A 112,888-nucleotide genomic window follows, 5' to 3' on the forward strand; every position below is an offset into this window, starting at 1 on the left:
GTTGTACTTCCCATTTTCCACAGCAGGTTGAATTGCAGTTAGCTTCTGTGAACTCATTTTGTAGCCCTTCCCTCTGCTTCCCTGAAGACCAAGGCTTTTGTGTTGTTGCCTTCCCACGGACAGTCTTTAACATGCCAAAGCTGACCTTAGGCTCCGTGGACAGATGGGGCCTGATCCAAAATCCATTAACATCAGAGGAAATGTCCATTTATGCCCATCAGCTTTGCATCAAATCCTTTGTATTTTACTTACTTTCTTTAGTGCCTCTTACTCAGCTCCGGTTATTAAAATCAGATTAATCTCTGACATATCCCTGACAGTTCAGCGCACTGTATAAGCAAGGCAGTGCTACTTCAAAAGATAGAGACCAAAACCGCTATTCCACTAATGTGAAATCTGAAGCTGGCCCACTAAAAGCAAGGCATTACTTCCAGATTTCATTCCGGCATAACTGAGGTCAGAATCTCTCTTACTATTCATTAGCTGAATCTCCTGTTACTAGCGCAGAGGCTCTCTCAAGAATGTTTCTTGCTGTTCAAATATATATTTCCTGGTCTCTGCAACGTTGCTCTGCCCTGGCACCATTGAAGATTCACCCGTTTGCAGTTTTATTCTCAGTATGAGTAGAGTGCTATGTCAGCCAGAACATCAATATTTCTTCCTGTTGACACAATACGCTCTCATCCATATTGCCACCCCTCCTCCTGCTTCATTTTGTCTACATTCCTTTTGAAAACTCTACTCCCGTAATTTAGTCTCCCACTCAATACTTGGTTTAATCAAGTCTGTCACTCAATTTATATCCCACTTCTCGCTTCACACAAGTTTCTCGGTTAGCAATCTGTTCTATAGCGCTTGCTATGCATAACACATGGTTAGCTTTTCTTTCCACTCTTGCTTCTCTGTTCCCTTTCTTATCTCCAGACTTCACTTTTCCTTGTAACACTTCAAGATTAGAGACTTCCTCTTCTGTCTCCCTCTTTTTATGTTCTACGTGTTTTTATGAGACCTCTGCATTCGGGGCTTCTCAAATACCATGGGGTGCCTTCTCCCCAGAACAGTCTTTGGGTCCGGTTAAACAGTTTTCAAGTTTAAAAACAAAATCATACCCAAAGAGTCCTCTAGGGCAGGAGCTGCCTTTAGCTGAGCCTCTGGTAAAGTGCATAGATAATAACGTCGTCAAACTTCTTTAAAGTCCTTCAGTGGGTGGCACTGAAACATTCTTTGAAGCAACTTAAGCATCTAACACTTTTTTATTTCTGTTTCTCCATGTCCCACCCACCCTGGGTTTTTATTTTTTCTGTTATGCATCCCCTCTTGTCTCCCATTGTAACCGCCTCATCTGCTATTTGTTTTAGCAGGTCCCAGTTAAATCCTAAGAATTACAAATCTTCCTGCTTCCATGCGTTTCTTTCATCATGAGTCAACAAGACACATGCGGCCTTTTCTGGTGGTGAATGTCTTCCTCCCTGCCTACTGCCCGCACTGTTTAGAGTGTATGCTCGGACTACCAGTCTCCCTTGTGTTCATGCATATCTTTAGGCAAACTTCTCCTGTTGCTGTACTTCTTTGTGGTGCCTTGTGCCCCCTCCCATCTTCATCATCTTTCCTTAGTTTGTAGGAACACGGGACAAATACACAAAAGCTTACATTCTCTCCCTCTGGCTGCTCTGTGCTAAAATCTGGTCTTAAATGTCCACCCCTCAATTTCTGTGGGTAGGAATAGCCAAAGAGCGGAGTACAGTCCTGTTCCAGGTGCATCCACACAGTTTTACATCGGGGACTTGGTTGCATGTCCGACTACATTGCTTGGTGCAACCACATCACAAACTTACCAGCTCGCCTTTCCTGCCCAGCAAACAGAACTCAATTGTGGGCAGTGGAGGCGCGCTGCAGGTTGTGCATCAGCAACACTGGCCGCCACCACTGCCTGTAGGATCTCCCACTTGGGATTTGTGCTTCCAGCTGATTGCTCCCATAAGGAGAGGAGTGTGGCTGAGTCAGACTGCCTTCCTCCTCATCCGCAGCTCTTCTCTGAGAAACTGGTGGGCCACTGAATGAGGCTGTGGGAGCAGCTTTAGCTCAGCACATTTATACCCAGCAGTTGGCACCTGTTGCTTAGGTCATTTGTTGGTCCCTGACTTATTCTGCTGGGTCAGCAGGTTTCCAGGTTTAAGTGCCGGCATGGCGTAAGACACAGAGCGCTCCTGTTTCATAATCTCCTTCTGGAAGTGCTTTGTTGTAGCACTGCTGCTGTACTGCCCTACTTCTGCTCTCTCCTTTCTGCACAGGCTGCTCGGGTTTGGACCCACCGCGTCGCTCAGGTGCGGGCTTTGCCTTTAACCTGCAGGCTGAGGGCGAGGGGGGCGATGCCGACAGATGCCGCCGCCGCTTTTTGTGATTGAGTAACACGATTTCGCAGTCCAGTTGCAGAGCGGTAATGCATGGCACTTACACGGTACTTTTCATCTGCAGATCAGTTTAATGCTGCTCCTGGCTTACGCCACGCTCATCTGCCCCTGCCCGGAGCAGAGCCTGCGCTCCGGGGCGCAGCGGAGGCCGGAGCCGTCCTTCCCTCTCGCCTGGCTCGGCGGCTGCCCTACAGAAACCTGCACAAGAAGCACATTTGGCGAGCGTTCAGCCCGAGCCGGGCTCGCTCGAACGAGAGGCGAAAACAAAGTTGCTCGGGAAGGCGCTGCGGGCAGCACTGCGCCCCGGGGGCTGCTCGGCTCCCTGCCGCGGCTGCGGGCTGCAGCTTTGGGGCTGCCCCCGTGTGTCCCGCCGCCCTCCCCACCCCGCTCCGGCCGCCCCCCGGGCCTCGACCTTTGGCTTCCCCTTCCCCCGGGGGGCAAGGGCGGCCTGGGGCTGCCCGGCGCTGCCTTCCTCCCTCTCCTCCTTCTCCTCCCTGCAGCAGGCAGCAGCACCCCTGCCCTGCCGCCGCATGCAGCAAGTTTCCCGGCCGCGGCCCCCCCGGGCCTGGGCGAGGAGGGGGCTGCCCCCGGGCCCCCCCGAGCCCCGCTCCCCCCGGCCGGGCGGTGCCGCCCCGGAGCGCCCCCGGCGGCCACACCCCGGGGCCGGGGCCGGGGCCGGGGCCGGGGCCGAGAGGGGCGGAGGGAAAGGAAGGGAAGGGAGGGAAGGAGGGGGCCGGCGCGGGGTGTCTCCGAGCCAGTTCTCGCGGTGCTGGCCAGGCTCAGCCTCCTTCCCCTCCCCGGCGAGCGGTGACTGTGCACGGCGGAGCGGGGAGCGCCCAGCCGGCAGCGGGGGGAGCCCGCGGCGCCCCGCACGGCCGGCAGGGACAGGGGGCTGCCGAGCGGCGGGCACGGCACGGCTCGGCACGGCCCGGCCCGGCCGCCCTGCCCCATGCCCCAGCGGCGCTGAGCCTCCCGCAGCCCGAACATGGCCACCACGGCAACGTGCACCCGCTTCACCGACGAGTACCAGCTCTACGAGGAGCTCGGCAAGTACGGAGCCCGCTGCGCGCCCGGCCCCGGGGCCGCGTCCCGGCTGCAGGAGGATGAGGAGGAGGAGGAGGAGGAGGAGGAGGAAGGGGATGAGCCGCCGAGCTCCGCTGCTGCTCCCCGAGCCCCCCGGCTGCAGGGGAAGGTGTCCCCGCAGCCTGCCCCGGCTGCGCGCTCCTGTTGCAGCCCGGGACTTCCTCTCTTCCCCCTCGCCCTCCCCGGGCCCGGCTGCCCCCTTCTCCTCCCCTTACTGCCTCTCCCCTCCGCCGCACGGTGCCCTTCCTTCCCTTCGGCCGGGACGCGGTACTCGGCTGCCGCTCCGCGATGCTTCGGTCCCCACTTCCTCGTCCCTGTGAAAGGACCAGGTGCTGCTGCACAGCGCTTCGCCCTCCCTCCGCCCTCCCTTCCTCCCTCCGCACTTGTCTCTGCATTGGCAGAGCCGCTGCGCCCTCGGACGGGGCTCTGCAGGGGGACCCGGAGGGGCAGCAGAGCAGCGCAGCGGCCGCCAGGCTGGGATTACGGGGACGGTGCCTCCCTGGGTGCCGCCGCTCCCCCCCCTTCCTGCACCAAGCGCCGGGCTCTGCTGCATCTCCGCTCCCCGGTGTCCCCATCCGTCCCCACGCTGCCGCAGCTGTGTGTCGCCAAGCCCGGGCCCCGTGCTCTCGGCGCCGCTTGTTGGTTTGTAGGCAGAGGTTGAGGAAGGGGAGAGAAAGGCAGGACTCCGCAGTGCCGGGAGGGCTCGAGCTATTGCAGGCGGTCTGTAGGGCGAGCTGTCTTCTGGGGCCCGCGAGCAGCTTCAGTGCCCGCTCCTCACGGTGTCACTACGTGCGTTTGTCCATGGACGTGGGCTCACGTTCCTGTTCTAAAAGAACTTGCAGTTTTCTGCCGGCTGTCTTTTATTTGTCCTTTTCCCCATTCCAAGACTTTCCTGTAAAGCCAGTTGTTACTCTTTTTCCCACCTTTTTTTTTTTTTTTTTTCCCTGTTCTTTTGAAAGAAGGGACCGCTTTCAAGCACTCATCTGTTTAATCCTGTAGATTTTGAGTCCCTATCTTTTCACCTTGGTCTCTGTTGTATTATCTCTTTTTTTCCTCACAGAAATCCTTCTTCCCTCTCTCTCAGACCTCTTCTCCGAGTGGCTCTTTGGAGTAGTTGTAATAATATCAATAGTTCCAGCTTGAGAAAATGTACGAAGCCTCGTAGCTTCCTACTCACTTCATTACTAGGTACATGCTTATCCCCATTTTGCAAGTGGGTAGACAGCTGTAAGAGTAGTAACTTCTGCCAAGTGTTGCAGGGATTTTGTGGCAGAGCTAGCGCTTGAACATGGGCGAGATGAGTCCGAGTTGTCTGATGTACCCGCGGGGGATGCTGTCTTTGGGAGATGGACTCACGGCTGGTGTTTGCGGCGTCGTTCTGGGCTGCTTGTCTTCCGTTCATCCGTCCCCTCGTGTTCTGTCTCTGTGCCCGTATGGTCCCCTCCCTGTTCCCGCTGGTCTGTCCGTGAGGGGGCTTGAGGGGGCTTCAGGTGGGCATTGGAGTACTGCATATACGAGGGTTTATTTGCTGAACAGGCAGCATGCACTGTCCATCGGATTCCCGTGTGTCATTTCCCTCCTCTGTATGTCTTCTGTGCTGTCCTTAATCTAGTCCATTCTGGGGATAGAAACTGCTGCTGTTGCATTCTTATTTTCAGTTTCATAGCGCCTATCCTCTTTATTTTTCTTTTAGGGGAGCCTTCTCTGTGGTCCGCAGATGTGTAAAGAAAAATTCGTCACAGGAATATGCTGCAAAAATCATCAACACCAAAAAGCTGTCAGCCAGAGGTTAGTGTCTAAATCTACTCTTGTTCTTTTTATTAATAGAAAATGCTTCGCTGCAGTTGAAGCTGTAATAAGTTTAAGGGATCTGGAGTTGTTTGTCTGGGTCACTGTTTGTTTCTTACAAAGCAATTGAGTTATGTGGCAAATACCAGATTAAAAGGAGGTTAGCATAGGAGGATAGAAAAATTCCTGTGTCTGGAAGTGGGTACTTTGTGAAGTCACGTTGTCTTTTCTTTTGGGGATCTTTCTCCTGCAAGCTGGGCTAGAGGTAGGTTTATAGCAAGCTTATCTTGGTGTGCATGTGTTCTGATCACTTGAGATAGAGACAAGTGTTCTGGAGTGATTTTGCTGGATGCTTTTTCTACATAGGAGATCTGTCTTACCTGAACAGATGTGTGGTTTTGTTGGTTGTTTGTTTTTTTTTTTTTCTTTCTTTATGAATGCTACGTAGCTTGCTCCTGTCATGTTGTAGTTAAATGTGGTGGGTTTGGGAATTAACGAGTTTGCCTTCAAAGGCAGAATTTGGCTGGCTGGGTAAATGCCAATTTTTTCTTGCAAATTTGACTTCTCAGTGAAGTAAAACAAGTACTGCTTGCTTTCCTCAATGCCGGGGTTTCCTAAAGCTGAAAAAGCTGACTGTATTTTTAAGAAGAGAGAAAAAATCTTAACTTTTTCCCCAAGCTGTCGGACCTCTGATTTCTGGGGACATGCGTATGTGCAAAGGGTACTGTATGCTCTAATGTGTAGGGAGTGTGTGTCTTCAAGTGCGGAGGGAATCCTTTGTAGGGGTTAAAGTTGCTTTGGGGCTAGGCAGCCTAATGGAGAGAATGAGAGAAATCGAATTGCAGTGAAAGATGCTGAAAGCAGAGTGCAACAAGTTGAGATGCCAGAGGAGACTGTTTCTAGAAGGTTGCGGTCCTTAGAGGCCTTTCAGATTTGACAAAATTGATGTGTTAGGCCTTGTCTGCCTTGCTAATCGAATAGATGGATTATCTGGGGGGTTGGCTGAGAAATGAAAATAAGGCAGGAGGAGGAGGCGAGTGATCTTTATAAATGGTATAGAAGTGGAGAATATTTTGCTCGATCCCTACAAAAGAAGAAAAATAGGATATGCCTTCTCTCTCTTGCCAGAATATGAAATGTGATGATAAGAGTGTAAGATGGCTTGGAGAATGGTGAAGAATTTTTGTTTACTCTATTTACATGGAGTGTCAGGAGTACAGGGTGCTGTGATGAGAGAGCTGATTTTTTTTTCCCACCCCTCGTCCCTGTGACTCGTGGAGGTACAAATACATGACAGTCTTCGGTGTGTCGCCTGAATTAAGTCATGTTGGGATCCAACCGGTGTAGCCGTGGATCGTTTAGGAAGTAGCAGCAGATCCCATGTGCATTGGTGTCCCCTTCCTGGTCAGGTGAAGCCACTATTGTCGTAGGTGGGATATCCCATCTTTTGAGCTCAGAATTAATTCAACTTGGTCTGGGGGAGTTTTGGGGGGTGGTTTTGCTTTGTTGGTGGCTTGATAAACTGATTGCAAAGTAGAAGCTGTTTTCCTGCAAAGGAGGTGATGTTGAAACTAACTCTGGAGATAAGAGAACTGTGGAAAGCTGCAGGTTTAATAGAGTTGAAACAATTCAGAAACACACTAGCACAAACCCCAAAGTAGCAGAACTGATTGAGAAAACTTGTGTTTGAGCACCCAAAGAGTTACAGAGGGAGCAATATATAGATCCTGATTGTTTTTTTGTGGTAAGCTGATAACAGTTTTATGATCCAGGAAGTAGGAAAAGTAAGTGTGGATGAATACAGAATATGTTTTGATCTCCTACTTGCTTTCTATATTTCATACGTTCCTGTAAATGAAATACATTGAGGATGCTAATCCTGTCCTCAGCTTCTTAACTTGGGGCAGTTGGCAATGATTTCCTTAGGAAGGTATTGGTTAGTTAGAGTGCAGGCATGGGGCGAGCCAAGAAATGAACTGGTTGTTTCTGGTAATACAGAAGAATAATGTCAGAAACAAGAAGTATTTGATCAGGTTTCCTTCAAGTCTAAGTGAGGAGTAAAGAATCTGTTTACAATGAGAAGCGGCCGGTGACTTGGGTTGAATGTATGGTTTCCTCAGTTACTCCAGCTGTGCTCACTGATGCCACGAGAGGTTACTACAAGAAGGAACCCAATGCTTTGATAGCAACTTAGTGAGTTCACCTTGGAGTAGGGATTTAAAGGACTGATGGAAAAATGCGTGCTGTTTGGACGTTGCAGCTGTAAATCAGTGATTAGAGAGATTCGATTCAGCAGCCTGAAAATGAAAGTCTCGAGGACTGGCATTTTAGAAAGCTGTCTGCCACAGGGAGAGTTACGGCGTTAATTCTGCAGTACCCTGGCTATACGTCGCCTGATGCTTCCTTTCCCAGAGCTGGCACCTCTCCCCGGGGAGGCTCCGTCTCTGCCTGGCAGGACACACGCACGGGGCTCCCTGCGTGCCCAGCCTGTCTGCTGCGTGCCTTAACCCACCCCCCGACCTGCCTCCCGCAGAAGGGTTTTCTCCTGGGTTTGGTCACGGCGCCAGAATATTCCCTTGTGTGGGGGGACACTGTCCCTCTGCAACTTAGGCATTGCTAAATCTACGATTTTGTGCCCTCTCTAGCAAAAACTGAACCTACTTGACGTAGTAACTGCTGCTCCAAGAGCCAGAGCCTTGCTGCTGCTGAGGAGTACGGCCCGTTGTGGCCTCGTGGAAGCGTTGCTACTGCCGTGCTTCCCTTGATTGTCCAGGGAAATGGTAACAAAGCCTCCATCTCCTTTCACAGTACTTGTTACCTTTAGTTTTCAAGGCTCTTGGTGAAGAAATAATAGCGGACTGGGAAATGCTGAATAGCTTGGTGCATGTAGCTGAAAAGGAGGAAGAGGAACACTTGATGATGAATTGTGTGTATTTGGAGGGCTCTGTATTACCTGGCATGTTTGTCACTGTTCCTCAAAGCAGTGAGGAGCTGAAGAGGCTTGGTGTTGTTACAGGGCATGTGCCTGAAAGCAAGGAGGATGAATGCAGTGCCCCTCTCTGTGAGGGGTGGTTCTAACGACTTCAGTCTAGTAAAAGCTTTTGTAAGGTAGGAAAACACGAAGTCAGATGTTGAGAGGAGAATCTCTCATTTCTTTTTTGTCAATGATTTTCGGATGTCTGTTCTCTCTTTTATTAAATCATGTTAATCAGAGCTGGTCTAGATTAAAATTCATACTTGGGCTTTAATGAAGTATTTGGTATTATTCCTACTGTGTTGATGCTTCAGACTGTCTGGTGAAGAGTATGCCAAGAACTTTAACAGTAAATAGGGGCCAAATGCTTGTGGAAAGGGAGAGGAAGCAGACTTTACCTTAGTCAGCATTCAATTGACGTATAAGAGCAGTGGTTATTACACATGGGGGAAATACAATGCCGCAGTCATCTGAAATTCCTGCGGGACTGAACGCCCGGGCTTTCACCAGAGCTGTGGGCAGACAGAAGTAGTATCAGTAATTTTTTGGAAGTTTTGAGAATGAAAATCTGTAGCAAACAAAGCTTCGGTTTGTGGGCAGCAATGAACTTCAGATCAGCTAAAGGTACTTGCAATGGTCAAAAGAAGGATGAAGAGAGGAGCAGTAGCTTCAGTAGCAGCTGGGAAATGTCTGGGATCTGACTCTCCAGTGTTAGTGTCTTGGGTATGGAGGAAGTTTCTTGGGGTTGGTGATGGAAACCCCATTTATCACTCACCTTGAGAGCAAGCATCCTGAATGTATTTCATGGGATTGTCCTGCACTGGAAGGATGTAGGCAGAGTTCTCTCCTGTGATAATTCCTAGGATGGTGTTTATACCAAACTGCACGTAGTGAGCCTACAGCAGGTGTAGGGCGACAGCATTTGTGGCCCCTTTTTGTGGGAAGTGGGGGGAGACTTCTTGGTGTGTTACCTCAATTGTTAAATTTTCTTCACTGCTAAAAATCTGTCTTTCAACTCCTGGAAGTGATACCTTTTGAAGAAGAAATTAAAAGCAGCTGCTCTGGAAGTTAGACCTCTTCCCTGCTTTCTCCCTGCTGTGTCTTTGCTCTTGCCTGTGGAATAAAGGGGTGGAATCTCGCCCTGCTTTAAGTCTTTACAAATTTGTAAGTGAGATCAAAATTTGCAGTCTACTCAGTTATTTTTTGTTGTTCCTCTAGGAGATTATGTGGATTGTGGGAGGAGCAGGGAATTACTTCTGTATATCAAATCTCACCAGGAAAAAGTGCTCTTTACAGCTTTAATTCAGCCTTTTTTTTTTTTTTTTTTTTTTTTCCCATGCAGCTCTCTTGTACTGGGCTTTCAGATCCAGAGTGGTTGTTGACCTGGGCTTTGTAGTGTGTTTTGTTGGAGATGTCAGTGGTGGCTTCCCTGGCTGCTGAAACACTGAGCTTGCTGCTGCAAAGAAAGTTGAGCAGCATCATCGCCAGCCTCTGCTTTGATGTGCTCTGTAGACGCTCTTGCCTGCGTTGGGGTTAGGACTCCGGGGCTGCTCCTGTGACCAGCAGCTTTCAAGCCTCTGTGGCCGCAGCACTGCTGCACTGCAGGCTGCCACGCCGGCTCCGTGCGGCAGAGTGGGGAGCCCAGTGGGGAGCCCGGCACAGTGATCACGGGCAGCCCGAGCACAAATCCCAACTCGGGTGCAAGTGCCCTGCGAGAGGTGTCCTCTGGCTGCGCCTGTTTGTAGGTTGGGGACAAACGCCCTTTCTTGCAGAGGGCAGCAAATCAAGCTGTGTCTTCTGCGCTGTACTTGCTGAGCAGCCAAATCAGGTCTGGTCATTCGGCGTGGGAGGGGAGCTGCCCTTCCTACGGGGGGCCTTAGACCGAGCAGGCAGTGCTTCGCTGTGCCCCCGCTCTTCTTCCTCCTGCGAGCAGGCTGGGGGATGCTGTGCTTGGGGAGCAGGTAGCAGAGGAGCTGCTGTGATGGATGGGGATTTTTGTGGAGGTGCCTCCTGCGATGGGGGCTGTGTGAAGCTGGGGGCAAGGGGCAGAGCGCTGCTGAGAGGGGTGCCAAGGGGTGATCGCTGCGTTGGGGGGATGCACGGAGAGCAGGCAGCTGAACTGCTGTGCTGGGAGCCGCAGTACACATGCGTGGGGCGGCAGGCTGGCAGCGGGGAGGAGGGGGCTGCTGTGCTGCTGTCGTAAGCTGCAGCCCTGGACCTCCCCCTGCAGTGAGCAGCACTGCCTGGGAGAGGAGAGGGGCTCAGGCAGCAGGCGCTGGGGGACGTTTCCCTTGAGGCGTGCTTGGAGAACAGGAGGGACCCTGACCTTGGGCTGGAAACGGGGGGACGCTGAGGGTCTGCCTGGCTTCTCGCCTGCCCCAGCGTGGCAAACGGTGTGGGAGAGCACCTGGGCTTTTGCTGGGGCTCGCTGTGGCCAGAAGCTGGCTTCCTCCCTCTGTGGATTTCAGTGATGGCTGGGGTTACCCCAGGTTGCCTCTCAGTTTACGCTGTATATTTTATAAAGGAGCTGGAACAGAGCAGACAGGATTTCAGCTCGTGTCTGTCTTCTGTGTGGTCACATTGAGTATTAAATTTCCAGCATTAACAATGGGGGGGGGTGGGCAGCGGGCACCCAGATTGGGCAGGAGCTCCTAGAGCCGCAGCGAGGTTGGGGAAAGGGGCTTGGCAAGAGAGTCAGGTTTCTTGTTTTCCCAATATAACCTGGATTTGCGTGAGGCAGAGAAGTGATTAGACTAAGTCCTGCACGTGTCCCGAAGCCCTCGGCTCTAGAGCATTTATCCTGCTCAGCGAGCCATGATGGAAATATTTCCAGGTGTCCTGTGAGTGAAGAGCAGGGCGCTGAAGCACCGGAGGAATTTGGGGCAGGGAGAGCTGCCTGAATCCCTTGTAAGCAGGGCCCAGTGCAAGAGATTGTTGTTGTTATTGCCTTTGGAGTATAGCATGGGAATCTCACAGCCTCCCCGAATCCTTCTCTGGGCAGTGCTAAAACCATTGCTGCCAGAGAGGACCCGTCCATGGATCATACAGAAATTGCTGCTTTTTTATCCCCTAGGTCTCCACAAAATGGCAGGCTATTTACCCAGCTGTTTTCAAGAGAGGACTATGGCAACCATGTCCCATTGCAGCCCCTTCAACAATTATTTTTGATCCTTTAAATTGGGTGAAGACCATTTTTAAAAGGGAGGCTTGCTCATATAGCATGGAATCTCTCTCCACTCTGCCGCCTTTGAGCACCATCTGTTTGCCTTGCTACCCTTAAAACCCAGGCATCGCCCCCCTTTAGTTAATACCTGCATGTCACCTGTTTTGGAGTTCCAGATGTGGCAGATTTTTTTTTTCCTTCCTTTCCTCTGTTCTTGAAACCTCCCAGTTTTCACCAAGATGCCAGGCTTTACCGAAACCCATGTTAATTTGCCAGTGTCAGAGAAATTGGGAGTACTTCACTTAGCCATATTCACCTCCAGCAGTCCTTAGAGCAGCGATCTTGGGGGAAGCAGAGGTAGGTGCAGGCATGGTGGTTGCTTTCTGGTGAGCCAATAGGTACTGAATTCTGAGGTGTCACAGGGTTTTTTTTAATGTATGGAGGAAATGTCAAGCTGTAACATCAACAACTGTTGTTGCTGCTGACCCTTAGGACAATAAGCTTAATGCTCCAAAACATGGGGTCCTGCGAGCTAGGCTGCCGGCAGGTTCCTTTTATTTACCTTCTTAAATTTACTGTCTATTTATATGTCACTACGTGCTGCTGCTACGGCTGCCCAAGCCTTGTGGTGTGGCTGCCTACAGGATTTCTGGAGAAGAGTGGCAGGATGCTACTGAAGAAGTGGGCTGGCAGCATCTTAGAAATCAACATTCACACCACTGAGGGTAGCTGAAGATCAGTGGGATGCAGGTTTAGCCTTCTGGGGAAAAGGAGTTTGAAGATTTGGATTCTCAGTAACTTTTTCGACCTGTTCACTCCAGTTCTCTTTTCGTTTCTGTTTCAATTTTCCACTTTCTTTGAATGCTCAGTTTGCTGACAGAGATCAATTAACAGTAGTTCTGGCAATCCATGAGGCTTTGATTGGAGACACACCTTCAGTGATGCTGCTTTCTCCTCGTCCTTCCCTCCCGGCTTATACTGCAGGATCCCGGTCGCTCTCACCTTTTAAATCAGTGGACGGGGGAAGCTGCTGGCTGCTGGAAGTGGCGTGTTCCTGGCACCTCCGAGGGTAGCTGAGGGGTGTCAGCAGGGCTGGTTGCTGCACCTTGCCTGTTCACCACGGGGTCAGGAGAGGAGGAGACGTGTGCCTTTGCTCCGTGTGTCGGAGGCTGTCTCGCTCTGCTCTGGCAGAGGCAGGGGGAGAATTCCCCATCCGTGAGACGAGTTGAGTAAATACAGTGACCTTTCCGAGAACGCGCGTGTGCGTGTGGATGTGATACCGTGCTCTCAGCACTTTCGCGTTGTGTTCCTGAGCATGAGTTACATCGCTCGGGAGCGCTGACCCGCTGCTCTGCTGCTTCCGTCCCAAGCTCCCACCTCGAGCTCGCCGCCTTCCAGGCACCCGCTGCCCCGGGCTGTCCTATCTGCCCCGTGGCTGGGGATGCTGGGACGGGGCTGGGTTCATGTCATGCTCCTGAGAAAGGGGCTGGCCAACCTCTTCTCCTGCTGGAAGCCAGAGGTGCTTGGGCTGCTAAACACGTGCTCCTTTTTGCCGGGGTAGCTTCTCCTTTGGAAATGCGATTGTGGACGGGAATCTGTCAGAGGCCCAGAAATTGCGCTGAGAGGGAGCAGGCGTTGTGGGAACGAAGACGAAGTTAATTTGAAAGAAAAACAAAAACAATGCAAATGCATCTCTGGGGAAGGAAGGTGCCCGCAAAGATGAGGCTGGGAGCGGGCAGAGCCCTCGGCAGGCCCGCGGAGCCGGGCGCTCGGTGGCAGCCAGGCCTGGGAGCGGCAGCGTGCCTGCTGGGGCAGAGCTGCTGCCGGATCTCTGGGGGCTGTTGCCATGATGACAGTGGCAAACAGGGACTGAAAAATTCACCAGATGCATGTGAGCCAAAGGATTAAACTTTCTCATAGGAGGGGAGGGAGGGGAGGAGGGCGGGTGATGCAGTATTAACAAAGGACAGCATCCTGGTGAGAAATACCAGGCTCGCTGCCCTCGAGCCGCTGGGATGGCAGGGAGGGGACGAGTGCTGATACTGCTCCTGCAGTCCCTGCCCCTGAGCGTGCAGCTAAACTCTGGGTAACGCTACTCAGACAGATTCCCTTGTTGAAGCGGGTGTGAACACATCCTGCTTTACTGGGTGAATTGGCAGGATTTGTATTCTTTTGGCAGATGAAAAGTAAGAAGTGGGAAAAGTCTTTTTTTTTTCTTTTCTTTTTTTTTTTTTTTTCTTTTATCAGCCTCTTTTCACATTCCCTTGCACTAACAAACAGCTCTGTTTGCCAACCTCGTGCCCAGAGCTTTTCCGTGGCAGGGCTGGTGCAAGTCATCGGGTTTTGTTGTTGCCTGCAGGTTTCAGGCTATTGAACGTGAAGCCTGCACGAGTGGTATTGGAAATGCAAGGCTGCTGTCACCCAAAGTGTGTGGTGCAAAAGCATGTCAGCACGGTCAGTGCCGTGCTCTTGACCCTACATGCTGGCTTGTCCGCGCTGTGTGACCGCTGTACGGACTGGTTCCTGGCCGTGTCAGGGTTGGCTGGGGAGCAAGGAGCTGGTGATGGAGGTGTCTGCCCACGGCTCCCAAAATCTCAGTGCCCCATGGCTCAGAAGGTGGTACCGCGTGGTAGGTGGCAATACTGCAAATTAGTGGGGTGCCTTGCTGCAGTCTGCTTTGGGAGGGACCGACCTGGTCTTGCTCCATGAACCTCTGGTCAACAATACTCTTACAAGCCTAAAATGTTTGCCTGCAGCATTGCAGTAATTAAAGCTAGTTTTTCTCCAGAAGGGCTTTTTCAGCTTACCTTAAAATGTTTGCTTATGAAAGAAGAAATTATTTTTTATCAAAATTAATTGTATGGGTCTTGCCCACTAGCCCAAATGTCAGTGGGTTTTTGAAGCCCTTGAGAATTAGGGCTGTGAGAGAGCAAGAATGTAAGGCTCCCAAAGGCCTGTGGAAGGGATGCTTTGCCCTTTCCTCGCTAGCAGTTCCCTTGCAGGCTTGTGAGTTAGCTGGGGTAGGCTGCAGCTTGCCTGGTGCTGGAACTCAGCATCTGGAGGGGCTTTGTCTTCTGCACCACCTCCAGCGGGCCAGCTGGGAAGTGACAGCCGTGAGGAGAGAGCTGTCATTTCTTGGTGATGAGGACAAGGCTCCTTTGAAGGGTGGGCTTTTCTCAGTCCCTGGGGAGCAGTGAGAGAAGGAGAAGAAGGAGAAGAGTGAGAAGGAGAAGCGCATACGGTAGCTCAGAGGGTGAGTTTCACTGTAACTTCTCTCTCGAAGCAGATAATTTCCTGAAACTGCTGCTTTGCTCCAAATGTGCCAGGTGTCCCGGAGCAGTGTGCGGTTGGTCTTGCTTCTGGGTGGGGGTCTCCCAGCAGAATACAGCCGGCGTGTGAAGCTCCTGCTGCTCTGGGAGGTGTGTGGGACTTGGTGGAGTGCTCGCTGCTGGGGGCCTGGTGTCATACACCTGCCTTGAAATGTGACTTCCCAGGGGACAGCCCCTTCCTCTGGGCTGCCCACACTAGATGCACACGTGAAATAGCATGGGTGCCCTGGAAGCTCTTGCAGGGAAGCCAGCCTGTTAGACCTCGTCTTGTATCGGTCCCCAGCGCCTGCCAAATATACTTAGCATTTCTACCGTAGTGGTGCAGCTGCCATCCTGAAAATGTGTACGTGTCTCTCTTTTTTTTCCACTCCCCTTGTATCGAAGTGTATAACATTTCATGGGTGGTGGGCCAAGAGATCACCCAGGATGGCTGGAGAAAAAATAGCTGTGGAAGAGGGAAGCTGTCTCCGGTGCCCTGTAACCCAGAGGGACTTGCTGGAGGGCTCTTGGAGGCCAATGCCGAGTCCAGCCCAGTGATGCCAAGCAGGGCTTCCTCCTGCTCTTTGCCCAAAGAGGTGGTATGCTGTTAAGTTTTATTTTGCCTGCCTCGGGGCCTTTCCATGTAAGCTCTGGGTATCAAATGTCCCCTGTTGCGATTGTGTCGGAGAGATTACGCGTGTTGAAGCTGCACGGCTTTGGTTTAGAGCTAGTGCCAGTGCAGAGAGAGCTGGTGCGTGATGGATGTGCTTCTTCAGTGCAAGTCCAAGTAGTGATTCATAGATCTTGTGTTACTTTAAATATTCCTCTTTTTTGGACTGCAGCATTGGAAAGTGGCTTCCAGCTCTGCCCATCTTTGTCTGATTTGACCGGCATCTGGGATGGATTTGGCCAACTCTGCAGATGAGGATATTGTGTTGCGCCTACTGCTTGTTAGGAAGTTGCCCAGTTTACAATTTTCAGTGTTGCCTGATGAGTGCTGAGCAATGATCCACCCCCTCGCTGCGTCTGCATTAGTCTCACACTTAGCACAGATGAGGAAGAGCAGCGAAGCGTTGGTCAGCGCCTCTGCGTGTGGGGGCACTCCCACGGCAGCAGCCTGGGAGCCAAGCTCTCGGCGCACTTGTCTTCTCCAGACAGTCGAGTTCAGCATCAGGGATGAAAAAAGAGGAACGAGGTAGTTTGCTATTTTGATAATCATTATCAAATACTGCTGACAAGTGCTGGTGACTCTGGCTGCTGCTGGCAGTTCGTGTTCCTGCAGAGCTGGTTCCCCAGCTCTGAGCAAGCGTTGTGCCTCCTTAACTCTTTGTGGCTGTGGATGCCTGGCTTCCTCAGGAGGCCTGAAGCACAGCTATAAAAGCTTTCCCTCCCACCACACTACAAATGATCAAGAAGTTTCTTGGCTTTCACAGGCTTTGCAGCCTGCTCTCCTCCCTGGTGAAATGTAAGTGTTAATAGTGGAAGTTTTTCTCATGAAAAACACCTGAAACTCCTTCTCCGTATTGGAAACAGAACTTGTGAAGTTACCTTATCTGAGGGGGCACTGGGGGATGAAATGGGAGCAAGGAAGTATGCAGCTCCATTGAGCCCGAGGAATTTGCATTCTCCCTCCTGCATCCCTGAATTCCTGGATCCTGCATTGCAGTGACCGGGTGCTGCTGAGACCTGCTGCCCTCGGCTGCCAACCAGCTGCAGTCGGACTGGCACTGAGCGAGCGGCTCCATCCAAAGGCACCGGCACCCACTGTGGTCAGGTGGTGGGAGAAGAAAAGAGCTCCTGGCCAGAACTGAGCTCCCTTGGTGGGGTTTCCCTTTGCTAAGCTGTGTGCTTTCAGACCCTCTGCGTGGCAGGCTGGAGGCAGAGGGGCTGGAGCTCCTACGCAGCTCTCAGTCACCCTCTGGAGAGGGCACCCGTGTGGCCGGAGCGGCTCCGTGGCCCCTGTCTCCCTCACGGCATGTCCACTTTAAGAGGGTTCATCTGCAATGCAGCTGTTAGCGGGGAAGTTGTGTAAATCAAGAGGCAGTGAGCGCAGGCGAGCCCGCTGCCTGCAGTTGTGGCTGGGTCCTCCTCACAGCCCAGGGCAACTTGCTGAGAAAGGCTTGCAGGAGGAGGAAGGGGCGGCAGCAGCACGGTGCAGATGCAGGGGCCCCTCCTGCTCGTGTCCCTGCCTGTTCAGGGGCTGGAAGAGGTGAACAAGCACAATGGGCAGCAGCCCCGGAACTGGAAAATCCTGTCCTGCTTTTTGCCTCCTTGCTCCCTTGCCACGGAGCCTAACCAGGTGTTTGCTTAGGGCCGATCCTGTCGGAGGGCTTTATTGCACACTCCCTTCTCACACAGGATGTCCTGTTACCCTTCGAGCCGGTGAGTTCTGCACGTGACTCCGCAAGGCGCAGGGGCCTGGCAGCCACGGCTGCACTGCTCTGCTCTCCTCCGCTCGCTGCCCACCTGCGGGGAGGCTGCGCTGCTGCCCCTGGCAGGCTGAGCGACCCGCCGGGAGGAGGAGGAAGAGCAGGGCCAAGTGCTGCGGTAGCCCTGCTGCAAGAGGGTCACATGTGTTGGGGGTTGCAGCCCCTCAGGCTCATTGTGGGGTTTTGAGCACGTGGTGAGGAGCAGGGGGCTTGCTCTTCTGCTCCTCCCCTGCCCCTGGGCTTCCCCAGCGTGCAAAGGCCCTGTAAAGAGAGCCTGGGGAATGCCTGTGGGGTTGCCTGTGGCTCCCTGGCCGTGAATTTCTGAGGATGTTCCTGTGGATCAAGTCCTCTGTGGTTCCTGCAGCGAGGTGGCCAGGAAGCAGGGTGTCTTCACAGCGACCTCCCCGGAGCCCCATGGGCCAGAGCTGGGAAGTGCCCCTGGCCCCATCCCTGAAGGCAGCAGGAGATCCCTGCTGCTTCTAATGCCAGTGCTTCACAGCCAAGGCTCCCTCTTCTGCTGCGCTTAAAATCTGGGTGGATTTTGCCATGGCTTTCTGCTTGGGTTCCTTAATTTCCACCTGGGAAAGCAGCTCCAGCCGTTGGTGATGCGGGAGAAATAGCTGTACAACTCGCCACCTGCTTTTTCTCCTCTTTGTTTCCCCTCTCTGCTGTTTGGACATTCATTGTCCCTGTTGTAATAACTGAATTGTGCTAACCATGCATAAGCAATGTGCCCTCCCCTTTTGCCGAGGGACTGGCTGACTTGTTGTAAGAAGTTATTTTTAGGGTTTGCTTCCTGGGATATTCTACCCGTGGCCAGTTATGGTGATGAAAATGTCACTGAGACGCATAAAGGACTCCCAGCTCATTGCTGGCATGCCTGCTCTTTCTGTTGTAAGGGTGCTCGTGGGGGAGAGGAGTCCCCCCGCACCGCATCACCTGCGGCCAGGGCACAGCCCCGGCGGCCCTGCGGCACGGATCCCTGTGAAAAGCACACTGAGTGCCCGCGGTAAGGGGGGCGTGTTGCTACTGAGTTGACCCAGGGGGAAAAAAAAAAAAAAAGGGAAAAAATTAAAAAGAGAGAGCACAAAAAGGCTCGCCTTGGATGCACTGGAGTTTCTCTGCTTTTTTTTATTATTATTATTTTGGACATAGGGATGTGAGTGCTGCAGAGCCGTGTGTGGCTGCACAGGGCCGACCCTAACAGGCAGTTTGCTCCTTGTACAGCTGTATTAGGTTGCACTGGGGCACTGCCAAATGCCTGGCCCAGACCAGAGGAGGTGTGTGCTTTTTCCTCTGAAGCACCTCTCCCACCTCCCGCCCCAGGCCTGCTGCTCCAGCCCCTGAAGGCAGTGGGTTTTATGGCAGCTCCCAGCAGCTGGCAGAGCCGGGCCCGTTACAGCGCCCAGCCCAAGCTGACAACTGTGCCGTGGCTGCACAAGGGCTGGGGGATGCCGCTCCCTGACAAGGTGGCGCCTGTCAAGTTAGTGGAGCTTAGAAACAGGTTTGTGTGTGTTTTTTTTTAGGTGATCCTTACGTTTAAACTTGCTTTACCCAGTGGCAACTTCTTCTGTTGAAGCCTTCTTGCTATCCTGTTCCTGGGCAGCAGCTGGAAGTACCTGTGCACGTTGTGTGTGCAGGGACAAGTTTCTGGACTCCTCAGGAGCCACAGGCAGCTTTCTTTTTATCCCCCCCTCTATGTTCCTGACTGCTGGGTGGGCTTACTGACACGTGGTGCGTTTCGCCCTTTGGTACAAGTGCCTGGGGGCTCAGCTATGCGTGATACTGATGTGGCACATGGATGCATTTCAAGTCCTCTCTCACTCAGGTTTCTTGGTAGCCTGTTCTGTAGTTACAGCTTTCTCTGCTCAATTTAAAATTATCCTAGCATCGGGAAGGGAACTTAGTCTTAAAATAGATGGCTTGGCCTTTTTCTTTAATTATTCTAATCAGCTGAGATGTGGTTTTTCTTCTTGCTGCCAGAGGAGCCTGTTGGACAGGTGTTGTCTCTTCTGGAGAGGAGTCACTCAGCGCTTGGGTGCAGAGCCACTCAGCTGTGCCTTCAAGAGGGCTTCGTGTTTAGTTGGCTCCTCTAGCTCCTGTCCCTCCAGTACAAACCAGGCAGCATTTCCAGCGTCCCTCCCTCTCCCCACTGGTTGGAAAGGCTGAAAGGGAAGCAATGGGTGCCGGCTTGCAGTCCCGCAGACACGGGCCCCACCATGTCTCGTGCAGTGAGGGAAGGCTTTCTGCTTAATGCTCGTGGTAGGAGCATGCAGATGTGCTCCTCTGCACCACTAGGGAAGTGTTCCTGAAGCTTTTTTTGTTTCTTTTACCATGTACCCCCAGTCTTGCTCTGCTGTTCCCCTCACCATCGACCTCATGAATCGGTAGCTGTCATTGAGTGATTTGTGATCTGACACCCTCTTCCTCCCCGTCCCGCTGTTGGGCAGGCAGCTGTTAGCACTGGGTTGCACTTGGAAAAACTGAGGGCGACGCAGAATTTAAGGTGCTTTCCAGAACACTTGACAATGAGCCATGACAAGTTAGGAAGAGGATCCATTCTTTGCTGTAGCAGTGATACACAGAGCATAGGTAGAAAATGGACTGTGGGCATTTGGGAGGAAGTAATGTGAACTAAAACATACAGTGTGAAGAGGAGTTGTCATCTAGTCTGCTGGGTATTGGAGTAAACTTTGGGCATGTTCCCTGCGCTACTTTTCCCTCTGCTCTGCCTGTTGTTCATGGAACACATGCTGATGTACGTTGTGTCAGGCAGGCCATGCCAGTGAGCTTGGATTCGCCACCACTCTTATTTTTCCAGCTGAGAAGAGTCAGTTTGGAAGCTATAGGTAATTGCATTTTGTACAGGAGACTTTTACAGGTGACAGTAGACTGAATGTGTTTGTGAAGACCAAACAGAAAAGTCAAGGAAAGCACCTAGGCAGAGAGCTGTGTCCTTGTGACTGTGTCGGTGCCAGCTGCGGGAGCTGGGGCGATAACTTTTGTGCTGGGTTGCTCTCTGAAAGGGTAAAAGGAAGATGGCAAAGGTGAGAAGGTGGAGCCCAGGGATCCAGAGGAGTTGCATTACCCAAAATGTACAACTTGTACCTGAAATCAGCAGCTGTACCTGAGAGAAAATAACATCAGTCTTAGGATGAGAATTCAGATAAACGCTCAAATTGGCTTTGATTCAGGATCTAAGTCATTGAGGCAGTTGCGAAAACATAGATCATGGAATGCTGTTCCCCTTCCCTACTCACCGTGTCCCCAGCTAAGGAATCAGTCTGTGCAATGGTTTCCTGCCTCCCGGAGAACTTGTAAACATTTGAGCTAATGTATGGTTGAGGCATTTGAAGTCTTTCCAAAAGAAACAGCTGTGGATGTACAAGGTATACTGCTGCAAGCCCTCCTGATCATATGATAATGTCAAGCTGGTATGAAGTCTTCAGGAGTGGAACATCCTTTGCCACCCAGGGAGGAATAAAATCTTGGATGGGTTTAAGAAGATTACTGTTAGCTCGTCAGCAGGAATAATTAGAAGTTATGGGACAGAGCTGATGAGCTGTCATTAATTGAAAACTGGTTCAGGGTAGGGAATAAAAAATGGGAGGGAGTGACCGGAAAGCCATTCTGTGCTTCATAATGCGTGTGCCAGGGATAATGCCCTCTTTTCCAACAGCAGGACTCAAGTTTTCTTCAGAAGGCAGTTAGCAGGCGTGCTGCAGAGGTGTGGGGAGGAGTGTCCATGTGGGGGGAGCTGAGGGACAAGGAAAATCCTAGGGAGGGGTGGGATGTGATAAAGGTTAATTAAAGCGTGCTGCAAAAACTGGTTAGATATTCGTGTCTGCCCTTTCTGTAATAAGAGACAAATTTGGTTATGCAACAAATTGAAAATTTATCTTTTCAATAATTCATTTCAAACTTGCTGCCTTGAGACACATATCACAGATTGGAAAAAAGGATGAGGATCTTGTGTGTAATTAAAGTCAGCATATGTGGAGAGGAATTCTTTTTAGGAAGGAAAGGGCTTAAGGACTTATTTCTTCAGGTTATTTGTGTTTGGCACTGGGAGATTAATCCCTTTTCCCCTTTATGTGAGGTGACTGGGACAGCCCTGAAACACAGATCCCTGCCTCTGGTATTTGCAGTTGCTCTGTCCCCAGCTTCAGAGACGAAGACAAGATTGCCCCTGTCTCCAGCCTCCCTCTGGAGACGTCCCCTCTCCTGGCACTGCAGCAGGAGAGTGCAAGGTGAGGGGAGGGGTGCAGGTTTGACTCCAGCACTGACAGCAATCTGTCCCACAGCTTGATAGGAAAACAAGAAAATCAAGAAGGACATCCAGTCAGCAGCAGCCTTTTTCAGTCGATCTTTTCTGCCATCTGGCTGTCCTAACACTCCAGCCTGTTGTAGGCTGAAATGTTTCTGCTCTACCTGAGAGCGCAGGCTCCAGCCACTGTCGGTCAGGGAATGCGAGACAAAACGAGCTGGTGATCTGGCACCGAGTATATATTAAACGCAACAGCTCACAGCACTGACCATTGCAGTTTGACTTTGTCTGCTTTTTGAAATGTTTTTTGTCCTTACTTGCATCTTAGCTCTGTTTTCTGCACCTTTAGCATGTTAGTGCAATGTAATGCTACCGAGGGCTGCTGTGCACGCCCATGCTAACACTATTGCATGTAACCTCTTAGCCTCCAGGTTACAAGGAACTTTTCAGTGGGATAGTAGTGTGTTTGTTTGGTTTTTCATTTATTTTTAGTCCTGTGGGCTGCTGCATGCGGCGAGTGCTTGGGAAGAACTTTTGCTCTGGAGCTGTGAACATCGTGCTGCTTCTCAGGGGTGTTACACTGGTCGCCCCCTAAAAGGGGCTTCTGCTCATGACTAGATGTAAGCCGCACTTGAATGGAAAGCATGAAGAGTAAAACTTCACACCTTCTCTGTGGCGAATGATGCTACAGGTAATTAGCTGATTCAGTGCACCAGGCTCAGGAATGCAGGCTGTGCAAGGAACCGGGAGCCCCGGTGATTCTGCGGGTTCTGTGGAGCAAGCTGAGGCATGGGAACAAATTGGGCAGGGCCCTCTCTGGCTTTGCGGGTGGGTTTGAACTCCTGTCTAGGCTGCGTGCCAGCAAGGAGCGTGCCAGCTCCTGTGCTCAGCCGCTCTGCAGCTCCGGGGGAGTGGAAGGCAGCTCGGGCAGCCTCCCCTTCCCTTCCAGGAGCACATGGAGGCTTTCAGCTGAAGTTCACTATCCTGAGTCTGGCTCTTTGGAGAAGGGGATACTTACTGTTCTTTCTAGTTGCCTGTGTGCCTGTAATTTAAGGATGTGGTTGCATATCAGAGGTAAAGATCTGTGTAAGTCCACAAAGCATGTGCTGACCTCCTGTTAGAGTTTGTCTCAAGCAAAAAAGAATTGTTTTATTTTGTTTCCAGTTGTTGTGTTACAAAATGAAGTGTTGTTCATTTTTAAGTCCCGAGGCGTACCTTAATTGCAAACCGGAGAACTTAAAGCCATCCCTCTCTTAAACTATCAGCTCATTTGGAATAACTGAGAACCCAAATGAAGGGCGAATAGTGCTTGGTTTTGAATTATTGGTGTTGATGGAAAGGCAAACCGTTTCCTTCCCTCCCGCCCTTGCCACAATAAAGGTATTGCTGTTGTGCGATGTAAACTGCATTTAGTAATGGTCTTGTGCTTAAGAGCTTCTTGTTAATGAGGCCTATTAACAATAATGAAAAATGGCAGCCTTAAAGTGCAGAGCTAGTCAGAAAAATGATTGCCCAAGAATGACGGGATGGCTGCGTACTCTTTCTTGGCTTATTTAATTTAGAGGGTGGGGGAGGAGCGCTGTCTCGGCTCTGAAACTAATTATTCTCCTACAAATGTGCCCGCGATCTGCAGCTCCCACGGGGGACTTGTGGGGCTGGGGCTCCTCGAGGAGCCGAGCCTGGCGTGCTCTGGCCTTCGCCTTCCCCAGCCTTGGCAGGGCTGGCAGCAGCAAACCCGGCTTCTCGCCTTAGGAAGGAGCAGATCTGACTCAGCACCGTGGAGTTGTTGTGTGGAGTAGGAAAGTGATGTTTTCACATAATTATTCATGGGGCTGTGTTTGTGTTTTAGTGCGTTACCACCTCCACATCATGTGCTGTTTTAGTTGGGAAGGATGTGCATTGCTTTGCAGCACGTGAATAATTCTGCTTAAGGAAACGGGAGGACTGGCAGCGACTATATTGGATTAAAAATACAAAACAAGTCCCCACCACATTCCTGCGTAGGAACTGATATGAGAAGACTGCGTGGATGATGCCTTACTGCTTATTCATATGAATAGACATTACAGGGCAAGTCTGGAGAAGTGGAAGCTCCCTTTATCTGTTTGCCTTAGCATCCTCCCACTCTGTGCTATAGCCACACGTCCACGCTAATAATTTCCTTTTGAGATAGGGCAGCCTGTCATGCCACGCTGCAGGCTTGGAATAGCTTCCCCTAATATGGGACCAGCTTGTCCATCCTCATTGAAAAGGATTTCTCCGCTTGTTCTCTTATGCTCCTCTTTGTGCCGTGTTCTCCTTAAGAAACAGGAGGATTGGGATTTATAGGGATTGTGTATCTTCGGAGCATTTTCATGCAGTGCAAGGGTTTTATGGCGGAGGAGGGATTGTTTCGTATGAAGGGGATATTTCTTCGCCCATTTTGGAGGCAGCAGGGTTTGCTGGAGAAGGTTGGAGAGAGAGAGATGCTTTCTTCCCTCTATCCCCTGGCTGCCACCTTGCTCTAAGGGTATCAGGCCCTTCAGCGTTTTAATTGGACTTCATCTTCTGGTGAGACACCCTTAAGGCCTCTTACATACCCTCTGTGGCAGGACCGTGTGCCTGGAGCCCGGTGGTCCTCACTGGGCAGCTCAGTGCAGGTTCCTCTGTTCCCTCTTTGCAGGGTTTGCTCCCCAAGCAGCCTTTTCTGGGCTGTCACAAAAGCATCTCACACCGCCTTGCCCTTGTCTCTAGCAGCCGCATCATCCACATGGAGGTAGAGAGGCTGGGGGGGCTGGTGGAACTTTTCGGGGTGCGTTACCTGCTTGCACACTTGCCCTTGGCAGGAGATGGGGTTGGCACGGTTGCTGCAAAGCACCCCAACCCTACCGTGGGCACTGCTGAGCTCTCCGCGGGAGACGCTCACCCGCTTGGAAGGAAGCTGCTGGCTGGGGCCGTTCACACAGGGGAAGGGGAAACCGGAGGCGTGCGGGAGCGCTGGTGAGCAGCCTGGCTTAGAGCAGAGCCGAGGACAGGACGGTGCGCCCCAAGGAGCGGCGAGGCCGCGAGCTCGTGCGGCGGAAGCGGGGCTGGCGCCTGGCGCAGGAAGTGGCGGGGAGCGGGCTGCTGGCGGGGCCGTCCGAGCGCTGCTCCGAGGGGAGGGAAGTCAGCTCTGGGTGCAAAACCCCTGGTGGGCTGGCAGCCAGAAACACGCGGCGATGCCAGGTTTGCGGCTGTGCCGCTCGGCTGGGTTTTCTCTTCCAGGTCTTGCTGCCGCTGTAGGTTGCTGCAAGGCCAAGGTTGAGGAGTTGGACCCAGAACTGCAGGAGGTGCCGTGCCCTGTTCGCTCAGCCTGCTGCGTTGGCAAATGTGGGGGTTCTTACTGAGAAATCAACCTCGTGAAGGCTCCCCCAGGCTGCACTGTGCTCTAACACAGCATTGATACAAGGAGGGGAAAAGGCAGTCGCAAAACTGAACCTGGTGCTGTGAGCATGTGCTGCAGCTCAGGCCTTGCGAATATCACTCACTCTTCAGTCTCCTCAGCTCCTGTTTTAGAGGTGGCTGCGCTGAGCATCCATGCTCCTGCTGGGTGTGATTTACCTTGGCATATCCAGTGTTGCTGAACATCCAGTCTGTGGGTACCCCTCGTAATCAGGTACGGCATCGTGTGTTTGGTAATCACATCAGTGGGGTGGTGGCACTGCCAGCTGGCATAGGCAACACTGATTCTGCTATTCCTTAAAGTGTTTTGCAAAGCCATCTTTTGTGTGTAGAACTGAAGTATTACTTTTAAAATTTTATTTTACATGTGTTATGCCTACAGCGCCTAGATAAATGTTGTTTTTTTTCCCTCTGCCTGTTCATTCAGTGCTGCAGCCCCGAGTTGCATTACTCACACTCCTGACTTGACTGTGTTGGCCGGTGCAGAAGGAAGGCTTTTACCTCTGTGAATCCTTCACTAAGGGATGATGTCTTTTGCAGTAGCTGCCACTTCATCTCCTTTTTCTCTCTCTTACTGTGGCTCTTGAAAAGTGTGTAGAAAAGCCTGGGGAAGACATGGCAGGGTATGACAAATGGTGTCTTACGAGGTGCCTGGAACGTCTTTTGACCAGAATGGGTCAATAAGAGCATAAATGGCTGGGTGCCACTTCAAGATGCCTTTCAAGTGTGGATGTCAGCCCTTTCTGAGTAGCTTGTGTTGAAGAGGAGGTATCATTTGTAGGAAAAAAGTGCCCTTTGTTGGAAGTGCCTGTATCAAATAGGCATCTGAGGCAGTATTAGCCTCTCCCTCGCAAGAGGGTTGTGGATGGTGAGATACACATTGTTTGATCCTGGCTTACTCACAGCTTGTGTGGCAATAAGCAAGTAATTGCATTCAGCTGGTTGTTCAGCCTTGGTGTTACGCTTGGACAGAAAAACCCTCTTCTTTTTTCTTCCCTTTTCGTATCTCCATTCCCTTTTCAGAAGTAGCCGAAGTCTAACCAAAGCGTGTCAGATTGTTGGGCAGGCAGCAGCTATGGAAAGCAGAGCGATGTTGGGCCTCAAAGTGGACCATTTGGAGCTTCTGACTGTGTTTCTGCAAAACAGCACATTCTCCCTTTTGTGCTACTGGTTCTATTCAGCTAAATTAATTACCATTAAAAGCACTTGAAAATGCAGTGCTGTAGGGTGTGGGAAATGCTAGGTGTTCTTGCAGCCTGCACTAGCAACCTGGACCTGTGTTATCTGAAGGGCATTTCAAGTCATTTTTTGATGCTTAGTCATAACTTGTCTATGTGCTGTTGTGCGTTTACTCTATGATAAACGGTGACTTCAGCAATTTACGGGCAAAGTGGAAGTCTTTTTACCGTAGCACGTGTAAAATATTTGCTAATAAGCTATCAAGGCTTTGGTCATTCCAATGTGTACTGAGGTAGATGATTAGAAATAGCTTAATGATGCCCTCAGAGCTTTACTAACCGGAATCTTATGAACTAAATCAGGAGCAAATATTTTATCTGTGTAATAAGATCTCATATGTTGAGGGCTCTCAAAGCAAACATCCCGAGGTGACTGCGCTAACAGGACCCCTGAATTGCGGTCTGGGGGTGGAGAATCATGGACCGAGGGCGTTTCTCAAGTTGGAGTTGAGCCTGAGGGTTTCTATTGACTGACTCGGACATGAGGCAGTCAGCGTGTTGGGAATATGATGCTTCAGCATAAAATCAGGAGAAATAATAGAACTTCCTTTTTTGTTGTTGCTCTTTTAATAGTGTGAGAAACTAAGGGAATCGGCTGGGCTTAACTTCCACTGATGAACACAGGAAGATGCAAAATAAATATCTGGGGTCTCTACTAGGCTGTATTTCTGCCCAAATATGACTCATTGTTTCTTTTCCAAATTATGTTCCTGAGAGCATTTGATCACCACAGAGCTACAAACTGATTTTGCCCAGTGGTTAAGACTCAAGAATGCATCTTAGTATCACGAAGGCACGTCCCTGAAGACAGCCTCTCAGAACAGCTGCCTTGGACAGGGTGAAGCAGATTGGAGCTTGGCAGGAAGCAGACAGCACTGCAGAAGTACCTTGGAGCTGCAGCTCTTGAGTTTTCTGAGAGGCACTGCCCTCTTCTTCCCATGATCTGCCCCAGCTCCTTCTACATGGAGAACCTGCTCATTTGGGAAAATAAAACCACCCCCTCCAAACTCTGGCTGAGTCTTTCCCCGATAATCTGGATGCTCTTCCTTTCTGGATTGAATGCTCGCAATGCCTTCGCTGTGCTGCTGACCAGAGAGGCCAAACCTGGCCTGTGTTAGTCCATGGTACTGCAGGCTGCCTCCAGCGTGATGCTGGCAGTGCCTCCTGCCAGCCTGGGGTCTTGCTTTGGTCTCCTGGATCTCTCTTCTCAAACTCTTGCCTCCGATGTTTACTGTGGCAGTGTGAGCATTGCCTTCCCCAGACCTGTCTTCACTTTCTGTGTTCCTCTGGTGCCATCTCTGCAATTTTTTTCTTTGTGGAGTTACCATACTGTGTAGTAAATAAGTCCTTTCCTTGAGCAGACAGTAATGTGTTTTTCTCACTACATTTTCGTACCCTTAAAGTTTCCATTAATTTTCGTCACGGAGCCAAGTGTACCAGCATTTCAATACTCAAATCGTTCTCGATGTGTGGTCTCCATTCTGTCCTTGTAGGGCAAACTGGGAGCCTTAACAGTCTCCACTTTCAACTTCAGATCACACAAATTTTTCAGTGCTCCTGCCTGCTGGCTCCCTTGCCAGCTAGAGCAGGAGAGGGAGTTGCTGTGTGTGATCACAGACGCAGGAGGGGATGCTGCTCACTGCGTCTGGGAGTTGGTGTACTCCGGTTTTGGCTATGCCTCTTAAAGAGCAGTAGCACCCTGGTGGGTATGAGGCACTGGCTGTTTTTCTCCCTGGTGAGCTCCTTGGTTCTGCCTGTCCATAGCCAGCTGCATAATTGCTTTTTGGGAACTCAGCGTGTTTCACTAGCTGCTGAACAGCCAGTACTAAAGCAGTGCTGTCTCAATAGCCATGTCGTATTTGTGTTGTTATAATCCGGGTCTCCTGGCATTACATTATTGAGTTATGCTTCTTTCTTTTAGGTGTGGGATCTCTAGGGTTGCTCGAGTTGCAGTCCAGGCTGTACTGCTGACTCCTTGGGATTTTCAAATAGATTGGCTTTATTTTCACTTCTGTTTTTAATCTGCAAACTTGGATATTTTTCTTCAGTATGTGATGAGGGGATGGTGAAGATCCATCTTCATTCTGTTCCTATAAAAACGATGACCTCTTACCTGAATGCCAGGAGTTACAAAGGGAGAAAGCTGAGGGAGCTCTGAACAGTCGTCTCCTGTGATGAATCGAAAATTAGAGGCAGGTTACTTCAGTCAGAAGACGAGAACATCATATGGGCTGACATAAGCCTCTTGTGGGCACTAATTATTGGAGTGTTGTAGCGAGGACAGTGAAGTCACACCATAGCTGCCTGAGCAGTTGCAGCCGGTGAGAGCCGCGTGCTGCTGCTGAAAGCGGCCGCCTTTCTCCTGGCCAGTTGTTCCCTCCTCGCACCAGCACAAATTCTTTATATAGTTCCGTGGTGAACCAGGTTAATGATGGATCAGTTCAGCTCTCCACTTCAGTGCTCTGCTGCACAAATGCTTGCGACAGCATCAGGAGCAAAGAGGATGCAGGGCCATTAGGAAGAAGGGCAGGGGAAGGATGGCACTGCAGTGCCTGGCAGTGTGAGAGCACAGGAGCCTCCTGCACATACCTGCTGGAGCACTCATCTGCACCACGGGCAGTGCCAGAGGAGTGACCTTTCTCAACAGAGATATTAAAAAAATAAAATAACAAAACAACAACAAAAAAAACCACCACCCCAAACAACAGGATTTGTCTTGGCTCTGGCCTTTTGGAGAAGAGGGGGATGTTCAGCTCATGCAGCTGCACTGCTGAAATCCTTGGTTCCAGCAGCCTGGCTTGGGAACTGGAGGCGCCGGTGCATTTCTGCATGGCTGAGTTACTGAAACGGCGTCTGAAGGCTAGGATGGCTCTTCGGTGGTTCTTCAGTCTGTGGTGTCTTGTTGCGGTGCTGGCTTTGCTGCTGTGTGCTTGTCTTTGCTGAAAGAGCTGTTCTGATGAGGTGTGCAGGAATTGCTGTGCCTGTGAAATGTGTCTTCTGGGAGGCGTGATCCAGGCAGCAAGGAGGACCAGCAGCAGTTAGCATCGCCTCTAGCGGGGAGTTCTCAAGGTTTGGAAATGGGGACTCAATGCCATGGTGTTGTCTCGCCCCTCTCATGCAAGCCTCAGTTTTCCTCTGAGGCACAGGTACCGAACCTGAAGTTTGGGGCTGAGTCTGGTCGGGTTATCTATCGAAAGCCATCGTGTGGTGGAGGAGGATGCCTTACAGTCGAGTGAGGAGATCTCAGCGGTGTCTCCCTTGCCTTGTCTTTCTGGGGACTCATTGCCTGTGGCTGGAGGAAGGGCTAAGCTCCCGGGTGGGAGCGGGTTTGTGTGTGATCCCCGGCGGTGTCATTGCCCACACGGTGAGTCACTGGTAATGCCTGAGTTCTTATTTTTAGTCCTGTTGCTGCCATCAGGCTGAAGCCATTGGCCAGTAAGAGACTTAAGCGGGGAGATAAACACATTAATCTCCCTAGGCCTTCCCCCTCAGCTGCCGCCTCTGTGCTTTTGTGCATCTCAAGGCGCAGCTTTTCCTGGGCCAGCACCGGGGCCCTGTCCCCTGCGTGCCCTGGCAGGACGTCACTCGGACCTTGCCACTGCCGGGTGCTGGAGCTGGGAGGAATGCCTCTCCGTGCACGTGGCTGTGCGTGCACACACGGGCAGCGTGCTTTCCCTGCAAGGAAGGCAAGCTGGGCACACCGCTGCTTCCCACCCTGGCACCTTTGCCATCGGGACCTCAGGAAGCTTCCGATCTTCCCACAGGTCCTGGCACCATGCTGCCTTTCCCTCTCTTCCCTCAGGAAGAGTCCTGAAATAAAAACCTAATGTGTTTTTGTTTTCTGTGAGCTTTCTGTACCAATTGAGATAGTGTGCCCCCTCTGAACTTTTAAAGCATCCTGTTGAATTCACAGGCAAGATCCCTGACCTCTCTCGAGGATTCTGCAGGGCTCTAGTAGCAGTTTGTGCATTTGCTCTTACACCTGGTTTCATTGCTTTGCTTTCCTGGCGTGGCAAAGGTGTGAATATGGGAGCAGTGCTGCGTGCTTTCCTTTGCCTGGTGGTGGGCTGGTGGCAGTACCGGCTGAGCAGGATGTTTTCTTCTGCCCCTTCCTTCTCGTTCCCTATTTCCCAGCTACCTCATGTCCTGAGAGGGAACTGTTCGCAGGTCCCAGGACTGCAGCTCTTTGCTCTCTGCTGTTTCTCTTAGCACATGCACCTGCAATTTCATGGAGATTTTCTGCACAGATTTACACCGTCTGAATTTTAAAGGCACAAAGGACTGTGATCAGCTGTTCACTACTTTTGTAACAGGAGAGGTTATTTGTGAGGTTATTTATTTTTAAGGTTTTGTTTGTGGAAGAGAAATGAAGGAAAGACTTAATAATCTGGGGGATGATGGGGATTTGCTTTTCCGGCAGCATTACGCTGGAGCCCTCGTGAACCTTGTTTGCCCTCATTGTTCCCGAAGTCTCAAACCACACGTCCAAAGCTGGCAGCAACGTGATTGTGACTGATCTGCTTCTCCATGGCCTCGGCTCCGTGGCCTCAGGTAGCCAGGCGCAGCTCGTGGTTGGAGTTATGCTCAGGCTCCTGAGCTCTTGGCAGTGTGCTGGCAGCGCAGCAAGCTCGTGCTTCACTCGGATGGAGCTCAGTGCCATTGCTTACGGCTGAGCCGGGGTCATTCTTCTGACCTTTCTGGCTGAAATCCTGCAGTTCTGTGCCCTCGTTCTTGTTCCCACATATTTTAGCGTGGCCCAATCTCTACAAAATTCAGAGGCTGATTTTTGCAAACCTCTTTCTGATACCCTGAGTTTGGAGGGGAACAGATGAAGTCCTGGGTGCTGGAGGCCCCCTGTTTTTCTTCACCATCTCTTTTCTTGTGGAATTTGAAAGCCTTTGGAAAGGTGGCTCTGAGGGATGGTTCGCTCTGCCTAGCTCTCTGCTAAGTGGAGAGCTGAGGCCTGAGCTGATCCCAGTGGCTGCGGGAATCAGCCTGTCTGCCTGGCGGTGTGCTGTGAGCATGCAGCTGGAAGGTGGCTGCAGGTTTTGGTGCTCCTGTCGGCGTGCTGATAGGGGACCGCTCTGTGGTCCAGGCAAGCGAGTCCTGCGTGTGACCGAGCGTTCCTGGCTCTGCTCCAGGGTGCTGGCTTTAAAGCTGCTGTTTGCTTCCTCCCCTGTAGTGCTGGTTTTGAAACACGGAGCTGGAGCAGGGTGCCTGTGGCTGCCCAGAGTCGTGTGCAGGGACGGCTGCGATGCGAAACGCTGCGAGCAGGTTCATCAGTCTGGGCACTGGCCGAGCTGGGGGTTGGTACCTAGCGCTGCTCAGCCGTGCACTGAGAATGGAGTTGGCTGCAGGCAGCGTAGTTGAGATGTGAGGTGTTAGCACCTCACCCACGCGTGCTGTGGGTACCAGGAGCTGCTCTTCATATGGCTTTCCCTCTTCGTACGCCTCTTGGTTTGGTTACTTTTCATCTGTAGAACGTGTTTCTGGATGTGTTACGAGTTTGAGTGGAAGATGTACAGGCCTGGGCAAACTAAGCTTAATCAGAAATGTTCCCATGTATGTGTCTGGTTTTCCCCTCTTCCTTGTAGCCCTCCTCTCCCAGTCTGGAAGCACTGAGCAGCTGAAGCTGACGCCCAGAGAGCTCGGTGTCTGTGCTGACAGTGCAGCAGCATGCTGGCAGCACGAATGCTGTACCTCCCAAACTTTATGCTCAGCAATGTGGAGGTGACAGCACTGAAGCCACGGTGGTGTGTGCTAGCAGCTCAGGCACTTGTGCAGGTCCCCAGCAGGGCTGTACCACTTCTGCTTGAGTCCCTGAATCCCGCTATTACTCCTCCTGCTAGTGAGTACAGTGCGAACATGACTTTGCCTGTTCATGCTGCGATGAAACCTTTGATTGCAGGGTAGACATCTCCACAAAGCTTTGAGGCTCTCTTGCAAGGACAGAAGGTGCCCAGCAGGAGCAGTACCCGAAGCTGGGTGTCTGTCTCCTGCTTGCGAGTGCCAGCTCCAGAGGAAATTGTTAGGCAGCTTGCTTAGCACTTCACTTTTACTCCAGCTCTCTCTGCTGCTGCACTTTTCAAGTGGAGGTCTTGGCTTCCCAGAGAACAGCTGCTTCTGGTATCCCCTTGCACGGGGTCTCGTTCACTCAAGCCCGGCCTCCTGGAACTTTTCCAGGACATAACCCTACGGAGGGGAAAAAAACCCTGTGACCACTCGAGTTGTTACAGGCAACAGCTTGCCCACAGTGCCGCATGTGTCATCGTTGGTCCATGGGGACGGTGATTTCTGTCCCCTCTCTTAGGGGTGAGGAGACAGCCGGGCTGGAGGTGCTGCGGGGAGCCGCGCATCCCTTCAGGGCAGCGGAGAGGGGGCAGTGGCAGGCCTGGGGTCTCGGTGGCCTGCGGTGCGTTAGGGACCCTGTGTTCCCAGTGCCCTGAGGGTCAAGGAAATCAGTGCTGTGGTGCTGGTGTGTGTGGGGAGTTGCTGGGACTTTCACAGCTCCTGGAACATGGGGAAAGAGGATGTGAAAGCGCAGTAACCCCCACGTGCTGCAGCAGGCTGTGCTTCGCTCCTCCATGCGCGATCGCTGCCAGAGCAGCAGCAGTGCAGCTGGGGCGGGCGCGTTCCTACCCGCAGACACGCCGCAGGAAATGGGGGAGCTGCAGCAAAGCTGGTCTCCAAGTCCCAGCAGCTGCCTGGTGCTTTGTCAGGGGGTTGGTTAGGGCAGGTCCTGGTTTTCCAACTCTCTGGAGCCGTGGTTGTTGGGAAGGAGACCACTCTGCCCTGTGCATGGGCCGGTCCTGCGGCTCCCTGGAGCCTGCAGAGGTTAGGGGAGGACTGGGGATGGCAGGGCCAAGCGCGGGACCGCCTTTGGTCTGATTCCTGGAAGCAGTAACAGATACCTGCTGCTGACGGCGGACAGGTGCTGACAGCTGCGCCTCGCTGCTGCTCCGCTCCTGCCACGGGGCTCCCCGGCAGGGCTAGCTGCTGCGATGGCCATGCAGAAATTACCTCCTGGCCCTGCCAGAAGCCTTCTCCTGCCACCTTCTGTGCCTGCAGTCTCCTTCCTCTGGTTTTGGAGCAAGCTTGAGAGGAGATCTGTGGAGGTATTCCAGCAGTTGGCCTCAGTGACCCAGTAAATCCTCACCACCCACCTTCTGGGTGGCTGCCCAGTTTCCCCAGTTGCTCTGAGCCCCACAGGGTTTGTTCCCCAGCTCTGGGCACCCCCTGGGTCTCTCCAGGCTGCCCCCGGCAGCTCTGTTCTCGGGCTCCCTGACGGCAGGGGGTGGGCAGGGACAGCAGCCTGTCCTCTCTGGGTGTGACTGCCCTGTCCCCACGGTGTGGCCAAGTGATGTCAGTGACATCCTCGCTGACCTGCACTCGTGCAGCCTTTCTCTACCGGTTAAAGGGAACCTTCCACAGCAGCTGAGATCAGCCTGTGTGCACACTGATGCAGCTCCTTTGCTCCAGCATCGGCTCCAGTTGAGCTGCTTCTCCCGCTGGGTCCCGTCCCTCGTGGTGCAGACCCCTCTCCCCCTTACTCCTCCACAGCTGCACATCTCCCAGCGCTCTGCTCTGTCCCCTCTGGGGGCCTCCTCTCCGAGCCTTTGGTTCCCATTGTGTCCCTGCCCGTGTTGCAGTCCTGCAGGGGAGCTGCTCCTGCTTCTGTCTGTGTGCCCGTGAAGCTGCCCAGCAGGAGAGAATCCCCCCGGCTGCTGACGGGGGCTGCGGCCAGCAGGGAGCTGGGCGCTGACGTCTGGATGGGGGCCGGTGAGCGCACAGCATCCCGGGCGCCGCGCTGGCAGAGGTTAAGCAGGTCGGGATGGCAAGGCAGCATCTGCGTAATCCCGCGGCTGGTCTGCGTGGAGATGAATGAGTGGTGCTGGGGGTGGGGACAGGCAGCAGGATCGCTGTGAAGAGAGTAGACGTGAGAGTGGCTACAGGTTGGATCTGATTTGCTTTTGAACAGGAATGAGTAGCCGTGTAGGACTGCAGCAGTAAAACCTGCATGAAGCTGGCAGCCCTCGGGGCTTGGAGAACTTCTCGAGTTTCCCGGCTGAGCTGAACTGAGATTCCCCGCGGTCAGAGGCTCCCCAGCAGCTCGTGGCAGAGCACTGGTGGGGACAGCATTTTTGTGCTGGGAGCAGTCTTGTGCTCCGCAGCCTGCCTGCCCCTGGCTCCCCAGCACGCAGACCTCTCTGCAGGTGCTGGTCCAAGCACAGCTGCTGTTTCCTTGGTGCTCTCGGCGTGCCGAGGAGCAAGTCCTGCCTGTCCCCTCCTTTCAGGATGCCCGTAGCTGGCACATGGGGGAGGTGTGCAGGGGGTAACGTCTGTTTGGAGAGCTGGGGCATGCAGGGAAGCCCCACTGGGGTCAAGTAGGGTGTAGTCCAGGCACACCAAACCGCCTGGTCGGTGTAGGATCTCCATGCGTTTTTAGGCTTCCTGCAGCGTGCTGTGACTTCAGGGAGGGCAAGAGGAGCAGCAGTCCTTGCAGTGCCTCTAAGTGCTTGCCTTGCAGTCCCACCTCCCTCTGTGGATGAGTTTTGCTGTGGGCAGTGACAGCTTCTGGCAGCGCTGCAGCCTCAGTGTTTCCCTGCGCCCTCCTCCCAGCGCAGCTCGCCGTGCCGCCGCGGGGCAGGAGGCAGGAGGCCGTGCTTCCAGCAGCACTGTGAGGGAGCAGGAGGCAGGGAGGGGCTGGCTGCGGGGCGCCCAGCCTGTGCTGCAGCCCTGCATTTTCTGGAGCAGAGCGTGCAGGAGCAGCGGCTGCGCTTTTGGGCACGGAGGCCTCGTCTCCAGTGCAAGCCAGGAAGACAGAGCCCTCCTCTGCTCCCTCTGGAACAAAACCAGGGGATGACTAATGCACTCATTGTAAATACAACTTATCCTATCAGTGACTAATGAAGGCTTTTTTTTCCCTCCCCCACCCCCTTCTGTCTCACTAAAATAAAAGCCGTTGCTCAGAGCAAGGCTGCTGATGGCATCTCTTTGCTCTTGTTTCATTTCACTCGTAGCGGTGCCCCTTTTCCTTATGCGAAATGTAATTCCAGATGGTCATTTGTGCATTTGTTTTGTTAGGGTCACAGCACACTTGGAGAGGTCTTCTCTTCCATATGGTGGTGTTTCCTTCTCAGACTGGAACCTGAGTTGTTGCTGCAGATCCAGGTGCTGTAGGAGAACCAAACCTCCCTCTACCTTGTTTCGTTGAATATTGAGTTAGGTGAAACTTCTGTCAGCATGCTGGCAGTCCTGCGTGTTGGGCCATGCTTAGGATGCCTTCTCCTGGCGGTGTGTCTGGTCCTAGGAGAAGAAGCATCCCTCTTAGGCCTTTTTTGTCCTGGTGCTACCAACAGCCAGCCTCCAGCCCACAGGTGAGGATGCACGTGGGCTTGCTAAAAGCTCTTGGAGAAAGCTTACTGCTTCTGGTGCTGTGCTGCCTGTCCCTCCCAAAGCAGGCAGTATGGTAACAAGCCACCCAGAAGAACCTGAAACAATATTCACCGAGACGTGTGTGGAGATAGTCCTGAGTTGGTAAGGGTGCGATCAAGAAACAGGCCTTGCAATTCAATAGGAAGCCGAGCTCTGGATGGAAATGGTGTATCAAACTGGGAATTTGTAGCAGAAGTTCTCCAGGCCCTGCTCTGTGAACTGTTTCCGTGGTCCCAAAGGTTAATCATGGGCTGAGACAGATCTGTGGCAGACCTGAGCAGGACTGCTCTTGAGCGCTGTCTTGGATCTGGCAAGCGGATTCCCTAAAAGCCTGTCTGAGCTTGTCACATTGACCTTTACTGAAAAGAAATCTAGAATACTGCTTGCAAGCCTGGTCTGCTTGTTCTGCCCCTCAAATGTTGCTGTTTTCAAGGCAGCAAGGGCAGAAGGGTGCTGTCCTTCCAGCTCTGCCTTGTGGAACCTGCTGAAGGGAGCGAAGCAGAGCAGTGCTTGGGCCCTGCGTCCTCCTTGGGGGATGCCAAGTGCATCGTCCTCCTTCCCTCTCTGTGCAAACCCACCTCTGTCTTATTCACCTGCCATTTCTGTGGCTGCTGGAGCAGTAGTTCACGTGTCATCGTGATGCTGCAAAAGGGATTTTTCAATAAATTCTTTTTTTTAATTTATTTATTTGTCCAGTCCATTGGCAGGAGCGTGCCTCATTGTGTCCCCTGCTCTGCTCCCCCCGTCCTGCCCTTCTCCCCAGCCACGCGGTGCCCCGGTCGCTGCCGTCACGTTCCCTGCTGTCCTGCTGTGACCCCAGCTCTCCACCCTGCTCTCCCCCCTGGATGTCCAGCTCGGAGCTGCCCTTGGCTGCTGCTCCCCTGGCAGGGCTCTGCTGGCTCCTGCTCCGCTTGCCCTCAAGAGCCCGCTGGGTGCCCGCTGCAGCGCGTAGCCCCGTGTCATGTGTCCGCAGGGCCTCTGTGGCCACCGGTGGCTCTCAGCTGTCTTTTGGGTGCCTTCTGAATTGAGAGGTGTGTGCCGTTACTTGCTGACTTTATTACCAAGAGCTGAAGTGTGCATTTTCTTCTGTAGGCCTTTTTGGTTAGTTATATCTGCTTCGAAATGATGCTGATTTAGGAAGAACGCCCATCAGTCACAGTGCGAAGTAGGAAAGTCCCCAAGCAGGTAGAGATGGGAGGAGCGTGAGAGGGAAATGGACCTCAGAGGCACGAGACCTGCACTGAAATTAGACATGAAATCAAGCTCTGGTCCCAAAAGGGAAACATTCACCACCTCTGTTAGCATAAGCTGCTGGTAGCAGAACAGCATCGGCCCCCCAGGACAACACAGCCGTGCTGCGGGCGCTGCAACCCAGCGGCTTTCTCCCGGAGCCCCTCTGGCTTTGCGTTCCTGTGCTCCCAGGCAGTTCGATGAGCACTCCCTTGCCCCAGCTCCCAGCATTTGGCAAAAGTGATGCCAAAATGCTTCAGATACGACAACTGGTGATCGATTGCCTGAGCAGGACCAGAGCCAGTTGATGGAAATCTGCCTCCAACCCAGATGTATGAGCGCGGGGGCGTGTGACGTGCGCTCAGTGCTCAGCAGCCAGATGCTCGGGGAAGTTAAGCAGAGATTACACTGCAGCAGTGGTGGATTGACCAAGTTGACCCATTGAGGGAAATAAAGACGTTTTTCCAGGTCTCTGAGGCCAGTGGTTGAGCTGTCCCTTGCTGTGCTTCCATGTGCTGTTTTGGAGCGCAGCAGAACCGGGAGTTTTTGCCCTCTGGCTCTGCATAGCTCACTGAGTCCCTGGGCCACATCTCAGGGCAGGGATTTGCTGTGCTTGGGAGTTTGCTGGAGCTGGGCAGGAGACAGGCCTTGTAAGGCAGGGCATCTTTGTGTTGGCTTTCCAGGAGACTTCAGAGGCCTCCGTTTCTTGGTGGGAGCTACGTTGACCTGAACACTGCAGAAATGTTCCTCTCTTTGCATTTTAGTATTATGGTACATGGGATCAGGTGTGTTTGATCCCCTGTTTCCTTAGGGAAGCCTGCTCTCAAACCATTCGAGCAATGCTGCCTGTCCAAGGTGCTGTGGGAGGAGCGTACAAGTGGTATCGAGCTGTTGACTTTCCCTCATAGCGCTGCTGCCTTGCCTTGCCCTGTTGATATTCCTTGATCCTGAACATATCAGTGACCCTGCCTGGCGTGTCTGGGTGTCCGGCGGGATTTGCTGTCACCGCTCGGGTGGCTGAGCCAGGTGCCCTGAGCAGCACCTCGCCTTCTGCCTCGGGCGGCTCTTTGGGCGTGCTCCGTGCCTTTAGACGTGTGTGGCAGCGCGCTGCGATCCGTCCGTGTATCTCGTGTCCTAAAACGTGTAACCAAGGAAGCTTTGCACTCGCATCTGAAGTGGTGATGGTTTTTGTTTATTTTTATTTATTTATTTATTTATTTTGTGGCAGGGTGTAAAGTAAATCTTCAAGCCCAGAAAAGCCCTACAGAAATCAATGGGCTAGGTGAAGGAGAAGCTGCTGGTTTATTTCTTTGCATTCCCGCAAATACTTCAGATACAGCCTGGAAGAGTTAGAGGTGTCTCAGGCGGTTATAACCGAGTGTGAGCACAGCCATATGTTACACAGGTCCTCTGTGGTTTGTCACTTTGTGACAAGGGGAATTAAGGGGTGAGGGAAGTCTTTCAGACCTGAGTGGTGTCAAAGACAAACTTTACAAATTGGTGTGCCACACCGTTAGCTTGAAACCCAGCGTTGTGGCCTGACCCTCTCTTTTTGCCGTCACTCTCAGCACAGCCAGCTTCTGCTGCAGTCCTCAGCACGCAGCGGTGTGCCACTGTTGCAGACCCAGCAAACAAAACCTTCCTGGGCTTTCAGGGTTCCTTTCCTTTTCCCTCCCCTGTTCCTCTTGGTGTGTTTGTACACCGGTGAAACTGGGGGAAGGCAATCTGTGGCATATTCAGTGGGTGAGGACAGTTAACTTTTAATAGCTTTCCCATGGTGACTGCAGTATGCACTTATTTAAAACCCTCTGTTCTCAAAACACCGAGTGACTTTACAGCGGGACATACAGCTGTGGGGCCTCAGCATTTCACCACTTAAGGCTTGCTTTTGTGTTGCAGGGATGTAAGTAGCTGCACTGGCAGTTTCAAACCCGTTCCCTGTCCTTGGTGCGTCTGTAGTGGAAATTTGCTCTTAATTCTCATGCATTTTCTGCTCTGGGGTAGTTCGCAGGCTTGCTGCTGCCCTCTTTCTGAAGCCCATCGCTGAGGCAGGGCAGCCCTGATGTGCTCCATCAGAGCTCGTTCCTCGGGTGGTGCAAGTGGGCAGCCAGTGCTGCAAACAAAGCAGTGTCAGCGCAGGGATGGGCAGCAGCTTCCTACGCAGAGCCTTCATCACTGTAATTTTACTTTGCTTTCACGTTTTTGCAGCCTTTTCCTCTTCTAAAAGGGAGCTTTATGGTGCGTCCCCACCTGCCACAGACCCCAGCCCTTGAGGGGGACATCTGCCAGCAGGCAAAAGGACGAGGAGAGGTCTCTGGTACCACGAAGGGAGCCAGGAGCCCTCCTGCTGTGAGCCCCTCTCCTGCTCGTGCACCCACACAGCGATTGCGGCGCTCAGGGCGGGCTCCGTGCCCGCCAGGGGCTGAGCAGCAGGGATGCTGTGGGCTTAAGGCTTGGTGTGCGGCACCCATCGCCGGCTGGCAGCGGCGCTTATCTAGGCCAGCAGGGATGCAGGGAGCGAGTGACTCATTCAAGGATTCATGTGCGCTCTCCCCCTCGCCTCCCCCCGGCACAGCTGTGGCTTGGTCATCAGCCATTTGGGAACTAGCAGCTTTATTTGGTTGCTGTTTGCAGTGGGCAGTTTCTGTTAAGGCTGTTAATTTTATCAGCTGCCTTCGAAGCTCAGCTGCCTTCAGGGTAGACTTAAAATTGTCTTTTCTGCCTCTTTTTTGTCTTTTCTGCCCTCCCTGCTCCCAGGGCTGCCACCCAAGCAGCTGATCTGGCACTGCACTCGGCTGAGGAGGTGAGAACAAGCAGATGGGCTGGAGGCAGAAACTTCCTAAGCTGATCAGCCAACACCACGGTCGCTGCTCTGGATGTTGGCTGCTGCTCGGAGGCTGAATTTCCCTCTGTGGGCACCTCCTCGGCCGTGGTGATGGGCAGCTCGGATGGCTTTGCCCCAGCTGAACCGAGAGAAAGACATCTCTTGGCGTGGTGGAAGATGAGTGTGGGGGCAGCGAGCAGTGCAGGAACTCCTTGAAATAGTGGTTAAAAAGGACAACTGATGGCCCTCTGTGACAGCAGTTGTGCCCTCGGCAGAGGCTGCCAGGCTCGCTCTCTGTGGAGCTGTGGGTGACGCGGTCAGCGGGGCCAGGGCAGGAGGGGCCTCCCCAGGCAGGCACCGGGCTGCCCTCCGCTCCCCTTTGCCGAGGCTGGCAAATCTCATCTGAGCCGGGCTTTCTCTTCCCATGTAATCCTGTTTTCCGTGCGCTGCTCTCTCCTTCCCCTGCTCTGTTCTTTCTCTCCTGGCTTTGGCGTCCCTTTAGACACCTCCTGAGTCCTCCTCCTTGTCCTCCCGCCCGTGTTCCTGGCTCGGCGTGCCCTTAATGTTTGCCTTCCAGAGGCACATCTCCTGCTGGTATTTACTAGCGCCCCGAGGACACGCTTTCTAGGCCTCCCTGCCCTTCGGCGGCTGTCTTGTCGGATCGTGCTCATCAGATGTAAGCAGCTCAGGGGATGCTCTGTGCTGGGGCTGCAGCGCTCCCTGGGCACGGCACGCAGCGCTCAGGCTGCTCTGCTGCTCTGCTGCCGGGCCCCAGCAGCCAGGGACGCTGCCTGGAGAGGGGACCAAGAGGGGAGAGGCTGAAGGAGGGGGATGGTGGTGTTGGTGATGAGATGGGCAGGGTCCCGAGCCTCGTCTGCTCAGGTGCAGGTGGCAAAAAGGGAGCACGAGGAGCTGCTTTCACCTCACTGGAAGCGGTGGCTGCTGGGGAGCCTCTTCTAATAGGGGTGCTGCGGGCTGGGTCCTGGCCTCGTGCAGCACCTGTGGGGCTGTGGAAGGCTGCTTGGGCTCTGCTGGTGGGAGAGCTGAGGCTGTCTGGTGGGCAGTGTGGGAGCAGCTTGCTTTCTGCTACTCCTCATTCGTGTGTTCTGGAGAAAAAGGAGGATTTAGTCTTCAGACGTGTTGGCTCAGCTTCGTCCCTAGCGCCACCCCCAAAATGAAAACTCAGCCTCAGGAGAGGAAGTAGCTGCGTAGTACTGATCTTAGCACTTCAGTAATTGATTCACAGCATTGTCTTGTTTCCTCCTGACTCCGCCTTCCTTTTCCCCTCTCTTTTTTTGGTTGAGATAGGCAGCAACATAAGATCTGCGTGCTTTGGGATCCCACGAGAGCTGTGGCCCCATCCCCAAGACCTCAGTCAGCCCGTGCTGCTGGGCAGTGTGCGGGGTGGACTTCATCAGCAGGGACAGCTCTTCATGGGCTGCTGTCTGTCTGTCAGTCGCAGAATTTATCCGTCCCTTGAGGTTTGGTCAGTGTCAGTCGTCTTGGTGTGGTGCAGTGGGATTGGGTGCCAGAATGTACCATGTAACTGAGATCCTAACGACAGCAGAGGACTCTTTGGGGAAGAAGCTGCAGGAGGCCGTACAATTAGTATTACAGTAAAGTCACAGCATTAAATGCCCCCAGACAAACAAGATCCGAATCTTCTAGCCAGAAGCATTAAACATTCATCACAACAAGAAATTAACTTAGCCAGGCAATACATCAGAAGCGGAGCACAGCAGCTGCTTTTTTGGAGAAGAGGTGCGTCAAGAGCCTCTTTCCCTGGAAATGCGCAAGCAGGCACGGTGACGCACGGCGTGATGCCTTCCAGCCCGCTCCGTGCCATGCCAGGGCCCTCTTGCCCAGCACGAAGCAGCCTTGGTTGGGCAGCAGTTCCACCCAAACAGGGTAAATGTTGGGCTTTATTTAATTATTTGCACTTCTGCCGAGCACCGGGCCTCGTAACAAAGCTTGGCTAGGTCCTAGTATGGCAGTGAGGTGGGGTTTGGTGCTTCCCGGGGGGAGAGGGGGTGAGGTATTGCAGCAGTGGTAACGCTGCTCCTGTCACTTCGTGCTCTGAGAAATGGCTCCAAGTCCATGAGATGTGAGCTGCCTTGGTTCTGTCCTCATCTCTCTTTCTGCAGAAGAGTGAAAAATCCAGTAGTGAGGGCCTGCAGTTCCAAAGATCTGAGCTTGTTCACGGATTTGTCGCTGACATGGGCTCTGGCTTCAGTACCTCTGCTTTGGTTTCCTCCATCCCTTTAAAGACGGGAAAAACCCTTGTGCTGCGGGGCTTGTCGGGCTGCGTGGTAAATGGTACGTGCCTGGAGGTTCCCTGACCAGAAGTGGCTGGTCTCCTATGGGAACTTCTTGTCCGTTTGTTTCCCAAGATGACTTTTCCCCCATGTAAATATCTGTCTTCCAGATCTTCATCGAAACTTCAATTTCCCAAAATCTCTGCTTGTGGTCTGTAGGCCTGGGGACAATGGGAGAGAGCTGCAAAGGGCAGCTAAGGAAAACATTGCCTGGTGCTGTGTGAGCTGAGAGGCTGCTGCGTGTGTTCGGCTCCCCAGCTCCTTGCAGAAAGTGCACGGGACTCCTCGAATGCATCATCTGTTCAGCGCACAAAGCAGTTTTCCTTTCTCAAACCCTGCAGAAAACTCTGTTGGGTTGCCGTTGGCTTAACCACGTGCTGTACAGCCGGCCTGCCTGCTCTCAGGCAGTGCCTCCCCAGCTTTCTGACCAAAAACATAGCTCGGCGTGTGCAAGTTGGTGGTGCAGCTGCAGCCTCCTGCCTCCTTGGGCCTCAAGCCCCCGTCTCTGCCTCCTGCTGGGCACGGGGCCGTGACATGGGGACAAATGGCCCCAGACCCTTTGCCCGGAGGAGCCGTGGTGGGACATCAGCCGTGGTTTGTGCTGCAGCATTTCAGGGGGCTCTCCAGCTTCCAGCCGGGTAGGAGAAACCACCCCAGCACTTGTGGAGGAGCAGAGCACGTTCCTCCCCTCTGTCCTACCTTTAATACTGGATTTTATCTCCTACTACCAAGCGAGAGCATCTGGGGGGTAAGGAGTGTGAGGGCCAAGTTCTGCTCTTGCTCTCAGCGAAGCTGCTGGGGAGCTGGGCACATGAAACAAAAACTACACCAGCTCCCCTCCCCCATGCACTGGAGTGTTTCTTGGCTCTGCACCCAAACTAGCGGCCGAGCACGTGATTTACTTGCAAAATGCAGCTTAAGAAGCTGGTGCCATTGCGGGTGGGGACCTGGGGTGGGAGAGCTCGACCGGGGCTGCCCTGTGTGCAGCTGGGTCTGGGGGCCAGGAGGGGATGGCTGCCCCTTGGATTAGGGGAAGCTGGGGGTGCCCGGAGACGTGGGGCTGGGGGAACGCGTGCTGCAGGATGTGGGGCTGCAGAGGAAAGCGCGAGCTGCAGGAGGCAAAGCGCGGGGGAACGGCTGAACCGCAGCCCCACGGCACGCTGCGAGGGGCGGGGGGAAAGGGATGGGTCTGGGGCAGCGCTGGGGGGCAGCCCGTGGAGGGGGGCACATCTCGACAGCTGGGCTGGACACGCTCTGAGCCCAAGGATGTGGGATGGCCTTGGGGGATATGGGGTCGGAGGTGACCATGCACTCATTTTTGCTCTGTTGGTGCAAGGGGGAAATTGTTTGCCTGGCCATGGAGCTCAGCATCTTCTGGGCTGAAAACTCCATTTCTTTTGCTAGTTGCATTCAGGCTGCAGCAGATGGAAGGAGATAAGGGAATTCCTGCCCTTTGCTGAGCTTTTACCTGCCTGGCTGTGTCTGTGGGCTCTGACCTCAGGCCCAGCAGGACAGGAGGAAGGTGGCTGTGTGTTGGAGGCATGCTGCTGCAGGGAGGTGCTGGGATGTGCTGCTGCAGGATGGCTCCCGGAGCGCCCCGCTGCAGGGCAGGCCTTCCTCCCATCTCATCCTGGAGGACGAGGCAGGAGGAAGCAAGGAGGCGTTTCTCTGCAAGGAGCCATCTTGCAGAAACACAAAGTGGCTCTTGGGCCAGTGCAGCAGGTGGAGGTGGAATGGTAAGGGCAGGTTGGTGGTAGGACTCCTGGGCACAGCAGCGGGCTGGGGTACTGACCTCTGCGGCCAGAGCTGGTAACTCGGCACAGGACGGTAACCTCAGCAGTGAACTGCTGGGAACCAAAATCCTGCTCGGAGTGCCTCAGCAAGCTCAGGAACAGCTCCGTTGCCCAGGTTGTGTTGTTCTGAGTCAGTCTCAGAGCTATACCTACGGTGGATCACCACAGTGGATCACTCGGCTGCTTGCCCCTTCCCTTTCTATATGCTGGTGCACACGAGTAGGTTCAGCCTTCACGTTGCTTGGCAGTGCTGGTGTTGGTGGCACCATGGGATCTGCTGCAGGCAGCGACTTAGGCTGAGTGATGGGAGTTAGAGCTCGCCGTGGGGGGGTACTCGCTCTGTTGATGCCATTTTCAAGTTCTCCAGTGTAGCCCATTTAGAGGTGCCCATGGGTGGTGTCAGACACAGGTCCCCTCTGCCTCCCTGGAGCCGGAGGGCCGCTGGCAGCTGTTTGTGGTGCCGTGGCATGCAGTGGGTGCTGCTGAACCACAAACGCCCCAGAAGCACTCAGAAACCCTTGGCCAGAGCACGTGTGAAGGATCACCTGGTAAAATCGCTGGAGGAGACAAACAATACAGATCAGACTCATGAGGGAGAGGCAGTGCAATTGCAGTTTGGCTTGATCTGCGCCTTGGTAGGCAGGGGTGGCACGGCAGGCCTGCCCCCCGAGGTGCCACCTCAGCAGCAGTGGCTGGGGCGACTCGCCTGTAGGCGCGGCGCTGAGTCAGGGACGGGGCCGCCTGCGACTCGTGAAGTTCCTGGAAAGTTGCTGTGTGTGTGTGTGACCGAGCTCCCCACTTCCTCCTGCTGCACGCCCCGGGCTGCTCTGCCTTTGCTCTGTGAGGCAGACAGGAGCCCATGCCCGGGGAGCGTTCCTCTGAGAAGCAGAGGACGGGAACTCCTCTGCCCACCCGTCCGCCTGCTGCATAACCCCGAGGTTATCCCTGTGTCGGATGGGCTGTGTTGATCAACGGCAAAACGTGCGTGTGAAAAGGAAAGGAAACCTTGAAGGACAGCAAGCAGAGACATTGCAATGACAAGGATGGAGATTGTCTTTTTTGATTAAAGATCCATCTATTTTTAATATGTTTAATTTTTTTTCCTTTTGCCACTGTTGTACCTATGCTCCTATCTGCCTTCAGTCAAATTCTTTGCTAAGTACAATGTAAAGGAATGCAGGAGAAGAGGCTGAGGTTACCTGGGCGCTCCTCAGGGCACTGGTCAGGGATGCCCACGATGACTTAAACCATCGCGTCTTCTGCTGTGTGCTGTGGGTAACCTGATTGCTGCGTTCTTTGAGCAAAAAGAAGTGGTAGCACGTCCAAGTTCATGCCATTTGTTCCTTCCATTTCTTGCTTTGTTTTCCCAGAACAGCAGTACCGGGGGGTTTCCAGTTGCTGCTGCGTGGAGAAGCAGTGTTACTGTTTGCTCTCTGCTTCTTTCGCGGCTCTTGCAGGGCTGCCGCAGCACGGGGCTTCCCGGTGGGAGCGGGGAGATGCTGGGTGCCCGCGCCCTTGGGACGTGGTGCTGCTGGGGTCCTCCTGCACTGGGGGGGGTAAAAACTGCCCTTGGATTTCAGTATTGTTGTCTGGAAGGAGGGCAGTGTGCTGCCATGGGTTTATTCTTGAGAGCTGGTCTGTGAGCTGGGATCCCAGCAGTACCATGGAAATGGAGCAGTCCTGAGCTGCAGAGAGCTGGAGGGAGGGCGAGTGTTTGGGAAGGGCTGTTCCATGCTTGCTTTCCTTACATTTTCCTTTAGGCAGCTGCTGTTAGCAATTGTCAGAAAGAATACACCGAGTGTACTCAGGCCTCTGGTCATACTTAGGGGCTGGAATCATCTGCTTCCTTCTCACGGCTCTTTCAGAAGGGCGGATGGAGGTGCCTGGAGACCTGCTGGTGTTTGGGTTTGGGCAGGCGGTGCTGCACGGCTCGCTGCCTCCTGCCTGCCTGGCCCCGCTGCTGAGCCCTCAGCGGTGCTGGGGGAAGGCAGAGGCTGAGCTAAGCCTGTGGCCTGAGCTCCGGGAACAGGGAGCTCGCTCCTTCTGCTGGGAATGTCTCGGGAAGCACGACCTTAGCCAAGCACACGGAAGCGTGAAGCAACCTGAGGGCTCAGGCTGGTCTCGTGCTACACAAAGCATCTGATGCAAATTTGATTTCTGTCTTGAAGCGACTTGCAAGATACCACAGCAGCTGGCACCAATTGACTCTCCCGGAATTGGCATGATGACAGCAATCAAACGGGATTTATTGTCTTGGGTTTGATTCCTCTTCCGGCCTCTTCCCCTTCTGAGAAATGCACCCCGGAGCGCGTTCCCGCAGGAATGCTGTCTGCAGGCCTCCCTCCGCTGCAGGGGGACAGCGAGGTCCTGGTGCGGGGTGAGGGCAGGTGGGCTGTGTTCCCGAGCAGCCCACACAACAGGGGCCGGTTGGGAGCAGCAAGGTTACCTCCTGGCAAAGAGAGAGGCAGGGGTTTTCTTCCTAGCACAGTTTTTCATTAAATACAGAAGATCTAAGTGTGAGTTTTCTTCTTTTTCCTGTGCTTGGGGAAGAATCTGCCCTCCCATTGGGGTGCCTAAACTTTTAGATAGCTTGAGAAACCGCCTTTGCTTTCTTTCTTTTTCTCTTTTGAGGCAGGTGTGCTAAATAAAGGGCAAGCTTTAGCCACATGACCTCGGTGTAGTTGTTGTTGGGTAAAGTGAGCAAATAAATAGAGCAGTGGGTGTGCTCCTCGGCGTCTGGGGCCATCGCCGAGCAGTGCTGGTTGTGGTGCTGGTTGAAGAAATGATGGTAGAGTTCACTTTTTCCACCATGTTTTCGGGTAGGTGTGAAATTGTTTTCTCTGATAACATGGTGTTTGGCTTTATTTCTGTAACTGTTTTGTCCGCTCTTTCAAGTACTTCTCAATGCTGTCTTTTGCTTGCCAGGAGCAGGAGCGACCTGAAACAGGCACAGTTTTGCTGATGTGTGCTCCTGGAGCAAACCAGGCTGCTCCAGGACAGGAGGGGTGAACGAAAGGCAGGGCTCCTAAAACTCTTTGCTCACAGCTCCTTTGGGGAGCTTGCAGCAGGAGGCTGGCTGGGCGCTGTGTTTGTATCGCAGCTGAAACACATCCATCCATCCATCCATCCATCCATCCATCCATCCATCCCCCTCTGCAGCTCTGGGGAGCGTCAGGGCATCAGAGCTTCACCCAGTGATGCTGGGACCTGTGCTAGCAGCATGTGCAGGGTGGCAGCGTCGGCACCAGCCACCTCGCTGCCTTCCCCAGCTCACATTCAGCCCAAACCCTGCTTGCCTGGGACTTGTATCGCTCCTGGCTTGGTTGCAGGTGGCTTTTTCTGGACCCAGCCTTCTGTAAGTGCCTCGCAGCTCCATGCAGGCGCGTTTCCCTCTGCTTCCCCTGCAGCCCCCCCCCCGCTTCCTAACAGGCTGCTGAAGCGCGGTGACCTTTTTCTTCATCTTTTTTTTGGTGGTGTTATATAAATGTTCTCACTTGACAGCTCTAGGCTGCGGCAATTTGTAGGTGTCCTGTGCCCTGTCTGTGTGGCTGAAAATGTTCTTCCCCAGGCCTCTGCTACCCTTGGAGGAGAAGGAACTGGTGAGGAGTAAACGTGCCGAGCAGCAGGGCTTGTAGACAGATGCTAGAGCAGAAAATTGAGAACTGATTGCCTCGAGTAGAACGGAGCCCAGAAGCTGGGGTTTTTCGTTCTCCACCCATCTCTGCCACAGCATCTTCATGGTAACAGACCGAGGTGGCCAGACACTGAAAGGATTTTCTTACAGAAGAGTCAGAAACGCTCTTTTGTTTCACAACCAGTCATGCTCCCCGCCCTGCTGGAGATCCTCAGTTTGTTGTGAGGGAAAGCCACCTGCCTTTTGCTTTCCATTTCTGTTTGGGGCACCTCTGTTTTACATCACTTCCTATTTTCCTGCTGAAGTCCGACGCATTTATACTATACGGGCTGAATTACCGGGGTTTGGGTTTGGTGTCTCCTGCTCTCGGGCTGGGTTTTGGATTTCCCCAGCTCTGTTAGTGATGGTTACAGCCGGGACATGGGCTGAGCACCGCCACTGCTGCCCAGCTGCTGCGTGGGGGCCGCGCAGCTGCAGGGGCTGCGTGCTCACATCACAAGGTGCGGTTTCACTTTTGCAGGTCTTTCACTTGGACCAAGGCTGCAGACAATATTCTTGTTCGCTGTTCAAGCAAACCCCAGACAGGTCGGAACCCAAACCTCAGGAATCCCGGTTCTCTGAGCAGCTCGTTTCTTATCAGGTGTCTTCTGAGGAACTGTGGTGTTACTGGAATGGGGCTGGAGTAACGGTGCACATCCCAGAGCAGTGTTTGCAGAGCAATGAAGTGAGATACTCGGCTACATGTAGTGCCAGCTGTTGGACACAAATGCAGAAATCTTACCCCTACAAAGGCCTGATAACCGGGCATAAACATTCGCACCTTAGTTTGCGTGTCCAACGTGGGACACATTGGTGCATGCTGCTTTTAAGCACCATCTCCTGAAGCATTTATGTTTTAAATTTTGCTACAAGATAGCCTGCATAAACTGCGCTCCTCTGTGCAGGTGGATAGTCACTGGTTCAGATGCAGATAGAAGGGCTGTCCAAACAGCAGGAGCCTCTTTTTTGGCTGGAAAGCATGAAATGAATATTAGATGAGTGCTTGTAATATCCTGTACTTAAGTTTTAAGCATCAGCTATTGTTCAGGGCTAGACGGCTCTGGAGCTTAGCAGGAAAAGAGCCTAATGAAATCCAATATTTGGAAACAGGAGATGGGTGAATTCAGACTTGGAACGGCAGTGCAGAGTTTTGACAGGAAGGGTAACTAACGCTTGGAGTAACTCCTGTGGATATATGGCCTTTTTTACCACTTGAAGTCTTGGTTCTGTTTTCTAAAGGATGTTTCAGGCAAGGTGTGGAGGTTGCTGGTGGAAGTTGTGTGGTTGGTGAGAAGCAGGAGCTGGGCCTGATGCCCCAGGCAGGGGATCCTGCGGTGGCTCGGGGTGTGCTGCTGTGCTCACCTGCTTCCACCTTCACTCCGCAGGTGGCTTGCAGAAATCATATTGGTATTTTGGGGAGAGGGAGGAAAAATGACTAGCTTTGCAAGCTCTTGATGAGGCAGGGATCTGAACCTGCATCTTCTCCTCATCCTTCTCCTAATGCAGTCAAGGAGAGCTGTGGTTCTGGGAGCCACTGCAGAACGTGTCCTCGAGCCCAACCTTCGGCTCTACTGGGCTGGCAGTTTTTTCTGTTTCCTATTGTGAATAACAGCTGTCAGAGCAGAGAGAGAGAGAGAAGAAAGACTTCAACTCTTGCTTATTGCTCAAGTACGTAGGTACCGGGTTGCTTGCCCCAAGCACTGCCTTGACTCTGCCACTGATGCTGGGAATTGGAGCGCAGTGCCCGTGCTGCCCCGAAGGCTCCGCAGGGGATGCAGGGGCTCTCCTGGGCCATGGGGGCTGTTGGGCAGGTCCCGAGCTGGGCCGTGATGCGGCGCTGCCTGGGAGGGGTGATGCTGCAGGCAGGCGAGGAGCCCAGCCCAGCCCAGCCCAGGCTGACCTTTCGCTGCGGGGCTGGCGCTGCTGCGCTGGTGCTGCCGGGCTGGCGCGGCCGCGCGCCGGGGAGCGTGCTTGCTCTCCACGAGCTGTGCTTGAGTTGGCCTGTTTTGTTGCCCTGGAGACAGAGCAGTGTGGTATGCTTTCCCCCGACCAGAAATAGTTTCCTGTACCTTGTGACCGGGGCGCTGTACTCCTCTGCTGGTGCGCGGCCAGGCCGTGCGGTGCTGGAGGGCCGGGGAGCGGGGTGCTGACCTCCTGTCACAAGTTGTGCCGCGCCTGCTGCCCGTGATCGCTGCCGGCCCTGCCCGCTCCCCTCCCTCTGCAAGTGGGTGTAGGGTTGCAGGGGAGCAATTGCTCTTGATTTACATCTCCCGTGGCATTTTGATGGTTATGTCATTTTGTTTGAGCCTCGCTCCGTCAGCTGTCCGTCCTGGCTGTCAGGGCTCGGTGGCTGAGGAGCACGTGATGAGGCCTTACCTCTCCTTCCCCCTTTGCTCAGCTGTTTTTGCCGTCTGCTTCCCCGTGTCCTTGTGCTCGGGAACAGATTCCCTGCGAGTGTAACTGTGCACGAAGGCAACGTGATCTGGGTGGGCGAAGGATCCCCTCCTGTAGGGCTTCCAAGTGGAGCTGGGAGGGTAAGCGGGGAATTTGCGAGCCCCGGGCGTGCGTGCGGGTTCCAAATACCTCGTCTGAAACCAGGGTCCTGCTGCGAGAGCGTGGCCTGGCTGCGGGGTGCTAGCGCAGGCTGCTGCCTTGCAACTGTTCTGCAAAACTTGGGTTGTGAGGTGCTGCTGAAAGGGGAGCCAGGGCCCCCGGCAATGCAGGCGAGGAAGCGCTGGCTCCCCGGGCCCTGGTGCACTGCGTGGATCCTCTCCAGGCTCCTGCCGCCGGCTGCTTTGCTGGAGTGGTTCTGGCACGGAGCTGTAAAATATATGCAACAACAACAATAATTTCCAGCACTGAGAAGGAAGGAGAGATGAAAGGAGTAATTTACCTTCCCCCTCCCTGAACAGCAGCAGATGAGGATGTAAGCACATCTCAGCCCATATAAAATATTAATTGGGACATTTTCTACAGTTCAGCAGTGGGAAAGAAGACAGAAATCCTGCAGTGCCCTGAGCTGCTATTCCCAGCTCGGGAGAGGTGTTCTGAGCTGCGGTCTGCTGTGGTCTGTCTCTTCTGCTCGTGGGGAAGAGAACGGTTACACAAAGCTGCTCTGTGCAGAGGGAAGGGAAGACTACACAGAGACCGTGGAGCTGTGCAGGCTGTGCTCAGGCAGGGCAGTGTTGATGTGGGTCTCCAGTGGGGTTCGTGTAAATCAGAGGATGCTGCACTTCTACCAGGGATCTGCCAAGCAGCCAAGGCCCTGCTTACTCCTGGGGAAAAACTTGCGTGGCCCAGGGGATGCAGAGGTGTATTTTCAACCCTATGTGCTGAAGATCTGCTGGAGGAGAAACATCAAGATCTGGCAGCCTACTTGGCTGTTCTCTTTATCTGGTTGGGCTGGGAGGGAGGGCAGTCCTCTTCTCTTGCCTCTTTCTCCACATCTGCATCCCCAGGGGTTAAGAGTTCAGCAGCTTCTGGGGCTGCCCCAAACATTTGCCTCCCTCAGCTCCTCTCAGTGAAACTGTGCTTTAATGGAGTACAAATCTCCTGTCTGAGCCTCAGCAGCCAACAGGCCTCTGCTTTTTGGCTGAGATGGGCAGAGTTGCCCTAGCTCCCTCTCCTTTCCTTGCCCTCATGCATATTACATTTCTAAGCAGGAGAAACTATTTTCTGCTCTCCTTGATGTGTTTGTCATTAATCCAGCTGACTGTCCTGCTTAAACTGATACTGCCTTTGGGCTGGAATGGGCATGTTTAGCATTTGGGCAGGGCTTCTCGCCTGGAGGTCTGGAAGTGCTGGGTCAGCATTTCCCCAGCGCCGCGGGCCATGGGTGCTGCAGCACGGTTACCTTTACGGCTCGGTGGAGCTGGCAGCAGTCCCTGCATCGTGTGGCAGCTGTGCCTGAGCAGTAGCTGTGTATTTCTCCCTCCTGCTCTGCCTTTCTTCCCCACTGTTTCTCTGAGGTGGCAGCAGGTCCTTTTCCATTTCATCTGGGCTATTTCTTCAGAGGCTGTTCTTCCTCTTCTCCAGCTTTGGGGAAGGGGTAGGTCTCAGAAGAGACTTCACTAGGAGTGGTGTTGTGTGTTTGTGTGCCTGATGGAAGAGTGGTGTCGTGCTGCTGCTCACTTTGAATCCACGCAGGAATATCAGTGCAGCACTAACTCTGTAGCAGGAGCAGAGGTCCTCTGCAGCCTCAGATGCAGGTGCGTGCACCACCCTTGTCTGCAAGAGGTGTGAGGTTTTGGGAGACGGTTCTAGCAATTCCCGGTCTTACCTGGGCCTCTGGATGTCTGCTGGGTCACTGTGTCCCTTTCTTTGTTGAATATGAAAAAGAGTCGAGCTCAGAGTTGTGGAGCTGAACACCTTGTTTCTTACTCTTTCAGATCACCAGAAACTGGAACGTGAAGCTCGAATCTGCCGACTTCTGAAGCATCCAAATATTGGTAAGCTTCTCTGGGTTCAGAGGGTCAGGGGTGAGACAGGAGGAAAGCGTCTCGTGGAGCATGCAGTAAGGGAGCAGATGGATTCCAAATGTTCACCAGAGCTTGTCAAACATGCCTGTTGGCATCACCTCAATTTCTCGTTGACAAATTCTGCATATGACCCTGTCCTGTTCCTTTAGCATCCAGGCCCAGCAGCACACCAAAGTGTGCTGTGTGTGTGTGTCCACTTCCCATGCAGAGCTTCTCCTGCTCTATAGGTGATGCACAATGTGGTTAAAAAAATAATTAAAAAAAAAAAAAAAAAAAAACAATCAAGGGAATAGTTTTATCTTGAAATATAAGAAGGCAAAAATAAGACACATCTTCAAGCCAAAAACACAGTTTGTACTGAACTGTAGAAAGAGGGCGTGAATTTAACATTGTTCCAAAGCACTATGGAATATTTTGCTTAAAGGTTTCTTTTAGTGATGTTTTATGGTGCTGGAAGTTACCTTGAGCAAGGTATTTGCACCATTTATCCTCCCTTTTTTAGGCTCTAGGTAAAACCTGTAGGACACTAGCAAAGGTCTAATTTAATTTCATTTTGGGGGCAAAACACTCAGATACACCAAGTTGCCACCTTCAACAAAACCAATGCTAAATGTGTGGGAAACCTGTAGTGTGGTTGGATGGTCTTCCTTTTGCTTAGCTCTGCCACCATAGGTAACTTTAGGGCATCTGTGTGGTCTCCTCACTTCCAGCTTCTTAATGGTGTGCTCCTATCCTCTAACGACCTGGAAGAGGAAAGTTACTTACAGCATGCCTCACGGACCGGTATCTTTAAGCTGTTCCACATGTGATGAAGAAGTAATTTCAACTAGGGTAGGACTTCATGACATGCCCATCACCTTAGCGGCAGCTTTTCAGCAGAAAGCTTGTTGGATCTGAGTGCAACTGTGGAGTTCTGGCATGAGGAGAGGAGCAGTGAGCACCTTCTACAGTAATGTGCAGTGATTGAAGTGATGCATACACCAGCCAGTAAACTTAGTGCTTGACAGTGTTTAGAATTACAAAACTCTTGCTACTAGCTAGTTACTGAGCTTCATTTGCCCCATAAGGCTCGTTGCCCTTAGTTTAGTAGGTGATGTCACTTTATATTTTGGCCTGGACTTAACTTTCATCATCTTTCCTTTTATCAGTTCTGACATCTTTTCTTGTCAGGCCTCTCACAGATTAAATGTTGTACCCAAGAGAATAAGCACTTTTGTAAGTAAACCCAACTGGAAACAGAAACATGTCACGTTCCTCGTTAATTCTACAGCTGGTTCTTCATCTGCAGCGAGTAGTGATGTAGTGATGCTTGTCTCCTGCTGTATTGTGGTTTGGAAGAGCGTTTGGGGGAATGTCAGTGGTTCTTGCATTTTCTGCAGAGCATTTTTTGTCTTCCTAGAAAGAACAGTTCTTATTTTAAGAGAAAAGAGACGAGTCATTCTAAACTCAATGGGTGGTTGCAAATAGCAATAACAGAATTGTGTCTTCTGCCTACAACACAGAGTTGAAGTGTGTTGAAAAAGACCTCAGGAAGTTGTGTGGTCCATTCAGCAGTTCTGTGAAAAAATTTTATACCTAGCTCATTCAGGCATGTTTGCTCTTAAAACCATGTAATAATAACACAGCCTCTAGCGGCAATCTCTCAAATGTTTAATTCTTCTGTCAGACATTAGAAAAAACATACTTTGCTGCTGTCTTAGCTTGCTGTTTCTATTTCTATCCAGTGTATATGTAGAAAGTAGTTTTTCTTTAGCATAACTATCTTTTACATATTTGAAGACTGTTATCATGTCTCTTTTTAGTCTTTTTTCTTCAGACTAAACAAACCCAGTTCTTTCATTCTGCTCTCATACGTCATGTTTTTAGACCTCTAGCTCTAGTCTTTTTTTTTCCCTTTCTCCTTTGGATTCTGTCCAGAGACTTAATATCTATCTTGAAATGGGATGCCCAAAACTGTATGTGGGAGTTTAAGGCCGTGTTAGCAATAGCTATAGGGGGATAATTGCTTCACCTGTCAGACCAAAGCTATTCTTCTTTTGGCAAGTTTTGCAGGTCATGGATGTTTAAGCATATTGTTGATGCACATTTGTTTTCCAACACATTATTGTCTCTGACTGCTTTCTGCAGAACTTCTGGCAAGCAAATCATTTTTCCATCTTGTACTTTTATAGATGAGGATTCCTATCAAAGTGGGCATTACATTTGTCCCCATTATAATATGAAAGTAAAAGAAGTGTTTTTAAAAACAAACAAACAAAAAAAAAAAAAAACCACTGTGTGGGTTCTCCCCAAATTTGTCAAGACCATTTTGACTGACTTTCTGATACTAAAATATGCTTGCGACTCCCACAGTAACATGACTTTCAATAACAATGCTGTATATTGTGTCATGTAGCTGGTTAATGAAGCTGTTGAATACTGTTGGACTCTGGACAAACATTTCAAGATCTCACTCAATATGTTGTTCCAGTTTGACAGTAACAATTCTGGGTATGTCTTCTCAGTGACTTGTATCCAGAGCTAGCTTACAATCACGTATACACATATTTTCAAATCACTTATGGAAATAGCATGTAAGATGCTGTCAGAAGCCTCGTTGGAGTTCAGATAGTACGTGCATTGCTGCTTCCATGTTCCTTGCACTTGTTATGCTGTCACAGAGGGAAATTGTGGTGTTCTGATATAGAGGTAGGTTTTTTCCTTGAGTCGTATTGGCAGTTAGTAATCACCTGGTTACTGCAGCTCCCTGTTGTAACATCTTCTGGATGAATACTTGCTTTGTTGCCTCGGTGTGAGCTGTGCTAGCAACACTGCACCAATCCTGAAGGATTATGCAGATTTTGCACTCACTTTAATGGAGGAATAAAGTTTTGTTGTTACCATTTGTGTTGGAAACTGCATTGCAGCACGTCCTGCTGCTCTGCAGTGACCCGACCCTGTAGTGGGTCCAGGGCAGAGGATCGCAAGTTACAGCCCTGTGAGGTGGGCTTCCTTTTCTCCTCATTCTGCCTGCATGTGGGATATAAAGCAAACCCGTTGAATTTGTTTCTCACCCATTTGCAGTTGATTCCGGTGTGGTGATTCCAGGCTGCAGCATGCTGACTCTAACACTCCTACTCTGATAAAACAAAGGTTTATTTGGGCAAAAGGAATAGTGGTATTTCCATTTGTTGTTGCTCTTTGTGAAATGACTGCTCTCTGAGTTATCCTCGCATGCCTTCATCAAACCTCAGCCCTAATTATAGGCTCTTGCCCTGTAATTAGGTGTTTTGCTTGTCTTTAGATGCACATTATGGTGAAGGTAATCACAGTGGAGTAATCCTTCAAAGAGCTTAGTGCTGCAGCGTGGTTAGTCCTTGATCCAGAGAGCGTTTCTGTCTCTGGACAGAAGACAGTTGACCTGAGGCCATTCTCTGACTGCCGAAGGCTTTTGGGATCCATACCATGTTCTCACTGGGAACCATCCATCTGAAAGCACCATTACGAGTGGTCACATCAGACTTGATTTCGCTAGAGGAAGGATTTCCTTGACTTTCAACTTGTGTTTTCAATACTCCTGACAGCTTTCTAATATTTAGCGTTTGGGCTCAGAGAAACCACTTGCCAGACACGCTCACCAAATACCGCCAAATTGGACAGATCAGCGGCCTGTTTTAGAGGGAAGATGGATGCAGCAGTTACCGAGGATACGGGAGCCTCACAACGAGGCAGAAAGCAGCACTGCTGAAACCTCCGTGTCCAGAAGCAGACAAAATGCTTGTGGAAGTCAGCAGCAAGAGTTGTGGCTCCCTGGGGAATGGCTTCACCATGAGCAACCTGGCGTTTTAGTGGTTCGTGTACCTGTGCACCTTGCAGGCGTTTGACATGGGTGTGTTTGGGAACATACAGAATAGAAGGGGACGATATGGCACTTCCTGCCCTTGGTCCCCACTTTGCAGGAAAGAGGCAGGTTTCTGTAAGCGGGCTTGTAGCTCAGCCCTTTCACTTGCAGGTGTTTTCCCAGTTGTGCTACTGCAGCTTGAGCAATGGCCAAGATAAAATAAACTTCACCGTTGCTTTCTTTTTGTTGCAGAGCTAAACTTGCAGTGTTTGGAGTATCAACTCTTGCTTACTTTTGGTCTTCTGCTTAGTTGTAAACTTTATTTCAATCAGCCTGTGTGTTAGATTTAAGTCCTGTAATTCAGCCACTACCTAGGGATTCTCTGGTGGAGAATTCAGTTTTTTTCCCTTGCTACCCATCAAATACCAGAGCAGTGACAGCTGGGAAGCCCGGTATCTTCCTGCCCAGATGTGAAACGTGCAGTGCTCTCCTCTTCTAGGGCTCTCAAAGCAATGACAGTGCAGAATTGGATAATTCTTATTCGTAGTTCGGAAAACTTTTCTCTAGCATTACTGTGCTTGTTCACCGTGTTTTTAGGTGTTCCTCTTCTCCTTTTAAATTCTCTTTATTATGCTAGTCTAAATATGTCCCTCTTCTTTGGACTTGTCACCAGATGATCTGTCCTCTGTCTTGGGTATTTTTAACCCAGCTGTACAAAAGTAGCTCTTGAATATCTTTTGTTCATAGCTCAAACCGAGCACTTCATTATTTTGACCTTCTTCAAGGCAGTTATTGTGTCCCAGCTTACTGCAGCCTTTGCTGTGAGGAACTGCGTGCACTTAAGTCTGTAACAACAAAAACATATTTAAGAGAGGCTGATAGTAGCCAAGTGACAGAGCCAAATTCTGGTTCTGATTTCTGCCTCCGTATCCTTTTCTGAACTGCTTCAGAGTTAATTTCTTTGAGGGAATTTATAGCAGCAGTGAAACGCTGTCTCAGCATCTATCAGAATTATTGCTTTTTCAGGTTTTTCGTGCTTCGGAGCTTTTCTCTAAAATACACTTGCAGTTGAATTCTTGTAATTTTAACTTCCATCTTCTTAAATAATGAACTGTGATTTTGGATAATTCCTTATTTAACGTAGGGAGAAAATGGCCCAGAAATCTCGTGTGGATTAGCAGAATTTATTTTGACCCAGTTCAGTTTTATTTCCGTTGACAAGTCTGTCCTCCTAGTACCTGTGTCTCGTGGGAGTGATTTTAATGGGTAATTATTTAAAATTTAAAAAAAAAAAAGCTTCCAGTCTTATAGTCCCTGTGTGCTTAAGTGATAGCTATGATCAAGGTGTAAGTTGCTGTAAGGACTGGGAAAGATTTGGTGCTTGTGCCTGCAGCCCCTTGGAGAATCCCCCAGCACTCAGAAGTAGCCTGGGTGGTAAATGGGGTGCCTGGCCTGCCGAGCCAGCACCGGTTGTGCTGGCCTCATGCTGTCAGCTGCCACCAAGGTTCCCTCGTTCCTCAGTTGCTCATCACGACAAACTCCTCTCACTGAGCAGGCCCTCGCTTTTCCCCACCTCCTGGTGTTTTCCTATCACCTTTTTCTTTTTTTTTTTTTTTTTTTAACGAGAGATTTGAATTGCTTCCTAAGTGAGCAAGAAAAAAACTGTAGGCTGTGTTTTGCTGTAAACAGCAGATTTCCTTGTTTTCATTTGGCTGCAGACATCCAGGCTGCCTTTGCCAGTGGGACAGGAAGGATGCCATGCCCGAAGAGTAGCTGAGAGGCCGGGCATTCCCCAGTGGTTTGGCTGCATTTGCTCCCTTGTGGCAGCTCGGTGGTTCCAGGTGGGGTGCTCCCAGACCTGGCCAGCCGTGTCCAACTGCTGCCTGCGCTCTGAGTCGCTGGGGGCTGCTGTTCTCACTGAAACCCAAGTGGGGAGTGGGAATGGTGGAGGGGAAGAGGCCTTGTGGAAGAGTTCTGGTTTGTGGCTTTCTTAGCTGTTGAGCTACGGAGCACAGGTCAAGCCAAGGTGATCTTGGCTTGGCACCTCTAAGTTGCTCTCCTGTGAGCTGCAGGTTGCCATTCACTGCTCACCCAGCTGCGAGATGGCTCCCCAAAACTCCAGGTTTTTATTAGTCCAGCTTCTTATTTCTCCTCCTTCCTTTTATTTCTTTCACTAGCTATTGCTTGTTTACCCTTTGTTTTCTCCTTTCTGCATCCTCTGCCTGTCATTTTGCCTGTAGTTTATAAGAAGCATTTCTTCATAATCCTGCTCAGTTTGGGGCTGGAGTGACAATTGCGTTTTCTTCCTTGCCAGGGAAGTGTTTATTCTGTATGTCTGTGTGGTCTGTGCTAGCGAGATGCTCGGGTTGCATTATTCATCTCTCTAGCTGGGAGATTTAGCCGTACTCAAGCAATTCCTTAAAAAATAAAATTAAAAAAAAAAAAGAAGTGGGATGCCAGCCAGCTCATTGGGCTTAAACTCAACAATACTGCAGAAGGCAGAGGAGGATTCCCCTGCTGTTTTTTCCCCTGGCTGGAATAGCACGGAGGCAAGGGAAGGACCCTCCCTTGGGGCTGTCCCTGCCTGAGCACCAAACAGGTGGCTCCCCACAAGCTGTTTTGCCCTGATGATGGACACGTGAGTAGCAGAGATGCAGAGCCTTGTGAGGGACCTAAAATTTGTTGTGGTTTCTTTTTTAAAACACTTTATTTATTCTAATGAAGTGGATGTTCTCTGTGTATTTTCTTTGAGATAGCACTGAAGTTGGCTTGTTGTTGTTACTTGATTTTATTTAGAAAATGCTCCAATATAATATTTGTGGTTATCAGAAGTGCTTTGCTTATCTGCTAGGCGGATAATCGGAAGTTAATAACAACAGCTCTGGATGGCCCCGATGGCCCTGTTATCGGGAGAGTAGGAAATCTTCCTGCTAACGCGCTCCTTGGGCTCATGTCATGTTTGTGTAGGGCACAGGGAATGTTATGGATCATGTACTGAACTTCAGCCTCGCACTACAGGCTTTGCAAAATGAAGAAAAAAAAATATTTAGTTGGCAGTGAAATGTTTAAAGGCACTTTGAATGTGTTCTCTTTTTTTACTTTTTATCTGTGCAGAAGGACGGGTTTCTCAGCAGGAAAGATACTGCTCTCCCTACAGCTTCTGTCTGGGCTGTGGATTGCTGCGCACCCCCAGGAAGGGCACTGCCTCGACCTTATTACTTAGGGTCGGAGCGTTAAAAAGGTTTCAGTGTGAACAATGTGGAAAAGAAAAACAACGGCGCGTGTGGCATTTCATGCTCCTGCAGGACTCTTCCTTGTCTTTCCTCGCAGCGTTCAGCAGCCTGGTTCCTTCTGAGCGGAGCAGCGCTAACAAGCCCTTCTTCTCTTCCATTTTCCAAAGCTTTAAAACTGCAATTGGTGTGAAATGCTGTGGGCCTGGGGAGTTAGCAGCAAGCTCGTGGATATCCAGCATCCTCTAACTGCTCTGTGGCAGATTCGGAGGGAGGAGGAAGGAATGGGTGATCCTGAGGGACTGGTTAGCAGCAGCACGCCCCGTCCTGTTAGCTAACTGTCCTGCTGCTGCTGGTTACCGCCGCAGCAAAGCTGGTCATTAGCTGCCGGAACAGATCATTTCGAGAGGATTATTTGCGTTACACAATTTAATGCTCTTTAATAGCAAATTTTTAATTAAAAGGAGAGTCCTTTTGGAAGCAGCCTGAGCAGCTGCAGCTGAATTCCGCGTGTTTAATGTAATTACAGCAACAGCTGGGGCGGGAGCTGAGCACCCGGCTCCCAGGCGCTCACAGGTTGGCGGTGGCTCCTCGCGGGACGGTGTGATCCCGAGCGATGCGAGCCGTGCGGGAGGGCAGGCTCGGGGCCGGTGGGGCACTTCCCGGCCCGGCTCTCGGGCTGGTGAGCAGCTGGGGCGCGGGGCTGTGGGTGGCTGCCATCTGCGCCAGCTCGCTCGTCTCCTGTGCTGCCACAGGCGGCGGCGCTCCGTTTGCAGCCTGCCGGGCCGTGTGGGTTTGTGTCTGTAGCTGCAGCATCTCCTGGCACAAGGGAGAAGATCTTTTGGAAGAGGACATCAGGCAGCTTTTAGCCTCCAATTTTTTTCTGCTACTGGCATGCTCTGTCTCTTGAAATATGCCCCTTGTGGTATCTCTTTCTTCCTTCCGTTCTCTGTGATACAGGCAGATGTCTGGCTGGGAGCTGCTGCGAAGTGAAGCCGCGGCTGTTTGTAATGAGTGGCTGACCTTCTAATAGCATCCTTCAGTCCGGCAGATCCCAGAGCACTTTTAAGTTTGCGCTACTAAGGCCATGTGAAAGAGTTAGAGCACTGCAATTACCACGGCCCAGGAGACAAGCAGAAATCTCTGTTGCCTTGTATTGGCTCTGCTGCAGGTACTGCAACGGAGGCGACTTAAATTGAGAGCCCCTTAATTTGAGAGCTGTTACATAATCACAGCACGCACTCTTTGGTGGTGCAGAGGTGGTTGGCCAATAGAGTGCTTTATTTTCCAATGACATCCAAATGCTTAACACTCTAGGATCACTAGTGAACCTAGATTTAGCTTCCAAGGTCAACGTATCCTATCCTAGAGAGCTGTCCTTAAGGACAGGGAAAGACCATCGGTATAAAGGAGCAAGTGTGTTTCAGCCCACATTACCTTTTCCTAAGCAGAGATGTACAATTGTGAAGAAAACAGGAATTACCCTGTGAAACTATTTTTCTCCTTGTATTTTTGCCTTGTGTGATGACTTGGGTAACTGCTTGGCTTGCAGAGTTTACTTGCAGCAGGTTGCCAGAAACCAGGGTGCCCGAGGAGAGCCTGTGGCAGGCCGAGCCCCCGGCAGCCCCGCTGCGCCCCTTGCTGGGGTCTGGACGTGGCTTACGGGGGAGAGCTCATCCTGGGGCCTGGGGAGGCAGGCCCGAGCTCCTGGCCTGCTGTTCTGGAGACGAGTAAATGGTGATCGTATTCAGCACAGCAGGCAGAGCAAAGGGAAGATCTGGGTCACATGAAGGCTAGCCATAAGCTGATTGTGACCCCGATGTTAATTGGCCTTTGAAAAGTGACCCTTTAAAAATAAGATGCCAGTTGCCTTTCAGTGTATTCTTATGTTCCTGTTGTTTAGGTGAACCTCAATAAAAATTGAAAGCTGTCTTCTGATTTCTTCATGACTTGCTTCAACTTTTGCATTCTCTGTCTTGCTTTGCGTGACTCAGCAGCGACTTGACTCAGGCTGGCACCTCTGTTTTCAGGGAGCCTTTCCCCTGATCATCGGGTGCTTTGCAGCGTGCTGGGGCTCCCGGGAGCTGCGGCTGCCTCTACAGGGTCACTTCATTCAGGAAGGGATTGCAAAACATAGTATAACTGCTTCTCACCAAAATGCTTGGCTTTCTGTAGCTAACAGCATTGCTTGTTGATGTGTTTTGTTTTAAGTCTACGTGCATGAGGATATTGAAGTACTTTATAGTATCAGCTTGAAGTTTTGTTCTCGAGGCAAGATTTCCAGGGAGACCCTGAAGACAGGGCAGAGAAGTAATATTCACAGCGTGTGCTCTTAGTAAGTGCTTGAACTCCTTGTGCCAGCTGCTGGGAGGTTCAGTGAGTGTAGCTTGTCCCCCTGAGCCCCTCGCTGTGGGATCAGGCTCTTTGAAATGCTCTAGGGTGCATTAGGGCATCAGACCCACACAAGGCAGAGAAAATGATTTGCATAGCTTACATTTGGCGCGGTTGAAGATGTGGGTTTCTGAGAAAGGGGGTGGCTTGGTCTCCCAGTTCTTCTGTTGTTAGTTACTTTTTCCAAGAAACCAGCGTTGTGGGTGATGCTTTCTGTACTGGTGGTACCCGTTCACGTAGGACGAGACCTGCAGTTTGCTGGTGTTGAGGCTGGAGAGCAGACAGAAGAAAATGAAGCTCAAACCAGCCAGCGAGGCTGTGCCTTGCGTGTAGTGATGTGTGGCAGCTCTCTACCAGGGCAGCTACAGGTGTGCATCTAACAGCGGGGCAGCGTTATGCAGCAGGCTGTGTTGCACAGGGGGAGTACTGCTCCTGGTTCTGCTCCTTGGCTTAGCAGCTGTCCTGGCATTGCTTTCTAGCACTGTGATTTTTATTTATTATTTCTGAAGTTATGAGTAAGACGTGAGCCTTACAGAGTTAATAATGTGCTCGGGGACTGTAGGAGCCCTCTGTGCTTGGTGCAGATAGGGCTGGTTTCTGTGCTCTGGCTAAAACCTTGGGCAAAGTCTTTCACCATATCCTGTAACTGATTTAGCGCCTCGCTGTCGGACTGGCTTCTGTTTTCTTTCTTACTCCTCTCTGCTTGTTTGTGCCTGCTAACCTTCAGAGTAAGTGCTCTTTCTCCCACCAGAGACCTTTGACATGGGAACAGTCATAAGGTGACCCCGAGCGCGCCTGGTGCTGGCAGGGGCTGATTTCCTACATCTGTGCGAATTCCTGCGGTAACAGTGTTTGCCTGGGGAGGAAACACAGTTTGAATTGCTGCTTCTGGGCAACAGAAGCAGCTAGTAGAAATAATCTGCCTCATCCTCTAGTGAATAGAGCGAGGTCAGGTTCCTTTGGTAAGTACCGGGCTGCTTTGTAGCTTGGTCGCCTTTCGGGAGCCCCCACGTTTCTTTTGTGCAACGTCCCTCTTGCTGGGACCTGAGGCGTTACACGGGGTGTGCATTTGTCAGGCCTGCATGCTGGGCACAGGCAGCCCTGCCCCTGATGAGAGCGAGAGGAGGGCTCTGCGATATTTTGGGGGAAAAGAATAGCTGGGTTAGGTTTTATTTCTGATTGATCCCTTTTTCTTATGGATAGTCAGCTAGTGTGGAAAGGCACCGTCTGCTCTTGCCATGCCCCACCAGGTATTGCTTCTGTGTCTCCCCATCAGCACTAGTGTGAAGCAGGTGTGGGCTGCAAGTGAAAGTTTTGGTATGTTCAGCCTTGTCTTAATCTTACTCAACCCCCCACATCACCACTCCCCCTCCACAGTTAAAGCCTGGTGTTCTGAGCTGTTGTTAATTATTCCTCCGCAGGGTGGTGGTGCCCGCTGCCATCTTTCCCATTGCTCTTCTTGTTTCCATTACCCCCCGAGCTTTGTTACCTCAGCACATCAAATCCTGGCAGATTCTGTTCAGCACTGCTCGGGGCGGTGGCGAGGAAGCAGCTCCCCCATTAACTTAATGGCTCCTCCTGCCCCCGAGGCCCATGCTCCTCTGTGCTGGGGCTGTGGGGTGCTGTGCTGGGGCTATAAATGCAATTCTCCGTCCTGCTCTCACGGTTCCGCACCTAACTACACAAACAGCGCCTGGCTGACCTTGAAGGCTCTTTCTGCTGCCTCTGCCAGTCTTTGCCAGCTGAGTTGCTGCTTCCTTCCTTCCTTTTTCAGAACGTGTCTGACAAAATCCATTTCCTCAGGACAGAGAAGTAGCACCAATCAGCTCCTTTCTGTGTTATTTTCTGATGGCACTTGCTGTCTGTGTCTGTGTGTCAGAGCTGATAGCTCACTGTCTCTCCCTCCTACCTGCAGATGTGCTCGCTGCTCCTTGTTCCTGGCCCCTGCTCTGGGCCCGCTGGTGGCTGCCCTCCTCCTCTGGCAGGGTTTTGTCCGTGCTGCCTCCCCCCAGACTCGCCGTTTCTGGCAGCACTTTGCTGACCTTTCAGGTGCTGGAGGGAGGCAAACGCTTTCTTGCATGCTGAGCATCACCTGACGTGACCTTATGAGCACATTCAGCTTTCCTTGAAGTTTCACCATCTGTTCACCATTCCCTTCTCACAGTGCTCCTTCGCAGACTTCTGACCGTGTCCCGGGCCCTAGCTCTTGCTGATGTGGCTGTCTCATGTGTGCACATCAAACAGCCTTCTGCACTGCACTGAAAACCTCATGGCATCGGGTGAAAAACCTACCCTGTGCTGGAAATCCAAGTGCTTGTCTCAGCCACGTTGTGTCTTGTTCTGCCCTGACCGGCAATCTTTCCCCCCAGGGAGGACCCTCCTACCCCGTAGCTGTGTAATGCCACCTCGGCCGGGCTCTGCCAAGGGCTCAGGAGGCGAGTTTGTGCACAAACACAAAGCGGAGTTGTGAAGAAGTTATTACAAAGCAGACCAAAACTGCTTTTGTGGTAGAGATATTTATTTTAGTTACCTGTTTCGCAGAGAATTATGGAAGGAACTGAATTCCTAAAGGTCCTGTCTCTGTTTTCCTGCTGTGGGAGCAGTTGTACCTGGAACCCCTGCCGTACTGTTCTCTGGCTGTGCGTGCCTGTTCGCAGCATCGTACCCCGTGGGATGCTCCCAAACCCCCCCGGTTAGATGCGAAGGGAATGCTGAGGAGAGGAGTTTGGCCAAGGGACCAGTAGAGAGCTTGCAGATTAAGGCTGGGAAAAACAGGAGCATACAGGAGGGGGGACTAAGGAAAGCAGGACCTGCCTTTAGGGAAGGTACTCGAAGTGCTCTCTGCCCCGTTGTGCTACGCTCAGTCCATGTGTCTGTGCATGTGGAAGTGTGCCCTGGCAAAGGAGAGCTGCAAAGAGGATTAAAGGAGGGCGCTGAGAACATCTGCAAAAGCTGTTCCTTATGAGAGGGCCTGTGCCAAGTGCTGGTTTGGAGCGGTCCCAAGGTGGTGCTGGTGGCAGACGTCACGGGCCGTAAGAGGGGCAGGCTGACCTGGTGCTGGCGGGGAGATCATCGCCGTGTTGGGGAAAGCCAGGACAGGCCGCATGCCCTTCTTGTGGGGAAGAAGGGAGGACAAGGAAGGGATGCGAGGTGCTGTCAGAGCGCCAGAGCACGATACCCCTCTTGTACAGCTGAGAAGAGCGATGTACTTCAGGCAATGGTCAATTACAGGGTGCTGCGGGGGCTGAGACCCAGCCCAGGCTCAGCTACTTCTGTGAACCCATAGGGAAATCCTGGAGGTGGAGTCCTGTAAATAGCTCCTGGCCTAGGCGGGGAGTTGGGCTTCAGGGACAGAGTCAAATAGGATTGCTCGGTCGGGACTCTGATGGCAGGGCTAACAGTGATGTTTGCCAGCAGGGGAGAAAAGCAAAGAGGAGAGGGGGTAGCAATATGAAACTGAGCTGTTTTTCCTCTCAGGTTGGAATTAGTACCTAGAATTAGGCTAGAATTAGTCAAAAAACATCAAAGAAAGTGAGCTTTTGATTCAGACAGGAGGAAATGACACTGGAGGAGCAACGCGTCTCTGCTGGCTGCACAGCTGCAGTTATTGTTGGTGCCTCCTTGTAACGGGGGGGAGGAGGGCAGGGCCCGAGAGCCCCCCTAGCACCCACGGACAGCAGCCCCTCACGGGCCAGCTCAGTCCTGGTGGAGAAGGGGGCAAGCAAGGGGAAAAGAGCGGTTAAATTGGGGAATGGGAGCCAGGACTAGGAGGGGACGGGTAAGGAACCTGAGGGGGGTTGGCGTTTTAAGAAGGGGATTGTGGTCAGATATGTCTGTGGTAACAAGTGCATCAGAAAAAATAGGTGACAGAGGGTCTGCATTTGGGGTAAGGGTTTGGAGTGTCAGTGAGAATGGAGTCAGGAAAAGGAAGTGAAGGGAAGGTGCTGGATGCAGTGAGCTTTGCGGATGAAGGGCAGAAGCAGAGGGACAGCGCTGACGTGCAGCTAGGGTTGGAAATGGATTTTGGTTCGGCTGGTATTTTTTTTTTTTTTTTTTTTGTTATTTCTTCTATTTGGAGGTTCTGAAAAGGAGGTGGGGAAATAAGAATGGGTGGGGAGAGACTGCAAAATGTGTGCATGGAGGAAAGAGTGGGTAGATGTGAAAGGAGGGCTCTGAAGCGTTCCAATGCCTTTGACCATTTGCTCTTCTCTGAGTTTGTTTTGACGCTGGGGAGGGGTGGGTGTATGTGAAGGACACCCATCTGTTCCTCTGAGATAACAGAAGGAAATGGGTCACTAAGTGAGCACACAAAGTGAAGGACAGGGAGGATTAATAGACTGATCGGGTTGAGGGAGAACTTAGTTCTGTGGCTAGGTTTGATTTGTGAAGTGTCATTTTTGCTCCACGTTCAGTACGTCTCCATTTCTTGGTTGTGTTTTTGCAGTTCGGCTCCATGACAGTATTTCAGAAGAAGGTTTCCATTACCTCGTCTTTGATCTGTAAGTGTCTTTATTTGGCTTTGATGCTTCATCAATGACACAGACATGCAGATGGTTGACTAAGAGTTGGAATAAAAAGCACCTGAATTAATATAATTCTCCTTTTCTCTTCCACGACCTGCACGTAACTAGTCCACTTGACAAAAATCCATTTCCTGTGTGGCAGGGAAAAAAACGCTCCTGGCAGCAGGTGTGGGATGGCCAAGGGCAGCTATCCTGTGCGGGGTGGCTACGTCTGACCTTTGTCTCTAAGACTCCTCTGCCCCGACTTGGTGTTTAGAGCCCTGTAGAAGGGTGCGGGCAGTTTGAGTGTGATGCATCCTCAGTGCCCTGTGCGCTGCTGGTGCAGTGATGGCCCGGGGGTCGAGTGACTGTGCCCCTGCTGGCTGTGGGGCTCTGCTGTGGCTCCCCAGTGCCTCGGGTTGCTGCTGGGGCTGCTCAGGGCCTGCTGCAGCAGGGCTCCTGGGGAAAGGGCACGGGCAGGGAGGCAGTGCCCATCCCATGCAGCCTCCCAGCCAGCCCCAGGCAGGCTCTGTAACGTCCCTTCTTTTACACTGCAGGGTTACTGGTGGGGAGCTCTTTGAAGATATCGTTGCCAGAGAATACTACAGTGAAGCAGATGCCAGGTAAGACTGTTTCCAGACCCTTCTGTGCGTGTGCCATGTGTGTTGGCAAGCGGGGTGAGTTTCCTGACCGCTGTTGTGCATGGCTTTGTTCTGAAACTCTCGCTCCCTGTCTGGAAAAAGCAATTCCTCTTTCTGCCATTAGCATAAACTATTGTCACCGCTCAGCCTGACTCACTGCGGCCCTAGCCCTTGCTGCCTGCAGATGCTGCTGTCTCGGCGTGCTCTTTGCTGGGAGACCTGTTGCTAGCGGCTTTGTGTGCCTCTGACCTTTCTGGTGGCTGGCGACAGCGTGTCCTTACTGAGCAAATGCAGGGCAGAGCTGTCCTCTGGCTGTGTGAGAGCGGCGGCTGCCTGGCCTCTGCCTTCCCGCAGCAGGGCTTCCAGTGATGTGCCGCTGCTTTTGGGCAGAGCTGGTCAATTTGTCTGTGTCTAGGTAATGGTTTATGGGGTGGGAGGGGAAAGGAGGCTTCGAAGGCTATGGTTCTGTGAGAGCCCTCTGACGGTGAGCTGATGGTTACAGTGAAAAAAGCGTGTGTGCCTTTCTGTGTCAGTGGTAAAAAGACTTGAAGCTGTGCCCTTCTTGTTCTGTGCCCCCTCTCTCCCATGTGTAAGCTTCCTGAAATGGGCTGTGCTTGTCTATGTGCGATTAATTCAGTGAGTGACCAGTGTAGCACAGCTGAGGGTGCCCCTGACCCGTCTGTCTGCTGGAGCACCTGGAAACAGGCCTGGGGTTGGGCAGAGAGAGGTCTGGAAGCCCTGTAGATGTCTTCATTGGGGTGCAGCGATGCTGCAGGCACAGTATCTGGAACAGGGAGACAACCATTCAACCCATCCCACCTTGAGGATGGGAAGTGCTGAGGTTATCAGCAGCAGCCTTCCCCCTTGCCCCTCTTGCCAGTGCCTGTTCCCAGAAATGGTGAGGAGCTGGCAGAGACCGACACTTCTCAGGAAAATTTTGGCCAGGCTGGGGGAAAAGGCAAACTGTCTGTAGCTGTCCGAGCCTTCGTGGGGGCGCTCAGCCCTCTGAGTTGCAGCTGGCCAGGGCCCGCAGTGCCCAGGATGACGGAGTGAAACTCCTCCCTTTCTCTCCCCATGCGGAGCTGAATTCCAGAGCAGGCTGGGAGAGCGAGGGAGCGAGCTCTGTGCCAATCCGCCGCGCTTGGCTCGCCTGGGACACCTCACACTTTTGCCATTTTTGGCCAGAAAATCTCTCTCGCTCAGACTCGGCTGTTCTAATTATACATTTTTGTTTTGGGAGCGGGGAGATATTCATGGACTCCGACCCTGAGGGCTGTACTGCCAGCTCCGGAGGGGCGGGGGTAGCAAATACACAGTGCTGCACCTCCTCTCCTCTTTCTCCCCTCACCCTCTTCCCATCTTTTCCAGTAGCCAGTTTCCCTTCCTTGAAATATTTCCAATCAGTTCCCCTTTGTGGAGCAGAATTTGATGAGGGACTGGTCCTGCAGCGCGGACACGAACCCAGAGCCAGCTGAGTTGCCCACGTCTGGGTGCTTCCTGCCCAGCCGTGTGAGGTGCCACAGCCCCTTGCTCCTTTCCCACTCACCTAGGAGCTGGGTAAATTTTGGCAGAATGGCTGGTTTCAGCCAGAAAGCTCTCCCAGGGGCGCACTGTGCTGTTGCAGCTCATCAGGTGTGCATCAGCGGGTTACAGCAGAGTGCGGCAGGGACGGGAGTTTGCTGTGAGCCGGGGCAGCGCCACGCACTGTGCTCAACGGGGGCCGAGCCTGCTTTTCAGATCACTAACCCCTTAAGTGGGACCTGTACTTAAAAGGCACCCAGCAAGCGGGTGTGTGCACACACTGTGTATGTGAAGTGCTTGAGATGCTGCTCTGAAAGCTTTGCAAGCTGGCAAGCGCCCAGGAGCCTTCATCCCAAACTTGCTGGAGCGGGCTGCTGCTCTCCAAAGTTTACTCTGCGTGGCCTGGCCCCGCTGGATGCTCCCCGCAGCACTTGGGCCGTGCTTGCCTGGTCTCGGCTGCTGTTTGCAGATCCGTGGGGGCCTCATTGATCCTCTGTGGGGTGGGCAGTGCTGGCTGAAGAAAAGCGAGATGCGTGCTGTGGTGGGGAGGAAGGAATGGAGATGATGGGAGGTAGGAGAGGGGCTCAGTGGTCCTGCTGCAGCTGGGATATTTAGCGCCCTGCTGCTGAGTGGGGCGGTGGGGGTCCAGCAGTGACAGTGCCGAGCTGTGGCAGCCAGTGGGCGTGATGAAGGGATTCAGCCTGGGGGCCTGAAGTCTCCCAGGTACGAATACAAAAGATAAGGAAATGGTCAGGGATGAGATGCCAAGTTGGTCTGTGCATGTGTAACTGTGTATCTCTCCTTTTATTTTGCAGCCACTGTATTCATCAGATACTGGAGAGTGTGAATCACATTCACCAGCATGATATCGTGCACAGGGACTTGAAGGTAATATTTCCTCCGTGCCACAGAGGCTGAGGAGAGCAGCCAGGGGATCATTGGAAGAGGCAAGACAGGAATAGTGTGTTGCCAGCTGGCAGGGCCTTGTCTCTCTTTTTTTTTTTTTTTTTTAATCCCCCCTCCACTAGAACCAGGCTCAGAAGTTCCTCAAGTACAATTTTCATTCCTTCAGATTTTTCTAGAGGGTGTACTGAATTCCCAAACAAGTTTTGTGTCTTCATGAACTTTGTCAGCTCTCAGCCTCTCCGAGGCATCTCCAGGATGGGGTAGTTGTGATCTCTGGGGAGCAATAGGCTTTCAGAGAAATTTGGGTAGGATTCATTATAATGAAGGACACTTCCTAGTCGGCTGTTGAAGAGATCTCTAGAGACCTGGGGCACTCTCTGTTCAATCTGCCAGGATGAGTTTGTCTGCACAGAGCATGTATATTTTTATTCTGCACTGTTGCCAACCACATGCCATTGGGCTAGGACAGAGATGCACAACAAGAATTTTTCATGTCATATCTTTCTTCTCTCATCAGTAAAAGCATTTAATCTAAAACCCAAACTGCTGGCCAGTTAAACCCTGCGTGAATCGTCCACTTGCCACATTCTGACACATTTATAGACCCAGAGCCCCCGCAGTGGAGTTGCTTAAACTCCCTTCCCACACAGCGCCAGCTGTACTGGGAGCTGGGCAGGCTCCAGAACGAGGGCTTTGTGTGGGAAGTCTGCCTGCCCTGCGGCCCTCGCTGTCCAAAGTGGGCATGGTGATGACCACCAGCGGCCCAGTGAAATTAATGCAGGACGACACCTGCTAGTTATGTTGGTTTGGGATTGTGCATAACAGAAAGGTATAAAAATACTTGGCCCAGAACAAGGTGGAAGCGTGCTGTGAGCTCAGTGGCAGCGTTCTCCCACAGCCTGGTCTGGGGAAAGGTGTCGCTGCCCATGGCAGGTGATCTTTAGGGTCCCTTCCAACCCAAACCGTTCAGTGACTGTCCCAGTGTTTTGATCTAGCAGACAGCTGTAAACCTGTAGCAGTTCTGGCAAACTCCCGTGCAGCACTGTTGGCTTTTTGATTTGGAGCACTGTGGAAAGGTGAAAGTGATCTGCGGGATGGCTGCCGTGAGTTATAGCTGACACCTGCTTTGGGAAAGGCAACCTCCACGAGGCATTGCTGCCCCAAGTTAGGGCCTCTGTGAAAACAGGTCGTGTTTTCATTAGGGACTGGTAAAAGTTTCCCTCCGCATCCCGCGCTGATACACGGTCTGTTTTGCTTCCCAGGTTTTGTTTGTGTGAAAGTTGTGAACATGTTTAAACTTAGCAGTTGCTGGACACTCCCCACTGTACTTAACATGTTTTCTGTTGCTTGCTCCAATTCACTGAAGCTATCCAGGCCCGAGGAGTAGCCATTCCTTTTAGCAATAAATGATCCCATGCTCTTTATTTAATATTCCAGTTCTTTGCCAAAAGCTTGGCCTTTGGGATCAGCATGTAATAACTGCAGAGCTTGCTTCATGTGAAGTTGTCTCTTGCACCTCCCTCTCATAAGCTGTTTGGCTGTCATGCTCTTAAAGAACTTCAAATATTGAGCTGCCCGTGGGGACCATAAAAAATTGGGGAATGCATTCACATCCTTACCAAAAAGTGCTTGAAACCTGAGACAATCCATATGTTGGCAAATGTGCATGGATAAGCACCCTTAGCCTAAGGTGTTTGTAGCTGTATTTTAGAAGCAAATAGTGCTTAGCTAGCATAAGCCTGACCTAAATTGCAGTATTTGAGGCCAAGCCCAGGTGTGATCTGAAGTTGGAAGGGATTTCCAGAATACTTCATTGGCCTTCAGCTTTAGGGACTTGTTTACGCTGGCAAATTTTCATCAACATGGTTTGCTTAACCCAATCTTTGCCACTTTCCGTATGGTGAAAAGCCAGTGGCATCAAAATGTGTTGAGACCCAGTTCCCCTTCCTTCCATGCTGCTTATGGCAAGGCTGGCCTTGCCTTCAGAGCAGAAGCAGAGCACGTGCCCAGTACTTCAGGGCAGGTGAATGAGGAGAGCCTCTTGTTCCTGTCAGGCAGAACAGGATGGGAGTGTTGCCGAGGGATGAAATGGTGAGCAGGCTGTGCAAAGAAAGACCTTCACCGCGTTTGTGGAACTGACATGAAGTCCTGTTTCTGGATTTCTGGGCTTCCATCTGGCCAGGTTAAAAGCTCAGGTTGATAGGAATTGCACAAGTGATCAGAAGGGAATAGGATCAGAAGTCCCATTTGTCCTTCTTTGTCTCCAAGTTGGGTTTCCTGTTGAGCTGTGAGAGCCACCATCTTAAAAGCTCTGGGGTTGCAAAGGCTCTGTGGTAACGAGCTGCTCTGGTGCTTCGGGGCAAGCTGCTGACTGTCGCAGTGCAATTTTTGGCTATGTGGTGAGGCTTCTGCTCAAGTCTTGCACTGGTACTCCACGGTTATGATTCAAGTTGGCTCCATGGTGGGGGACCCACGTCTGTCTCCCATTCCTGGCATATGAGAGAAGTGTCAGGCGGCCTGTATAATAGGTGGCAGTGGCAAGATAGCGTACTCAACACTGCTGTAAATAAGGACTTGTAGCATGAAAAAAACAGCTTACAAGAATATTCTGCTGTTTTCCTTTTGCCAATTTGAGGCTGAGTTTTTTTCCTGTAAGGGATGAAAGCTACCGCCTAGCTAGATGATGCCTTCCTACATTACAGCTCTGTATTTGGCAGGCCTTATTAGCATCATATTTACTTTTCCAGTGCCTTGGGGACTGTGTAATGTTCATGGGGAGAAACATCACTGTAGATTGTATCTGCTGCATCCCATTCTCCCCCCTCCCTCCTCCCCTCAAATTACTTTCTGCAAGGATGACAACAACAAATTTTGGGTCCTGTGTTGCAGGAACTGTACTGTCAGTGCCCTCTGGTGTCAGCATGTAATGTATGGGCTGGGCTGGGAGAGACTCTGGCTCCTATAAAGGATTTTTGTTAGACTTGGGTGTTTTCTGCAACTCTAGGTCAAGGCCATTTGTTACTGTTGTTTTGTCTTCATCTGAACAGCTTTAGTATGTGCCTCCTATCAGCAGATTGATTTTAATGATGTGAATACAGAGGTGGGAGGCTTTGAGGATATCAGTCTTTCATTCTTACCCGTTTTTTTTTTTTTTTTTCCTTCTTCTTCCCAGCCTGAGAATTTGCTACTGGCAAGTAAATGTAAAGGTGCTGCTGTCAAACTGGCTGACTTCGGACTGGCTATAGAAGTGCAGGGAGAGCAGCAGGCCTGGTTTGGTAAGAACGTTTGAGGTTTCCCACTTCTGCTCACCCCCTTCCTGGAGACTGGTTGAATCACCCCCTCACTGAGTGTTTTCTCTCAGCTCTTCCAACACGCTTGCATGTATTTGGCATTGCTACTTTTCCCAGCATCCCAGCCCCTAGGTCCTTGGGCATGAACTTAGGTGCAATACAGGAAAGAATATGATAAAGACAGAAAAAAATGGTCTGTGTATTCCTCCATTTTTCTTGTCGGTGTTCAGTAGATATTAGTGTCAGAGATGAATGCAGTTGCTAAGTTTAGACCCTGATCCAAACTTTCCTGCTACTTAGAAGCATAGAGATCTGGAATTTTGTTTGGTCATTTTACAGAAATGCACTTGAACTGACTTTCTCAGGCACGTTTGGATCTGACTGTATCCATGTTTAGGTAAAACATAATTAGAAACGAGACCACCTCAGGCTTAATGTTAGCTCTGAGACTCTGCAGTGCTGCAGAGATTCTGACGAGATGGTGGCTGCTCTCCGTCTGCCCACACCGTTTGGGAACAGGGTGTGTTCCATCAGTGTTTTAGCACTTTCACACTCCAATCCAGTAAATGTAACAATGATAGGAAGCAAGAGAGACGTGTAGCATACAGGGTTGTGCCCAGCTGGCTGACATGGTCCCTCCTTGTTTTCCATTCTTCTTGCAATACATAGACACTCAGCCTCATCTATTTTTCTTTACTTTTTTTCCCCTTTTTTGTCCCTTTCTGTTGGTCTACCTAGATGTAGCTTTAGGAAATATGGGGCAGGGATGGTGGGTTTTGAAATTTTTTGGTTACCATTAGTTGATTTTGTGATACGGGAAGATACCTCTCAAGCTTGAGGATTGTACTTCATGTCATCCCTTCCCTGGCAGGGTTTGCTGGCACTCCAGGCTACCTCTCCCCTGAAGTCTTAAGAAAAGATCCGTATGGAAAACCGGTGGATATATGGGCATGTGGTAAGATTCTGTCAAAACATTTTATTCTTAATTGACACCTTTTCATGTAGAGGAGCAACTCCTTACAGTATATTGCTGGGAGGGCGTGCAGTGCTGCTGCTTGTTGGGTGGAGAGGTGAAGATGCTTGAGAATAAGCACCTTGTGTAGGTGGAGTTAATACTGGAGCCTGCACTCATTTGATTTCTGGCTCCTAATTCTTTCCTTAGGCCATCCATCAGCTGTGTGAGACGCAAGAGATAGCACTTTCTGTGCTTTGCAGAGTCAGTTGTTTAGGCCACTGCAGCAATTTCCTATTACACTAACTGTGTAGAAAATGAAATACTGAAAAGAGCTGTAAATGTATCTGAGACAGATAAGTTCAGAGATATGTGATATCAGTGTTGCCTGACATGGAATAAATGGTTCTCTGCAGGCTGCGAGTGTTAGTTTTGTCAATGACATTTGTCCCAAGACCATGCACAGCAAGTGTCTAAAAACTGATTCCTTCCTAAAAAGTCCCTTGCTGCACAGCGACCCCAGGGGATGTGCCTTCATTTATCCTGAGAGCAGCTGGGAGCTGAGGCTCACCGGCCGTGGTGGCGGGGGAGGAGGGTAGAAGTACACGATGTACCTTGTTCTAGCTCCTGGCAGCTGGGGTTAAGAGCTGAACATGTAGTGCTGAGATGAGGTTCAGCAGAGGAGAGCTTTGTACTGTCTTTTAGTACCTTAGAAAACTAAATATGATGGCAAAAGATGCTACAGAGCAGTGATTGCCTTGGGGACTGTCAAGAGGGAAAGTAGATGGGCTGAAGGAGTACTTGGCATATTAGCCTAACCATAGTGTATCTGTGTCTCTCCCTCCCAGGAGTGATTCTGTACATATTACTAGTGGGGTACCCTCCCTTTTGGGATGAAGATCAGCACAAACTCTATCAGCAGATCAAAGCCGGAGCCTATGACGTAAGGGCACTTCCTTGCTGAGTACCTGCATGGGTGTAGAAGCCATCCAAAACATGGCCTTGTCTTGGCGTCCAGCAGCAGGCCCCGAGCTGCTGTGCAAAATGATGTTTGGCGTGTTCACACACCTTGTCTTCACAGCCTGGGATACAGTCCCGTTGGGGACTACTGAGAGGAGCCGTGGACAGCATCACAGTGGGCACTGAGACGTTGGTTAGGGAAATGCAGAGCTGGAAACGCAGATGGTGGGCACAAAGCAGTGAAAGCATAGCCAATGCTAACACTTCAAGGGAAGCAGAGGGGAGGTAGAACGAAGAAGGCTCTTCATCAAAGCCTGATTAAAATTGTTGGGAACTGTTCTGAAGAACTTATTCTAGCAGTGCAGAGTGTGGAGCCCAGTGAGGCGGCTTTGCATGGTGGGAGCCTTTGGGAGGAGTGGCTGTGGTGGGGTCGGTGTGGGGGGTTGGAGGCTCTGGTCAAAAACCAAGCGCTTCCTGAAAAAACTTCCTGAAACAGCTCTCAGAGAATGGCAGAACTGAGGTGACTGAATGAGGGGAGTAGCAAGGAGATGGGTGCTAGGGAGCAAAGGTTATGCGGGGTATGGTCTAGGTAGAGCAGCTTGAAAGTCTGCCATGAGTTCTTCTGAGTGAAGAGAGGCTTGGGAGGGAAAAAGGAATTCCTGGAAATCTTAGCTCACAGCCTGTAGATGTGTGTTCAGTGGAAGCTGGGGAGTTCATTTTGTGGGCTGCCTTGGGGCTTGTGGGGGGAAGGGGTTGAGGTTCTGCTGGACCTGGGCTACTTCCCAGCTTCTTTGCCTGAGACCGTGAGAATGGCTGTACTGGTGAGAACAAAGGTCTGCCTGACCCCGTGTCCTGGCTCAGTGGCTTCCTGAGTGAAAGAAAAGTGGTGTCTTTGTATTTGATAGCCTTAAATAGACTTGTGGTCTTCTCTTGCCTTCCTGCCCCTCTCGTTCCTGTGTTCTTTCTGTGTTGCTTGTTCGTGTTTGAAGTGTTCTTGCACTAATGATATTGATGGGGGTTTTCAAAGCACTTCAGGGGTTAAATAGCCAGCTTTTTGTGTAAGTCATGAGGAGTGAAGTGCTGGATCCCAGTGCCTCCAATACTTCATCTACCTGTTGCTTTTGGATTCTTATCTATAATGAGCTAATTACAGTAGGTTCTTCCCCTGTTTGCATGTCAGAAACCAGCTGAAGTTTTACTGATGCTCGTGACCCTGGTGTCCTTACCCCAGCACTGGACTCTTGTGTTGTCTCTTACCCGCAGAGGAAGTGACAATCATGTATTGGGCCTTGTGCTGTAGGATAGGGATTTTTGCAAGGCATTTCCAAGTTAGCGTGTGTTGGGGGGAAGCGTTGTGGCTGAAAGCTCAGTATTGTCATTTCTCAGTAGCCTCCTTCAGTGTTTGCAGAACAAATTGCATGATGCTTTGCTGCTGTCTGAGGACGCAGGAGTGAGATGACTGAACATGATGGCTGTGTTTTTGTGACCCAATGGAGCAAAGTACAAAGTGCAGGAGAAAAGAGATGGGATAAACTTTGTCTCAGTGTTGTAGTACTATAAGGAAGCACTCTCAAGACAGATCAGTCTTCGCCCCTTGTAAAGACGGGACTGTTAACCCAACAGCAGATTCATCTTTGTGGACTTAAGTTGACCTGTGATAGTGCAGATGGTTCACAGCAGCGAGACACGCTGCATTTAGTATTGGCATGCTGTCATCTGTACCACATACCAGCATCTGGAGGATGGCATAAGTATCTCATCATTACTGGAATTACAGGAGAGAGCAGTTAACCCCTCGTGGATGATCAGCAGCTGAAATACTTGAGATTCTTTTCTTTGTTTCCATGCTTCTGTGCTCTCCTCCCCCCTTGCATCTCTCTTGCTCCCCAAGTAATGTTTTCTGGTGTAGTAGACGCTTGCAAACAACTTGCTGGTGCATTGCTGCACCTAGGTGGCTGGTATTGTTCCAGTATGTTGTGTTTTGTGGCAGGGGAATGCATACCTGATGGGAGTCCTGTGTCAGTGGTTATTGCTTTCACAAGGTTTTGCTGTAGTGTTTGTGATTTTGCATATGCTGTTATAGCTTCTGAGCATGGTGGAGGAAAAGCAAGGTCGGGTGTAAAAGGTAGTACTTGTGTTTATGTCAGAACTCTGTTTAAAAGATTTATGAATTTACCTTGACTGCTGAGTATGAAAGAAGTTCAAAGGTGTTGAGTGGTTCCTAAAAGGCTTTTTCAGCTGTTAATTTTCCTGCCTGTCTCTGGTGAATGGTACAGGTGTGTCCTGCTGTCCAGTACCATTCATTTGCTGGATTATGTATAATTTTTATTCAATGTGGGTTTTCCCCAAAATGTATAGTTTTCTGTAAAGATGTTAGCCCTGATATTAAAAGGGCAAAAGCTGGATTTCAGCTGTGTAGGAGGGAGAATTTCTTTTGCTTATAGGAGAAGATATTTTTAGTTCATCATCTCTTCCTTCTTACTCTTTTAGTTCCCATCACCTGAGTGGGACACTGTGACTCCTGAAGCGAAGAATTTGATCAACCAGATGCTGACGATAAACCCAGCAAAGCGCATCACAGCTGACCAGGCTCTCAAACATCCATGGGTCTGCGTAAGTGTTTTTCTGTATTACAGATTGATTTGTGGTTTACTCTGAACTGATATGCCAAGAAGACTTAGCTGCAGAGGAGCCCAGAATATTTTAAATCTTTCAGATTGTGATTTTCAGATGCTGACCTTCAGTAAGCCAATTTTGTCATGCTGTGGTGCTTTTATTGCCACTGTAGGGAGACAAAATGCCGTCTCCTTTGAAAAGTTTGGTGAATATCTACAGTTTCTGTTATTCTCCACATCTTCTGTTCCAATACATATCATCCTAAAACATCAGATGGAGTTTGGCATCAGACAGAATATTTTAGGAATATTTTCATCATCTCTACTTCAGCTTATTGCATTGCATCTTTGCAGTGTTGGAACATTTCCACCGTGATGCAGCTTAACTGGCTGTAAACCTGACAGCAGCAAAACCTCTTTTGCTGTTCTTCCCATATAGACTTTGCATTGCCAGACCCCACGCAGGGGTATTTTTCTTGTTTTGTAAAGTTGGCGAGGAAATCCCAGAATGCAGCAGGGAGCAGGCGTAGGGAAGGGCAGCAGCGGCACTCTTTTATCTCTGCAGGAGGAAATAGTTCCACCTAAGTCTAACCAGATGCTCTTGTAATACCATAGCATACTTCTGCTTTCTAGGATGTGTCTATGTTGCTTAACTCATTTGTTCTTGAGAAATTGTGGCATTTTTTTCCTCTCACCACAAAACAAATTAGCAATTTAGCCTAATTTATGTGAACATCTGTGTAACAGTAGTGTAGTGTGAGCTGTCAAGTGGCGAGTTACTTGGAAGTCAAAACTTGATGCTGTACGCTAGCTGAGGCTTTGTGCATCTGAGTTTTTTTCCCTGCTGTGCATGCTTTTAATTAATAGTGGTTTCTTTATATTTAACTTTTGTCCCAATGCCTGTAACCAAATCTCTACGTATTATAACTCACTCCTGATTGCAATGTAATGTATAATGGTTTAAGAGAGGCTTTCTGTCTCTTGAGTTACCGGGAGTTTGAATTCACTTCATAGCCATTCCAGTCTCTCACCCAAACTGCCTGTTAAGTCTGCTGTTTCTGTGTGCCCTGCAGCTTCCATATACACAACAGAGATGTTCTTACCAGAGATGTACTGCTCCTCTGAAGTAAAGGAGGTGGCGAGTCTTAACATTTGATCTGAATCACTGAGCTTCTTGGCATCTCTGAAGTGTGTGTGCTGACTCTCTTAAGGCAGGGTTGAACAACTGGGCACCTATGTCACTCCAAAGGAGGCTGGATGAACAGTGACCATTGAAGTTGTTAAAGGGGACAGTTTAGCTACCTTCTCCCTCCACACTAAGGTGCATGCTGCAGCAGGTGACTAGCTTCCATGTCAGGATGGAAGAGATTTCCCATGGAACTAGCTGATCTGGGCATTGTTTACAGTTCTTTTGGGTACTGCAGGTTTTCTTCCAAGCAGGAGAAAGATAACGGTTGGTTTGAACAGTCTGATCTGCCAAGTTAGTCATTCTTCCACTGTCCTTGTAAAGGGAATACAGGCCTGCAGCTCTGTGCAAGAGCAACAGCTCCTTTGGCATTAGTCTCTGGTTTCTTCATGTGCTCTAAATGCCTGGCACCATCAGTCTCTGGTTTCCTCATGTGCTCTAAATGACTGACAACACTTCTAGGAAGTTCTCTTTTTGCTGCTGATGGGATCCCACTCTACTGTGGGTGACAGGTGTGCATCACTGGCCAGAGGTTGTGCTAAGGTTTTGGCATTGGTGCAATAGATCCATGTTGTTATTCCTCTTAAACACTGAAAATCTTTGTATGCCAATCTGATGCAAAGATGCTGAGGCCTCTGCTAATCAAGCACTTGGATTCAGGGAGCTGGCAGGATGGCTGCCACTCACTATTATTTACTTACTGCTTGGAATTTTCCCTTAAAGGTTGTTACTAATACAATCTGTATCTTTTTCTGCAGAGCTTCCACCTCAGTCCCTCATAGACATGCTGTTGGTTTGACTTGCCATATCAGTATTTTGACCCGTTCGTGTGTCAGAGAGACAGGGAGTGCTGATACGCATCTGTGCTTGTAATAACCATGCTGGCTTTAACACTATTTGCTCTTTTGTGATATTTCTAAGTTAAGAACTAGCTGCAGTGTTTTTCAGCCCTGCAGTGGTGGAAGCATCAGCCGTGTCAGTTTGCATGTTTTGGCTATGTGCAGGTGGAGAGAACTCCCCTGGCTGATTTGGTTAGGGGAAGCTGCTGATTTTGTTCTGTGTTTTTTTTTTTTTTTTTTTTTCCTCCAGCAACGATCTACTGTTGCTTCAATGATGCACAGGCAGGAGACTGTGGAATGCTTGAGAAAGTTCAATGCTAGAAGGAAGCTGAAGGTAAGGATGTTAGTTTACAGGTGTCTTTTGGTTTTAATTCTTTGAATTTGAGCTAAATGCATTCCTAGCAACAGTGGTTTTTTTATGATTAACTCACCGGCGTTAGGGAAGTACCATTTGTGGTACTCCAGTACTGGGTATGAAAGAACTGTATTGAGGAGCTGTGTAGTTTCTCTCTCTGAGGCTGTAAGTTTCCCCTGCCTCCTCTGCTGTATAATCACCTTTTCTATGTCCCTGCAAGAGAATTGAAGGAGAACAATTTTTAAATTTGGGGGATTTTGAGTTCTGATCACTTACTCTCTTCCTCTTAGTTTATCAGATACATGTAGCTACTGGAAAGCCTCTGGATTGTGTATGGAGCAGCTATTTGTTATTTGAAAACTAGAAAGCAATGGTGTTTCTAAACACCATTCTTGGTGCCATTTTATGTGTCTTAGAAGATATCCTGCCCAGCCTCTGGGCCTCTTGACAGGCCGGACTCTGAGAGGTCCTATGACGGGTCTAATGGCCACAACCTGGGTATGCTAGGTCTTTCCAGGGCAGCACTGGGATGCCTCTGCTTTGTTACCTAATTCTCTCCATTCTCCTCAGATAGTCTAGCCCCTTCCTGCAGTGAGTGACACTGTTTGTTATCCCTGCTTTCTCTTCCTCACAGGGCGCAATCCTCACAACGATGCTTGTGTCTCGGAATTTTTCAGGTAAGATTTTACTGTTCCCATCCCTTCCCTGGTTTTGTTTTGTGTGAGTCGTGGCATGTTTTAACCGGTCTGAGATTGAGTAGGAGAGGAGTAAACATGCCCAAAACTTGTTATGGTGTAATGGTGGTCACATTGTCTTGGCTGGTGACCAGTGTGAAAAAGGGAGTTTTATTTCTGAGGAGCACCACATGGAGCTGTAGTCTGGCACGAGAGAGAAGCAAAGTCAGCTGTTATGATATTTCGTAATTTGGGGAAAATTCTAGCTGGTGTTTGTTAGTTTTCCTGTCTGAAACCAGGAGTCAGGAGCTCTGACTCGGTAGTAATGATTTCTTTAGACCTGACGTGGGGAGACAGCACAAGTAGAAATGTTGCTGGGGGGGCGGAGGGGGAAGAAGCTATTTGAGTATTGTATTACTTTGACTCGGCAAAAACAGGTCTGAAGCATCCAACTATTAGAATTTTCCTTCCTGGAGTCTCAGAAGTGTTTTTCATCCTTTCAAGCTTAATAACTGGCAGTCTGGCTTCCACCCAACTGCATTACATAGTGCACTTACCGAAGACGCAAATCTCAACATGCAAATCAGTGCTTTTTGGAAGATGATTGTCTTGGCTCAGCACATTTGTGGTGCACTCTTATCTGTGTTCATTTCCATTTGGGTGGAAAACCTTTATTTGCAAGTGCTTTTGGTTTATGGGGTTGTCTGCTTTCTTTGCCCTCACTGCCATTTTTTTCTCTTTTAAAAAGGATGATCACCGAATCCATGAGTCAGATTTTTATTGCACCTGACTCCAGTTACTTTCAAGTGCGAGTCTGCTCTATGCATTATAAGTGATGCTGAATGAAAAGGAAGCATATTAATTTCATCTGCCTGTTTACTGATGGTGGAAACCAATCCTTACATTGTGTGACATTACAATAAATATCTAAGTGGAATAAAAACCTCTGTGAAATCATCATTCCAGCATTCGAAGGGCACACTTATGCATGCAGTCTTTTGTGAAATCAAGGCAATGTTTTTAACCTCCTATATGGATTCAGGTGATTTCAGTGGTGGTTATCAAATTAAACTACAGAATGTTAAAACAAGGTACAATTAAGGAAGAGCCTTTAATAACTTCAGAGTTGTTTTTCCTTGCTTCTTGCTTGAAATTGAACCAATATGAAATTGAACCTACCTAACTTCTATGTTAGGACAGACTGCAAAAAGTAAATGTGACTACAGTCATTCATTTCCCCTTCACTGTATTTCTGATTGTTTCAATTGCAAGGACAGAATCACTTCCTCCGTTCACTTGTCCCAGGATTACGTTATGACAGGACGTGGAAATTATACATTGTTTTCTGAGAAGGATTTTGAAAGAACAGCTGGGAACGCAGAACTGCAGGGCTTCAGCAGAACCTTAGAAAACATTCTTTTGGGTTTACTGCTGGTATGATCAATCTGATCTGTTCACACAGCTAGCTAGTTTTTACTTCACTTGATGATTCTGAAATAGTTTATTTTTTAAACAGCAGTTTTAGGTTCATTTTTAGTCTAGAAATGTCACTTCTAATGAAGCTGCAGAAGTGCTTGGGTAAGAAAATCTCCTGTGGCCCAGATTTTGAGTACGTGAAATGCCTGAGAGAAGGGTTCTCCTTAATGGTGTGTGACCTATGCAGCCACTTATTCCCTGAGCTAGTATTAAGGAGGAAGAGGCTTGCTCTGCCTTGCTCATTCTTTTGTCTCAGGGGCTGAAGCTGTTGGATCCCCTTCAGTTAACAGCTGAAGAGAAGAAAAGGAAATCCTAGGTGTTCTGTTGTGAGTCCTGCTGAGTTCTCAGTATGAGAGAGCTTTGCTTTGAGTATAAGCTCTGATCCCAGGTAGAGATGCTCTGAAAAACTGTCCAGAAAGAAACAGGAATTTAGATGCAAAGCATTCACAGCATTTGTAGGTAGTAGCTATTCTTAATATCTTGATGCCTTTTGGAAGTGGAGAGATCAGCTTAATATTGTTTTCTTTGCGTGACTGTGTGTAACATAACCTTGATTATTATTGTGTTTTTTTTGTTTGTTTGTTTTGTTTTGTTTTTTTTGCTTGGGTTTCTTAATTGCTGCAGTTGAAATACATACATCTGATGAACTGAAGAGTAATGGCACTAACTCAAAGTCAAAAGGTAGAACGTCCAACTGGGAGCTTGGGATAGAGCTCAGACTCTTCCAATCATGACAGGTCATCCAACTACACTTGAGAAGTCCTGAAGCAGTACTTAATTCTTTCCCTAAAGACCTTGAGGGGTTTTGATTTCTCTAATAGAGTGACATTGTTTTGTGGGCCTCTTAAAAGCTGCATTCCCAGTAGGCAGGGACCTGGATCTATGAAGAGAAGCTTTTTCCTGTCTGGGGATGAGATCTTCTAAAACTTCACAGATGTTTTGAGCCAAGAGCAAAATGAAAGCTCATGTGACCCTGGTATCGATTAATTAGGTGAGGTAGTACTATCTGCAGGAAATAGCAACAATGACAGGATTTAAGAGGGCTTCTCCTATCTCCTCTGTCAAACATCGTGTGCCTAGGAGTTCATTCATTTGACAGTGTAGTTTTAACTTGTGCTTAAAGGGTCTGTAGCACTACTTTTTTTCCATCAAAATATCTTTCCTTTGCAGAACAATGAAGTTTCTGTTCTGTGAGTAATCTGTTGCTTGCTAGGTTCCTTTTGTGGGGTCAGCTCCTAAAGGGTAAAGGAATGTGATCTGGCTCCTTTCCCCAGTTACAATATATTCAACAATTAATATGTGCTGTTTGTGGTTCTTTTTAAAATATTGTTTCTTAGCAGCTGTAGGCTATTTATTAAAAGTAGATACAGTTGCATTACTTTGAATATAAGTCAAGAAGCTGAGGTTCTAATAAGGTTTGTAACTCCTGTCTGCTCAGTGGTGGGTATTTGCTCTGCTGTGAGAGCGTTGCAGAATGAACTTCAATTACAGGATCTTTGGAGTCACGTCAGGGTATGCACATGCTGATTTGGGTGATCACTTGTGACTTCTGATGTTCAGACAATCCAAGCAAGTATTGATGTGACCTGATCTGCATTTGCTTACAGAATACAAAAGTACAGTTGATAAATCAATTGATTAGATCATAGGCAAGTAACTCCTAAATCATCTTCTGAGAAGTAAACATAAATTTATTGCCAGGAGAAAACTGGCAAGGTTTTCAGAGATCCCAGATAGCTGTAGTCTCTGGGGGAGCCTGGATTCATCTATGTAGATGAAATTCTGTAAGAGCCTGCTCCAAACCTAGTTCAAGGTTGGAAAATTTTGGTTTTCATTTTAGAAACACACATCTTCACAAAGTGCTGAGAAATGGCTTTTCTCTGTAAGACTTAAAGCGGACTGCATGAAATCCTTAGCAGTATTTTCCGGACTCTGGATTGCAACTGTTAGTTTAGAGAGGAGTTGTTCCACAAACTTTCATGCTGCATGAAATTCACTTGTCTCAAATGTTGCAGCATGAGTCATATGTGCTACCCCATGTTCAAAACAAAGCCTAAGGCAGATGTTCACGGTAATTAAGCCTTATGCCTGAAACCTCTGACTGATGCTGAGGTTTGTCTTTTTTTTCTTCTTCTGGGAATTGTCAATGCTCGCTGAAGACAATAATTTTGTGAGGCAGCTTGTGACAATAACTAGAAATCATTACATGTATCTGTAGATCCTTACTGACTTTCCGATGTGAAGTTTTGGGTTTTTAACTAGTTAGATGAGGTTGAGAAAGGCTGGAGGCAGATGCAGGGAGCCGTGTTTTCTAGCTAAGGAAAGAAGGGCTCAATATGCTTGTGCCTGGCTGGTGTAAACTGTGCAGAGATGTTTCTGAGCTGCCTAAAGAGCAATAAGAAGGAAATAATACAATTAATGAAGTGGCACTGAAATATTTCATTATCTTGTTATACCAGAAGTGTTTGTAAGGCCAAGTTTTTGCTAGTGTGTGTACATACATATTTATGCTCAGATAGAAGCTTGGTCTCTTTCCTTTAATCCAAGTATATTTAAAATTGTGCAGGTAATATATTCGCAGCTTCTGCTGTGTTGTGTTACTTAGGTAAATATGCATTCAGGACCAGAAATTTATACACCTATTTATACCTGACTGCTGTAAACACAAACCTCTTGGTGTGAATTCCGAGGATGAAAAGATGGAGGAGCAGTTTATCGAGAAATTTCCAGAGACATTTGAGTAAATGAGTACGAGAGCAATGGGAGCTACATTTCCCAAGCAGAAGATGAGGTCACATTTAATGAAAAATTAAGTTGTCTTTAGTCACTTCTTTCTTTGTCTGTGAAATTGCCTAAGAAATAGGCAGGGATTTCAGAGTGATGCACAGCTACTGCAGTGTGGTCCTGCTGAAGTGATGTACTTCAATAAGTAAACTTACGTTTTGCAACTTCCCAGAATCACATGGATCTTATGTTGCATTTAAGTGTTTATCATTATAGCCTGAGAGCGTACTGCATCATCAGAAATGGATTTAAATGATTCCCTTTACTTCCATTCTCCTCTCCCTGAGGTTCGCAAGAATTCTGTGAATATCTTCTCTTGTTGTGTTTGCCCTTTACCCTTTCGTTTCTTGGCTTGTGAGGAAAAGATTTTGTAATGCTGTGAGGGTGGTGCTCTTGTAGGTTTTGTCAGCTCTTGAATTTGGGATGGACTGGAGCATTCAGTCTCCAGGGTCTAAAATGGATGTTCAGAGCATCCTGACCCTGTAAGTCTGTTATGTAAATGGCTGTACTTGAGGATAAACTTTATCCTGTTGCAGAGATCTGTCAGATTTCTTTTGATTTTCCCCCTATAACTGCTGATGCTCCTGGATGGGTCACAGTTTGCAAGTAGAAACAGATGAGCTCTGAAGACTCATTTCAGAGTTGGTCTTTCTGAGATTCTGATAGTGGGAGCATTTTTGCCTAATTAGGTGGGCAATAGATGGGATGGGTGTTCCTCTGCTACCAGGATAAATTTCATGGTTGACTTGTGTGGTCTTCCAGCACTCTATCTGTTAGAGAGGGATTAGCAGAATGCTAATTAAATTAGCTCCTGAAGTCTCGTGCAGTTTTGTGGAAAGTGAGGAGAGAGGAGTCTTGAAAACAAAATCTGACCCACTTTTGCTTCTCTCCACAGCTGCCAAAAGCCTTCTGAACAAGAAATCAGATGGAGTGAAGGTAAGTTCTTGCTTTCCCATTTCACTTTCCCTCCCACCACCTGAACAGAAGGCAGCCACTTCTCTGGTGCCCATCCCTTTATAGGGTAAAAGCACAGCCCTGTCTTGTGGCTTGAATTGTTCTGATCAGTGTATGGTTATGGAGCCCCAGGTGGGATCTTAATGTTCCTCACATCTACCATATATGTAACACAACCAGCTAGGTAAAAATTTTCTTTTCCCCCTTTCTCTGAAGTATGGAGAGCTGGTTGATGCTATGGATTAGGAAGATCAAGGACTTGCTCAAGTGTGACACGTGCCTGACTAGTCTTGTTCTTTTCAGTGCAGAATGCTTCTGGGTATCAACATTGCCAAGAGCAGTTGTCAGTGGCTGATGATACCCAGCTGATCCGATGGAAATCCTTGTCTCTCCCCTTTGACAGATACCAAACGTTGGGGTGAGGAAGGAAGAGCTTTCAGATGTTCCTGTTTGGACAGAATGGAACCAGAGCCTTGTGTTAGAGTTCAGCTAACATCCCTGAGGTCCAGGCACTCTCACGTTCCCTTCTGAGGGGAATTATTTTTTCCCCACTTAAATTTCACTCTCAGTGCACGTGGTCATCCTCTTGTTCCTGGAGATCAGACAGGCTATTCCCAAGGCTGTGTTATTGTAGGCTGCGGATTTTTACCATCTGTTACTGGACTAGACAGGGACTTGAGTACCATCTTCCCCTACCTGAAAGAATAACAGTCCTCCACGTGGTAAGAGTGGGTTTGTTCTCCCCGTTTGCATTTCCATTTGAAGCCAAAACCTTTCTCTACAGCTATTAAATGGAATAGGTCATCTCCTGGTTTTGCTCTGTGTTGTCTTCCTTCTGCCCCAGCTGTGGGGGTTGACCAGCACACTTGTTCTCTCCTCTCTCAGCCTGTTTCCTTTGTAATGAAACTATTTCCAAAGGACTCACAATTATAACGAGGCTACTGGAAAAAAAAAGAGATGGTTTCAGAAGACTGGTGTTTATTTTGGGGACTGTCCTGGTAAAACCTGCATTCCTGCAGTTCTGCTAAGTTCTACCCTAACATTGTCCAAGTCATTGGGATTTTTTGCCCAAAAAGCTATGTGAATTTTGCCCTAGCATACTCATATTTTGAAATGTGTCTGCAAGGGTGAGTTAGTGTGCCTTTTTGCATATGCCTGCATCTTCTGTACAGACACGTATCAAACACACACGATAATGTAGTGAGTATGTTTGAGCTGTCACATCTGTCAGTTTGGAAAACATTACAGTAAAATCCCAGTGGAGTAAAAATGGGTGATCCCAAATCTTGTAAACCAAGAACCAACAGATAAGTGCTTCAAAATCCCAATGTGACAGGTGAGAAGCAACTGGAAGAGCAGCAGATAACACATCTACATATTTTTTGTCACCTAATTAGAAATAAGTCTTTCTTAGAATTCTTGATTTCTAATATGCTCTCAGGGGACGTTACTTGGGTAAAGATCTTCCAGAAACAGAGAATATTCACACTGGTGTTGAGGCACAGCTTCCTGGTCATGTAGTCGCAAGGAGACCTGTATGATTGGAAGAGGCTTCCAGTTCATAAGAAGAGTGTGTTGTGAGATTTGGGTAGAACACAGCATCTTCCTCTGTGAAGGGAATAAAACTGGATTTGCTTTTCCAGCTGACTTGAAGTATTCTTCAACTCTTCACGGTGTGCGTTGTTCCTTATACATAAAGGAATAGTTCTGATGAATTGGATGCTGGATTAGAGAGCACAGCATTTTCAGTACACAGTGAAATGGGTTGTCCTCTGAGAACCACTTCTACTTCCATTCTACTTCTGCATGGCAGTGGAGACCTGCAGTCAAGTGTATGCAAGAAATTTCCTCCTATGTGTTAGAGCAGTCCTGCTCTGAGGTATGAACCTGAGTGGTGTCCGGGAAGGGCATCGCCTGGCACCACACATGCTCATCTTGGGCTTTGCCTTTTCCCCAAATGGCATCTATCTTCAGGTGGGGCTTTTGAGTCCTTGTTTCAGCGAGCCTTCTAACTCAGAAAGAAACTATATATTTCCTTCTAAAGCTGGTGTTTTGAGTAACCCTGTTGCTTAAAAATGGAGACCTTTTAGAAGTACAGGTCCCTTTGCTGCAGTGCTCAGGTTGGATAGGACAGCACGTAGTGGCCTCTGTGTAGTAACTACATTGTGCACTTCTATTGAAGGACTTCTGCAACTACAAGTGTATCTCCTTCCTCTGCCTTGCTGCCTCCTTGTAAGGTGGTGTTTCCCAGTAGCCATACCATGGAAATACAGCCTTTTACCACTCCATTTGCTCATCTGAGTGGCACTGCCACGCTTGACTGCTGTGAAGCAGTCCCTGTGCCAGTCTCTGGTTGGTGGCCTCGCTGTTGTGACCAGCCTGCTTTTCAAGCATTGTTTCTCTTGCAGGAAACGTTATCTTAACCACATTGATTTTGTCAGAACTAGCTAGGGTGAGAAAAAACTTGTGCTAGTGATGGGTTCAGCTAAGATCATCTGATCTTGCATTGTTTGTAGTGAAGCATCTTTTTTTTTGTTGCTGCCTTTTGCAATAATGCAGAACCTAGCATGACTTGAGCAGCAGATACACTCTCAGCTTTGTGGTATCCTTTTCCCTCCCACTTCCTACATAAATTATTTTACATAGGATGCAGACTTAGAACAAGCACTGCATGCTCTATTTTCAGCTGTAGTGTACTACTGACCACGTGCCATGTGGCTAGGCTGTTTCTCATGTTCCCACTAGATATAGAGACATCTGCTTTTCTTTTTTTTGAAGTCTTCTTAGAAATTAATTCATTGTGTAGATTTGTAAGAAAATGTTTCAGTTTCTCCATTGATTTTATCTGGTCCCGGCTGGCTGTGCTCCAGAAGAGTGTTGTTGGAGATATCCACACAGTAGATGGAATGGAAAGAGTATTTGTGCCATGAACCAATGATTATACTAATGTAAAAAATTAATGGCTTTCAGCTTATTGAGAAGAAAGCACAATCGGTTTGTCTTAATTTACTTTCTATTCAAGGTATTTTTTCCTATCTTCAGCTGGTATTCAGAAATATCTATGCTAGAGTCCTACATTATTTCACAAATACAGTAGGAATTCATGCTGCATAGTGTTCGCTGAGTTTGAGTGAGGGCTGTGTATCTTTCTTGGTTATTATTCCCAAGAACTTCATGCACATGTGCATTAGTGTATATAGGATGCAAGGTGCAGGAGGTTGTTGCTGGTTTAGCACAAATGAGAAGTGATACACCAGCCACATGCGCTGATAAGAGCAGCGTGTTAATATGATGTTAGCTGTAAGAACCAAACACAGGTTTTACTTGTTTCTGTAGGAACTGACTTTAATACTTTGCTTAAGCAAGCCTAAGATGCTGAAGCGATGGGGATGCATACATTTTACTTGCCTCAGACTTTTTTTGGGAAGGGATGGGGGGGAGGCTAAAATCAGAAGGTGAGGGCAGGAAGGAAACATTTTTATTCCAATGTAAGCGTGCCCACAGTGGGATTATTTGGATGAATTTCTGTATGGATGACCTTCTCCTCTAGCTAATTCCTTGTGTGTCTATTTGAGGCATTCCTGGTTTTCATTTTGCTCTGCCGCTTCTATTTAAAGTACTAATTCTGCTAATTGGTAGATATTTCATCAGCTTGGTACTTGAGAACTTTTCCGTTATCTTAAATAATGAATGATTTAAACTGCCTTGAATCTTAAATTGTCCCTGCTCATCAAACCTTTGTTGGTAGTGCTGCACTCACTTTCTTCAGGCAGAATTTGGATCCAAGCTGATGGAGTAGCAACAAGAGGAAGGCCCAGGGTTTATACCCAAGGAACATGCTTTTCTGCTTTCAAATCCAGAAAGTGAGGCTAGAAGATACTGGGTGACGAATTGCAGAGCCACCTAACATGCCACCTATCTTGTGGCCAGCACTGTAGGTCCCAGGTATATATAATTATGTATTTTAAAGATTCTAAATTTATGGGCAACGTTGTGCAGCTGCCATTTTAAAAGTTACTTTACTTAGTTTCATATAAAATCTACTTGCTTCCTTGTTCCCTTTCTCTCTGTAATCTGGATTTGCCATTCCCTGCGAGGTGAGGGAAGGGTTAAGGGATGGGCTGGGGCAGACAACTGGGTGAAGATTAAGGACTCCTTCTGATGAATGGCCTTTCTCTGACCTTGTCAAGGTCTGGGCTCCCTGTGGTTGGTGTCACAGTCCTGCTGTTGATTTTGTCTCTGGGCAGCACTTCAAACAGTTGTTTTCCTTTTTCTTCTAAAGGGGAATTTCCCTTCCTGCTAGTGTGAGAGGATGAGTTTGTTTCTAGTTCTAGGAGGGCCTGTCAGTTCCATCTTTGTAATCAGAATACATTAATGCACAAAGTGCTATTTTTAGTTAAGTATATAATTGTAAGTATTTTAAAATTAGATCTTCTCTAAGCTCTTTGTCAGTTTCGTCTTCTTTCCGTGTTTTTTTTTTTTTTTTTTCCCTGAGCACTTTGGTTTGAGGATACAAAATGATACTAATCATGTTTTTCAGGCCCAGCGTAATACTTGATATAAATAGAAACTTGTGTAGAATGCTATGGGATGTAAAAAGGTTTAACAGCATTCATTTGCAATGCTCCACTAAATTTGTTGACTTCTTACCTTGTCTCTCTGCTGCATGCACACAGTTCTCTTGTCCAGTAAAAGCTGACTAGCACAGCTGAAAGGAGAACACAGCTGAAAGAGTAAAAATCCCAATTTTGGTGTGAGAAGGTTAATGCTGTAATGTTGTAAAACCTTCCCATCATCTCGTTTAACTTCAAAGAGGCACCAAATACCATTTGTTCTGCTGCTCATAAAGAGTATTGCTGTAAACATACATCTTATGCCTGGTGGGTACCAGCCTGCCTACCATTTGCCCAATAAAAAGCACGTGGGGAAGGCTGGAATGCTCTGTAAGCTGGCATTGCTGCCCAGAAAGCAACTTGAGAAAGCATGCTTTAGACAGAAGGCACAGTAGCAAGGTGAACCAACAGGGAATCCTCAGAAAATTACCTGTGCTGAAATCTGTAAGGGGTCAAGTAACATCCATGCAGTGATCAACACAAGTTAATGCTTCGATTTCTGTCTGTGGACATCTCGTGATCTTTAAGCTATGCTGTTTAAAGGTGGTTATGCTGAAGTGAAATGAGGAGAACCCAAGAGGACCTGAATGCCACAGTTTTTGCTGAGTTGTTTTATGCAAGATGCTCAGGGAGCCCTTCAGATCTGTGTAAGTGCTGACATCCAGTAACGTATTCTACCCACCTTTGATGCATTCAGGCTTTTCCCTGTATTGTTGTAATGCATGGAAACTGCAGCTGAGATCAAGGGTCCAGTGTGCTTAGCACTGTGGCAGTGCCTAAGCAGAAAATCCCTGCCTCTTAGCTTACAATTTAAATAGACAAGCTGACAAAGGGCAAAAGAAAAGGAGGATTCAGAAACGTGAAATGATTTGCTCAGCATCACACAAAAGGACTAAAGCAAAGTCCTGAAGTGACTTTGCTCTGTGTAGATAGGAATGATAGTTGCAGCAAGTATGGGATTTTAACTTGCTTACACTCTCTTTCAAACTGAGAAACTGCATGCAGACAACTGAAATGCAAAAGGCTTTTATAAAAAGGTATCCCTGTGAGGTGCCTAGAACTGTCGCTGGGATGTTGACTGGAATCACTCTACTTCCTATAGCCTCTTCTAGTACATATTGCATTTTCTGTAGGTGCTCAGAGTAGTTTACACTTGCTCTTTCTAGTACTGCAGCTATGCTGAGGATACAGTGATTCTTCGGGGCGTGTTCTGTCATCTGGTGACTTCTGATTATTACCTAAAGCAAGATTCTTCTGTAAGCTTAGTTGCAGAGAATCTGCTCCTCTTTCTGAAGTGACCACCTGACTTCCACACACCAGGGGATTGAGAGACTGGCTTGCTGTTAGTAATTTCCATGTGTATATTTTGACTTAAGTTTTGATGCTCTAACACTTACTGTGTTCCCATCCTTTTCGCATTGCCTAGCTAGTTGTTTTTTCCCTGTTATGATGCTAGCCAGTAATGATGTGCTTTCCGAGGTTTCCAGTCTCTCATGTCATGTTAATACACCAACAGTGTTTTAAATTTAGGTTGTACTCTAATTAAATTCTGGTCTGCAGAGGGTTCTCTTTCCACTTGTAACGTTATTGTCAGTGTTAATTGGGCCTGCAGTTTCTAAGGAGAAAAATAGGAGGGTAAATTTTTTTCCTGTATGGATTGGTTGACTCTCCTTGTTCTCTTGAACTTTCGGTTCTCTCAACATTTTCTACTCCTCTTTTTGTTTTTTGATAACTCATCAAAACTTCAAATGATTCTGTCTTCCTTAGAGAGGAGTTTCCCTACAGTATCTGTGTAGTCTCCTTCTGCTACCACTTAAAGGATACATTAAAAATAACTCAAGTGTTGGAGCAGTTCCTCAGCTGATGTGGATTTCCTCTATTCCCAGTCAAGGATTCCTCTGAGTTGTTGGTGGTCTGAGCTTCGTATTCATGCACTGGTGATTCATCTCATTTTACCCTAACCTAAGGCAAAGCATGTGGAAAAGCTATACTGTCTTCAAATAAGATGAAAAGAATTAGAAGGCTGTAAAACAGAAAATGGCAAGCCCCGTTTTGCCTTTACGAAAAGAAACATTGGTGAACAGATTAGTGGGCTTCAGAGCCTAGATAGCACCAAAGGAGAAGAGCAGGTGGTAAAAGTATGCAGCAATGTTGGGCGGAGGGGGGTGTGTGTGTGTAGAAGTACCATTGTCGTGCTGAAAACCTGCTGAGTGCAGCATGGACAGGGTGAGGCGCTGAGAGTGCAGTGACAGAACAGAGGCGTGCGTGCAGAGCCTGGCTCACTGGAGAGTGGAGTTTGGTGCGAAGGTGTCCTTGAAGGTGACTGAAGATGTCTTTGAGCAAGAATAAACTCCTGGAAAGATGGGTAGTGCTTAAGCATTGCTCCCTTTTTGTTCTTCTCCCAGTATCTGAGAGCGCAGGGTGTTCTGGCTGTGGAGTGCCTTTTTGCCTTCCTTGCCTTTCCTCCGTGTCTGAGCATGGGTGAATCTTGCCTCTTCACTCAGCCCTCATTTCTGTGCGAGGGAGGCTTTCTGCTTCCTGTGCTACGCACACCAGTTCCCTCTCTTTTTCTTTAGCCCTTGGGGACGCCTCTCCTGCTGTGCCTTCCTCCCCACCCTCCGAGTCTAGTTGCAAAAAAAACCACCCGTGCTTCCTCCAAGTGTGCATGCGTGGGGGTGTGCTGCTTACCTCTTCAGTGGGCCTGGGGGAATTGCACCGTTGTCTGAAGGGGGAAAGCACATAGAGACGCCCCCTTGCATCCTCTGTCCTGTGCATATCTATTTATATATTCCTCCCTCTTCTCCTCCTCTCCTATCAGTGTGTGGGGCACCTATGCTCTGACCTCGACGTTTGAGTGGATGGGGGCCTGCAGCCCTGCCCTGTCCCCTGCTGTGTAGCAGGGACCTGTCCGCACCTTCTCGTGTCTGTGCATTTCTGTTGCTGCTGCGTAAACCTGCCCTAGGGGAGCGTTATTGGCAGGGGGGCCCTTGCTGGCACACTAATGTGTGAATAGTTTCTGTGCTTTTCTTCTCATCTCCTCTCTTCCCTTCTCTTTCCCTCTCTCAATGGTGTGTCCAGAAAAGGAAGTCGAGCTCCAGTGTGCATTTGATGGTGAGCACCTCCCGTAAGCTGCCTGCGATTCGTGCGTCCGCCATTCTCATGCCATGCACGCTCGGCTTGTGCTCATCACCCTACATAGCATGTCTGTGCAGGGGGGCGGTGCGGGGGGCTCGTTGTGCACTGAAAGGTCCATGTCCTCACTAAAAGGGCCCTGTGATCGTCTGGCCCCCGGCCAGCCACACAGTTCCCATTTTGTGCAGAAAATCAGCTGCTGGAAACGCAGTTTGACCTTGCCTGCTATCGGTGTCTGGTCTGAGTGTGAAACAAGCAAGGCAGTTGTTCTCCTGGGCTCAGCAGGGCAGGTGTGTGCCTTGCCTGGACATGGGGCTTTGTCCTTCTGTTGCAGAGGTGCCAAAAAGAGCAGCAGGTGCTTTGCCTGGCGTTGGTGCCGTCATCCTTGGTGGGAGCCCTGCAGTGTAGAGCAAACTGGGAGTCGCTCCAAATGTGGCAGAGGCTGATGGGGCTCCACTGTTCAGATGAAATGTGTGGGCACAGCACCGCCGGGCGGCTCAGAGCTGCCGGTCACCTCTTTTTTTAGCATTCTTACTGAAAAGGTTTGTCAGAGCCTTTATAATCCAAAACTTCCCTTTGTCCTGATCTCATTTATGTGTCCCAGCATGACCAAATACCCAGTAACTGCCTCCCCGCCCTATTCATTTCCTTTTTTCATCCATCCAGATGTTTGACTTCCATAGAATTTGTCAGAAAAGGAGTCAAATCCACTCTCAAGGGAGCAAAGAGAAAATTGGCCAGTGCCATATTGTAAGGAGTTATGTACAGCCCATTAGATAATGCCTGTCCCTCTGACCCGAGGTATGAACAGTAACTCAAGTACAAAAATTAGTGATTGCATTTTCTCCTGTAGACAGAAAAAGAACAGGATATTTTTCTCCCTATTGTGGGTAGGAACGGGAGCGTTGTAAGTACCGAGAAAGCAGAATCATTTGTTTCTATGTTACTGTCTGGAAGATGTTTCTCCTCTTCCTCCTTCAGTGGCATCATAAAGCTATGTAAACACACCGAGTAATCCCAAAGTACTGCTTGGAAAATCTGATGCAAGGGACTCGTTTTTCACCAGCCTTGCCTTTACGAAACTCGAGGGCAGGAGTCCTTTGTGCCTTTCTAGCCTTGCTTTTCTGCCCACTGCCAATCCCTCTGCATGTTGTTTTAAAGCAGTTGGGATATGTAAACCATGCAAGTGTCAGCCTCAGAAAACAGAGAAGCAGCGAAGGTGGCTCAATAACCAGAGACAGCCCGTGTGTTGGTACTGGCTTGCTTTTAGTTGGCTAGAATTGGGAGTCCCTAGCGATATGATCACTGGTCTGTTTTCTTTCTCTTGCACCCTCTGTGTTGCTTGTGCCTGTCTGTCTGTCTCTTGTCTAGCTCAGGAAGCACTGCCAAGTGCTGTGCCAAAACTAATCGTGTTACATAGATCTGAAGAACAGCCTGGCACCTTTATAGGTGAATCAGCCTCTTTTAACTTGAGCTGTACTGCTGTGAATCACAGCCTGGCTGGGAGCAGGAGGGGAAGGAGGGGTAAGGGCTGGCTGTGGCCCCTGGGCTCGGGGTTGGGCACGCCAGGCCTTTCAAGCAAAGGGCAATGGGTTAGGTGGCCAGAAGACACAAACATCTGTGTGGGAAACTCAGTACATCAGGCACCTTTATCAGAGGAAGAACTACAAAAAATGTTTAGCCTAAGTCCTCTACCAAGTCCTCTACCTCACGTTTCCTTCAGACTCTGTCCTGGAGTAAAATACTGCGTGAATCCAGGCTGGGAAACATGGTACTCTGCCTCCTGCCCACTGGATTGGCAGGAGTATGACGAGTGGGCTGGGTGTTCAGTGCAGCTCGGAGGGTAGGCTGCGTGTTTTGGGTGTGCGTGGATTTGTGCACAGTAAGGCGACATCCCACACCTAAGAAGCTGCTGTCAACTTTTTCCCAGAACAGTGGTTTCCTGGGTGTTTTACCCATTTGGCCCAAGTTACAATGCCTTTCAAAAAAAATCAAAAGCATTTTTGCACACCTTCTTTCATGGTAACTTTATCATCTTATTCCAGTAGACTAAGAAAAAATGAGTTGTGCTCTTCTCACTGGAAGAGGTTTGGAAGATCTCTGCATTAGGATCACTTTCTGAAGATGTATGGGAACCTTGTACTGTGTGGATGGGTAGATCCAAACGTTGCCAGAAGCCTGGTTGTGTATGCCACAAAATAAGTTGGGATTCATGTTTTCAGGTCAACATGCTCCTATTATACCCACAGCAGCCTGTTATCTCTTCTGCTATCAGGTTGGGAATAACTTGCAGGAAGCAAAGCTCTTGGAAGGCCAAAGTCTTAGGACAATGTGTAGGAAGAGGCAATAACCAGTAACTTGTGCATTTTCTCATTTCTTAGCTTTGGGGACAAGTGTGTTACATATTCTTTTCTTTTCCATGGACTTTTAAAGTATTCATTCCCGTCTGTCTCTCCTACTTCCTCTCCTCTCCACCTGTCCCATCTTCCTCTTCTCTTTGCCCTCTCTCCCTCTCCAAAAGGGATAGCTAAGCCAAGGCATGCTGCTCGTGAAGAACAACTGAAGTATTTGTGGGTGTGTGTGAAGTTTCAGCCTCACAGGATCTGTCTTTGGTTGACATAACTAAAACTTGGCAGATGTTTTCCAGCTCAGCATTTGAGTCCTGCATTCTTCGTGCTGGTTACTGGGTGATGAGGGCCTGATGTTTTGCAGTGTCAGTTTGCTCTCACCAAGAATGGTGGAATCAAGAGCAGCTGCAGTGAGGTCACCTTGCTGTGAGCTCAGCTCCAGTCATCCCCATCTGTCAACCAAGGAGTCGGAGTGAGGCTCCCGCAGAGCTGATTCTGACACTGCTGCTGGCGCACAGCAGGAGAGCGGTACACCTGGAGGGGGGTTACACAGCAGGGTGAACCGTGGGCCTCCTTCCCCAGCAAATGCCTGGATCGGGGGGCTAGGACATGTGTACTAGTGGGCACAGGTTTGTCTTCCCGCAAACAGTTTGCTCATTCCTGACAAGTGACACTTGTGACTCAGTGGGACGGTCCTTTGCAGCAGGGTGGTGACTGCCTCACACTTGTGCTCTGAGAATGCAGGAAATGGGAATTCTATTCTTAACCACAGCTACAAGAAACCGAAGAGAGAAAAGATGGAAAAACTACTGTCCAGAGGACTTGCTGCTTTGGGAACTACACAGACTTCCTTGCGGGCACCCTCCCCTCCCCTTCCCATATTTCGGTCCTGCCAGCTCTGTTCAGGTCACAGCAGGGACACGACACACCGTGCCTCACTTTTTCTCTGCCTCCTCTAGGGTTGACCATGTGTTCTCTTACATCAGTAAATTCTCTGGGAGCCTCAGCATCATCACCTATCTATGACTGTTCCTGTGCACTTTGGGACTTTTCAGTCACAAGTCCTGTTTGTCCCTTGTTTGGGACGGCACCATGGCTATTGTCTCTCTCTCACTTTTGTAGTCTCCTTCTCTTGGGACCGCTGCCATCCCTCATTCTTCTTCACCAAATAGTTTTGCTGGTGCTCATTCCAGGATTTTCCCCCATCCCTTTGGGCTGCTGCCTTTTCCCCTCTGTTTTCCTTCCTTATAGCTCTAGCAGTCCATGCACATTTGGGTTTTGGTACCTTCCTTACAACCTCTGATACCTCTAAGGGAAGGATGATGTCCAGCAACCCGGACAGCACTCCTTCCTCCTCCTTCTTGATGGAGCTGGTGGGGAGGGGTGGGTCTGAGGAGATGGTTGGGGTTGGAGCAATGCTGTCTTTTTCTTGCTGCCTCTGCCCAGCAGGGGAACTAAAACCATGTTTTTCTGTCTCAGCCACAGAGCAACAACAAAACCAGTATAGTAAGCACTGCAAAAGAAACACCCCCAGTGCAGACGTCCATGGTATCTTCCCCAACCACTATTTTTTTTTTCCTGTTTGGTTTAATTTTGATTCTGTCCTCACCCCTTCTCTCCTTACCCCCACCCCGAGTGCTGCTTGTGCTGCTCTGTTTCAGCTTGTGTTTTGGCTTCGTTCTGTCCGTGTCCCTGTGCTGCTGTGGGCCTGGTCACAGCCTCACAGGCTTTGGGGTGGGGGTGCTGAGCAGAGCTGTGGTTGGATGTGGGGATCGCAGCTTGCCTGAACTTCCCCTTGTGCCATCATCCCTGTATAGTTCTGTGTGTCCCATTCAACTGGTCCTGCTGGCTTTGGGGAGGCTGGTTTGGAAGAAGAGAGTGGCCAGCTCCATCCGCTCTCCAACACCCGGGAAGCTGAGGATGGACTTCAGGACACCACAGAAGAAAGGGTTTTCAGAGGAGTCCTTAGGTGGCCCATTTGGCCTGCTCACTTGTGTGCTTGCCCCTCTGCAGCTCGCTGGCTTGCTGGGCTAGCGTTTTCTGCTTCAAAGCTGCGTGCAGCAGGCTCCATAGGGTGCCCTGTGCCGAGTAAGTGTAGTGGCACAGCTCACTGTAGGCTGCTTCAGGAGGCTTGGAAGATCAGGCAGCAGGGAAATGGGTGACAGAGGCGGGTGGGTGAGCCCTTCACAGCACCATCATGGTCCCTGGTGGCCTTGCTCAGCCACCCCGCCAGAGAGATGGCAGCAGGAGGAAATGGTGCAGGACCCTGAAGTCTTGTCCCGGTAACAAAGGGATGAGTGCAGGAGCTAGTTAGCACCCCTAGGCCTGGAAGCTGCTCTTTGTGTCACTGGAGAGTTGGATTTGGCATTTTTTGGGGGGTGGAAGGAGAGAGTTTGTTCTTGCTGTGTTTGTTGCAGAGTGAAGGGTTCTTGGGACACTTCATAATTTTCTGCTCTCCCTTCACTAGCTTTATTCATTAAGGATTTGATACTGAAGAACCCTTTCTAAATTATTTATTATTGTTATTATTGAAATTGGACTCCACTTTAGAGACCTGTAGAAAAATGAGCCTTTTTTTTCACAGCCCAGTTCCCTTAGCAGCTCCTCAGGAGAGCCATTGAGATAGTCTGGCTTATCTCCCTTGTAATAAGGAAATTATGAATGTCCCATTATAAGGGAAAAACACCTGGCAAGCTTTCCAAAAACCTGGGAGACAAAGGCCCCAGCCCAGGATTATCCTTTTCTCCCTTCCAAAGCATTCTCCGGTGAAGATGCTGCTGAGGAGTCATTACTTCATCAACAGCTGTAGGGAGCGGGGGCTGACCAGTGTGGTGCTCTCTGGCATTTGTGCCAGCCTGCTTCTCTGGAGGCAAACTGGGGATTAGGGGCGATTGCAGGGATCCTGGGGGCTTTGTCTCCTTGTAACCGTAGCTTTTAGTGCAGTCTCTCTCTTCAGGAAACCTTCTGTGCAGGAAGTGTGTGCGTGCGCACGCAAGCACACGTGTGCTGTTTGGAGTTTGTGGTTTGATTTTTATGTCAGTCACCTTTTCTCCACTTGCTGGGGAGTGAAAGCAAATGAGGGAATGCTTTGGTACTATAGTTTAATGATTCTTCCATCCTTTCCTAGGAGCCTCAAACAACTGTTGTCCATAATGCTACAGATGGCATAAAGGTAAGGGATGGGAGTGTTGCCAGAGAAACCTCTGCTTCTCTCGTCATTCTCATCTGTGTGTCTGAGTTTAGTTTCTGCCTTTCTGGTGTTTGGTGTGTAGCATGCTCCTGAACACTGTGGGCAGCAGTGGACTGGGAGGGCTGCGTTGTGTGGATCTAGATCCCTAGAAGAGGCTGAGTAGGGACAACAGTTCAAGTATCTCTTTTCTACAGTGGTGTTTAATCACCACTCTCTTATCTGGGGTGGATGAGAAGGTACAGGTGCTTGTGCACTTATTTCTTCTGGAAATGGAGAACTTGTTCCGTTGAGAAAGGTTAGAAGCCTTTCCTTAGCTTCTTGCGGCTATTCTTCTTCCAAAAAGAAGCAACTCCCATTTGATCTCCCATTTGATTTGATGGTTTGGTTACTTCTGGTCTTGTAAGAGCGCTGTGTGGATGGCTTGAACTGCTTGTACATGCAGAAGTTAAGCAGCGACGCAATTAAGTTCTGCCAATATCTGGCCTGCTGTCATCCAAATCTTCATTTGTGTCCTCCTGTCCTGGCCACCCTTGCCCATGTGTTCATGCTTTCCCTACCTTCCTTCACAAAAAAAAAAAAAAAAAAAAAAATTAAAATAAAATATCAAACTACTTACTAACACTCCTGACTGCTGATGCCTGGTAATGCTCTGTTCTGCCATGCAGGGTTCCACAGAGAGCTGTAACACCACTACTGAAGATGAGGATCTGAAAGGTAGGTGTTCTGCCTGTAACTTCTAATGTGTGTAGAGTGCAGGCAGGGGTTCCTGAAGACTTGAGAACTGCCCTGATCTAGCCTCCCAGATTTCCGTGTGTGACTCAGTTCATAAATTTGCCATGACACTGTCATTCCTGTCACAGTGGGATGATATGCTGGGGAACCAGCTGACTTGGCCTTTGCAGTATATAAACCCTGTTTGTCCTGAGCTAATTTTTGTCTCAGAGTTGGAACTCTTTCCTTGCAAGTATCTGTTCATCTCCAGTCCATTTCTAGACATGGAAAATCTTTACTAGTCCCTCAAGGTTTGGAAGCTGGCTGTGTTTTTTGTGGTTCTCTGCAGGTTACAGGGAGCTGAAACCTCTCTGTTGTTGCTCACTTGCAAAAGAAGCAGTCTCTCTTCTTGCCTCTTTCTGGGAATCTCTTCGGTGATGTGCACACACCTTTCTTTCCCCTACCCCTCCCCTTTGGGTCTATTTTGGTTTCAAAGACAGATGATTCTCAGCCTGTTGTCTGTCACTGGAAATGATTTCTCATGTCCCTGACAGAGAAGTTGGTAGAGGGAGAGGCTAAGAAGAGAAGCAATTTTGTGCCTGTCAGTGACCACATCATAAATATTCTGTGCTGGTAAAACTCTCTAGGTGAAGGAGCTCTGAGTCCTGTGTCTGCTCATGTTGTTCAAGCAGCTGTCCTCTTCCTGATCCCCTAAAGAAGGAAGAGAAGAAAGAAATTTTCCTGAAGTAGGAAATTTTTTCCTGAACGGGTCCAGGATGGGTGAATGCAGTTGTCATTCAGAGGCAAATGTGATAATAGTTTACATTTTGAGGCAGAGGTATTCTCATTCTCCCTGCAGTCAGTCAGAGTTACGTAGCCAGGGAAAAATCAATGCTGGCTCTGTGGTGTAGCAGCAGTGTCACCTCAGCCAGCTGGGCTAATTCCTAGTGCTTTTCCTGTGGTTTATCAGAAGCTGCTGGCTTCTCTTATGAGGAGTTGCAAGGAGCAGAAATTCTCCACAGTACTGGTTGTTTTAGATTAGACCTGGCCCCATTACAGCGTAGTATTCCAGCTCTCACCTTTTTGCCAGAGAGTAATTTGGGATTTAAGAACCCAGTTTGGAGGGAAGGGAACTGGATGACTTTTGTAGCGTGGTAATGAAACTGATTTATCTCATCTCTGCTGGCTATCTGTCCAGAATAGCTACTTGTCCAGAACCTTGTCTTCTTTGGCAGCTTTGGTTCAGGAGAGGTCCCAGCCTTGAGCCAGTTGAGCCAGTGGGTGTCCTGCAAGTCAAGAATACGAAAGCTGTGAAGAGAGGAAGGCTAGGTCAGGGATAGATGGTGGGGGAAGGAGGGCAGCTGGCCAGGACTAAATCTGTGCAGAATTATATAGGACCGCATTGTTGCAGATCAAAACTGAGATTTCTTCAGAGGTTAAAATATTTTGTTATGATTTTAATAGAAGGGATCATTTGAAAACTTGTTGAGCTCACACAGTACTGGTTTGTGCTATGGCCAGCTCTATCTGGTAATTTTAGTGCTTTGCTTTATAACTACTTCTTTTCCGCTCCCGGCCCTTCTGGTTTTAAGTAAAGCAAGCACTTAAGCAAGGCTAAATAGACCAGGGTTTGGGGATATTGGAGTTCTCAGAGTTCTGGTTAACCATGACTGGGAAAAAGGAAGCGCTTGTGCAGCTCTGTTTTTGACCTCTTGCTTTCAATAGGTGCAGGTTATGCAGATCTATTCTGTGTTGTAGGAGACATCATCTTGATACATCAGTGACAGTTGCCTCAGGGCTATGTTGTTTCCAGAGTGGTGGGGCTGAAGGTAGCAGCCCCCCCGTGTCACTATAAATTGCACAGCAGATCCATGTTGTTGAGCTGTCTACTTGGCTTTGCCCTGGAGGATACTCCTGCATGTTATGTGCCCAGCATTGTGGTTTCTTTAATGTTCTCCTATTTCCTTTCTCTTTTTTTATTTACTGAACTTGCGTGTTTTGTTTGTGTTTGTGTTTTAATTCCCTGCCATGCTAGCTCCCCCTCTCTCCACCGGGGACGGCAGCTCAGTGCTTGAAGGACGGAGGCACAGTGAGAGCAAAACACAGACTGAGTCCATGCAGTCCCAGCTTTCTCTCTGTTTCTCAGCCAGTAAGTCCAGGGGTGCAGTGCTTCACGGCATCTTTTTCCTACTCCTCCCGCTACCTTTCCCATTTCTCCTTCCCCCAGATTTTTCCTTTCCTCAACTTCCTTCCAAAATATTGATTTTTTTCATTCTTAGTACTCCAGAATAAAAAGAAATCATCTCCCTTCCTGCAAAATACCCTCCTTTACACACTGAAAACTTCCAAACTTTTCCTTCCCCTTTTGAAAAGGCAGAATCTCATCCAGATCAATTTCATTCCTTTGCTTTCATCTGGGTGAGGTGTGGGCTGCTTAGGAGAGATGTCTCTTGGGGTTTCCCTGGGCAAGTTGCTGCATCTCTGTAGGTTCCCTTCCTGTAAATGGGGTCAGTGGTGCAGTTCTGCAATGGAGGGGGATGTGTGAGGCTGAATTCAGTCTCACTTGGCAAGAACTTAGGAGCTCCCTGGGTGCTGATGGTGCTTGGGAAGTACGGAACAAATGAAAAGCAGTTGTTTGTGAGGATGCTTTGGAGAGAGGCTGTCACTACTGCACGACCCTCCAGCATTTCTGAATCCACCATCAGGTGCACCTAGTGAAAATCCTTGAATGATGTTGGCTCTGAGGAGCATCTTTCTCTCTGTTGTGCTTTACTTTGCATGTCTGCTGTGCTCAGTTGCTGGTAGCGTGGTTAGTCTGTCAACTATGGTGCCTCAATCCCTCCTGAACCAGCTGTCTCCATAGAGGAATCTGTGGCTGAACACCTCTGAAAAGGGGTGTGAGAATGCTAGCAGGTCAGAGAAGATTGAGGTGGGGTCTCAGCCTTCCCCCTATACGTGTACCTTACTAGTTGTCTGACTGCTTAACGCTGCGACAGAATGATCCTTAATGTGAGCTGGGAACACCTGAAGTATTTGATTCTGCTCAGGGCAGTCTGGTGGGAAGAGAGGAGCAGGCATGCCCTCTTCTGTCTCCTCCTGTCATCTATTCCTGGTTTCCTGCGCACAGCGCCAGTGCCTCGTGATGCAGCAGTCAGAGCCTCTGTGTTAATATTTCTGAAGTAGCTCTAAGAATGTCAAACTGCTGGTTTGTGAGGCGTAATGGGCAAGGTGTTTTGTCTAGCCAGAATGGAAGGGAAATGATCTCGAGCCCGTTTTGCTGTGAACTGTCCATCACCGCTTCCTTATTACCTCGTTCCTCTTGTTCTTGGTGAGGCCCTGCTTGGAGCCCCGAGGAGCGGCAGCGAGCAGTGCGGGGCAGCGTTCTCCCTCCCCGCTCCTCTCTTAGTTGGTGTGCAGTGGTTTGGCTGCCCTGCTTCCTTTCCCCCTCTCTCCCACCTCATACTTGCCCTTGTGCTGCTCTGTCACCCTCCTGGCCAGCGTGAGCTCTCCCTCCTCGCCGTGCTCCGAGGGGTGCCCTGTGGGACAGGCCATGGAGCAGAGCAGGGACGGCTCGCTGGGACGGGGGTGTCTCTGTGTGCCCATGGGTTGGGGCTTGCGTGTGTTTGTATTTCTGTGTTGGTCTTTATTTTGCTTTCTGGTTTATGTTTGTTTGTTTATTATTTTAACGCTTACATTTGTTTTGCAGCTACCCAGTCTTGTGAAGAGAAGCTTCTTGCCTGGGACAGCCCAGGGCAGACACTGGAGTTAGAGCGTGCTCGGTCGGAGCCCTTGCTCACTCCAGTAGTTCCCTTTGTGCACAGCAGTGCACCGTGTAAGTTAGCAGCTGGGTAGCAGTAGCCGAGTAGTGCGACTGACTAGCTCCCCTAGGCGCCGGGCTCCGCTTGTCCCCAACACCTCATCCCCCTGGACGGGCCGCAGGCCTCGGGCCGCCCCCAGGCGGCGCTCCCGGGCCGGGCCGGGCCGGCTGCGGGGAGCGGCGGAGGCCGCCGGGGGGAGCCCCGGGGCCGGGCCCGCGCTGCGCGGCCCCTCGGGGGTGCAGCACAGCCGGTGGGGACGCCTTCCTGCCCCCGGCCGGGGACACTGCCCGCTGCAAAACGCGGGTCGCCTTCTGTGTGTCACTGCGGGCTAAGGACATGTAGGAGAAGCCAGAAGGCAAGCGCAGTCTGGTGGAGGGGACTTGCGTTGCAGGGGTAGGGTCCGCGTTGCTGCGTGGTGATGTTTGGGAGGTGGGTGCAGGTCTTGAGACGAGCCAGCACGCGGTGGCTGCGGTCTGCAGATTTGTCACTCATCCCAAGTGGCGCCTTTCCCATGGATCACGTTTTACAGGCATGGCACACATTTGGGAGGGGGATCCAATGTGTAGCCATGCTTCGTGGGGAAGCCGTTCCAGGCGATTTGCTTGTAAAAGTGTTTTTCATAATAGGCATAGCCCACTATGTCATTTTGATCCATTCCTTCTATATGTCACTTTGTATGTGGAAATTTATACAGCACAAGCGGTAAAACTAGCTCCCTTACCACCACGAGCCAGTTGTTCCCTAACCAAGATGTTCCCGTGGCTAACTGGGTAGTATAATCCTCTTAATAGATTTCCAGAGTGGGTGCAGGCATCTTTCTGAGCCACTGGGATTATCACCTTGTTGCTCTTCAGCTGTACTTCCCAGTGCTGGGATGATACACGCATGTGGATGAAAGTTTAAGGTGGAGGGGAGTTCGCACTAACATCTTCTGGCGTCTAGAGTGGGAGTCAGCTTTTCTGACTTGGACACCTAAAGATGCTAGGTTATGTTTCAGGGCTGTGCTCCTAATGATAGGCATCCGAAATACCTCAGGTTAGGCTTGCAGAGGTGCTTACTTCTTTCAGGGCCTACAGGAGAAGACTGGTGACTAGTTCCATTTCAGACACCTACACTTCAGATGCCTAAGGGCAGATGAATTACAGTTCTGGTGGTAGGGATTAGAAATTATGTGGTAATGGTGATGGTGAAGATAATGATAGAGCACCTCCTATACGCTTGTATGATGTGTACCATATCCTACCTCAAGGGAAACTGTGGGGAAGGCTGAAGATCTGTTGGGTGTGCATACAGTCATAGACCTTAAGTTGTGTTTCTTCACAGAGCTGAGCCAAACTCTGTCAGTGTGAAGGACTCCAGATATCAGTAAGGGTGATGGAAGGCTTCAAAGGGCATGGGCAATCAGCTGTGGTAAACCAAGAGAAGAAAGTGCAGAGGTGCAGGCCAGAGCAAGGTCGAATCAGCAGTAGACAGCTAGCCTGCTGTCTTCACTCGTCCTGAAGTCCAGTGTGCTGGGGCTGGGTTAACAGCAGTGCTGGTAAGGGCTCTGCCATAGGGATCTGCCTGAGGGACAGAGTGCATATTAGTGTATGCCTAGGGCCTGTTCGTCCAACCCATCTATCCTGCTGTGATTGTCTTTCTAGCTTGTGGAAGTCATCCCTACATGTCCCAGTTGCTTGTTTGCAGCATTCATAATAGCTGAGGTATTGGTGATGGTGATAGGCAAGTTGTTGGGAGATTTTTTCCAATTCGCTTGGTCTGTGTGGTGGCCATTTTCCCATGGCTACTGTGGTGAAGGGTTTCTACAATTTAAGCTGCTAGACAAATGCTTCACATGGGCAGGTTCACTGACATTCATTGGTCAGAATCCCTGGAAGCACCTAGAGCTGTCATTCAGGAGACACCTCCAGTGCACGAGACAGGCTTTTCTAGAAGAAAAGGAAAAAAAAAAAAAAACTGAATATGACATCTTTATTTCATTTCTCCCTGCATTATGGGATCACCATTCCCCTATCATACCACTGCCCCCCTATTCTCATATGGATGGCTGTCGTTACTGCATATCTCCAAAATGCAGGGAGCAGCATCCTATGAGAGCTACACTAATGGTGCTCTGCAAATTGCTTGTAGGAAGCACCCACTAGCCCCATATTCCTATCGAAGTCTTACGTGCAGTTAAATTGTTCTTTCTTCTTGTTCGCAGTGCGTAAGCAGGAGATCATTAAGATAACAGAGCAGCTGATAGAAGCCATCAACAATGGAGACTTTGAGGCTTATACGTAAGTACTGTTGGTTTGTGCATAGATGCCTTCTGACAGGTCACCAATCAGTTCGTGTGCAAGTTATGTTGTGGCTTCCGGGTATGAGTAAGAGTCGTACAATTGGGTATGATAAATATTGGTGTGCTTCTTAGCCTCTCTCACTTGTAGTCAGGAATACAGTAGAGCTGTTTAAATGAACTTGAAGTAGAAGTCAGGTATCAAACAGCAACAGGAGTGGCAAAAGGAAAATGCCCTGGCTTTGTAAGCTGTGTGTGTGTTTGGGGGGAGGAGGAGAGACAGTGAGATGAGCATAAAGAATAAAAGGTTGTATACCAGAAACACAGAGGCTTGTTTGACATGAAATGCCAACTACCACCAACCCTGTGGTTGCAGCAGTACCCCATCCTCTAAGAGCTTACTCAGACTAGTGAAATGGTTAGGACACAGTGCAAGTCCCATGCCATACCAATACTTCATTGTGTAAGGAGCCTTTGGACTTAGATGCAGGCTGTAAGGCTGTATTGCTTTTCTTTGCAGAAAAATCTGTGATCCTGGTTTGACCTCGTTTGAACCTGAAGCACTGGGGAACCTGGTTGAAGGAATGGATTTCCATAAGTTTTACTTCGAGAACTGTGAGTGGGTAGATTTGGTAACACCATCAGCCTTTTCTCTAATCTTCATTTATTTCACCTTTTTGGGGAAAAATTGCTCTTGTTTTTACTGCCTATCATAACCAGCAAGGACTTGGTTGTACATGGGTTGTGATGCATTTATAAGAGACAGCATTCTTTCTCTCAAAAGCCTTTTTCAGCAACAAGTTCAGTTCTAACCCCCTGATCCCTTCACTGTACACATATGATTTGCCTGATGCAAGTGTTTTGTAAGTGTCGATAACAGGACCTCTAAAAGTTTGAGGCACCGGATTTCCTACTGATATGGAAATGGAAAAAATGAACACATTCGTGTAGAAACAACCTGTATGTTTGGGATAGATGTACTGAATGGTCAGATGTGAAGTGTATTATGCACAAACTGCTGACACGTGTGAACTTGGAGGTTTCCCTGGGTGGTTTCTGATCTCTACCACCAAATGAATCCCTTAAGTTCATTAGGATACGGGGGTCACCTTTTTCAGTCTGGGGCAGGAAAAAGAGTTGGGAAAAATGCTATCATTTATACCAGTGGATTTGCCTCCCTCCCTGTGTGTTTCCACAGGATGAAGTAACTGAAATTTAAATCCTGAGCTGTTCAATTTCTTTGATTTTTGGGGGATATGTCAAGGTCCTTAGTATAGGCCATTACTAGTGCTCTAACCATGCAGAGACTTTGTCTCTCTAAAAAGCCTGTCCTGGAGTAAGTTTCACGCTTCTCTGAGACCTGTTTGTATTTAATGCAGGCCTGCTCTACAGATATCCTGACTGTTGACTCTTGCTACATTTGTGATAATTGAAACATTTTTTCCTATAACTAAGGAAACGGCAGTACTGATGTTGAAAGAGTAGCAAGTGTCCTTTGCAAAAGAAGTGAGAACAAAGCAACCGGGGGGTTCTAGGCAATAATAAGGGCTAAGTTTTGAAAGACAGGTGATAGGGAAAAGATGGGCTTGGAATTTGTCTGGAAATTACAGGAGCAATTTTTGTTGTATCCCAGAATCAAGCTGGAGGTGAGTAGACTACAAAAATTGGAGGCTGCGGGGGGAGCTGTTCTCGTAGTGGTAAAATTAAGCTGATGGTTTTGTGTGTTCTGCCAGTACTGTCGAAGAACAGCAAGCCGATACACACCACCATCCTGAACCCCCACGTCCATGTCATCGGTGAAGATGCTGCCTGCATCGCATACATCCGCCTGACACAGTACATCGACGGCCAAGGCCGGCCCCGCACCACGCAGTCTGAAGAGACTCGCGTCTGGCACCGCCGAGATGGCAAGTGGCTGAACGTCCACTACCATTGCTCTGGAGCCCCTGCAGCACCTCTCCAGTGAGGATCATACATGGGTATGGACTACCTGGGAAAGAATATATCGTACACATCCAAGGCTGCTGTATGTGGGAATTCAGTGCCATACTCCCAGACTATTCAAGGGTGTTTAGCTGTGAGAGAACCATTTTTAGTTGTCTGCAGGCTAAAAATGTCCACTGGTCTGTTGCAGCCTTGTCCTTTGGTCTCTGGAGGATTATCTGACACTCCTGACAAACCAAAGCCATGTGCCAGATGGTTGCTCCTGAGCATAGATACCCTTGTACCTGCAGTACTTGCTCCTGTATATTTAGCTTTGTGCTCAGACAGAGCACACAGAGCAGAGTATCTCATAGTGTGCACGTGCACAGGTTTGCTGTTTCCCAGCTGTCAGGGATCTCCCTTTCTTGTACTTCATTACAGAAAGGATTCTTCTTTGGTTAATGTAGCATTGCCAGATAAAGCTGGTAAAATCTTGAGCTTTGACAAAAGCAAAGAGGTCAGTTAGCAGGTGCCGAAAAATGCCTCGATCTAACAGACCTGTTCTGATAATGCCAACAGCACAGGTGATTAAAACTACCAGCAAGGGCAGATACAGGCTGTCAGACAGAGGAGTGAATCCAGCCTTGAGCACAAGCTGTAAGTGTTGGTGTACAAGGAGAAAAAGGCAAGCTTGGGAGAAAAGCTGGCAGTGAAAGGTTCTTTTTATATAACGTACTGCCAAACCCTGGGGAAATTACTTGTCTTCTTAGGCTAGTTTAATACCTTGTCTATGAATCAGGGAATGGACAGAGCAGGTAGAGTAGTTAGGAGAATTTGAATGACATGTTGGTGATTTCAGAGAACTTTTTAATGAGAATGTCATACTCTAAAGAGTATGTTAAAAAATCTGTAGAGAACAATTTCTATGCCATAAGAATAACGATGTATTTTTATAAAATTTACTACCAATTTGCTGATGAGCAGAAGCTATTTAGCTTACAATGTTGAAAAACTCAGAGGAAAAGAAATCTAAACAAATGATGATGTTAGAGGTTTTAAAACATTCCCCAATTAGCTTGACACAATTCAGCATGGGAGGAAACTTCAATTATAAAATTTGACTTGAAGCAACAATTGTTTCTTGCTCTTGAAGGAGAACAGTATGGTTCCACTTACTTTTTGAAGTATGCTTTTTAGGCATTTTGGTGTCTTTATTACTTTACTCTTATTGAGATGTACAAAATCTTTCTGCTTCCTTTCGTTGTATACTGAAGTATATGACACATTCATTTTAAAGATCTAAGCTTCCTAATCTTAAAACCTTTTTACTCATAATTCTCTATTTCAAACAAAAACAACAACACTTCTACACCGGGGAGGCAAGCTTTTTAAAATGTATTCATTTGAGAACAAGCCACTTGAGTATAGTTACTGCACCATGTGTACTACTAAGAATTAAGCCAAAAGCAGTTTGCATTCATTTGGATTGTGAGGGATTGAGCCCTAGTGAAGGCAATGGAAAGGAATGTGAACTACCACAAGCAGATTGCAGAGGTCACAAATGGAATTTGGGAAGCAGAAGTCAGTCAGGATGCCCTAAAAACCAGGGGAGCTTTCAAGAGAGCTGGACAATCAGCTGATTTTTTTTCAGCAGGGAGTAAGGCAATGAGAAGGATAATGCCATTGGAGGGAAACAAAAAATAACTTCTTTTCATTGTTCTTCATCATGGAAGTGTTGAGGGAGACTTACGTCTTAAACATAATCTGCTGTGAAGTCTCAAAAAAAGATGCAGAACAAATTAAAAAATTGAAGACTGGTATGGCTTGGTGACTATGCCTAGAAGTTCTGAGAAAGCTTAGGAGTGAAGTGTCTTAGCTGCTACAGAGGAGTTGTGTTTCCTTGACTCAGCTGCTGAAACATTGCACCTCTTCCAAAAGTATGTACTGGAGAGCTTTTGAAAACTGCAGAGTAGAATCCATTTCCAAACCACAAAATGTTGGTTAAAACAATATTTAAAAAATAAAATGAAGTTGAAGTATTTGTATGCATTTCTGGGTTCTGAAGGAAGTGTAACCACATGCAGTTATGAGTGGTTCAGCCCCCAGTGAACCACATGGAATCATTTGTGAGCCGTGTTGGCCCATGTGCATTGAAGGTTAAGGATGAAGAAGGAATGAGGTGAATAATAATGCTTAAATAGAAATCAATGGTTTGTTCTCACCTGCAAGGCAGAGTTCAGTTTTGGGTAAGTCACCATGAAAAGATACAACAGCTATAAAAGAAATTTGAGGATAATCAGAGGACTTCTGTATGAGGAGAGAAGAGTAACCAAGAAGGGAGAAAACTAATAAGAGAGTTGGAAAAAAATAAGCAAAGTAAGAAATTGTAGAAAGATGATTTTGGCTGTGCCAAAAATCATCTTTCTATATATAAATATGAAAAAAATCAACCAAACTTAACTGATCAAAATAAATCCAGTAATTTGACGCAATGAGATCAGCCAGGAGGACCCTTTGCTAAAAGCCATCACTAAGGCTACAAATTTGCAAAACTGCAGAAAAGGTCATACATTGGTTTAGATATTAAGAACATCCAGAGCAGAAAATGCTGAAGACTTTAAAATAATAGTTATAGATCTTTCTATTCAAGGCAAACGCCAATTGGCAGTGAGGTGGAAATTGTTCCTTAGGGCCAGACTCTTTGATCACCCCTTTGGGGAAACTTCTTCAACTTCTGGCACATGCCGCTATTAGATAGTGGACCCAGATATGCTCCAATCAAGCAAGTAATTCGTTTGAGCAAGTAGCTCAATTTTGTTGGCACACTCAGCCACCTGGAAGGGAAAGTGTGTTCCTCATGTCTTCAGGGCTCTGCTAATGAGTTCCAGTCTGATTTAGGAAGGGTTTTTCCCTGCACCAAATACTTACCCATAGAAAAACTTGTTTTATTAATTGAGCTAACATTTGGCTTTATTTCCTTTCATCTTCTGCCCTCTTCTCTCTTCTATCTGGGTGGACGCTACCTCTTCATGACTGCAGCAACTTGTGGAGATACTCAGCTGGAGGGCAATATCTTCTTAGCACGCAGCTCTGGAGTGCCTGAGTGACAGCAACGGTCATGTCTGTTTTGACATTAAAAAAAAAAAAAAATACAAATTACAAACAGGCAGCAGCCAAATGCACGAAACCCTGCATGCATCTGATGCTCCGGGCGCTGCCTTTCTGTTGTTTTCCATGGATCCATCGTGTCTGTTTCTGCTGTACGAAGGTGTTTTTAAATCTAAAAAAAGAAAAAAAAAAAGACATGTTGTTTGTATAAAATAATAAAAAAAACAAACAAACAGGAGTAATGCTAAATAAATGACAGATTATCCAACGTGCCCCCTCCCCCAGGGCTAAGAAAATGGCAGCAGCTGGAACATCTTTCGGAAATGAAGTGAGGGGGAAAGCAAAAGTGAAGGAGAGAGAGAGAGGGAGAGCAAAAAAAGGAGGCGGCTTGAGCAGCGGATGGCTGAACTGTGCTCCGCAAAGCCATGGTGGAAGTTAACATCGCGTTCAGGCTGTGCTGTGACTTCAATCAGTGAGTGGTGGCGAGGAGACCCCAGAGGAGCCAGTGTGAAGACTGGGGCGCAAGAGTGAGGAGGCGCTTCTCTTCCTATTGCCCAGCAGACTGACTTCAGCCTGAGTTTCTTCTTCGATTTCTGCACAGCAAAAACGTTATGGAAAGCTGGTTGCTCAGCTGCTGGATCCCAAAACAGACTTTTTTTTTTAAAAAAGAAAAAACAAAATGGGATGTTGATATAAAACTAATGGTGTAAGTAAGGGTTAAAAAAAAGTGGGTTTAAGTGAATATAACTTAAATAGAAGCTTGCTCTTCAAAGATACAGGTTTTAGAAACAGCCACTACCTGGCCAAACATGGATGTTTGAAGCCAGCTTATTTAATTAAAAAAAAAAAAAAAAGAAAAAAGAAAAAGCGCTAAAAACAGCATTAAGAGCAGAGATTTTAGAGGAAGAGGGTACATGTATGGGATTTTCTATTTTTTTTCTTTCTAGTAGCATAGTTGGGATCCACAGTGCTGCAGAACACGTGTTCCTTAGGAAGCAGACAAGAAACTTAGTGTTATGTTCTTCATGAAGACTTGCACATACACTCCTATACGAGGCATAAATAGCGTGTGTTTTTTATACTGAAATATATGCACCATAGAAATAACGGGGTTACCTGGCCTCCTGTTTGGTTTGTTCGATCTCCGATGAAAAAAGCAGTGGGAGCCAGCAGCCCCAGCCAGGTGCTTGTCCCCACCACTAACCCATCTGATGTTTGTAAGTGTCATGTTTCCTAGTGTTTATTTGGGTAATTTTTCTATTTTTTACAGTGATGTTGTAACACAGAAAACTATCAGATCAGAACCTCAAACCGTAGCTGTAGGACTCCAGGCCGCCTCCTGGTGTTGCCTCTGGGTGTTAGAGGATACCTCATGAAGCAGAGGGGAAAGGGAATTAGCACATGTGATCTGATGTTTGTCCTTTGGGCCAATTCATCTTCCTTTCTTTTCTTTGCTGGAAAGGGAGTCCATTTTCTTTATTCATTAGTTGGGGAATATGGAATTGTTTTGTTGACCTTACCAAGAACTGATCCTAGCCCCAAGCAGAAAACTGCCTTTTTGGTGGACCCTTTCAGTAACAGGGTTTGTCTTGACCAAGGGGAAGGACAGTGTTACTCATTCTTTATATCATCTGGGATGGGCTTTTACCTGAATTTCTGTCTACCCCCTAATTATTTTTTGTATCTTTCAAGGCAAATGATGTGATTGTGTTGACAGCATACAAAATGTGAGGCAACCTTTTTACAGACTACGGAACAGAAGAAAGCTAATTTGAAATTTTAATCCTTATTTAACAGCATGCAGAAAGTAAAAGCTGTTGCACAAAGTGTGGCTGTCTGCCCCGGATAGCTGTCTGCTCCCTTTGTCAGAGAGGTGCTAACCCACACCAGGATTAGATCAGCTAACCCGTGAGGAAGGAAAAGACCATCTACATGCCCCAGGTTTGTCAGAGTAAATACTCTTTTATTCCTCCCTCCACCATCCTGGGGAGGAATTGTGGGGCTTGAACCTGTAGGGGGCAAACACTAAATGATATTATTTCAAAACATTTTAAAGACAGCACTAAGCCACTGAGTGAAGTGGAAAAACAAGAAGCCTTGATATTTTATTCAGTTGTTGTTTTTTTTGTTTTTTTTTTCTAAGCCACAAAGAGAGAGCAAACAGGAGATTACAATTATGCCATTTTAAAAAAGATAAATACAAAACATTATGCATGCCTTCTTTAGGTCTGATCTTCCTTGTCTCTTTACCTGATGATGATGATTAATACATAAAACGAAAACCCTCTGTATTACGTACCTGCATCTTTCAGAGAAAAATTAAAAGGAAAAGAACTGTTGGGTTTTTTGGTTTTGCACAGTCTTGGAGACAAACTCTTTTTTTTTGTTTGTTTGTTTTGTTTCCTTTTTAAGTTAATGAAAACCTTAGCTTGGTATGGCCATTATCAAACACAGCTGTACACCTTTAGCATTCTTAATGTTCTCTTATGGGGCTAATATAAGCATCTATATAATATATATTATAAATATCACATTTTAAACAGGAAATGGAAGGCATTTGATGCAGAATTTTTGCATGATATAGAAATAATTAAAGTTAGCTAGTGTTTGTTTGTTTGGTCTGAATGTTGGTAGAACCTTCATAGCTTTGTTACAATGAAACCTTGAACTGAAGATATTTAATAAAATAACATTTAAACAGTGCACAGTTTTGAGTGTCACACTTTTCATTTAAACCATGGGACGATGTGTAATTGGCACTTCTGGGATAAAAATCATTCCACAAAGCTATTTTATATTTCAATATATCATGTGATTAAAAAGCCACGTTTTGAAAAAATAA

At 49.2% G+C, this 112,888-nt stretch overlaps 1 protein-coding gene across 17 annotated transcripts; it reads left to right on the forward strand.

Annotated features, from left to right (window-relative positions):
- The first annotated feature begins 3,261 nt into the window (after nt 1-3,261).
- On the forward strand, nt 3,262-110,937 carry CAMK2G (calcium/calmodulin dependent protein kinase II gamma). Of its 17 annotated transcripts, none has more exons than XM_084524869.1 (22): nt 3,262-3,461; nt 5,188-5,282; nt 51,740-51,799; nt 65,715-65,769; nt 66,330-66,395; nt 68,750-68,822; nt 72,013-72,115; nt 73,002-73,085; nt 73,931-74,025; nt 76,533-76,655; nt 78,933-79,016; nt 79,672-79,714; nt 84,867-84,907; nt 92,617-92,649; nt 96,498-96,566; nt 98,146-98,190; nt 98,874-98,922; nt 100,955-101,068; nt 104,941-105,016; nt 105,536-105,630; nt 106,749-106,994; nt 109,978-110,937. In XM_084524869.1, exons 1-21 carry the CDS (start codon nt 3,397-3,399, stop codon nt 106,979-106,981), a joined length of 1,701 nt encoding a protein of 566 aa, XP_084380995.1. In that variant the 5' UTR covers nt 3,262-3,396; the 3' UTR covers nt 106,982-106,994; nt 109,978-110,937. The 17 variants fall into 17 exon arrangements, with proteins under 17 accessions (XP_084380995.1, XP_084381004.1, XP_084381011.1 ...); XM_084524878.1 differs by having other exon boundaries at nt 110,332-110,937; XM_084524879.1 differs by lacking the exon at nt 3,262-3,461 and adding an exon at nt 3,691-3,823.
- Nucleotides 110,938-112,888: the final 1,951 nt, after the last annotated feature.

This window comes from Aythya ferina (assembly GCF_964211825.1).
Source record: "Aythya ferina genome assembly, chromosome: 7".
NCBI classification, from domain to species: domain Eukaryota; kingdom Metazoa; phylum Chordata; class Aves; order Anseriformes; family Anatidae; genus Aythya; species Aythya ferina.

Coding starts and splice junctions, on each gene's coding strand:
- CAMK2G (XM_084524869.1), top strand. CDS start 3,397: ATGGCCACCACGGCAACGTGCACCCGCTTCACCGACGAGTACCAGCTC. Junction 68,823..72,012: donor TCGTGCACAGGGACTTGAAG/GTAATATTTCCT, acceptor TCTTCTTCCCAG/CCTGAGAATTTGCTACTGGC. Junction 79,715..84,866: donor TGTGTCTCGGAATTTTTCAG/GTAAGATTTTAC, acceptor TTCTCTCCACAG/CTGCCAAAAGCCTTCTGAAC.